The sequence below is a fragment of the Gorilla gorilla genome, chromosome 1 (assembly GCF_029281585.2).
Source record: "Gorilla gorilla gorilla isolate KB3781 chromosome 1, NHGRI_mGorGor1-v2.1_pri, whole genome shotgun sequence".
Classification (NCBI taxonomy): Eukaryota; Metazoa; Chordata; class Mammalia; order Primates; family Hominidae; genus Gorilla; species Gorilla gorilla.
Window position 1 is genome coordinate 218,062,193 of NC_073224.2, and position 107,050 is coordinate 218,169,242.

General features: G+C 42.1%; 1 protein-coding gene and 1 pseudogene across 5 annotated transcripts; one reads left to right on the top strand and one right to left on the bottom strand.

Moving 5' to 3' along the window:
- Window positions 1–267: 267 nt before the first annotated feature.
- On the top strand, window positions 268–106,136 carry USP48 (ubiquitin specific peptidase 48). Of its 5 annotated transcripts, none has more exons than XM_019012274.4 (27): window positions 268–1,083; window positions 27,626–27,746; window positions 28,706–28,862; window positions 32,281–32,408; window positions 32,751–32,875; window positions 33,786–33,894; window positions 37,136–37,269; window positions 38,257–38,339; window positions 48,761–48,940; window positions 55,570–55,698; window positions 56,673–56,822; window positions 61,305–61,502; window positions 63,650–63,764; window positions 64,248–64,378; window positions 69,963–70,031; window positions 78,555–78,679; window positions 78,834–78,956; window positions 79,236–79,297; window positions 79,589–79,699; window positions 81,038–81,168; window positions 81,814–81,920; window positions 83,831–83,935; window positions 90,091–90,246; window positions 95,233–95,358; window positions 98,098–98,146; window positions 104,519–104,545; window positions 105,921–106,136. In XM_019012274.4, the coding sequence occupies exons 1-27, from the start codon at window positions 950–952 to the stop codon at window positions 105,941–105,943; spliced, it is 3,108 nt and encodes a 1,035-aa protein (XP_018867819.3). In that variant the 5' UTR covers window positions 268–949; the 3' UTR covers window positions 105,944–106,136. The 5 variants fall into 5 exon arrangements, with proteins under 5 accessions (XP_018867819.3, XP_018867821.3, XP_055243059.2 ...); XM_019012276.4 differs by having other exon boundaries at window positions 429–1,083; window positions 55,573–55,698; XM_055387084.2 differs by lacking the exon at window positions 90,091–90,246 and having other exon boundaries at window positions 429–1,083.
- On the bottom strand, window positions 44,195–44,250 carry LOC115932272 (uncharacterized; annotated as a pseudogene).
- Window positions 106,137–107,050: the final 914 nt, after the last annotated feature.

The window sequence follows — 107,050 nt, forward strand, 5'->3', positions numbered from 1 at the left end:
GGAGTCGCAGAAAGGAAATGTTTTAAACCAAGAGCTAGAGAGGAACTAGAAAATCCTGGCATAGAGGTAACAGTCTTGAGAAGGGAGCCAACAGCAAACATGACCTTGCTCACCAGAGAAACTCCACCCCGGTACCTCGGACCCCCGCCCGCACAGTCTGCGGCGCACTGAGCCCTCCCACCTCGAAGACTACAAATCCCAGCATGCCTCACAGTCAGGGGCAGGGCGCAGGGCATGCCGGGACACGTAGTCCCACCCTAGCACGGGAAAAGGCCGGAACGTCCCATGACGTCAGGAGGGCTCGGGAAAGGGGTTCGGAGCCGGTCCAGGCTCAAGTTAAATCTCCCTCTAAAGAGCCAACACTTGTTTCTTTGGCGACTCGGTTTCTACTCTAAACAGGTCCCGCTCCACAGTCTGGGCGGGCCTGTGTGTGCGTTGAGTAGTCTCTAGCGTGAAAACTTCATGGTTAAAAGGGAAGTACCGAAGGCAAGAAATAGCTTTCGAGGCACTGGTTTGTTAGAGTAGTGGTACGTAGTGCGCCGCCCTGAACGGGCGCTGAGACGCTGCTTTTCCAGAAGCGCCAGTGAGGACGTGGCAAGACCGCCTCGGACGTACGCTTCCTCTTCCTCCGCCCGTCGGGTTAAGGACGCGGGAGGCGCAGAGGCTGCTGGGAACGCGCATGCGCTCAGCGCAGCGGGGAAGTCCACCTTTAACGTCCGCGGGCGCGGGGTGTGTCGGGTGTCGACGGCGGCGCTTTGCGGCCGGTCGTGCGGGTCGGGCGCGGGCGGGCGCGGCGGCAGTGGCGCGCACAGGTGATTGACTGGCCAGCTGCCTGAAGGAGCGCCAGGTCCTCCTTGCTGGCAGGTGGCGAAGCCCATTGGGGCGGCGGTGCAGACCGCGGCGGCGGCTGCGGCGGTCTGGCTCGGGAGGCGTTCCTGGGGCCAAGGCCATGGCCCCGCGGCTGCAGCTGGAGAAGGCGGCCTGGCGCTGGGCGGAGACGGTGCGGCCCGAGGAGGTGTCGCAGGAGCACATCGAGACCGCTTACCGCATCTGGCTGGAGCCCTGCATTCGCGGCGTGTGCAGGTGAGGCCCGCGCACCGCGCCTCGCGGGCTCCTCGCGCCGGACCTTGGAAAGCACGGGCGGGGTGGGGGAAAGGAAGACGGCAGCCCTTTGCGTGCATTTGGGAGGCGCGGAGCCGAGCGAGGTGGAGTTTCCCCCTTTGCGCCGTCTGCGCGACCTGGGAAACGCAGGCTTCCCGGGCTGTGCGCGGAGGTGATGCTGGCCAAAGCACTTTAGGAAGGTTTGGGTTCCCATCCAGAAGATGGCGGTGGAGATGAAGGCAGGAGCTGAGAGCTTAGCAAGCGTTGATGGCTGGGGCATCTTGGCCACAGCACGGCTCTTTCGTTTGTAAAAAGGAACTTTTTGGAAGTGAGCTTCATCACAGTGTATCTTGTTGGTGTTGACACCGAAGGCCTGATCATCTTAGTATTATTTTTGTAGAGGGCAGCTTTAGAAAAAACTGTGGTCAGCCTACGTCATCGATACCCTGCACCCCCGTTGGCCTTCCCTCACTCGTTAATCTAGTAATTTTTTTTAAGCCTTTCTTTGGTCGTTCTGGTTCGACACCACTTTACCGAGTACCAGGTTTAAGCTGTGATAGTGCTGTCCTTCACGTCTGCGCCGCCCTTGAACCTTGCCTTTGCTTAACCCCCTCCTATAGATTGAATCCTTAGGCTTTGCTCCCGTTTATTCCCTTTTTTCCACCTTGTAACGCGGGAACTATGGTTTTTGTTTCAGAATGTTGTTGAAATTGACTTGGCCAAGCCGGGCATGCTCAGTAGCCGTCTTTCGGCAGGCATTTAGAAAATGCTTTCTGGAGTTTTTACATTCCGCTGGGGGATCCGGAAGGAATGGAAGTCATGGTCTCTGGCTTTGGAGCTTAAAGTCTAGTATGAGAAGTGAAATAAGTTAGGGAGTTTCTATAAAGCAAACGAATAAGTCCAGGCTCTGGGCGTCTGTCTCACAAGGAGGGTAAATCTGACTTTAACAGTAAGTTCTGGAATGTTTGAAGTCTGTGTATAATAGAAATAATCAAGCTTCAGTCAGTTTCTCAACGTAATTAGTTTCCAGACTAACCAAATAATGTAAACTATTAATAGTTCTGGTGGTTTTTGAGACAGGGTCTCACTCTGTCACACAGGCTGGAGTGCAGTGTCACGAGCTCGGCTCACTGCAACCTCCGTTTCCCAGGCTCAAGCGATCCTCCCACCTCGGCCTCCGGAGTAGCTGGGATTAGAGGCACGGGCCACCACGCCCGACTCAGTTTTGTATTTTTAGTAGAGACGGGTTTTTTCGCCATGTTGGCCAGGCTGGTCTCGAGCTCTGGGCTCAAGCGATCTGCCCACCTCTTCTGGGATTACAGGCGTGAGCCACCATGCTGGGCCAATTTCTGATATTTATTTATTTTTTGAGACGGTGTTTCGCTCTTATTGCCCAGGCTAGAGTGCAATGGCGTGATCTCGGCTCACTGCAACCTCTGCCTCCTTGGTTCAAGCGATTCTCCTGCCTCAGCCTCCTGAATAGCTGGGATTACAGGCATGCACCATCATGCCCGGCTAATTTTTTTTAATTATTTTTATTTTTTGTATTTTTAGTAGAGACAGGGTTTCTCCATGTTGGTCAGGCTGGTCTCGAACTCCTGACCTCAGATAATTTGACCGCCTTGGCCTCCCAAAGTGCTGGCATTACAGGCGTGAGCCACCGCCCGCCAGGCCGATACTTTTTTTTTTTTCGAGACAGCGTCGTGGGTCGCTGGGTAAATTTAAAAAAATAAATTTTTAAAATAAAAATTTTAAAAGAAAAAAGAATAGGCCGGGTGCGGTGGCTCATGCCTGTAATCCCAGCACTTTGGGAGGCCGAGATGGGCGGATCACGAGGTCAGGAGTTCGAGACCAGCCTGGCCAGCATGGTGAAACCCCGTCTCTACTAAAAATACAAAAATTAGCCGGGGGTGGTGGCGGGCGCCTGTAATCCCAGCTACTGGGGTGGCTGAGGCAGGAGAACCCTGGAACCCGGGAGGTGGAGGTTGCAGTGAGCTGAGATCACGCCACTGCACTCCAGCTTGGGCAACAGGGCGAAACTCAGTCTCAAAAAAAAAAAAAAAAAAAAAAAAATTATCTTATCTTGGCTCTGTATGCCCTGTATGTTCCGCCTCTAAATTTCCCTATTCCGGACATTTCATATAAATGGAATCCTAAAATACGTGGACTTTTGTGACTGATTTCCTTTACTTATGTATTTAAGGGTCATCCATGTTGTAGCATGTTTCAGCACTTCATTTCATTAAAAAAATACCTGGGAAATACATATGACAGTGTTTACCATTTTAAAGTGCACAATTCGGTGGGTTTCAGTACCTTTATAGTGTTGTACAACCATCACCACTGTCTGGTTCCAGAACTTTTCATTATCCTAAAAGGAAACTGAGCATCTGTTAGTCACTTCCCATTTTCCCCTCTCGCCCAGCCCCTGGCAACTGCTAATCTACTTTCTGTCTCTGGATTTCTCTATTAATATTTCATAGCAATGGAATTATACAGTACGTGGCCATTTGTGTCTGGTTTCACTTAGCATAATGTTTCCAAGGGTTATCCCTGCTGCGCATGTGTCAGTACTTTATTCCTTACGGCTGAGTAGTATTCCATTTTATGGATAATACCACATTTTATATATCTGTTCATCAGTTGAGGGACATTTTGATTATTTCCACCTTTTGGTTATTTTGAGTAGTACTTCTCTGAACATTTGCATACAAGTTTTGGTCTGAACATCTGATTTCAGTTCTTTACCTGGGAGTGGAATTACTGGGTCATACACAGTCAATTCTGTGTTTAACTTAACCGAACCGCGAAACTTCCACAGTGGTTGTACCGATTTACATTCCCACCAGTGATGTATGAGGGTTCAAATGCTTCATCATCCTCATAAACAGGTACTATTTTCTGTTTTTCTGATTAGGCCCTCCTAGTTGGGTGTGAAGTGATGCATCTTTGTAGTTTTGATTTGCATTTTCCTAGTGACTAATGAGTTCAGCGTCTTTTCATGTGCTTGTTGCCTCTTTTCCTTTTATTGATCAATAATATGCCATCATATCTCTGTATCTACCACATTTTTAATTTGCATTCATCTGCTGATAGACATTTCAGTCATTTCTACTTTTTGGTTATTATAATATTGCTATGAACATTCGTGTAGTAGTTTTTGTGTGGGCATTTGTTTTTATTTCTCTTGGTTATAGAACAAGAAGTGGGATTGTTGGGTTGTGTGGTAACTTTTAACTTTTTATTATTATTATTATTATTTTTTTGAGACGGAGTCTCTCTGTGTTGCCCAGGCTGGAGTGCAGTGGCGCCATCTCGGCTCACTGCAACCTCTGCCTCCTAGGTTCAAGCGATTCTTGTGCCTCAGCCTCTGAGTCACTGGGATTACAGGCGCCCACCACCACACCCGGCTAATTTTTTGTATTTTTTAGTAGAGACTGGGTTTCGCCAAGTTGGCCAGGCTGGTCTTGAACTCCTGACCTCAGGTGATCCACCTGCCTCGGCCTCCCAAAGTGCTGGGATTACAGGCTTGAGCCACTGCACCCAGCTCTTTTAACTTTTATTTATTTATTTATTTTTAATGAGGTCTCACTCTGTAACCCAGACTGTATTGCAGTGCAATCATGGCTCACTGCAGCCTTGAACTCCTGGGCTCAAGCAATCCTCCCGCCTCAGCCTCCTGCCACTACAGGCACATGCCACAACACGAAGCTAATTAAACAAAATTTTTTTGCTGGGCGTGGTGGCTCACGCCTGTAATCTCAGCATTGTGGGAGGCCAAGGCTGGCGGATCACGAGGTCAGGAGATCGAGACCATCCTGGCTAACGTGGTGAAACTCCGTCTCTACTAAAAATACAAAAAATTAGCCGGGCATGGTGGCGGATGCCTGTAGTCCCAGCTACTCGGAAGGCTGGGGCAGGAGAATGGCATAAACCCGGGAGGCAAAGGCAGGAGAATGGCATGAACCCGGGAGGCAGAGCTTGCAGTGAGCCGAGATACGCCACTGCACTCCAGCCTGGGTGACAGAACGAGACTCTGTCTCCAAAAAAAAAAAAAAAAAAAAAAAAAATTTTGTGGAAATGGAGTCCCACTTTGGTGCCCAAGCTGGTCTTGAACTCCTTGCTTCAAGTGATCCTCCTGCCTTGGCCCCCTGAAATGCTTGGATTGCATGAATGAAACTGTTCATGGCCTTTTTTTGGCTTTTTTTTTTTTTAAGATGAGGGTCTTGCTATGTTGTGTAGGCTGTCCTTGAACTCCTGGGCTCAATCAATACTCCTGCCTCAGCTTCCCTGGTAGCTGGGACTGTAGGCACGAACCACCATGTCTGTGTTTAATATTTTGAGGAATTGTCAGGTTACTTTCCAGAGTGGCTGCGCTATTTTACATATTCACAAGCAGTATATGAGGATTCCAATTGCTTTACGTCCCTATACTTGTTACTGCCTTTTTTCTTTTAGCCATCCTAGTGGGTGCGAAGTGGTGTCTTATGTTTTGATTTGTGTTTCATTGATGGCTAATCACGTTAAACATCTTTTTGTGTACTTATTGGCCATTCATATATCTTTTTTAGAGAAATGTCTGTTTAAATCCTTTGCGTGCTTTTAAATTGAGTTGCCTTTTGTTATTGAGTTGTGATCTTTTTTTGGTCTTCTTTTTGTTTTGTTTTTTTTTGAGACAGAGTCTCGCTCTGTCACCCAGGCTGGAGTGCAGTGATGCCATCTCGGCTCACTGTAGCCTCCGCCTCCCAGGTTCAAGCGATTCTCCTGCCTCAGCCTCCTGAGTAGCTGGGACTACAGGCGCACACCGCCACGCCTAGCTAATTTTTTTTTTTTTTTTTTTTTTGGTATATTTAGTAGAGACGGGGTTTCACTATGCTGGCCAGGCTGGTCTCAAACTCCTGACCTCGTGATACGCCCACCTCAGCCTCCCAAAGTGCTAGGATTACAGGCGTGAGCCACTGCATCCAGCCAAGTTGTGTTCTTTATATATACTGCATATAAGTCCCTTATTAAATATATGATTTGCAAATATTTTTTCTAATTTCTATGGCTTTTAATTTTATTGGTGGTATCATTTTCAGTACAAAAGCTTTTCATGTTGATGTAGTCCAATTTCTTCTTCTTCTCCGCCTTCTTATTCTTATTAATGAAACAGGGTTCTTGCTTTGTTGCCCAACCTGGAGTGCAGTGGTGTGATTGTAGCTCACTGTAGCCTTAAACTCCTGGTCTCAAGTGATCTTTTTGCCTCAACATCCCCAGTAGGTACAACTGCAAGTTGTACCACCACACCCAGCTAATTTTTTTGGTATTTTTTGTAGAGTTGGGGTCTTACTATGTTACCCAGGCTGACCTTGAACCTTTAGCCTCAAGCAGTCCTGCTTCAGCTTCCCAGAGTACTGGGATTACAGGTGTGAACCACCTGGCCCCAACATTGTACTATTTTTTTTTTGATGCTTTTGGTCCTGTAAGAAGCCACACCTCACCCAAGGTTTGAGCAGTTTTAATTAATGAATTAGTTAATTTTATGAGACAAGGTCTGGCTCTGTTGCCCAGGCTGGAGTACAGTGGTGCAATCTTGGCTCAATGCAACCTCTGCCTCCCAGGGGCTCAAGCCATCCTACTTCAGCATCCCGAGTAGCTGTGACTACAAGCATGCTCCACCACACTCGGCTAATTTTTGGTGTTTTTTTTTTTTCAGATGGAGTCTGGCTCTGTTGTCCAGGCTGAGTGTAGTGGCGCAATCTTGGCTCACTGCAACTTCCGCCTCCCAGGTTCAAGCGATTCTCCTGCCTCAGCCTCCTGAGTAGCTGGGATTACAGGCATGCACCACCACACCTGGCTAATTTTTTTTTTTTCTTTGAGACAGAGTTTCACTCTTGTTGCCCAGGCTGGAGTGCAGCGGCGCAAACTCGGCTCACTGCAACCTCCGCCTCCCGGGTTCAAGCAGTTCTCCTACCTCAGCCTCTCGAGTAGCTGGGATTGCAGGCACCACGCCCGGCTAATTTTTGTATTTTTAGTAGAGATGGGGTTTTGCCATATTGGCCAGGCTGGTCTTGAACTCCTGACCTCCAGTGATCCCCCCGCCTTGGCCTCCCAAAGTGCTGGGATTACAGGCGTGAGCCACTGTGCCTGGCCCTGTCAGCTTTTATTTAGATATCCAAAAAGCTCTCTTTCTACTCACTTTCTTCTTCTTCTTTTTTTTTTTTTTGAGACAAGACACTATTCACTTTCTCCTTTTTTTTATAGAGACAGAGTCTTGTCACGTTGCCCAGGCTGGTCTCAAACTCCTGGGCTCTAGCAGTCCTCCCTCCTCAGCCTCCTAAATTGCTGGGATTCCAGACATGAGCCTTTCTCCTTTTGTTTATTTCTTCTCTTTGCAAGAAGAGATTAAATAAATAAATAGTATCACCAATATGTATTTTTCATACTTTATGCAACAATTTGTTATGAGATATCAAAGCTGAAGAATGAGGTGTTTGACCATATTCAAAGACCACATGTGTCAGGACTGTTTACATTTCTGAAAGTACTTAGGGCAATCACAGGATGAAAGCAGTGTGTACTAAATCCTCTGTCCACAGAATTCTGCAAATATTATGTGTCTTGAGGGCAGACTTGTTTGTTAACAGTGAGGTTGGTGGTCAAGTAAGTTCCTGGAAGTAAAATTGTTGGGTAAGGGATGTGTGTTTTTCATTTTGATCCATATTGCTAAATTGCCCCTCAGAATGAGGGTTTCTCTTTACATTTCCCTGTCAATGTGTAAGAGTATCTTACATATACATCATACCCTCACCAACATAATGTGTTAGTCACACTTTTTGATCTAAGCGCAAAGGGTTTCATATGTTTAATATGTATTTCTTTTGTTACAATTTCTTTTTGTTACAGTTAATCTTTTGATGTGAAATTTGTTTTGTTTTGTTTTTGAGACAGGGTCTTATTATGTTGCTTAGGCTGGTCTCAAACTCCTGGGCTCAAGGGATCTTCCTTCCTCAGCTTCCTGAATAGCTGGGATTACAAGTGCATGTCACCATGCCCAGCCTTGAGATGAATTTTCAAAGACTGGATTTACTTATGCTTCCAGCCGTGTATAGGAAGTACAATGTCTGTTTTGTTCTCATTAGGGAAACATCATATGACTATTACCAAATTAAAACATTACAGAAATGTGTGAGGCACTCTAGAAAGCCAGTGTCATGCCACCTTACTTCAGTGGCTTTGTAGCTCTAGTCCCAAAACCCTAATGAGGGCCACGCACGGTGGCTCACGCCTGTAATCCCAACACTTTGTTAGGCCGAGGTGGGAGGATTACTTGAGGTCAGGAGTTTGAGACCAGTCTGGTCAACATGGCAAAAACCCATTTCTACTAAATTAGCCGGGCATGGTGGCGGCATACACGTGTAATTCCAGCTACTCAGGAGGCTGACGCGCAAGAATTGCTTGAACCCAGGAGGTGTAGGTTGCAGTGAGCCAAGATTGAGCCACTGCACTCCAACCTGGGTGACAGAGTGAGACTCTGTCTCAATAAAAACCAACCAACCAAACAAAATAACCCTAATGAGGACCCATAGTTCCAGCTACACTGGAGACTGAGGTGGGAGGATGGCTTAAGCTTGGGAGGTGGAGGTTGCAGTGAGCCAAGACCATGCCACTGCACTCCAGCTTGGGCGATAGAGCAAGACCCTGTCTCAAAGGAAAAAGAACAAAGGGGAGTCACAATACATACTTTGTTGCAACTTGTTTCTATTCATGCATGTAGAGCTGCCTTATTTATTTATTTATTTATTTTTGAGAGAGTCTCGCTTTGTTGCCCAGGCTGGAGTGCAGTGCATGAATTTGGCTCACTGCAGCCTCCGCCTCCCAAGGTTCAAGTGATTCTTGGGCCTCAGCCTCCGGAGTAGCTGGGACAACAGGCATGGGCCACCATGCTTGGCTAATTTTTGTAGTTTAGTGGAGACGGGGTTTCACCATGTTGGCCAGGCTGGTCTCAAACTCCTAACTTCAGGTGATCTGCCCACCTCAGCCTCCCGAAGTGTTGAGATTACAGGTGTGAGCCACCGCACCTGGCTATTCTTTTTTCATTTGTTTGTTTTGAGAGAATCTTGCTCTGTTGCCAGGCTGGAGTACAGTGGTGCAATCTCGTCTCACTGCAACCTCTGCCTCCCGGGTTCAAGCAATTCTCCTGCCTCAGCCTCCTGAGTAGCTGGGACTACAGGGGCGCCCCACCACACCCGGCTAATTTTTGTATTTTTAGTAGAGATATGGTTTCACTGTGTTGGCTAGGATGGTCTCGATCTCCTGACCTCATGATCTGCGCACCTTGGCCTCCCAAAGTGCTGGGATTACAGGCATGAGCCACTGCGACCGGTCCTATTCTTTCTTAAAAAATATTCTTATATATGTTTATGGTATATAACATAGCATACATACAGATAGTAAAATGGTAACTGTAATGAAGCAGATTGACATCTATTATCTCACAGTTACAAATTTTGTGTGTGGCAAGAGAAGCTAAAATCTCATTTAGCAGGAGCCCCAAGTACATACCTGCCTTATTATTATTATTATTATTATTATTTTGAGACAGAGTCTCGCTCTGTCACCCAGGCTGGAGTGCAGTGGCGTTATCTGCTCTCACTGCAACCTCCACCTTTTGGGTTCAAGGGATTCTCCTGTCTCAGCCTCCCGAGTAGCTGGGATTACAGGCGCATGCCACCATACCCACCTAATTATTGTATTTTTAGTAGAGCCACCACACCCAGCCAGTTACATAGCTTTTTAAAAATAGCTATGCTGCCCTGACTGGTCTTGAATTCCTGGCTTCAAGCAGTCCTTCCACCTTGCCCTCCCAAAGTGCTGGGATTACAGGTGTGAGCCACTGTGCCTAACCTGCATTATAATTTATTTAACCAGTTTCCTGTTGATGGACTTTGGGGTTTCCGGTTTTTGATAATACAACCCGTGCTGCCCTAGCCAGCCCTCTGCATCGACCTTGAGTGTTGAGTGAGTGTTTTCACTTAGGTTGCTAGATGAGAAATTGCTGAGGTAAAGGGACTGCTTAGAATTTTGATAGATGTCAAAAGTTCATACCATTTATCCTGGTCCTCTAGAGTGAGTGTGCCTGTTACCTTATACAAAGCATTTCTATTCCCAGCTTCCATCTGATTAGCGAAAAATGGCATCTTATTTTCATTTGCCATTTTTTGCTGGTGACATTGAGCATCTTTTTAATTTTATTTTTTAGTTTTATAGATATAGGATCTCATGTTTTGCCCAGGCCGGTCTTGAACTCCTGGGCCCAAGAAATCCTCAGCCTTGGCCTCCCAAAGTGCTGGGATTACAGGCGTGAGCCACTGCGTCCCTTCTCCTTTTTATATTTACTTGCCATTTGTATTTCTCCTGTGAATTGTGTGTTCTGGATTGTTGGTCATTTTCTTACTGATTTTCAAGAGCTTATTGAATATTTCTTTCTTTTTTTTTGAGATGGAGTCTCAGTCTGTCGCCCAGGCTGGAGTGCAGTGGTGTGATCTCAGCTTGCTGCAACCTCTGCTTCCTGGGTTCAAGCGATTTTCCTGCCTCAGCCTCCCAAGTAGCTGAGACTACAGGTGCCTGCCACTATGCCTGGGTAATTTTTGTATTTTTGTAGAGAGGGGTTTCACTATGTTGGCCAGGCTGGTCTTGAACTCCTGACCATGTGATCCGCCTGCCTCAGCCTCCCAAAGTGCTGGATTACAGGCCTCAGCCATCACGCCCGGCCGAATATTTCTTTTTTCTTTCTTTTCTTTCTTTCTTTCTTGGTTTTTTTTTTTGAGACAGAGTCTTGCTCTGTTTCCCAGGCTGGAGTGCTGTGGTGTGATCTCAGCTCACTGCAACCTTTGCCTCCCAGGTTCGAGCTATTCTTTTGCTTCAGCCTCCCAAGTAGCTGGGATTACAGGTCCGCGCCACCACTCCTGGCTAACGTTTGTATTTTCAGTAGAGACGGGGTTTCACCATGTTGGCCAGGCTGGTCTTGAATACCTGACCTCAGGTGATCCACCTGCCTTGGCCTCTCAAAGTGCTGGGATTATAGGCGCGAGCCACGACGCCTGGCCTAGTTTTTTTTTTTTTTTTTGAGACGGAGCCTCGCTGTGTCACCCAGGCTGGAGTGCAGTGGTGCGATCTCGGCTCACTGCAAGCTCCGCCTCCCAGGTTCACACCATTCTCCTGCCTCAGCCTCCCAAGTAGCTGGGACTACAGGCGCCCACCACCACACTCAGCTAATTTTTTGTATTTTTAGTAGAGACGGGGTTTCACCGTGTTAGCCGGGATGGTCTCAATCTCCTGACCTCATGATCTGCCCGCCTCGGCCTCCCAAAGTGCTGGGATTACAGGCATGACCCACCATGCCCGGCCCGGCCTAGTTTATTGAATATTTCTGTCAAAGATATTTTCTGTGGTATTTTTGGGCTTTGTGGGCTTTTTTTCCTTTTGGTACGTTAGGTTTTGATTTTTTATGTGGTAAAATTTATGAATGCTTTTTTTTTATGGTTTCTGGATTTCCCAATTCTGAGGTTATAAAAATATTCACTCATGTTGTGTTTTAGTACTGATGGTTTACTTTTATGCAACCTTTATGTTTTTATAATTTAATTTGATTTATGGATTGAGGTAGGGATCCATCAATATTTTATTTTGCCTTTTACCAAATGGCTACTCAGTTGTCTTAAACCATTTATTGAACAATTCAGTCTTTTTCCTCACCAGTTAAAAAGCCACCTTTATTACATGGCAAATTCCTATATTTACTTGGGTTTATTTTTCAGTCCTTTTTTTTTTTGAGATGGAGTTTCGCTCGTTGCCCAGGCTGGAGTGCAATGGCGCAATCTCGGCTCACCACAACTTCCACCTCCTGGGTTCAAGCGATTGTCCTGTCTCATCCCCCTGAGTAGCTGGGATTACAGGCATGTGCCACCACGCCTGGCTAATTTTGTGTTTTTAGTAGAGACGGGGTTTCTCCGTGTTGGTCAGGCAGTTCTTGAACTGTCGACCTCAGGTGATCTGCCTGCCTTCGCCTCCCAAAGTGTTGGGATTATAGGTGTAAGCCACTGCGCCCAGCCTCAAAAAAAAAAAAAAGGGTTTTTTTTTGCCATTGATTAATTTCGTTGAATAACCCTGTAGTGATATCACAATTCTAATTATTTTATAGTATTTGAAAAATATCTGATAAGCCAAGACCTTAATTCCTTTTAGAATTTTTCTCATGGTTCTCATGAAAAATAAATAAATAAATAATTTATAATTAACCATTATATTATAATTTATAATTATAAAATTATAAAATAATTCTAAATTATAATTTATTAATAATTAATAATAATTTTTTTTTTTTTGAGATGGAGCCTTGCTCTGTCGCCCAGGCTAGATTGCAGTGGCATGATCTTTGCTCACTTCAGCCTCCATCTCCCGGGTTCAGGCGATTCTCCTGCCTCAGCCTCCCAAGTAGCTGGGACTACAGGTGTGCACCACCACTCCCGGCTACTTTTTGTATTTTTAGTAGAGATGGGGTTTCACCACGTTGGCCAGGTTGGTCTTGATTTCGAAAATTTACTTAAAAAATTATTTGTATTTTAGTTGTTTTTTGAGACAGTCTTGCTCTGTCACCTAGGCTGGAGTGCAGTGCCACGATCTTAGCTCACTGCATCCTCCACCTCTTGGGTTCAAGTGATTCTTGTGCCTCAGACATCTTAGTAGCTTGGATGGCAGGCATGCACCACCATGCCTGGCTAATTTTTTTGTATTTTTTAGTAGAGATGGGGTTTCACCATCTTGGCCAGGCTGGTCTTCAACTCCGGGCCTCAGGTGATCTGCCTGCCTCGGTGTCCCATAGTGGTGGGATTACAGGCGTGAGCCACTGTAGCCAGCTTGAAAATTTATTTTTTTACATACAGAAAAGCACACAAATCATAAGAATAACACTTGATTGGCCGGGTGCAGTGGCTCATGCCTGTAATCTCAGCACTTTGGGAGGCCGATGCAGGCGGATCACCTGAGGTCAGGAGTTCGAGACCAGTCTGGCCAATATGGTGAAACCCTGTCTGTACTAAAAACACAAAAAATTAGCCGAGCATGGTGGTGCGCGCCTGTAGTCCCACTACTCAGAAGGCTGAGGCAGGAGAATCGCTTGAACCTGGGAGGCGGAGGTTGCAGTGAGCTGAGATCATGCCTCCGCACTCCAGCCTGGGCAACAGAGTGAGCTCTGTCTCAAAAAAAAAAAAAAAAAAAAAAGACACTTGATTGGCTAATTATCACGAAAGAAATTTATCTGTCCCATATCTACCACCAAGATCAAAACATTACTAACACTTCAAGACACCCTTGTCTTCCATTTTTCTACTACCAGTTACTTCTGCCTCTCTTCCTTGAAGGGAACCACTTACCCTTAACTTTGAATTGAGCAGATTATTTTGCCTATGTTGGACTTTATGTATATTCATACATTGTCATTCCTTCTGCTTCTGTTTTCTTTCACTCAACTTTATAAGATTAATTTATGTGTAAGCAGTAGTGTGTTCACTTCTAGTGCTGTACAATTTTTTTTTTTTTTTTTGGTGGAGGACGAGGTCTCAATATGTTGCCCAGGCCAGTCTGGAACTCCTGGGCTCAAGCAATCTGCCCACCTCAGCCTCCCAAAGTGCTGGGATTATAAGCATGAGCCAATGGGACCAACAGTGCTGTACATTATTTCAGTGTGTGAGTATATACTATATATTATATTCCTTTCTACTAGTGATGGTCATTTTGATTTTTCCATGTATTTGGTCATTATGAATAAAGCTGCAGTGAACATTCTGCATATATATTTTAGTGTCCTTTTTTTTCTTTTCTTTTTGATACAGGATTTCACTTCATCACCCAGGCTGGAGTAGATGGTGTGATCACAGTTCACTGCAGCCTTGGCCTCTGGGGTCTGTCTAAGTGGTCCTTCCACTTCAGCTTCCCCAGTAGCTGAGACTGCAGAAACTCACCACCATGTTTGGCTAATTCAAAAATTTTTTGTAGGCCCGGCGCAGTGGCTTACGCCTTTAATCCCAGCATTTTGGGAGGCTGAGGTAGGTGGACACTTGAGGCCAGTTCGAGACCAGCCTGGGGAACATGGTGAAAACCCATCTGTACAAATATACAAAAATTAGCCAGACATGGTAGTGCATGCCTGTAATCCCAGCTACTTGGGAAGCTGAGGTGGGAGAATTGCTTGAACCCAGGAGGCGGAGGTTGCAGTGAGCTGAGATCTTGGCACTGTACTCTAGCCTGGGTGACAGCGAGACCCTGCCTCAAAAAAAAAAAAAAAAAATTGTTTCTGCTCCCCTCCCTCCTCCCACCCTCCACCCCCAAGTAAGACCCCAATGTCTATTGTTCTCTTCTTTGTGTTCATAAGTTCTCTTTGTGTTCAGAAGTTCTCATCATGTAGCTCCCATAAGATAAAGATTTATCTTCCCCAGGGTCCTAAATATTCTCCTGTGTTATTTTCTATAAGTTGTATTGCTTTATCTTTCATGCTTAGGTCTACAGTCAACCTGGAATTGATTATTCTCATCAGTTGGGAAGTAAGATCATGGAATAATTTGACGTTACTTGATCTCTATGACTTTAGCAAAGTAGCAGAGGATTGAATGACTGCTAATCATGAACATGTCTGATGTTAGCAAAAGCAACAACTCAAAGCAAAAGGGAGACATACATGGGGAAAACAAACACAAATACTTAAAATTAAATACATGACGAGACAGTGTGTGTGTTTTAAAAAATGATATTGGGCCAAGTGCAGTGGCTTACGCTAGTAACCCCAGCAGTTTGGGAGGCAAGGACGGGAGGATCACTTGAGGCCAGGAAGACCAGGCTGCAGTGAGCTATGATTTTACTGCTGCACTACAGCCTGGGCAACAGAGCAAGACCCTGCCTCAAAACACAAACCAAAACCAAAACGATACTGTTTTATTACTACTAGCAGGAGTGGCCTACACGGGTGGTGGGTATGCTGGGCTTAGGGTGTATGGGAGCCATGAGGAGAAGATGGTGACTGAGATCCTAGAAGGAAAGGGGGGGTGGGGCTTGAAGGCAAGACCCAAGGCAAGACCCTCCCTAAATTTGCTTCTGGGAATAGGTAGCCATGATAAAACAGTCATGGCTTATGATGAACTAGGGCCATGCTGCCAATAAGATTAAGAAACTTTTCAGTCTGAGATGAGGGAAACAAAAAAGATTAAGCAATTCTTGGAAATCTAACTGCCTGTCACAGTTGAGGTCTAGTTTCCTCATCATGTGGTCAAGGACACCAGCGTCCTTGTGGTTCTGTGTGAGGGCAGCCAGTTCTGTATTCATGAAACTGAGGGGCTCCCCTCTTGGAGAGTTTGTGGTTGTGACATCCTTTCCAGCATCCTCCTGGAAAATAGCAATCAGGGACTTGATGCACTGCTCAGTCTCTGTAGGGCTGGAGAATTTTTCCATGTTGGAGTTGAGTGAGGTACCTGCTGAGACTTTTCTATTTTGCAAACTCTTTTTTTTTTTTTTTTTTTTTGAGACGGAGTCTTGTTCTGTTGCCCAGGCTAGAGTGCAGTGGTGCAATCTCAGCTCACTGCAACCTCTGCCTCCCAGCTTCAGGCCTTTCTCCTGCCTCAGCCTCCTGAGTAGCTGGGACTACAGGTACCTGCCACCATGCCCGGCTAATTTTTTATATTTTTAGTAGAGACGGGGTTTCACCATGTTAGCCAGGATGGTCTCTATCTCCTGACCTTGTGATCCACCCGCCTCGGCCTCCCAAAGTGCTGGGATTACAGGCGTGTGAGCCACCATGCCTGACCTGTTTTTAGATTTGCTTATTTCTTGCATGTCTAATTTATGAGACCTTGATACAGTAATGCCATGAGGCATTACATGAAAATCACTGTAAAGTTTTTAGTAACTAGAACCTAGAATTTATATTATCATGGTTCTCCTTTATTTTCACTTTCAGGAAAATCTGTACTTTAGTGTTTTAAGTAAACTAGTTTCCTTCTTCAATGATTTTTCAAAAAATTTTTCTTTAAAAACAATTTATTTGTAAGCGGGCAACATAGTGAGACCCTGTCTCTAGAAAAAAAAAAAAGCTCTCTAAAAAGTCCTGGCCGGTCGCGGTGGCTCATGCCTGTAATCCCAGCACTTTGGGAGGCCGAGGTGGGCAGGTCACGAGGTCAGGAGATAGAGACCAGCCTGGCCAACATAGTGAAACTCCATCTCTACTAAAAATACAAAAATTAGCCGGGCATGGTGACGCACACCTGTAGTCCCAGCTACTCGGGAGGCTGAAGCAGGAGAATCACTTGAAATCAGGAGGTGGAGGTTGCAGTGAGCTGAGATTGAGCCACTGCACCACTGCAGTCTAGCCTGGGCAACAGAGCGAGACACCGTCTCAAAAAAAAAAAAAAAAAAAAAAAGGTCCCAGGCACAATGGCTCATGCCTATAATCCCAGCACTTTAGGAAGCTGAGGTGGGTGGATCACTTGAGTCAAGGAATTCTAGCCCAGCTTGCGCAATGAGGCTAAACCCCATCTCTACAAATGATACAAAAAAGCCGGGTGCGGTGGCGTATGCCTGTGGTCCCAGCTATTTGGAAGGCTGAGGTGGGAAGATCACCTGAGCCTGGGAGTAGAGTATTATACACCCTGAGTGCCCAGGAGGCCATGGATTTTGTTTGTTGTTGTTGTTGTTTTTTGTGTTTTTTGTTTTTTTGAGGCAGAGTCTTGCTCTGTCAGCCAGGCTGGAGTGCAATGGCATGATCTTGGCTCACTGCAACCTCCACCTCCTGGGTTCAGGCAATTCTCCTGCCTCAGCCTCCCAAGTAGCTGGGTTTATAGATGCCCGCCACCACGCCGGCTAATTTTTGTATTTGTAGTAGAGACAGGGTTTTGCCATGTTGGCCAGGCTGATCTCGAATTCCTGACCTCAAGTTATCCACTCGACTCAGCTTCCCAAAGTGCTGGGTTACAGGCATGAGTCTCAGGAGGCTCGGGCAGGAGAATGTCTTGAACCCGTTAGGTAGAGGTTGCAGTGCACTTCAGCCTGGGCAACAGAACGAGACTCCATCTTATAAATAAATAAAAACTAAGAAACTAAGAGGTGATGAGGAAGAAGCAGAACCTCTGTAAATGACCATTTGGAGTGAAATCCCTACCCCCTTTCCCATTCAAAGGATGAATCTTTGTACTACATAGCAACTGTGAAATCTTTGATTATAAATTTTCCACTCATCGTGTGTACTCTTAAGTGACAGATCATTGGAGATCTACCAAAACAGAACTGAAAGTGTATCTCCTACCTATAGTCAATATATTATAGAAGGAACTTAGTCATTCATACCCTTTGATACCTAGCCTGCTACTTTTCTACTCCCTGAACACAATTTTTGACTTGTGGAACATTGTTTTTTTTTTTTGCTGTGTCACTTAGGCTAGGGTGCAGTGCCATGATCTCAGCTCACTGCAACCTCCGCCTCCGGGGTTCAAGTGATTCTCATGACAGCCTCTGGAGTAGCTGGGATTACAGGCATTCGCCACCACACCCAGCTAATTTTTATATTCTTAGTAGAAGTTTAGTAGGGTTTTGCCACGTTGGCCAGGCTGGTCTTGAACTCCTAGCCTCAAGTGATCCTCCCGCCTCGGCCTTTCAGAGTGCTGGGACTACGGGTGTGAGCCACCACATCCAGCCTGGAAAATCGTTTTGTTACAATTTTGGGCATCATTCCAGATTTCTCCTTTCCTTTCTTGCCTATCGCATCTTATTAGTCCCCAGTTCTGTTGATTTCTTCCTATCAATATGCTTGAACTTCCTCCATTCCTATTCCCACTGAATTGCCTTTTTTTTTTTTTTGGAGATGGGGTCTCACTTTGTTGCCCAGGCTGGAGTGCCGTGGGATCTCGGCTAACTGCAACCTTGGCTTCCTAGTTTCAAACTATTCTCCTGTCTCAGGTGATCCGCTCACCTCAGCCTTCCAAAGGGCTAGGATTATGGGTGTGAGCCACCACACCCGGCCTAAATTGGCTTTTTAAGACCTCATCTTCCACTAGAAAAATTGTTAGTTATGTCTCACACCTTGTTTAGCTTTGGAACGTCTCATGCTGTGTTCAGCTTCGGGCTGTCCCCCCCCCCTTTTCTTTTTTTTTTTTTTGACAGAGTCTTGCTCTGTCACCCAGACTTGAGTGCAGTGGCGTGATCTCAGCTCACTGCAACCTCCGCCTCCCGGGTTCAAGCGAGTCTTCTGCCTCAGTCTCTGGAGTAGGTGGGACTACAGGCGCGTGCCACCATGCCTGGCACATTTTTGAATTTTTAGTAGAGAACGGGGTTTCACCATATTAGCCAGGCTGGTCTCGAACTCCTGACCTCAAGTGATCCGCCTGCCTTGACTTCCCAAAATGCTGGGATTACAGGCATGAGCCACCACACCCGGCCCGGTCTGTCCTGTTTACTGCTGCCAAAGTGTCTCCCTGGCCTAAAATCACAGCAGATGTCTGCTTAGCACGTCATAACCAAACCTTTTGGAACCTATCCTCTGCCTAACACGTTGGTGTTCTCATACCGTGCAGTCTTGGAACAAAGTACCCATTAGGGTTATCTGAATTCCTTATCGTACTATGGCATTGCCATTGTGCTGTTATTACTCAAGTTTGGTGGACCTGTGCCCAGAAGTAGAATTATTGAAACAAAAACATTGGTGTCATTTAACATTTTTGAGATGTTTTCTTTAGTTATTTTTCCTGCAGGGTTATATGATATTTTGATTTATAAGAAATATATGCTTAGTCTTTGTACTACTTCTGGCACAGCTCCTAAGACCTTTGGAATCTTTGAAGTGAGTGTCTTTTTGTATGCTAATGAAATGACTGATGGCTGGGAGCTCTTGGTAGCCTCCAGACAGGGGCTGGTTGCCAGGAGAACCAACCACGTGATGAGAGGTTTAGAACTTTTTAGTCTGACCTCTGGGAGGGGAGAGGAGCTAAAGGTTGTTGATCTCCAGTGGCCAGTGATTCAATCAGTCATGCCTATATAATCAAGTCTTTTTTTTTTTTTTTTTGAGACGGAGTGCCACTCTGTCGCCCAGGCTGGTGTGCGGTGGCACGATCACGATCTCGGCTCACTGCAACCTCCGCCTCCCGGGTTCAAGCAGTTCTCTGCCTCAGCCTCCAGAGTAGCTGGGATTACAAGCACCTGCCACCATACCTGGCTAAGTTTTGTATTTTTAGTAGAGTCAGGGTTTCACCATCTTGGCCAGGTTGGTCTTGAACTCCTGACCTCATAATCCACCAGCCTTGGCCTCCCACTGCGCCCAGGCTTTTTTTTTTTTTTTTTTTTGGAGACAGGGTCTCTCTCTGATGCGCAGGCTGGAGTGCAGTGGCGTGATCTCAGCTCACTGCAGCCTCTGCCTCCCGGGTTCAAGCAATTCTCTTGTCTCAGCTTCCTGAGCAGCTGGGACTACAGGCATATGCCATCACACCTGGCTAATTTTTTGTATTTTTAGTAAAGATGAGTTTTTGCCATGTTGGCCTGGCTGGTGTCAAATTCCTGGCCTCAAGTGATCTGCCTGCCTCAGCCTTGCAAATTGCTGGGACTACAGGTGTGAACCACTGCTCCCGGACACTGTCTCATATTTTCTGAAACATTCAACCTCCTTGATCTGTTTTGATAGTTGATAGACACAGGTACACATAACTGTTTTTCTACGGTAAGGAAATTGGCACACACATGATGATAAATGATCCTTGATACCTGGGGCCTACTCCTAAGGAGGGATAAAATGGAGTTAGGGGCATTGGAGAATGACGAATGGAAGAGGCTACAGCCCTCTGTAGTTGGCATTCTGCTGTGCTGCTAAGGCTGGCTTTAGAAGTAACAGCTTATAATTAGAACTGTGATTTGTGTCTGCCTGTCCATCCGTCCTCCCTCCCTACCTCCCTACCTCCCTCCCTTCCTTCCTCCCTTCCTTTTCTTGAAACAGAGTTTCTCTCTAGTTACCAGGGTTGGAGTGCAATGGCATGATCTCGGCTCACCACACCCTCCGCCTCCTGGGTTCAAGCGATTCTCCTGCCTCAGCCTCCTGAGTAGCTGGAATTACAGGCATGTGCCACCACGCCTGGCTAATTTTTTGTATTTTTAGTAGAGACGAGGTTTCTCCATGTCAGCCAGGCTAGTCTCGAACTCAGGACCTCGGGTGATCTGCCCGCCTTGGCCTCCCAAAGTGTTGGGATTATAGGCGTGAGCCACTGCGCCCGGCCGTTATTTGTGTTTGTTAAGTAGATTCTTTACCTCTCCAAGTAAGAGAACAAACACAACCCCGCCCCCCGATATTGGGCTATGTATGAAAGGCTTAGCAACAATTTAGAAGTTTAGAAAGCCCAAGCCCTTTTAACGCAAAGCACCGCCATTGGCTTTTTGGTTCCCACCTGAAGTGTGGCCATAGAGGCTCGGAAGCCATAGGTTTGGCCTGGGGTGGTAGTCTATCACAGGTCACCTGCACTTGGCATTCTGCTGTGATGGTGTTCTAGCCGACTGAAGATGTATTCATTGTATTCAGTAATACCTAGCAAGCAATTAATTTAAGAAAATTTAAAAAGAACAATGCCAGTGTTGTGGGGCCTAATAATACAGATTGCTCCCAGCTTCTCATAGTAGCTTTTGAAAGTCTTATTGTGGTAATATTTAGGCCATAGGTTGTGTTTGCCTTTCGATGCCAGCTTTAGAACCAGTTGAGTATGCATGATTTTTGGGTGGGGACAGGGAGAGCCTACCTTTTGTTCATTGTCTGAATTATTTTGCTATCAGGAACTGGAGACTAAAATCTGAACAGATCCAGTGGAACTATTTTCTGAGAATGATGTCTGTGTTTGACACATGGGAGTATCTGTTTCCCCAGCCAGGTCGTGTGCATTTTTTTTTTTTTTTTTTGAGATGAAGTCTTGCTCTGTCGCCCAGGCTGGAGTGCAGTGGCGTGATCTCAGCTCACTGCAACCTCCGCCTCCTGGGTTCAAGCAATTCTCCTGCCTCAGCCTCCTGAGTAGCCGGGATTACAGGCGCCCGCCACCACGCCCAGCTAATTTTCGTATTTTTAGTAGAGATGGGGTTTCACCATGTTGGTCAGGCTGGTCTCAAACCCCTAACCTCGTGATCCACCCGCCTCCGCCTCCCAAAGTGCTGGGATTACAGGCGTGAGCCACCGCGCCTGGCCCGTGTGAAAAATTTTTACCACCCACTTGTCCAAGAGGAGGGAGTGAACAAACAAGACTTGATATTACGCCTTTGAAAAGCAGAGTTGAAAGAATTGACAAAATAAGTGCCTACTTTGTTTTAGAGGTATATTTTCACCGTGGTTACTGGCACTATTTTTTCCTATCTGCCAAAGACCTTTGGGAGAGTCCATTGCCACTAGCTGTAATTTTCTTTCAAAAGAACCTTCCTAGTATATCCTTGTCACTGTTCCCAGGAAAGATTTTATGTTACTTTTCTCAGTCTCAGAATCAGTTTTGTTTCTTCTTCTTCTTTTTTTTTTTTTTGAGATGAGTCTTGCTCTGTTACCCAGCCTGGCTGGAATGCAGTGGTGCGATCACAGCTCACTGCAAACCCTGCCTTCCTGGTTCAAGCGGTTCTCTCACTTCAGCCTCCCAAGTAGCTGGGATTACAGGCACATGCCGCCACGCTTGGCACATTTTTGTATTTTTAGTAGAGACGGGGTTTTGCCATGTTGGCCAGGCTGGTCTTGAACTCTTGACCTCAAGTGATCTGCCCACCTCAGTCTCCCAAAGTGCTGGGATTACAGGCAGGAGCCACTGCACCCGGCCAGTTTTGTTTCTTTAACTCTCTTATAGTAGACCTTTCCCATTAGAGATGAGTTAAAAGCACTAAAACAGAACCCTAGCTTCTTCTCCCTACAGTGGATGGGTTCTACTTTATTTCATTAATAAGCTTTTTTCCCTCCTAGCTTTGATATAAGCTGACAAAACTGTTCTTAAATTGGTCGAACTTGTTTTCATTTTTATTTTTTCAAAAGTTTTAAAATAGAGACAGGGTCTTACTTTGTTGGCCAGGCTGTAGTGCAGTGGCTGTTCACAGGTGCAATCATAGTTCATTGCAGCCTCCAACTCCTAGGCTTAGGCCATCTTCTGCCTGAGCCTTCTGAATAGCTGGCACTATAAGCATGTGCCACCACACGCAGCTTCATTTTTATATTTTAGAAGACAGTATGTTTAAACTGAACATTAAAACAATTATTTACTTATTTTTGGAATACATAACACATTTTATTGTTCAAAGTCTGAAAGGTATAAAAAGTGATGGGGTCAGCCTGGGCAACATGGCAAGACCCTGTTTTTACAAAAAAAAATTAAAAAATTATCCAAGTATGGTGGCATGCACCTCCCAGCTACTCCAGAGGCTGAGGCTGGAGGATTACTTGAGTCCAGGATGTAGAGGCTGCAGTGAGCCATGAACATGCCACTTCAGTGTGGGAGTCTCAAAAAAAAAAAAAGGAAGTTCAGAGTATTGTTTACTTCTGACTTATAGCTGGCAAGTACAGAGATAATCTTCACCGATAAGGTTGTTTCCAGTTTATAGTGTACTCTTCTATCTAAACAAACAGGTGTGTTTACCCCATTTGTAAATAAAAAACATGGCAACATGATATGCAGTGTTTTGTACCTTCCTTTTTTTTTTTCTTTTTTTTCTTTTGAGACAAAGTTTCCACTTGTTGCCCAGGCTGGAGTGCGATGGCGTGATCTTGGCTCACCACAACCTTCACCCCCCCGGGCTCAAGCAATTCTCCTGCCTCAGCCTCCCAACTAGCTGGGATTAACAGGCATGCGCCACCATGCCCGGCTAATTTTGTATTTTTAGTAGAGACCGGGTTTCTCCATGTTGGTCAGGCTGGTCTCGAAATCCCAACCTCAGGTGATCTGCCTGCCTCAGCCTCCCAAAGTGCTGGGATTACAGGTGTGAGCCACTGTGCCTGGCCTACCTTCCTTTTTTCAACTAATGATATCGTTATATATCACAACATTAAAAGCTTTCCCTATCTTTTTTTAAATTTATTTTTATTTTTATTTTTTTTGAGATAGAGTTTTGTTCTTGTTGCCCAGGCTGGAGTGCAGTGGCACGATCTCGGCTCACTGCACCCTCCCGCCTTCCAGTTTCAAGTGATTTCTCCTGCCTCAGCCTCTTGGGTAGCTGGGATTACAGGCGCCCGCCACCACGCCTGGCGAATTTTTGTATTTTTAGTAGAGATGGGGTTTTACCATGTTGGCCAGGCTGGTCTCGAACTCCTGACTTTGTGATCCGCCCGCCTGGGCCTCCCAAAATGCTGGGATTACAGGCGTGAGCCACTGTGCCCGGCCTACCTTTTTATTTTTTGACAGCAGTAGTTTTTATTGTTTGGTTATATTGTAATTTATTTTGTTACTTCCATATAAATTTCCAGTCTTTTACTGTTATCAGTAATCCTTTAGTGGGTATCCTACAGAAATCTGCAGAACTTTGTCCTGTAATGTTCCTTTATAGCAAAAGAAAACCTAAGCTTATGTTATATTCAGTTGTGTCTCTTCGGTTTCCTTTAATCTGGAACTGTTAGTGAATTTTTCTTTGTATTTCATGACACTGACTTATTTTGTATAAAGTCCCTTGAGTTGGTTTGGTCTGATGTTTCCTCATGATTCAATTAAGGCCATGCATCTTTGGCCAGAACATCACAGAAGTGATTCTGTGTTGTGCATTATACCAGAAGGTATGTGGTGTCAATTAGATTCATTACTGGGTGTGTTAAATTTAAGCATTTGGTTAAGGTGGTGTCTGTCAAGTTTCTCCACTGAAAGTTATTATCTTTCCCTTTGTAATTAACTTTTTCTGAGATACTTTGAGACATTGTAAATATTGTTATTTCTCCAGCTTGCCTAGGTTAGCATCCGTGATGATCCTTGCCTGATTCCTTTCTGAATCTGATGTATGCCAAATGGAGATTTTTTTTTTTTTAATTGATCATTCTTGGGTGTTTCTCGCAGAGGGGGATTTGGCAGGGTCATAGGACAATAGTGGAGGGAAGGTCAGCAGATAAACAAGTGAACAAAGGTCTCTGGTTTTCCTAGGCAGAGGACCCTGCGGCCTCCCGCAGTGTTTGTGTCCCTGGGTACTTGAGATTAGGGAGTGGTGATGACTCTTAATGAGCATGCTGCCTTCAAGCATCTGTTTAACAAAGCACATCTTGCACCGCCCTTAATCCATTTAACCCTGAGTGGACACAGCAGATGTTTCAGAGAGCACAGGGTTGGGGGCAAGGTCGTAGATCAACAGCATCCCAAGGCAGAAGAATCTTTCTTAGTACAGAACAAAATGGAGTCTCCTATGTCTACTTCTTTCTGCACAGACAGAGCAACAATCTGATCTCTCCTTTCCTCACATTTCCTTCTTTTCTATTCCACAAAACCGCCATCGTCATCATGGCCCACTCAATGAGCTGTTGGGTACACCTCCCAGGTGGGGTGGCGGCCGGGCAGAGGGGCTCCTCACTTCCCAGAAGGGGCGGCCGGGCAGAGGCGCCCCCCACCTCCCGGACGGGGCGGTGGCCGGGCGGAGGCACCCCCCACCTCCCTCCCGGACGGGTCGGCTGCCGAGCAGAGACGCTCCTCACTTCCCAGACGGTGTGGCTGCCGGGTGGAGGGGCTCCTCACTTCTCAGACGGGGCGGCTGCCGGGCGGAGGGGCTCCTCACTTCTCAGACGGGGCAGCCGGGCAGAGACGCTCCTCACCTCCCAGACGGGGTTGTGGCTGGGCAGAGGCGCTCCTCACATCCCAGACGGGGCGGCGGGGCAGAGGCGCTCCCCACATCTCAGGATGGGCAGCCGGGCAGAGACGCTCCTCACTTCCTAGACGGGATGGCAGCCGGGAAGAGGCGCTCCTCACTTCCCAGACTGGGCAGCTGAGCAGAGGGGCTCCTCACATCCCAGACAATGGGCGGCCAGGCAGAGACGCTCCTCACTTCCCAGACGGGGTGGCGGCCGGGCAGAGGCTGCAGTCTCGGCACTTTGGGAGGCCAAGGCAGGCGGCTGGGAAGTGGAGGTTGTAGCTAGCCAAGATCACACCACTGCACTCCAGCCTGGGCAACATTGAGCACTGAGTGAACGAGACTCCATCTGCAATCCTGGCACCTCGGGAGGCCGAGGCTGGCAGATCACTCGCGGTTAGGAGCTGGAGACCAGCCCGGCCAACACAGCGAAACCCCGTCTCCACCAAAAAAATACTAAAACCAGTCAGGCGTGGCGGTGCGCGCCTGCAATCACAGGCACTTGGCAGGCTGAGGGGGGAGAATCAGGCAGGGAGGTTGCAGTGAGCCGAGATGGCAGCAGTACAGTCCAGCTTCGGCTTGGCATCAGAGGGAGACTGTGGAAAGAGAGGGAGAGGGAGAGGGAGACCGTGGGGAGTGGGAGAGGGGGAGGGGGAGGGGGCCAAATGGAGATTTTTAATTCTGTCATTCCTTCCACTTTGATAGTTGGTTTTCTTCTAAAAGGAAGAGATTTTTCTTCCATCCATCTCACCATGAAATGATGGATTCTTACTTTATTCAGTAGGTTATAATCCTATTACTCATTTTGTTGCTAAATTTTGTTGCCAAATTTGACCAGTGGGACCTCCCCTTCCAGCCAACTCTTGTGCTCTTTTAACATGTCTCCATCACTCTTTCAGTACGTCATTTTAGGGCACAGTAAGATGTAGGTTCGTTTTCTAATTTCACTGCCCTGGCCTTGGAATCAGCCATTTATTTCTCCAAGGAGCACTGGATTCTTTTAGTGGGTAATATTTAGAAGTCAGGATCTGTGTTTCAGAATTATTAACCCATGTCTCTATGGAAAAGAAGCCTACTAATTAGAGTTGGCTGTTTGTTCCTTTTGTCTTTAGCCAGAGGGTACTACTAAATGAGCTTGATGACTGTTTAAGTTACTTTGGTCAGTCACACCCCTTCCCTCTCCCTCCCCCACTCCTGCCTTCCCTTCAGTCTGGATCTTTTATTTAGTTGAAATATGTTTTCTCTGTTTTGAATTTAGGGTTCCTGTCATCCTTGTTGATTCCTTTTTTTTTTTTTTTTTTTTGAGACCGAGTCTTGCTCTGTTGCCCAGGCTGGAGTGCAGTGGCACGATCTCGGCTCACTGCAACCTCCGCCTCCTGGGTTCAAGCAATTCTCCTGCATCAGCCTCCAGTCTTCAGCCTGTAGCTGGAGTTACAGACGTGTACCACCACACCTGGCTAATTTTTATATTTCTAGTAGAGACAGGGTTTCACCATGTTGGCCAGGCTGGTCTCAAAACTCCTGACCTCAAGTGATCCTCCTGCCTTGGCTTCCCAAAGGGCTAGGATTACAGGCGTGAGCCACCACGCCTAGCCAGTTGATTTATTTTTGTTTGTGTGCATGCGTGAAGTAGTGTGAGAAACAGTCACATGGTCCCAAATTGTGCATTATATGAAAAGGTACATTTCCTTTTCATTCATTCATTCATTCATTTATTCATTTATTTTTTCCAAGACAGAGTCTTGCTCTGTCGCCCAGGCCAGAGTGCAGTGGTGTAATCTCGGCTCCCTGCAACCTCCGTGTCCTGGGTTCAAGGGATTCTTCTGCCACAACCTCCCAAGTAGCTGGGATTACAGGCCCGCACTGCCATGCCCAGCTAATTTTTATATTTTTAGTAGAGACAGGGTTTCAGGCTGGTCTCGAACTCCTGACCTTGTTATCCGCCTGCCTCAGCCTCCCAAAGTGCTGGGATTGCAGGTGTGAGCCACTGTGTCCGGCCGAAAAGGTACATTTTCTTTTAACCTTATTCCCACTCATGCTCTGTCGGTAACCAATTTCATTAGTCTCTTGATTTTCCTTTCTGTATTTCTTTTTGTCCAAAATGAGCAGATAATATGTACATGTATATTTTCCTTATATATTTCTTACACATAACAGTATACTAGAGATACTCCTTTGCATTTTGCTTTTTTTACTTAATAATGTGTCCTGGATTTATAAATTACTTTATATCTGTTCATAGATATATTTTTCATGCTGTGTGTGTGTGTGTGTGTGTGTGTGTGTGTGTGTGTGTTTTACAGTTGCTTAGTACTCTGCCATATAGATGTACCGTATTGTCTATTTTTGGGCATTTGGGTGGCTTCCAATATTTTGCAATTAACAGACAGTGCTGTAATGAATAACCTTATGAGTGAGATTTTGCATTGTTGGAGGTATAGCCTAAGGAACAGTAAATCCTCAGAAATGAGATTGCTAGGTCTAAAGGTAGTTGTCTATGTAGTTTTGTTAGCGACTGCATTTCTACCAGCAGTATATGCATGCTTGCTTCTCCACACCCTCACAAACTGAGTGTCTTATACTTTCTCAGTTTTGCTAATTTATAGATGAGAAGTGGTATCTCATTGTAGTTTTAATTTGTTTGTCTCTCATGAAACTATGGTCTTTTAAAAATTAAAGGTTTTTTTTTCCCCCTTAGACGAAACTGCAAAGGAAATCCGAATTGCTTGGTTGGTATTGGTGAGCATATTTGGTTAGGAGAAATAGATGAAAATAGTTTTCATAACATCGATGATCCCAACTGTGAGAGGAGAAAAAAGGTAAACCATCATTTTTTAAGCGATTGCTATTATGCTGTTTTTTGTTTTTGTTTTTGCTTTTGTTTTGGGCCTGTGATCAGAAAACTACTGATTTCAGGTAACCTGTGCAGCTTTAAGATAAGCAGTAGAACTTAAGACTCTAAGCCACTTGAATTGGAACACTTCTTAATGATATGCCTTAAAACAGGCAGCTGCGTAATTCAGTAAGCCTTTAAATAATAGTTTTAGTTTGAATGCTGATTCTATGTTTGCTTTAACATTGCATGTTTTATTTCGAAATCTTAACGCCTCTTTAAAGGAGATGGTAATTCAAGGGAACAAACGCATGATGATAGCACTTTGCTTTCTAGGGCTTGTATTTTATATATAATTTTGCTTTTTAAAAATATACATTAAATTTTCTAGACATAAATCTTAGCATTCACGAAATATCCAAGTTTGTTATGTATAGATATTTTAATAAAATAATAATTCTTTGTAAGGTCAGAAATTCCCAACCTTATCTTTGGAAAAAGTTGCAGACAGTTCCCTCTACCACCCCCAATCTTTAAAACCTCTAGAATATAAAGGAAGTTTTCTGCGTAAGTTTTACTTTGTAATTCTGCTGAATGCTGGCAGTTTAGAAATACAGAAAACATAAAACCTATATACGCTTGTTCAAAACCGATCTTTTCTAGAATCCACTGTTCTAATTTTAGATTTAAGTGGCTGGAGAAGACGATATGCTAGAGATGAGCAGTGATGCCGTCCGAAGTGTTTTTCACTCCTGTGGTCAACCCAAAATGGGGCTTTCATGAAAATTATGCCCCACCTCCAGCCAAGAGAAACTTAAGGTGGCTATACCATGTTGGTTGTGACGGTCTTACACATTTTTAATCTAAAAATTTAAGAATAATGCTTAGAAATTGGTTGTTTAAAGGAAAATGGGTTTTATAATTATGAATTTTGTATTTTTGTAGAACTCATTTGTGGGCCTGACTAACCTTGGAGCCACTTGTTATGTCAACACATTTCTTCAAGTGTGGTTTCTCAACCTGGAGCTTCGGCAGGCACTCTACTTATGTCCAAGCACTTGTAGTGACTACATGCTGGGAGACGGCATCCAAGAAGAAAAAGGTGGGTGGAAAGGGGTGGGGGAGAGCTCTCTCCTGAACATTTTTTTAAACTTTTTTTTTTTTTTTTTTTTTTGAGTCTTCCTCTGTTTCCCAAGCCAGAGTGAAGTGGCGCCATCTCGGCTCACTGCAACGTCTGCCTCCTGGGCTGAAGCGATTCTCCTGCCTCAGCCTCTCGAGAAGCTGGGATTACAGGCGCCCGCTGCCATGCCTGGCTAATTTTTGTATTTTTAGTAGAGACAGGGTTTCACTATGTTGGCCAGGCTAGTCTCGAACTCCTGACCTCAAGTGATGTGGCTGCCTCGGCCTTCCAAAGTGCTGCAACTACAGGTGTGAGCCACTGTGTCTAGCCTAAACTTATTTTATTATTATTATTATTATTATTTTTTAAGACAGTTTCACTCTTGTTGCCCAGGCTCTAGTGCAATGGCACAATCTCGGTTCACCACAGCCTCCGCCTCTCAAGTTCAAGCGATTCTCCTGCCTCAGCCTCCCGAGTAGCTGGGATTACAGGCGTGCGCCACCATGCCTGGCTAATTTTGTATTTTTAGTAGAGACGGGGTTTCTCCATGTTGGTCAGGCTGGTCTTGAACTCATGACCTCAGGTGATCCACCTGCCTCGGCTTCCCAGAGTGCTGGGATTACAGGCGTGAGTCACTGTGCCTGGCCTAAACTTATTTTTTTTATAGAGACAGGGTCTTGCTCTGTTGCCCAGGCTGGTCTTGAACTTCTGGCCTCAAGCAGTCCTCCTGTCTTGGTCTCCAAAAGTGCTGGATTACAGGCATGAACCATGGTGCCAGGCCTTGAATAGCTTTTACCAGCCTGCAAAACCTTTGCACCCCAAGGAGTAATATTTTATCTTTATTTTACAGATGATATATTGACTTGCTGAAAGCCACAATTGGTAGTAAGGATACAAATATTCAGAGTCTGATTAGAAGACAGAAGCTACACAATAATTTGAACAGAAAAGGTTTTTTTAATTGTTTGTTTGTTTTTTTGAGACAAGGTCTCACTTTTTCGCCCAGGCTGGTGCGAGCACAGCTCACTGTAGCCTCAACCTCCCAGGCTCAAGCAATCCTGCCAGAGCCCCCACCGAGTAGTTGGAACTACAGGCATGCACCACCACCTCTTGCTAATTTTTGTATTTTTTTTGGAGACAGCGTTTTACCATGTTGCCCAGGCTGGTCTCAAACTCCTGGGTTCAATCGATCCACCTTCCTTGGTCTCCCAGAGTGCTGGGATTACAGGCATGAGCCACAGCACCTGGCCTTGAATAGCTTTTACTGGCCTGCAATGCTTTTGCAGGCCAAGGAGTAATATTTTATCTTTATTTTGAAAATGATATATTGACTTGCTGAAAGCCACAGTTGGTAGTAAGGAGATAAATATAGTCCAGTTAGAAGACAGAAGCTACAGAATAATTTGAAAAGGGAAAGTTGAGAATTAATAACAGAATTAATTAGAGAAATGAGGAATTGATTAATAAGAGTTAAAGATTAAAGAGGATTTTAAAGAATACAAGGACAGCAGATACAGGGAACAACCTGTATCCCTGGGGCTGAAAGAGAACATCCAACCAATAGTCTGTCACCCCCATGGCCCAGGCTTGAGATCCAGACCTCTTTGGACACTGCTGGGATGCACTGGGTGGCTGAAAAGGTGCTGAGATGCCTCCCTGGGAATCCCTACTGGAAACTGTCCATGAGAAGGTGCTGGGCCCTGGAACCCCCTACAGAGTCACCTGAGAGAGTGTCCGGGAGGCCATTCACAGGGTGGTCATTCGAGAGGAAATGCCTCACTGGAGGCACTGTACTGTGAAGCTATCAGAAGAGGTGCTGGGTAAGCTGCTGACTACTGTTAGGGGCAGGAACCTGGAGCCCTGGAGGAAGCTGACCTGCAGCAGGCTGGTGAGAGAGGCACAACCAAACCCTGCAGTGCCCTTCACTGAGAAGCCTTACCTTCTTGATAACTGGCAAAGGAGAAGTATTTGCAGAGCCCATCTCTCATCACTGAGCAGGCAAAGAAGGGTGGATTTGGAGCTGAGAAGCAATAAGTTAATAACTTAAAGAAGATAAGACTTCTGTCTTCTGGGCTCTCAATATCCATGCTTTCTGCTTCCATTCCCTGCACTAGCTCATTAAAACTTTCAACTCTAAAATTCTAGGGTTTTGTATTCTTCACTTAAGTGTGAATTGCTGTGCTTTAGATCCCAAGTCCACATTAGCTGGACTTTAAAAAATCATGACTAGACACTGTAGTCATGATTGCTGTTGTTGCTTTAATACAGGTAGGCTCTTGCCTTTGGGGAGTATATATGGACAGTCCTGGCTGCCTCATGACTTCCACAAAACATGGTTGCTAATTCTATTTCTTTTTTTTTTTCCTCCCAGATGGAGTCTCACTCTGTTGCCCAGGCTGGAGTGCAGTGGCACAATCTTGGCTAACTGCAACCTCCGCCTGCCGGGTTCAAGTGATTCTCCTGCCTCACCCTCCCGAGTAGCTGGGATTACAGGCGTGTACTACCATGCCCGGCTAATTTTTGTATTTTTAGTAGAGACGGGGTTTCACCATGTTGGCCAGGCTGGTCTGGAACTCCCGACCTCGTGATCCGCCCGCCATGGCCTCCCAAAGTGCTGGGATTACAGGCGTGAACCACTGCGTCCAGCCTTGAGCCACTGCGCCTGCCCTTTTAAAGTTTTTTTTTTTTTTTTTTAAAGAGTCTCGCTCTGTCATCCAGGCTGGAGTGCAGTGGCATGATCTCTGCTCACCACAACCTCCACCTCCTGGGTTCAAGCTGTCCTTGAACCCCAGCCTCCCGAGTAGCAGGGATTACAGGTGCTCACCACCACACCCAGCTACTTTTTGTATTTTTAGTAGAGACAGGGTTTTACCATGTTGGCCAGGCTGGTCTTGAACTCCTGACCTCAGATTATTCGCCCGCCTCTGCCTCCCAAAGTGCGGGGATTACGAGTGTGAGCCACCGTGCCCAGCCTTGTTTTTTTTTTTTGAGACAGTCTCACTCTGTTGGCGATGTCAGCTCACTGCAGCTTCTTCCTCCGGGGCTCAATAGATGCTCGTGTCTCAGCCTCCCGAGTAGCTGGGATTACACGTGCGCACCACCACACCCGGCTAATATTTGTATTTTTTTTAGTGGAGACGGGGTTTCTCCATGTTGGCCAGGCTTGTCTCAAGCTTCTGATCTCATGTGATCTGCCTGCTTTGGCCTCCCAAAGTGCTGGGGTTACGGGCATGAGCCACCGTGCTCAGCCTATTTCTTTTAAAGTTTTAAAATGATAATAAAGTATTAATCTAGTTTGGATGTAGGGGTGTTTATGTTCTCATGTAAAGAGGAAGTACCATTTTTTGAAAAGAAAAGTAGCACCTTAAAAAACCCCAAATCTATATTTTTGTTTTAATAGATTATGAGCCTCAAACAATTTGTGAGCATCTCCAGTACTTGTTTGCCTTGTTGCAAAACAGTAATAGGCGATACATTGATCCATCAGGATTTGTTAAAGCCTTGGGCCTGGACACTGGACAACAGCAGGTAAGAACTGAATTTTTTTTTTTTTTTTAAATATTCAGAGGTACCCAAACATCCTAAGCATGTTTATAAAGGGAGATGAAGTAGAATGCTTTTTAAAAATTAAATTTTTGTCCATTTTGAATGAAAACCTTTATTTACTGTCCAATAGTTTACACATTATACTTGATTCCATTTATGGAAATTCATATGGGGGCACAAACTGATTGAACATAGCTGTAGCCCCTGTTTGAAAATGCTAAGTTGGAAGTATAGGTAGTTTCTGGAATGTTGAATGTATTACTATTTGTAGTAGAAGTTGTAAAGCAAGATATGATTTTTCTTTTCATTAACCTAAACTTGTAGGATGCTCAAGAATTTTCAAAGCTTTTTATGTCTCTGTTGGAAGATACTTTGTCTAAACAAAAGAATCCAGATGTGCGCAATATCGTTCAACAGCAGTTCTGTGGAGAATATGCCTATGTAACTGTGTAAGTCTGTTTCAACTTTTTCATGGTACATTTTATTCTAAGACAGTTGCTCATATGTTAACTATTTTTCAGTGCAGTTCCAGGTTGTAGCTTTAGTGGGTTATCATGGGACCTGAAATATTTATAGTAATACATTTCCATGGGAACATACAAACAAGTGACTTGGTAATTGCAGTTGCACCCATCCAGGTGTTGGGAACGGTGTCTGGGTGAGCCCTTGCAATCTGCTCTTGCTTTATGGCTGTGTGGTGTGAGCTAAAGAGTAAGATTGGAACTGGCTAGAATACTAAAAGTAAATGTAAAATGCCTGTTAAAAAAATTTGCATGAGTACAATATACAACATTTGGGTGATGGTTACATTAAAACCTAGACTTCACCACAGTGCGATATATTCATGTAACAAAACTGCACTTGTACCTCTTAACATTTATTTTAAGAAAGTTTCCCAACGAATGTTTAGCTTCACCAGGCGCTTTGTTTTTATTTCTTTTTTTTTTTTTTTTTTTCTGAGATGGACTCTTGCTCTGTTGCCCAGGATGAGTGCAGTGGCGTGATTTTGGCTCACTGCAACCTCCGCCTCCCAGGTTCAAGCGATTCTCCTGCCTCAGCCTCCTGAGTAGCTGAGATTACAGGCGCGCGCCACCACATCCGGCTGATTTTTGTATTTTTAGTAAAGACGGGGTTTCACCATGTTGGTCAGGCTGGTCTCGAATTCCTGACCTTGTGATCCACTCGCCTTGGCCTCCCAAAATGCTGGGATTATATTTCATTTTTAGTATACATAATTTCTGTGAAAGAGAACTAATGAAAGTTATAAATGCTTTTTTCCATCTTTCTAGGATGTAATACAATACAACTTTGTTGCTTTTCACGCTCTGATCTGAATTTTGTCGTTCTGTTTTATTATAGTTGCAACCAGTGTGGCAGAGAGTCTAAGCTTTTGTCAAAATTTTATGAGCTGGAGTTAAATATCCAAGGCCACAAACAGTTAACGGATTGTATCTCGGAATTTTTGAAGGTATTCAAATTTTGGTGTATGTATTGTTCCTGCCCATTAACAGTTAAATGCTGTTCTGAATGCTATTCTGTTTTGATTTAGTGGCTAGAGCTTTTATTGCGTCAGCTTTTTCTACATAAGAAGCGTCTGTAATGATCCAGAAGACACTTTATGAAGTACCAAAGCAGCCTGTGTCTTAAAAATAATTTTGCTTATTTCAAGTTATTTTATATGTAAAGTTATGTATGTGTGAGAAGATATTATTCTGTGATTGTGGGTAGTGGGGTATTGAAAGACCTCTATGCTCAGTTATCATAAAGGTAATTTACCTTGTCGTCTAATGAAAACTAGAATGTGCTAAATACGAAACTTTTTTACATTGATATGGTCATTCTGCTTTCTGTATATTTAGATTCATGTGGAGATAATTCAGTGATTCCTTTCTGTTCTGAGTGGAAAACTGCTAAGAGGAACCCTTTGTTGTCAAGCATGAATGTATACATAGCGTAATAGACAAGCTTATTATCTAGCTAGCTAGCTAGCTGTCTTCAGATATTTTTTTGTGCTTTCTTACTTCCTCAGCTCATCCATGGGCATGCCTGAAGTAGTCATTGAATTCATTTCGCTGAATTTTTTTTTTTTTTTTTTTTTTGAGATGGAGTTTCTCTCTTGTTGCCCAGGCTGGAATGCAATGGCACAATCTTGGCTCATTGCAACCTCCGCCTCCCAGATTCAAGCGATTCTCCTGCCTCAGCCTCCTGAGTAGCTGGGATTATAGGCGCGGGCCACCATACCTGGCTAATTTTTTTTTTTTTTTTTGTATTTTTAGTAGAAACAGGGTTTTACCATGTCGGTCAGGCTGGTCTCAAACTCCTAACCTCAGGTGATCTGCCTGCCTTGGCCTCCCAAAGTGCTGGGATTACACACGTGAACTACCGCGCCTGGCCAATGAATATTTATTGAGTGCTTACTGTGTCAGGCAGTGTTTCAGCTGTTGGGGATTAGCCTTTATGGCGCCTACAAAGTAGTGGTGTAGGCACAAGGGAGGGACAGTAAAATAAAGTGAGAATATATAGTGGGTCAACTATAATAAGGGCTGTGGAGAAGAAGAAAGCAGGGAATGTGGCACTGGGCAATGTGCTGGGGAGTAGGCTGGAGTCGGTGGAGTTTGAAATTAAGTGATTGAAGGTGAAGGGGTGAGCTCCGTTAGAAACAAGGAGAAGAGTGTTCTGGGTAGATGAAATAGCAAGTGCAGAGCCCAAAATGAGAATGTGTCTTGCCTGATGGATTGAGGAACAGCCTGGGTGGGGGGCGGTTAGTGTGGCTGAAGTGAGTAAATGATAGAAGATAAAGTCATGGAGGTGACACAAGGGCCATATCAGAGAGGGCCTAGTAAACCTTTGTCAGAAGTTTGACTTTTACTCTGTGTGAGGTTGAGATGGCATCAGGGTCATATGGTAGGAGTGGTACAGTCTGTTTTAAGGGATAACTGTGGGTGCTGAGAATAGGCTGAAGATGGATTGAGGGCAGATGGGAGTGCATGGTGGCTTGGACCACGGGGTAACTGAAGAGGTAATAAGCACCATTTGGCTTTTAGATATATTTTCTAAGAGCAGATAAAATTTGCACGCCGGGGCCAGATGTGGTGGCTCATGTCTATAATCCCAGCACTTTATGAGACTGAGACAGTAGGATCATTTGAGAACAGTAGTTTGAAACCAGCCTAGGCAACATAGTGATAGACCATCTTTGCAAAAAATAAAAAAATTAACCAGGCTTGGTGTTGAACAGCCATAATCCCAGCTACTCAGGAGGCTGAGGCTGGAGAATTGCCTGAACTCAGGAGTTTGAGGCTGTAGTTAGCTATGATTGGACCACTGCACCCCAGCCTTGGTGACAGAGCAAGACCCTGTCTGTAAAAATAAAATAATGAAAAAAAAAATTTTTTTTTAATTTGCAGACTGGATGTGGAGAGTAAGAGTAAGAGGGGAGTCAAGGATTACTAAGGTTTTTGGCCTGATCAACTGAAAGAATGGAGTTGCTCTGAGATAGGGAGGACCTGGGAGGAGCAGGGTTGAGAGGAATTAGGAGTTTGGCTTTGAGCATGTTACGTTTGAGAGGTATAGTTCCAGGAAGAAGTCGTGGCTGGATAAAATCCCCAAGGGAGTGGGAGAGAGACAAGGACTGAGGCCTGGGACATTCAAATGTTAGGGATCAGGGAGGTAGGAGCAGCTGGCACAGGAGTCTCTGGAGGAATGCCAGTGAATTAGGAGTAAAGTCAGTGAGTGTGGTATCCTGGAAGCCAAGTGAAGAGATGATGGTACCAGTATTGCATTACTTACAATATGGTAAGTACAATATGGTACAAAAGCTTGAGCTCAGGAGTTTGAGTCTTCGGTTAGCTATGATTGGCTGCAATTAGCTTTATAGAAATATAAAGGCAAATTTTAAAAAGAAACCACTATCAGCTAAAATGTTAGATTTTTCTACACGTCTCTTTTTAGCTTTGTCTCATGAATATGTTTCAGTAATTTTAAACAAATATGTATATAATTTTGTATTCTGGTGCCCATATATCGTTTTTACACTACCCTCCCCCCTCCTGTTTTTTTCTTCATTTTTTTGAGACAGAGTCTCGCTTTGTTTCCAGGCTGGAGTGCAGAGGTGTGATCTCAGCTTACTGCAAGCTCCACCTCCCGGGTTCAAGTGATTCTTGTGTCTCAGCCTCCCACGTAGTTGGGACCACAGGTGTGTACCACCATGCCTGGCTAATTTTTGTATTTTTAGTAGAGACGGGGTTTCACCAGGGCAGCCAGGCTGGTCTCGAATTCCTGGCCTCAAGTGATCCACCCACCTCGGCCTCCCAAAGTGTTGGGATTACAGGCGTGAGCCATGTTGCCCAGCCTTTTTGCTGTCTTTAAATGAATGTTGCATCAAAATACATGTGACATTTCTTTTTAAAACTTACTTTAGAATTCCCAGAAGTGGGATTACCAGGACAAAGAACCTAAAACAAGTATTTTTAATATCATACATTTGGGAAATAGGCACATCAGTTTTAAATATCAGTGTATTCAAATTGATAATGTCACTGCTGAACAGTTCCCATTACTTTTGTGTGTCCATTATTTATAGTAGCTGTTTTTAAGTAGCTTAAGTGAGGGCTATTAACTGAAATGAAATTATACTTTACATCAAGGGTTTTATCACTTGTTTTAAACCCATCTTCTTTTTAAAATTAATATGTCTTATTCTTGATCAGGAAGAAAAATTAGAAGGAGACAATCGCTATTTTTGCGAGAACTGTCAAAGCAAACAGAATGCAACAAGAAAGATTCGACTTCTTAGCCTTCCTTGCACTCTGAACTTGCAGCTAATGCGTTTTGTCTTTGACAGGTAAATGTGTGCAAATATTAGTGTTTGTTGTTCATTGTGGTCTACTATGTACAGACTTTACCATAGATGAGATGATAAAATGATTGTAATTTGAAACTCTAGATTTGAGGATGAAAGTTATAGATGGAGCCTGTCATTTTGAAATGTCGATATTTCATGATTTTATCATAAAAATTTTAAAGAAGCCAACCATATATAATTGATAACTAGAAAAGTAAAAAATCCTTACTTTTTTTATTCTAAGAAAGTATTAAAAACTGCAAGGGCCGGGTGCGGTGGCTCACGCCTGTAATCCCAGCACTTTGGGAGGCTGAGGCAGGTGGATCACCTGAGGTCAGGAGTTTGAGATCAGCCGGGCCAACATGGTGAAACCCCGTCTCTACTAAAAATACAAAAATTAGCCGGGCATGGTGGCAGGCGCCTGTAATCCCAGCTACTGGGGAGGCTGAGGCAGGAGAATCACTTGAACCCAGGAGGCGGAGGTTGCAGTGACCCGATATTGCACCGTTGTACTCCGGCCTGGGCAAGAAGAGTGAAACTCTGTCTTGGAAAAAAAAAAAGAAAGAAAAACTGCAAGTAATTGAATTACCCTGACCTTCTGTATTATCCGATATTTTAAATAGAATAAATTTTGTACTCATTACACCCCCACCATGGGAGTGTATTTTTCATTTTATAATTAAAATCAAGGCAGTGTTTGCACATGTGCATGTCTTCTGTAAAGCAGGATAATCTGTTTTGTGATTAAGTTGAAACTTCTGGAAAATAAGCTGTGTTTGGAATCAGCACTTCGCATTCACATTTTTTAACCTCATATTTGTCCAGCTATAAAACAATATTCTGTTTACTTCTAATTGTACATGTTTTGGAGGAAGATTGTGAAGTGAAAGCTAGCTACTGTTGAGTTTATTAAAATAGCTAATAGAGCTTATATATTGTATTATGATTGTTTTAAATGTAAATATAATCAGCTTTCCTCTTGGTTAGGCAAACTGGACATAAGAAGAAGCTGAATACCTACATTGGCTTCTCAGAAATTTTGGATATGGAGCCTTATGTGGAACATAAAGGTAATACTTTTACTGAGGAGTAAACATTATAATGCTCAGAGACTCTAACTTGTGATCGGCTTGTGATTAATATAGAATAGCAGTCAATTGCCAATTTTTGTTTGCTAATCTCTCTCTGGGAACCTCTGTCTGGGAACAAAGACTTTTTTAGGAGAGCCAAGATGTTAATTCCATTTTGTGTGAGTAAGCACATAGCAAAGATGAGGTGGTTCATTGATATGTACAGAATTAAGGGTATAAAAATAATTTGTAAAAAATGAAAAAGGTATTTTACTGTTTCTGAACCCGCACTTGCCACCTTAGTTTCAATACTATTATTTATCATTTCTCAAAACTAACAGTCTCCAAGCTGCCTCTATTCACTTTTTTAAAAACGTTGTCCCAGAAACATTAGGTGGCATAATTCCAGTATTTATGCTTTCATTTTTCATATCTGCAACTACTGATATGCCCTAGGATGCTATCATTGTTTTAACAAGAAATAAGTACTGCTTTTTTCTTTTGGTAGTCTTCATCCTACCAAACAGGTTGAATCTTACTAGAGAAAGGACTGTTTTACTTCCCTTTAAGGTTGATTGTAGTACTTATAAAATATTATGTATGTATGTATGTACTTTTGAGACGGAGTCTTGCTCTGTTGCCTAGGCTGGAGTGCAGTGGCACGATCTCGGCTCACTGCAACCTCAGCCTCCCTTGTAGCTGGGAGGCTACAAGGGAGCCCAGCTAATTTTTGCACTTTAGGGTTTTGCCGTGTTGGCCAAGCTGGTCTCAAACTCCTGGCCTCAAGTGGGACACCTGCCTTGACCTCCCCAAGTGCTGGGATTACAGGCGTGAGCCACTGCCCCCAACCTGAAATTTTTAATGTAGAAATTATTTTATAAACTCTTATCTCTTTCCAAAAAAAAAAAAAATTTCTGGAGGCAGCTTACAATGGAAGCAAGCTGTAAAAACCTTTAAGAGACATTTCTGGAGGCAGCTTACAATGGAAGCAAGCTGTAAAAACCTTTAAGAGACATGATTGGGAAAGTTGGGGAGGAATGTGCTAAATAAATATGTAAGCTTTCAAATGTATGATACTCTTCAGTACTGTACTTTAAAATTTGTACCTCTGTGGAACAAGGAAACTGTTTTCAACTTCAGTTTTGGACTTCAATGTTAGATTGTTAAATTTTGTTGAATAAATAAACTTAGCTATAGTTCACTTTATGTACTGGTTTGCTTCCTGCCTCCTTTGTTCGGGCAATTGAAATTGAGGAAAATCTAATGGGTTAGTGGCTTCCCAGTCCAGAAACTTAGGAGATGTGAAATGAGCACTTTGCTTGACTCGACTGGATGAGTTTGAATTGTTACTATTACTACTTATTAAGTTTATTATATATTTGCCCAGTTTTATGCTATAAAGAAAATATTTATCAAAAGGACGTGTTAGATCAAAACCTGTAGAAATACTTAATTTTGGTATGTTGGTTTACTAAATATAGTATTTTTTATTTTTTATTAATTTGTTTTTGAGACAGGGTCTGGCTCTGTTGCCCAGGCTAAATTGCATTGATGTGATCACCGCTCATCACGGACTCAGCCTCCTGGGCTCAAGCTGGAACTACAGGCATATTCCACCAGGCCCAGCTAATTTTTAGTTATTTTTTTTTTAGAGACGGGGTCTTGAACTCCTGGGCTCTAGTGATCCTCCTACTTCAGCCTCCTGGAAGTGCTGGGATTACAGGCATGAGCCACCATGTTTGTCTCCTTAATTTTTAAATAAATAAAAAAATAAATAAATATTATCTACTCATTTTAGAATTGTTAGTTAGGACTGGTAAAAGCAATCTAGTGGTTTATAGTTACAGGCTTGTCTTTTACACGCTGTTGTAATGCTTGCTGTACCTCACATAGGTAGAAGACTAAAAACAATTAACTTTTGTTAATTGCATAGGATTTGTTCTAGATAATTTGGGAAATTCAGAAAGCATAAAGAAAAGAAATCCAAACCATGTGTAATTTTGTCATCCAGGTAATTAGTATTTATATTTTCCCGTACCCACACATAACCACACAAATCTGTACACACATATCCATGCAAAGCTCAAAAGATGGATATAAAAGATGATCTATTGTTAAAAGGAGAATCCACCTGTTTCTTTAAATGGTGAGCCTGCAGATATGCAGACATCTTTAGAATGAGGGATCCTCATTTTTGAACATTAGCCCCTAACTCTCAAACTCAAGTCTTGCCATATTCCTTGGGGATTTAAAAGCTTAGCTTTTTTTGCGTTTTTTTTTTTTTTAGAGATAGAGTTTCATTCTGTTGCCCAGGCTGGAGTGCAGTGGCATGATCTCGGCTCACTGCACCCTCCATCTCCTGGGTTCAAGCAATTCTCCTGCCTCAGCTTTCCGAGTAGCTGGGATTACAGGCGCCTGCCACCATGCCTGGCTAGTTTTTTGTATTTTTAGTAGAGATGGGGTTTCACTGTGTTGACCAGGCTGGTCTTGAACTCCTGACCTCAAGTGATATGCCCGCCTTGTCCTCCCAAAGTGCTGGAATTACAGGTGTGACCCACCGCACCTGGCCTAAAAACTATAACTATGTTAATTCTGAAGTTTTTTTCTTTTTCTGTTTTTTTTTTTTTGAGACAGAGTTTTGCGTCGCCCAGGCTGGAGTGCAGTGGTGCGATCTCGACTCACTGCAACCTCCCCCTCCTGGGTTAAAGCAATTCTCCCTGCCTCAGTCTCCCGAGTAGCTGGGACTACAGACGCATGCCATCGTACCCGGCTAATTTTTGTATCTTTAGTAGAGACGGGATTTCGCCATATTGGCCAGGCTCGTCTCGAGAACTCCCAGCCTCAGGTGATCTGCCCACCTTGGCCTCCCAAAGTGGTGGGATTACAGGTGTGAGCCACCACGCCTGGCCTTAATTTTAAAATTGATTAGTTCAATGAATTGATGAATATAAATCCAGGTTATCTGCAAGAATGGTAATGTCAACATTTTTAATGCTGTCTATTGGCAATAAAGTTACAGCTACTGCTGATACCTGTGGATTATTGTCTTCATTAATGATATAGGGAATACTATTAAGATTCCTTTGTAGATGCTCCTTCCAGCTGACCCAATAGCAACTTCTTTTTTTTAGTGATCTTGCCTTCCACCCTCGCTCAGCCCTTACTCAGTGCCTTACCTTGCCTTGTCCTTCTATAGTTGAAGTTTCATGTATCTCAGCATATTTTAGTTTTTTCTTTTTAAATTTTGAAATATATCATATTCCTAAAAGTTCAAAACACAAAAATGCATGGCTTAGTGAATTATGAATTATGTGTACTCCCCAGATCAAGAAAGAAAAACATTTCTGGTACCCCGGAAGCCTCCTTTTGTGCCCCTCCCAGTTGCACAGTTAAAACCACCTTCCTCCCCTTAAGTGTAACCACTTGTCTGACTTTCATGTGGAACGCTTCTTTTATTTTTTTCTTCTTTAGCATTTTACTATATAAGCATGCATCCCTAAACATAGCTTAGTTTACTCTTTTTTCTCCTGGGATATTGCCAGCCACAGCGTAACCCATAATTAAATCTTACTCTGCTGCCCCTGCTTCTTCACCTGGGTTATTGAAGGTAGTGGGAGAAGAACCCCACTGGTGACGCCCCCAGATCCTGCTGAGTCCATGATAGTTAACAACCTTATCATACTTTGTTCCTCCCAGACCCTGCAATGTCTTTGGACACTGCTACCTTTTGTGTTTTCAGCTGAGGTTTCATCCATTGGACACTCTTGTGTTTCTGAGAACTAGGTCCCGCTGAGGTTGCTGGGACCCAATGTGCTCCCATACTCTGGAGGCTGACGCATTTCTAGAGAATCCTGGGCTTTGGTTCCTCTTCAGCCTCCTTTCCTTTTCTCTTCCCCTCTTCCTTACCCACGTCCTGCAAAATGAGGTGCTTTTGACCAATTAGGGTCAATAGAGCCACAAAAAGAAATATATCACCTTTCTCAGTTATTGATACATTTAAAATGAGTTGTCATCAGTATTTGTTCATAAATGTATTAAAGGTATCCAGAATATTAAAAATTTAAACCACTTTAAACATTAAAAACACACAGTTTTTATAATCCATTACTGACCATGTTGGAATATTGTTCAGGCTGATCTCTCTACCCGAGCTGGTTGTAGCAGTGTTGTTTTGTTGCTTCTGTTCATGGTTGTCTTTGACTGCATGCTGGTTATCGCACATAGAGAATTATTTATGGGGATTCCCCTAGGGCTGGGATACATGCCATCTCCTCCACAAAGCCCTTTAGGTTTATTTCTGTCAGGCATTTGGGGCCTCTGCTGGTTAGGTATGATCACAGAGTTCAAGGCTTGAGGTTCCCTGGCTTACACAGACTGGAAGAACCTGGTATGGGCAATCTAAGACCATCACATCTCCCTCCTTTTTATTTCTACTGCTTTGTTCAGGACTCAGGAGTTTTCTTTTTCTTTTTTTCTTTTTTTTTCTTTTTCTTTTGTGTTCTTTTTTTTTTGAGATAGAGTCTCGCTCTGTCACCCAGGCTGGAGTGCAGTGCCAGATCTTGGCTCACCGCAACCTCCACCTCCCGGGTTCAAGCGATTCTCATGCCTCAGCCTCTCGGGTAGCTGGGATTACAAGTGTGCACCACCATGGTTGGCTAATTTTGGTATTTTTAGTAGAGACAAGGTTTCACCATGTTGGCCAGGCTGGTCTCGAACTCCTGACCTCAGGTGATCCACCTGTCTCAGCCTCCAAAAGTGCTGGGATTACAGGCATGAATGAGCCACTGTGCCCAGCCAGGAGTTCTCTTTATGGTTCCCTGAGGTTAGGAAGATAGGCTTTTTCTGGCTCACCTTTAACATGAAGTAACGGGGAGAGTGCAGTGCAGTAGAAAGAACAGTGGAGGGTGATTCCAAGTAAACCCTAAAATTGGAGTATGAAAATGCCCCTAGGGTAGCCTGGGCCAGCTAATACTAATAATTAACTAGAAATTATACCATGTATTCTTAACTCTCTATATAACATCTTTACCCTCAATGATCTCAAAACATTAAGCAATCGACACTCTCCTAAATTATTTTAAGATGGTCTTGCTCTGTCACCCAGGCTGGAGTTCAGTATAGCACGATCACGGCTCACTGCAGCCTTGACCTCCCAGACTCAAGCGATCCTCCCACCTCAGCCTCCTGAGTAGCTGGGACCACAGGTGTATAGTACCATGCCTGGTTAATTTTTTAAGTTTTTATAGACTGGGTCTCTGTGTTGCCCAGGCTGGTTGCGGACTTACGGCCTTAAGCAATCCTCTTGCCTCGGCTCACAAAGTCCTGGGATTACAGGCGTGAACCACCACACCTGGCCTATTTTTCATATGTATTTTAATTCTACCTTTTTTAAAAAAGAAACTTACAGACTATCTTATATAGGAATCTTGGTGTTTAGTTTACCCACCTCCTTTGTTTATCATTCTTTGCATTCTAGACCTTCCATCTGGAAGAGTTTTAAAATATTGAGTTAGAGCTTACAAAATTCTTTTAGTAAGAGTCTGTGGGTGAAAGATCCTTTTCACATATTATTGTCTGAAAGTGTCTATTTTGTTCTTGGGAAATTCATTTTCTCTAAGCATGGGTGGTTACTTTCACTCATTGAAGATATCATTGAAGAAGATAGCATTCTGTTGCCTTGGGGCATCCGTTGTTGCTGTTGAAAAGTTGGTTGCAGTCTAATTCTTGTCTCTACAAGAGGCCTGTTTTGTTTTGTCTAATTTTAAGACCTCTTCTTTGGTTTTGGTATCTTGCAGTGTCACTGTGACCAATTTTGGTTTGGTTTCTTTTTTAATTTTGTTTCTTTAAAAATCTTTTCTGGTTTTCTAGTAGGAAAACCTGCTAGACAAATTCTAAAAGAGCTGTAACACTTGGTTTGATTTTTAATTGATTTATTCTTCTCACCTAGGGCATCTGAAAATTTTCCAACTATTACCTCTGAATGCTTTTTCTCTTCTCCCTTTCCTTCTGGAATGCCAGTTAGATACGTGTTAGATTTTCTTACTCTATGTTGCATGTCGCCCAACTCTTCATTGATTTGTCCTGCATTCTGCATAATTTCTTCAGCTCCACCTTGTACTTTATTCGTTCTCTGTTCAGGTCAACCTGATCTGAGGTTAAACCATTTATAGAGTTTTGACTGTCGGTGACTGTGATTTCCATTTCTTGGAGTTTGATTTGGTTCTTCGTCATTTGATTTTCATTTTCTGTAATCTCTATTCCTCTTAATTTCATCATTTATTTCTTTAAACATACTTAAAATTTTATTTATGTATTTGCTATTTCCACTGACTGAGGTGAAAATCTTCACCAGTTTGATTTTGTTGCTGTTTGCTACCTTGCAGTTAGAGTGACTTGTGATGTGACGTGTGTGTTTTGATGGTACTCATTCCTTAGGATTCCCAGGACCACATCAAACAAAACTCTTGGCTTGGGGTTTTTCTGACTTCATAGGTAGTGTGAAATCATAGTAAAGAAATCTTTTTGAGGGCTAGCTTCTTATGAAGTTGTAATGGAGATTTCCTTTTGGTTTTTGATTTTTACCCCTAGGTCCCAAAATGTAAGTATAAGGCAGATAATTTTCTCTTACCATTTCCTGTGGAGAGCAGATTCATTTTGATAATCTTCTAAACCAAAGAATTGTAGTTTCAAAGAAAATGTGGTATATATACACAATGGAATACTATTCAGCCTTAAATGGAAAGGATACTCTATCATGTGTGATCACATGGATGAATCTGGAGGACATTGTGCTATGTGAAACAAGCTGGGCTCAGAAAGACAAATACTGGCCTGGGCGCAGTGGCTCATGCCTGTAATCCCAGCCCTTTGGGAGGCCAAGGCGGGTGGATCACCTGAGGTTGGGAGTTCGAGACCAGCCTGACCAACATGGAGAAACGCTGTCTCTACTAAAACTACAAAATTAGCCAGGCATGGTGGCGCATGCCTGTAATCCCAGCTACTTGGGAAGCTGAGGCAAGGGAATCACTTGAACCTGGGAGGTGGAGGTTGCAGTGAGCCCAGACAGCGCCATTGCACTCCAGCCTGGGCAACAAGAGCGAAACTCCATCTCAAAAAAAAGACAAATACTTCATGATCTCATCAATACTATATATAGAATCTAAAAAAGTCAAACACGTACAAACAGAGAAGAAAATGGTGGTTACCAGAACCCAGGGAGTGGAGGTGGTGGATGGCAGAGGCGATGAGGAATGGGGAGGTGATGTTCAAAGAGTACAAAGCTTCGGTTCAACAGGACGAGTAAGTTTTGGAGCTTTATTGCATAGCATGGTGACTACAGTTAATAATGCGTTGTGCATTTTGAAATAGCTAAAATAACAGATTTTAAGTGTTCTCACCACAGAAAATGGATACATTAGCTTGATTTAATCATTCCATGATGTAAACATATCAAACATCATATTGTACCCATAAATATATGCAAATATTATTTGTCTTTTTTTTTTTTTTTTTTTTTTGAGACGGAGTCTTGCCTTGTTTTCCAGGCCGGAGTGCAATGGCATGATCTCGGCTCACTGCAACCTCCGCCTCCCGGGTTCAAGCAGTTTTCCTGCCTCAGCTTCCTGAGTAGCTGGGATTACAGGCACTCAATACCATGCTTGACTAAGTTTTGTATTTTTAGTAGAGAGGGGGTTTCACCATGCTGGCCAGGCTAGTCTCAAACTCCTGACCTCAGGTGATCTGCCTGCCTCAGCCTCACAAAGTGCTGGGATTTAGGTGTGAGCCACTGCGCCCAGCCTGTTTGTCAATTAAAAAAAAAACCTTAGTTTCCTGGTGGGAGTCCCCTGTTAGACTCCTCACCTTTTATGAACCTTAGCTGTTGTCTCTGATCCCATAAGCCCTTTGAGATACGGAAAAACAGAGTTCAAGTCGATCATAGTGTTCCCTTAACACTCGCAGAGGGAAACTCTGTTGTCCTTACTACATGGCTTATTGCCTTCACATGGTATTGGGCTTCTGATAATTCTTATTTTCTTGACAGTGCATTTAGAAAGATTTAAAAATATTTTTATCTTACCCAGTATCTTCAGTGTTTTCAGCTGGGGTGAGTTCAGTGGGTTTTGGCCCAGGTATTAATCTGCATTACTGTTTCCCCAACTATGCTTCAAGAATGCAGGGACTCTGTTCCTTTAGTTAATTAACTGCTGTATCCTTCATGCCTGAAACCGTGTCCAGTATGTTTATTGTTTGTCTAATGAGTGATTGGCTATACTCTGCTGTGATGTACTCTTTTGCATTTTTAAGGAAATTATAGCAATGAAATAGTCAAATTCTAGCCTGGGCAAGACAATGAGACCCTGTCTATAAAAAAAAAAATGGGCCGGGCGTCGTGGCTCACACCTGTAATCCCAGCACTTTGGGAGGCCGAGGCAGGTGGACCACTTGAGGACTGCAGTTTGAGACCAGCTTGGCCAACGTGGTGAAACCCCATCTCTACTAAAAATACAAAAACTTAGCCAGGCATGATGTTGGGTGCCTGTAATCTCAGCTACTTGGGAGGTTGAGGCAAGAGAATCGCATGACCCCAGGGGGGCGGAGGTTGCAGTGGGCTGAGATCACACCATTGCACTCCAGCCTGGGCAACAAGAGTGAAACTCCATCTCAAAAAAAAAAAAAAAAAAAGGCCAGGCGTGGTGGCTTATGCCTGTAATCCCAGCACTTTGGGAGGCCGAGGCAAATGGATCACCTGAGGTCAGGAGTTCAAGACCAGCCTGGCCAACATGGTGAAACCCCGTCTCTACTAAAAATACAAAAATTAGCGGGGTGTGGTGGTGTGTGCCTGTAACCCCAGCTGCTTGGGAGGCTGGGGCAGGAGAATCACTTGAACCCAGGAAGCAGAGGTTGCAGTGAGCCGAGATCATGCCATTGCACTCCAGCCTGGGCAACATGAGCAAAACTCCATCTCAGAATAAATAAATAAATAAATAAATAAAAATGTACACTTGTCATCCCAGCTACTCCTGGAGGTTGAGGTGGGAGGATTGTTTAAGCCCAGGAGGTTGAAGCTGCAGTGAGCTATGATTGTGCCACTGCACCTTAGTCTGGTGACAGAACAAGACCCTGTCTCAGGAAAAAAAAAAAAATTGTCAAAGATCTGTGCAAAGATTTGTACGGTAAAGATAATTATTATTGCTTATAAAGGCCCTCAAACATTACCAGTTTAAATAAGTGTTCATTAATGTGGGTGTGGTTAGGCCTATTATGGTAATTATATATAGTCATTATAAGTAATTTTTAGAAGAATAATGATGTGAAAAGATATTATTTGTTGGAAAAAAACTGTAGGTTTCAGTATTAATTGTGGTTATGTGAGTTTATTAATGAATTGTTTTGTTTTCCAGTAAACAACAGAACATGTATAGTGGAAGTGATCTTTTCTAACACATTTTCCCCATAATTGCTTTAAGTTGAGGATCTTTACAAGATGTTTCTCAAATTTTAAGACATTTTAGTTCACTTTGAAATGTAAATGTTCATTTATTGTCAATATTTTGATGTATGTATAAAGCCTTTTCTTTTTGAATACCATGTAAAATATAGGCTATGATTTGTAGATTTTATTTAATTCAAATAGCACAGGAACTTAAAATACTTATGAAGAAATCTGAGTGCAGTATCATTCTAGATTTTTTAAGTTTTCATCCCTATATTTTCCAACTGTTTGGCCTACACCTGTTTTTATTTTTATTTTTTTCCAGCTTTAGTGAGGTAGACTTGGCAAATGAAACTTTGATCTGAAGGTGCTAATGTGATGATACATGTGTCATGTGAAATGATGACCACAATTGTGAGTCTGCTTGTGTCATCTCAACGCGCTGTGTGTTAGATCTCCAGATCAAAGTTTGTGCCCTTGGACAAATGCCTACACCTGTTTTGAGAGCAAATTTTCATGACTTGCCGTCAGTTTTTGCCAAAGCATTTATCTTCTCTTCTATAAACAACAGCCTTTTCATTTGACATTCGTGTCTTCCTGGTTTGTATAAGTTTTAAGTTTCGTAACACACAGAGAGTATGAACAGCCGATTCTTGGGAAGCGTGTGGCCTCGCTAGTGTGTGCTGAAGAGCACGGTGTGTAGTAGAGTAGCTTATGTTCCCTGAGTGCCCAGGAGGCCGTAGTTTTTCATACGTGTATTTTGCAGAGGCTTGGAGAATTAATACAGTGTGCTGTTTAGAGTGTGTTTAAGAGAGTGTTAACGGAGTGTAATTATACATTATTTTGTAAAACTAATTTGTAAAAATTTTAGGTGACATGTTTTTAGTTATACCACATGTATAAAGGTTCGTAATCATTACAATTCAGGCTCAGGATATAAGAAATACTGTTATCCAACGTTTCTTTTACTTTCTCCCTTTCTCTCCAGGTGGGTCCTACGTGTATGAACTCAGCGCAGTCCTCATACACAGAGGAGTGAGTGCTTATTCTGGCCACTACATCGCCCATGTGAAAGATCCACAGTCTGGTGAATGGTATAAGTTTAATGATGAAGACATAGAAAAGATGGAGGGGAAGAAATTACAACTAGGGATTGAGGAAGATCTAGGTAAAACCTTTAAGTTGTGAGTGCCCTTTTAAAATATAAATTTATTTTACTAGAAATTTTTGTGATAAATTATTATGGCTCAAGATTGTTATGTTACAGACTATCAAGGATATTTGCATTTCTTAAACACATGTAAAATCACTGAACATCTTGTATTAGCAATGCTTGTTTTTCGAGTCCGGGTCTTACTCTCTTGCCCAGGCTGGAATGCAGTGGTACAGTCATGGCTGACTGCAGCCTAAACCTGCTAGGCTCAAGTGATCTTCCCGCCTCAGCCTTCCCTTCCTAGTAGCTGGGCCTACAGATATGTGTCACCACACCTGACAAAATTTTTTTTGTCAGGTAAAAATTTTGTCAAAATTTTTTTCAGTAAGACAGAGTCTTACTCTGTCATTAAGGCTGGAGTGCAGTAACACCATCTTGGCTCACTGCAACCTCTGCCTCCTGGGTTCAAGCAGTTCTCGTGCCTCAGCCTCCTGAGTAGCTGGGATTACAGGCATGTGCCACAATGCTCAGCTAATTCTTCCTTTTCCTTCTCTTTCCTTTTTTTTTTTTTTTTTCCCGCTCTTGTTGCCTTCTTGTCCAGGCTGGAGTGCAATGGCGAGATTTCAGCTCACTGTAAACTCTACCTTTCGAGTTCAAGTGATTCTCCTGCCTCAGCCTCCCAAGTAGCTGGGATTACAGGCATGTGTCACCACAGCTGGCTGATTTTGTATTTTTAGTAGGGACAAGGTTTCACAGTGTTGGTCAGACTGGTCTCGAACTCCTGACCTCAGGTGATCCACCTGCCTTGGCCCCCCAAGGTGCTGGGATTACAGGCGTAAGCCACTGCACCTGGCCTTAATTTTTTCTATTTTTAATAGAGACAGGGTTTCACTGTGTTGGCCAGGCTGGTCTTGAGTTCCTGGCCTCCAGTGATCTGCCCGCCTTGACCTCCCAAAGTGCTGGGATTACAGGTGTGAACCATCATGCCCGGCCAACCTGGCAAAAATGTTTAAAACAATTTTTTTGTGGAGACAGGGTCTTACCTGGTTGCCCAGGCTAGTTTCGAACTCCTGAGTTTAACAGTCCTCCCGCCTTGGCCTCCCAAAGTGTTGGGATTACAAGGCATGAGCTACCACGCCCAGGTAGCAATGCTTGCTTTTTAAAATTTTAGTTAAAAAAATTTACAATTATTTTGTTCCAGAGATGGTTTTCATAATGTCATGTTTTCAGTAAAGCTTGAAGGCAAATGATCAGTTTTTAATTACCAGCTTTATTTAAGTGGGTAGGGGAGGATCATGGGTATTAAGTTAGTGATGATGAATAGGAGATTTAATGTAGTAGGATTTGTAATTATTTTCCTTGGGTCAGGAAATTTATTTTGGGGAACTAATTCTAGCAGGTAAACTTTGTTTCTCCTTCCTTTAAGTATCTTACCCAAATTCTTGAGCAGTGCTTCTGTGGAAAATGAGCTGGTTGCTACTGTGTAGTAGTGAGGTCTGCCATAAAGACTACTTCTTGAAATAGTATCCTAGTATGTACTTTCATCACCTCAGTTGTCTTGGGCCTAAGTACCCATTTATTTTCCAAAGGAATGGACAGTTTTTCTAGTTGGAGCCATCTCCTGAGCTCCATCTCCTGAGCTGTTTATCACTTTCTTCCCATTGTCTGTCAGACAGGTATAGGCAATTGTCCAAGGGCACAGACTTTGTTCTGGAAATCTAACACACAGCACAGTGAGATGACACATGCAGACTCACAATTGTGGTCATATCATTTCACAAGAAAGTGCTAAACAGCTTTGGATGAGGTTCAGACTGTGGTATCTGAATTGGAGAAAAGAAATGGGAGTAAGTGTGTGTCTCCTGCCACTCTTCTTTCTTAATAGGTCAGAGACATTTATTCAAGGTGTCCAGTAGGCAGGAACATAGCAGTTGAGATTTGCTTTCGAGACATAGGCATCATCTCTACAGATAATCGTTTGTTAACTCCATTTATGTAGCTTGGAGAAGTCATTCTTTCACTTTTAAATTTTATTTTCTTTCCTTTTATTTATATATTTTTTTGAGACAGAGTCTTGCTCTGTTGCCCAGGCTGGAGTACAGTGGCAGGAACATGGCTCACTGCAGCCTCGAACTCCTGGACTCAAATAATCCTCCTGCCTCAGCTTCCCAAGTAACTGAGACCACAGGTGTGATCCACCACACCTGGCTAATTTTGTAATTTGTTACGGAGACAGAGTCTCCCTGGGTTGCCCAGATTGCTTTTGAATTCCTGCCCTTAGACGATCCTCGCGCTTGGCCTCCCAAAAGTGTTGGCATTACAGACATGAGCTTCCGTGCCCAACCTGTTTTCTACTTTTAAATAACATTTCTGTGTTTATAGAACTTCAGCAATCTCGCTCCCATTTTACCCAAGTAAAACTCAAATTCTTAACATTTGCTTATACAGTGTATGTTTTCATTATGACATTTTTACTAGGAACAAAATTGAGATAGCACATTAACTGGGTTGAGCGAGGTGGCTTACATCTATAATCCCAACACTTTAGGAGGCTGAGGTAGGAGGATGCTTGAGCCCAGGAGATCAAGGCTTCAGTGAGACATGATTGCACCACTGCACTCCAGCCTGGGCTACGGAGTGAGACCTTGTCTGAAAAAAAGAAAAAAAAAAAAAAAGAACTTTAAATTGTGAAAAATTATGTCTTGGTTTTATTTGACTGTTTTTTACTGGGTTTTTAAAAAATCTATCTACATTCTAGGATTAAAAGCATTGTTAAGGCTGTCTTATATATGGGTAGTCCTAGATTTTAAAACAGTTCAAGAAAATACTTAACACCCATTGGTATCTCATTCCAGTGTTTTCATAACTCATTATTTTATGCAGCATATATTTTAGCTTTCATCTTTTAAATCAAAAATAGAAAATATTTTAAAATTTCATTAGACATTCATTATTATGTTGTATCCTGAAGTTTTATGAATCATTTTATATTCCATCTTATACAAAATCATTAACATCTTAAAATCTTGGGTACTCTTTTTTTTGTTTTGAGACAGAGTCTTCCTCTGTCGGCCAGGCTGGAGTGCAGTGGCGCGATCTCGGCTCACTACAACTTCCACCTCCCAGGTTCAAACAATTCTCCTGCTTCAGCCTCCTGAGTAACTAGGATTACAGGCACGTGCCACCACGCCTGACCAATTTTTTGTATTTTTAGTAGAGACGGGGTTTCACCATGTTGGCCAGGCTGGTTTCAAACTCCTGACCTCAAGTGATCCACCTGCCTCAGCCTCCCAAAGTGCTAGGATTACAGGCGTGAGCCACCACGCCCAGCCTTGGATACTCTTAATTAGGAATGGATGACTAACCTCCTCTTACCTGTACATGTTCCTGGTATTTTAATTCCCTGTGACAGTACAGAGATCTTCCAACCTTTTTTGTTCAGGTGTTGTCTGTAAGAATGTTTAACATCCAAGCATAGGTGCAAGGGAAAACAAAAAAAGTTGAACAACTTTTTTTTTCTTTGCACATTTTAAAATCTAACAAATTTCATCATAAATTTTAAGTAGCTCCAAATGCTATAATTTATGATATAATGAATACTGAAACTTAAATTGTGACATCACTCTTTTAAGAATGTCCAGATGACATTAAATACCATAGAGGTTTTATATCCACCAGCATCCTTTTCAAGGATAACTGAACAGGTCTTGTTTTATAGTAGGCATTTTTAACAATTCTATTTTCTTCTGTACTACTATTTCCATTATGTTTACCCTACAGAATTTTATTCTAATGGAATATAGTAAGTTTTTTGTGACCGTAAAGCTCTAAATAGTTAAAAAGTACTTCTGGATAGAGTGCTGTTTTTAAAATTATGAATATTACTACATAATTGATAAAACTCATGAAAGTATGTTATAAATTTTATTAAACAGTAAAATTTTACTGTAAATGTATTTTTTTTGTAAATATATCTCAATGTGATAGATGAGACCTTTTTCTGTCACTGGCTGAGAGGTTATATCTTTCTTTTGTGACGTGGGAGTCAACTGATTGTGAAAAGAGAGGTAGAAACCATCATGGGACCTCAGTGTTGAGGCAGATCCATTTTAGAAAAGCATGTGGTGAATTGAGGATCTGGTAACCGGATTTCCTTAGAACTGCCCATAACCTCTTTTTTTGTTTTTGAGATGGAGTCTCACTGTGTCGCCCAGGCTGGAGTGCAGTGGTGCTATCTTGCCCCACCACAATCTCCGCCTTCTGGGTTCAAGCAGTTCTCCTTCCTCAGCCTCCCAAGTAGCTAGGATTAGAGGTGCGCGTCACCATGCCTGGCTAATTATTTTTATTTTTAATAGAGATGGGGTTTCACCACGTTCGCCAGACTGGTTTCGAATTCCTGATCTCAAATGATCCGCCACTATAATCCCTTACCTCTCGGAAAGTTACCTGGAACGCTGAAACCCAACTTGAAAATCGTTTTCATGTGCTATAGTTGCCATCTGAAACACTTCATGTTTTCCAGTTGCTGTTTACTTCATAGAGATTAGTGGCTAATGTTTCTGGTTGTTAGCATTTCATTCCTTTTGTTTTTTCTTTTTTGAGACTGAGTCTCACTGTCACCCAGGCTGCAGTGCAGAGGCGTGATCTTGGCTCACTGCAACCTCTGCCTCCTGGGTTCAACTGATTCTGCTGCATCAGCCTCCTGAGTAGCTGGGATTACAGATCCCTGGCTAATTTTTATAGTTTTAGTAGATACGGGCTTTTACCGTGTTGGCCAGGCTGGTTTCAAACTCCTGACCTCAAGTGATCCGCCTGCCTCGGCCTCCCAAAGTGCTGGGATTACAGGCATGAGCCACCGCACCTGGCCCATTTCATTTCATTTTTAAAAATTATGCTATTTTAGGCTGGGTGGGGTGGCTCACTCCTGTAATCCCAGCACTTTGGGAGGCTGAGGAGGGAGGATCACCTGAGGTCAGGAGTTTGAGACCAGCCTGGCCAACGTGGTAAATCCTCATCTCCACTAAAAATGCAAAAATTAGCCTGGTGTGGTGACACACGCCTGTAATCCTAGCTAATGGGGAGGCTAAGGCAGGAGAATCACTTGAACCCGGGAGGCAGAGATTGCAGTACGCTGAGATCGTGCCATTCCACTCCAGCCTGGGAGACGAGCGAAATTCTGTCTCAAAAAAAGAAAAGAAAATATGCTATTTTATTTATTTGGGCAATTAAGTCTAGATTTATTTGTATTATTTTGACTAAATTGAAGAAAATCTGTTTACTAAAATGATTACTGAGCTAATTTTTATTTTTCAAACTGTACATATACATTTTATATATACTTTTATTAAAAAACAACATTAAAACAAATACTTGTGTACCAAGCAATCATTGAGAATAAAAATATTTCAGCCAGGTGCAGTGGCTCACGCCTGTAATCCCAACACTTTGGGAGGATGAGGCGGGCAGATCGTGAGGTCAGTAGATCGAGACCATCCTGGCCAACATGGTGAAATCCTCTCTCTACTAAAAATACAAAAATTAGCTGGGTGTGGTGACACGTGCCTGTAATCCCAGCTACTTGAGAGGCTGAGGCATGAGAATCGCTTGAACCCAGGAGGTAGAGGTTGCAGTGAGCCAAGATCGCGCCACTGCACTCTAGCCTGCCGACAGAGCAAGACTCTTGTCTCAAAAAAAAAAAAGAATAAAAATATTTCCAGTAGAGTTGAAGTCCCATATTCCCTTTAGTGATTGCATCAGTCTTGATTTTTATTTATTTATTTTTTTGAGGCAGAGTTTCACTCTGTCCCCCAGGCAGGAGTGCAGTGGCACACTGCAACCTCTGCCTCCTGGGTTCAAGTGATTCTCCTGCCTCAGGCTCCCGAATAGCTGGGATTACAGGCATGTGCCAACATGCCCGGCTAATTTTTGTGTTTTTAGACAGATGGGTTTTCACCATGTTGGCCAGGTGTGAGCCACCGCACCTGGCCTGTTTTTATTTTTTAATTTAATTTAATTTTACTTTATTTAACTTTTTCTTTTTCGTGAGACAGAGTCTTGCTCTGTCACCCAGGCTGGAGTGTGATCTCGGCTCACTGCAACCTCTGCCTCCTGGGTTCATTCGATTCACGTGTGTCAGCCTCCCAAGTAGGTGGACTGCAGGTGCGCACCACCACGCCCGCCTAATTTTTGTATTATTAGTAGAGACAGGGCTTCTCCATGTTTTGGCCAGGCTGGTCTTGAACTTCTGGCTTCAAGTGATCTGCCCATCTTGGCCTCCTAGAGTGCTATGATTACAAGCATGAGCCACTGTGCCCGGCTTCAGTTAATTTTTATAATTTAAGACTAACATAAAAATCAGCATATGGCAATAGTGATTTTTTTGTTGTTGTTCTAGGTTTGTTCCCCAGAAAAGTGTATTTTCTTTTTACCTTTAAAAAATAGAATGTGGCAGGCAATAGTGGTAGTAAACTTTTTTAAATATTAAAGCTAAAGAGCCTGCCAAATTTCTATGGCCTTTGAATGTTTTAGATTGGTGTTAATGTGTCTTGGGTGTATATTTTGGAAATTGTTTTCTATAGCCCCGCTAAAGAATAAACAAACTCTAGGCACTTAAGTTAAGGTACCTTTTGATTTCTCTATCTCAGCAGAACCTTCTAAGTCTCAGACACGTAAACCCAAGTGTGGCAAAGGAACTCATTGCTCTCGAAATGCATATATGTTGGTTTATAGACTGCAAACTCAAGAAAAGCCCAACACTACTGTTCAAGTTCCAGGTAAAGCAGTTTTCCATGATTATAGCAGGCAAATGTTTTAGAATGCCATACTCAAAGGTTAATGATAAGTAATGGATTGCTTTTAGTTACTATAATAAATTGATTCCATAAGGTGAATGTTGGTGAAAGTAAATATTAATTGCAAATTTACTTTTAAGAAAGGAGCTTCTGAAATAAAGCAATGCAATTATTAAAAAATCAGAAAGTAATCAAAACATGTATTTAAAGTATAATTTGGTTTTATTTTGTTCAGTTTATAGAGTATTTGTGAATTTTATTCAATTATCTATAGATATTCTAGACTTCATAATATAAAAGGTAGAGTTGTTGCTGCCCTGAAGACAGTCTGAATCATTTTACTCAGCACTTTTCTAAGCTTGGTGGCATCATCTATTCTTTCTTTTTTTTTTTTTTTTGAGGCGGAGTCTCATTCTTTCGCCCAGGCTGGAGTGCAGTGGTGCAGTCTCAGCTCACTGCAACCTCTGCCTCCTGGGTTTAAGCAGTTCTGTGCCTCAGCCTCCCAAGTAGCTGGGATTACAGGTGCGTGCCACCACGCCCAGCTAATTTTTGTATTTTTAGTACAGACGGGGTTTCACCATCTTGGCCAGGCTGGTCTTTAACTCTTGACCTCACAATCCCCCCGCCTCAGCCTTCCAAAGTGCTGGTATTACAGGTATGAGCCATTGCGCCGCCTGGCGTCATCTATTCTAAAGTGGTGATTTTGAGCCATTTGATTGTTCTGGGAGGCTGATGATGTCATGGAGAGCTAGGTGGGAGGAATCAATTTAGGATTATTCCAGTGGCTGTCTTCACTTTTACTTCTGCCTTCAGTTTGGAGGTTTCTAGCAGACAGGGAGACCATAGTTGGAATTTCTGCCAATGTTTTAATCAGTATTTGATATGATTTAGAGATTAGCATGGTTCACTATATTTGAAAACAAGAATAAAGTTTTTTGTCTTTCTGTTTTGAATAGCCTTTCTTCAAGAGCTGGTAGATCGGGATAATTCCAAATTTGAGGAGTGGTGTATTGAAATGGCTGAGATGCGTAAGCAAAGTGTGGATAAAGGAAAAGCAAAACACGAAGAGGTTAAGGAGCTGTACCAAAGGTTACCTGCTGGAGCTGGTCTGTAAGATATTCTGGGACAGCACTGTTGCCATTAAGTGCCTTGTTTTTTTATGTTCACAAATGTATATGAAGAAACTTTCTCAAACTTACTCTTTCTAATAACCCACTAAAGCCAGCTTAAACACTCTAAAAGTACTTTGTAAACCAACAATAACTTGATGTGTAGCATTCCATATTATTTCATTACGTTGTACTTCTAAAAATGGGAAGCTGTTAATAAATTATAACATTTAGGTCAGCACTCTGCATCCATGAGTATTGTAGATATTTATATTTTGTGAGATATTAACTTGTTTAAGAAAAATCCGATTGGATTACTATGGAAAAAGCAACTTGCCTGTTCTGTTTCTTTGCATACTTTGTGACCTAACAGTTTTAACAGACATTCTATTATATGAGTACAGTTTTTTTGATACTATATTAGATTAACTTGAAGTTTAATACCAAATATTATGCTAAGAGTAGAAAAGCTTTCTGCTGACCCCTGATTTCTTAGAAATATCCCACATAATCCAGCTTATCCCTTTTCTGTATATGTTTATTCAGGTTTACCTGATGTCTCAAAATGAAACCAAATTAAGCCTTTTTAAAGGCTGATGTGCCATTTGTATTAAGTTATCTTTGTCATTTCGAAGACATGAATTCCCCAAGCCTAATTCCTACTTAAGGAAGAGAGACAATTTAGTCCTTACTTTAGAAAATAAATACTTAAGCATAATTGTACTTGTGGTTTGTCTTTTTAATATCTTAATTTTCCATTACTAGTATAACTTTAAGCAAAATGTAAACAAAAATTGCCAAGTCTATAAGAATATATTTTAACTAAATTTTAATTCAATTCTGACCCTTCTTTGTAATCTGTTACTTTAACTCTGTCCAAGGGTTGGGATTATCCTAAATAATTAAACTGACCTTAATGTAACTGGAAATGATTTGGAAATGAACCCATGATTCAGATCTCTAAATTTATAGGTCTTTGTTCAAAGGTGTCGGGACCTAGAAATCTATTTTCCAAACTTTATTCACGGTTTCCTGTGTCCACTGGGCAAGAGAAAGGGACTTAACTGGGTCTAAAGTGAAATACTCATTTGAACCACTCTTTAGAACTATAGAGTTCAAAGATGTTATGTGTCAAGTTAGCACTGTGCTTCCTTTGGCTGTTTTCATTCGGCATATAGGAACCTTATGTTCTTAGAATATGCTTATGTTCTTAGAATATTTCTCTGTGTTATTTATACTTTTACCAATTATGAGCTATATAATTCTTTTCCATTTGCAGTAAACTTATATTGTAGACAGTCCACGCTGTAAAATTATGTAGAATCTCAAAGTTAATGAGCATGGTTTTGTGCTGGCAAGAGAAGTCTTTTGTTATGCATTTTCTAAATCTTATTTTTGTGTGTGAACATATTTAAAAAAACAAAGATCACTTACCCTAAAATCTAAGCCTCAGTAGGAACGTGCTTTTGGCCCTTTTTATTTGCATTGAAATATACTTAAATTATCTCTAGGTAAAGTGTTTCAGATGTTTTTGATGCTGTGATTGTTCTAGACTTTATAACTTTCCAAAGAAAATGTGTCATGTTCAAAATCCAGGTGTTTTTTTTTTTTTCTTTTTAAAGAACTTTGAACCAAAATGTATATTTCCCTGTGGTAAATATTTTAATATTTTGCTTTCCTCATCAAATGCTGAGGTTTCATATAGTCCGGTATCTCCAGCTTGATAATGGGAGAGTTCTCCCTCATTTGGAGTTGATTATGTCCATGGCCTTTGGAAAGCAATGCTTGTAGTTTACTGAATCACAAATACTAGGGAATATATTTGAGGGGCCTACTTAGAGTCTTTTTCTAGTGCAGAAACATCTGTAGTGTAAAAACTTTGCCACAAACAGAATCTGCCTTAACTATGAGACTTGTGCTCCACTTGTATTCTCAGGCAAGCTCTTGGCAGAGTCAGTGCAACTCTTTATGATGATAGAGACTGAAAATGGAAAGAAAGACAGACTTCTGTGACCATAGTCACTCTTCCTTCATGGAGCCCACAGCGCATTAAAGTGAAATCTGGAGAACTTGCTGTTAGTAGTAAGCATGGTATTAGATTAGAATTATAGGCCTGTTCTCTGCTTTCTGTCTTCCTCCTCTTACTATAAAACCATACATAGTTTTTCTAATCATTGTATCTTACATTAAATTTATATTGAACAATTCAAAAACCAAAACAACAAGCTTTCCTTGGAAGTTTTCTGTGAGATTGGAAAATGTTGTCTTGCCTTTGAGCCACATTGTTGCTGGACAGTCAGGGCCACAGTCACCCTAGGCTTTGAATTCCTGCAGACATCCCCTGGCAAGGAGGGCTTTGTGCATTTTTAGCTTTCCTAGATTCCTTTCATTGTTGAGGGCCAGGATTCTTAGGGTGTTTTCTTTCAGTTAGCAATAACAGATACTGCTGTCTGTCCACTCCTCCCCAGCTGCTGGGGAAACTAGGATGCCTAGTGACTTATTCTTGAATGTTGCTCTTTATCACAATCCTGTTTTTTCTCCTTTGATAGCCTTCATATTGCTTACCATTTTAATCTAATTGACTGTCCTTGGGAAAAGATTAGAGTATGCTAAGACTTTTATCTTGCTTTCAGAAAGGGATCATTTATCTTTGCATTCCCCAGATACCCAGTGTACTCTATCCCTGGCAGATTAAGCTTGATAAATGGCAAAGTCGGGAGGCATTTTGAATGTAATTAGCCATACCATGATATACTGTGAAGTGCTGCGGCTGTGTTACATATACTGCATCTTAAAGTCTCCTCTTTTTTTTTTTTTTTTGGAGATGGAATTTCACTCTTGTTGCCCAGGCTAGAGTGCAGTGGTGCAATGTCAGCTCACCACAACCTCCGCGTCCCGGGTTCAAGTGATTCTCCTGCCTCAGCCTCCCGAATAGCTGGGATTACAGTCGTGTGCCGCCATGCCCAGCTAATTTTTTGTATTTTTAGTACAGACGGGGTTTCTCCCTGTTGGTCAGGTTGGTCTCAAACTCTGGACCTCAGGTGATCTGCCCGCCTTGGCCTCCCAAAGTGCTAGGATTACAGGCGTGAGCCACCATGCCCAGCCAAGGTCTCCTCTTTTATATATTAAGATTACGTAAATGTATAATTAACTTTTCCATATCTCTTTTCTTCCAAAAAGCTCAAAATGCTTCACATAGCTTATCTTTTATACTCAACAACATTCCCATGAGGTAGGTAGAAGGCAGGTATTATTACCTTCATTTTACAAATAAAAGACTGGAAACATAGAAAGTTTAAGTGACTTGTTCAGGTTCATTTTCTTGGTAGCAGAACTTGGATTAGACCATGACCTCGACTCACAGTCCTGTGCTCTTCCCCTGGAGCCACATTCGACTTGACCAGTTAGAAGGCTCTTAGTTGATGATGTACAGTGCCAAATTTTGTTTTCATAAAAATTGAGATGGTTTACTGTAAAATTAAGATGGGAGTTAGTTTTCTAGACATGTAACTCTCTGGGAAGTATAAAACTGGTCACAATGGGCTTTGCGTTGAAGTATCTGTCCCTCAGATCTCATCAGAAGGAGTATATAATACAAAAATATAAATTCAACCTCTGTATGTTTTCTTCTATGTTTTATGCTGGGACTCACTGGAGATCTTTGTAAGTAATCAAAGCTGGCCCTTTATCTTTGATTTTGGCTTTTAGGGAATTCTAGGGACTTCCTTTCCCCAAATTAAAACTCATTTTGAGGTGTTTGGTTTTGTCTTTTAATTTTTGCAACTTCAAAATTGATGACTCAGTTCTAGTGTACTTTATCCTCGAACTTGTTTAAAATAGGTTACTTTCTTGAAATAAATAATAATATAATGAATAGATCATGACTTGGATTTGGGTGGGGGAATTAAATACCTTTTCAAAATTGCCATCAGTATCATCTTGGATGAAGAAAGTTCAGTGGTTAAAAGCGTCTTCTGAAGTGTGGTCATAGTCGGTGAGGTTTATTTCAGTTTGGTTTCTCATTTTAATTTTCAGATGTATATCACATATATGTGAAAAGTACTGACAAAAATAATTTATGAAATAAACATAGTAGGGCATGAGGTTGTGTTATTTGTGAGGCAGCAATGGAGCATGACTTGTAGTCAGCAAACATGGGTGTCCTGATCAAAGCTCTGCTGTGCTATTCGGCAGGACTCTATGTGGATGCCCCTTGTAGAATGTGGTTAATAATACCAGCCGATCTCATAGGGCACTGTGCAGACTCAGCGTTATGGTGCACAGCTCCTTGAACTCATAGGAGTGGCACTTAACTGGAGCTTTGTGTCGTACTCATCAAACATCTTCCCCCAGACAATGATTCTTCTGATTCTGCTAACTCTGGACAGAGTTTGCATTGTCTTTTGAGAAAAATGAATGTATCACTTAGTCAAAAAACTGTAAAAATACATAGGCTCTTTCCGATGCTTGCTTTCTCAGAGCCCTATGAGTTTGTCTCTCTGGAATGGCTGCAAAAGTGGTTGGATGAATCAACACCTACCAAACCTATTGATAATCACGCTTGCCTGTGTTCCCATGACAAGCTTCACCCGGATAAAATATCAATTATGAAGAGGATATCTGAATATGCAGCTGACATTTTCTATAGTAGATATGGAGGAGGTCCAAGACTAACTGGTAATTCAAGATGTCCTCTCTGTTTAAAAAAGAGCAGCTCATTAAATCTTCATCTTACGGTCTTTATGAGTGTGGCTTATGATGATTTGACCCAAACTATGCTAGACCAAATATTCCTTACGCTTTGCACAAAGGATTTGCTAAATAAAGTAGAAGTTAAGCAACTGATGCTATTCATAGAGGGTTGGTTGGGGTTTTTTAGGTTTTTTTTTTGGTTTGTTTATTTTAACCCCTCTCAAAGCAGACAAAATAGGACCCTTTTGAGAAAACTGTCTGGTAGTAGTTTGTTACTCTGTGTAATACTGTTTAAGGTACTTGAGCCCTTGTCTGGTTAATTGCAAGTTTGTGCCTCCATGTTATGGTGACTTCTTTTTTTTTTTTTTTTTTTTTTGAGACAGAGTCTCACTCTGTTACCCAGGCTGGAGTGCAGTGGCTCAATCTCGACTCACTGCAACCTCCGCCTCCTGGGTTCAAGTGATTCTCGAGCTTCCCGAGTATCTGAGATTACAGGTGCGCACCACCATGCCCAGCTAATTTTCGTATTTTTAGTAGAGACGGGGTTTCACTGTGTTGCCCAGGCTGGTCTCGAACTCCTGGGCTCAAGTGATCCACTCAACCTCGCCCTCCCAAAGTGCTGGGATTACAGGCAAGAGCCACCGCACCCGCCCGGCTATGGTGACTTCTAACAGTGTGTGAGCTGTAGATGGTTACTTAGTTTATGAATGGAAGCTACTTGATTCTACCTTAAATGTAGAGCTATATATGACCACATAGTACCCACAGTTTATTTTGTTTTGGCTGCCTTTCTGTTCTGCCTCCTTGAAACATTTTTCTTTTTACATGAGTAGCTGCCAACACAATCCTCCCTCCAATTTTCAGATGAGGTGTAGGAAATTACATGACACCTCCTTCCGCAATACACTTCTTCTGTAATTAAGTGCTGTTTTCTAATGGTATACAACTTATTGCATAAAACTTGATATTTAACTACATGCTGCAGGCCTTCTGTTAAACACGACTGGAGTTTTGCTTCCTAAATTCCTGGGAATTTTTGTTTTTGTTTTTTTGAGACAGTGTCTCACTCTGTTGCCCAGGCTGGAGTGCAGTGGTGCAATCCCAGCTCACTGCAGCTTCAACCTCCTCAGGCTCCCGTCTCAGTCTTCCAAGTAGCTGGGACCACAGACATGCACCACCATGCCTGGTTAAGTTTTGTATTTTTTGTAGAGATGGTGTTTCATCATGTTGCCCAGGCTGGTCTCGAACTCCTAGGCTCAAGTGATTGACCTGCCTGGGCCTCCCAAAGTGCTGGGATTACAAGAATGGGCCGCCATATCTGGCCCCTGTTTTTTTTTTTTTTTTTTTTTTCCCTGAGACAGAGTCTTATTCTGTTGCCCCAGCTGGAGTACAGTGGTGGAATCATAGTGCACTACAGCCTAGAACTTCTAGGCTTAAGCAGTCCCCCTACCTCAGCTTCCCAAGTAGCTAGGACTACAGGCACACATCACTGTGCCTTGCTAATTTTTACATTTTTTGTAGAGACAGGGTCTCACTATGTTGCCCAGGCTGGTCTCAAACTCCTGTCCTCAAGCTACCCTCCCTGCCTGGCTTCCCAAAGCTCTTGGTGGTATGAGCCACTATACCTGCCACTGTTCTTAATTCACAGTGAATAAACCATGCAATAGGAAGAGCGTTCACATTTTAGATGATTCCTAAAACTTCTTTGTGTTGTAAACCAGGCCCTTCATTTTGCTTTTCCTTTTAGTGTGCTTTGAAGATCACTTTCACATGAAGATCATTATTTATAATTATCAGCTATATTTAACCCCCCCACCTTAGAACCTCAGTTATTTGATTATCATCTTGTAAAGATTGCATGTAAACCTTGTCAGATACTGTATTTAGATACTTTTAATGTAATACAACATTTTGTCTCTCATTGTTCTTTCTTTATTCAGATAACAGTATTGCCATCTTGGTTTCTAATTGTCTTAGTAAAATAATTTAGGGTATATACCAATTTGCCATATTGCCAACATTTGTGACTTTGGTTTAGAATGTGTCTGTGTTTGTGAAGTGCTAAAAACATTTTCCTAACAGGAAGTCTGTTTGAATGAAATATATTTCCTTTCATTCTTTCTTGCCTGTAGTGAAAGCCCTGTGTAAGGAATGTGTAGTAGAACGTTGTCGCATATTGCGTCTGAAGAACCAACTAAATGAAGATTATAAAACTGTTAATAATCTGCTGAAAGCAGCAGTAAAGGGGTATGTTGCACAGTGTACATTGTTTATGATAAACTAAGAAGTTTTCAAGAGGTCATAACCAAGCATCTCGTTATTTATTAAAAATAGGAAGTTGGGATTTTTAGAAGAAGGGTGACAAAGTGGATGGTAGAGCCAGATCGAAAGTAAATTTTGCAATGACTGCCCCTGTGGCAACGATAAAGAAAACTGCTGAGTCAGATAGCCTTTGCCACTGTATTCCATCCTACCATTTGATTGGTGTGATTGGCATGAAGGTAGGAAAAGCAGGATAATATTTAGAAAGGAAACAAAATATTAGATCCCTGCAGTTCAATAGTGAACAGAGAAAATGACCGAAATTAGGAAGTGGGTTAAAATCAATTACATGTACAGTAGCTGATGTTGAGTGTTTGTAATTCACTTTAGTTGTTTTTACAGGCAAAGAAGGGAGGACAGTGTTTGGAAATATTACTTGTATGATTTAACATTCTCTCTGTTCCACAGCAACGATGGATTTTGGGTGGGGAAGTCCTCCTTGCGGAGTTGGCGCCAGCTAGCTCTTGAACAGCTGGATGAGCAAGATGGTGATGCAGAACAAAGCAACGGAAAGATGAACGGTAGCACCTTAAATAAAGGTAACACTTTAAACCTATGTGTAGATCACTGTGAAACTATACCATGAAAATATAAGTGGGCCAGGCACGGTGGCTCATTCGTGTAGTCCCAGCTACTTGGGAGGCTCAGACGGGCAGATCACTTGAGCCCAGCGGTTGTGCCAGCCCCACTGCACTCCAGTCTGGGTAACAGAGTGAGACCCTGTTTCCCTAAAAAACAATTTTAGGCCGGGTGCAGTGGTTCATGCCTATAATCCCAGCACTTTAGGAGGCCGAGGCAGGTTGATCACTTGAGGTCAGGTGTTCAAGACCAGCCTGAGCAACATGGTGAAACCCCGTCTCTACTAAAAATACAAAAATAATTAGCCAGGAGTGGTGTTGCACACCTGTGGTCCCAGCTACTCGGGAGGCTGAGGCCATAGAATCGATTGAACCCAGGAGTTGTAGGTTACCATGACCCAAGATTGCGCCACTACACTGCAGCTTGGGCGGCAGAGCGAGACTCTGTCTCTTAAAAAAAAAAAAGAAAAAGAAAAACCCAAAAAATGAGCAAAATTGGTTTCATACCCATCCATGTAATTTTAAAGACAACTTTTATTAAACTACGAGCTCTCACAAGTAGCTCAGAGCAAATAAAAGATTTTTAAGCTATTGAAATTCAGCAAGGACTCAGCAACTCACATGTGAAATTTTCCTTTATAACCTATCATGCTTCGGGCTCAAGCTCTCTCTAGTTAATCACATGCAAAATTAATATTAATTCTGTTCTAGGCTAAGAGTTTAAAGAAAGGTTAAGTCTACTGCAAATTGGCATAATATATTATATGCTCAGTACATTTTGGTTTTGGATTATCTGCCACACTGCCTTTGTCAAGTAAATGAGCTTGTACTTCTTTATCTTTCATCAAATAGAGAGGGCAGCTTTTAAATAGCTTTTTCCTTGTAAATTCTTCTGAGTTTCCTATGCTTTCAAATCAGAAATTATGTTATTGTAAAGCAAACACTAAATTTAATTTTATAATCAGTGGTTCATAAGATGTCAAGGAAATTTATTACTTTAATGTTCTTGACCTTTATTGAAATATTCTGTATTTTCTGCATTCAAGCATTTCATATCATTTGTATCATTATTTTTTATTTTTAAGTTTTTATTTTATTTATTTATTTATTTGAGATGGAGTTTTGCTCTTTTTGCTCAGGCTGGAGTGCAGTGATGCAGTCTCGGCTCCCTGCAATCTCCGCCTCACTGCAACCTCTGCCTCCTGGGTTCAAGCGGCTCTCCTGCCTCAGCCTCCCGAGTAGCTGGGATTACAGGTGCACACCACCATGCCCAGCTAATTTTGTATGTTTAGAAGAGACAGGGTTTCACCATGTTGGCCAGGCTGGTCTTGAACTCCTGACCTCCCAAAAGTGTTGGGATTACAGGCGTGAGCCACCGTGCCTGACCAGTTTTTATTTCTTTTAAATTCTAGAGATAAGGCCTCACTATGTTGCCCAGGCTAGTCTCCCAACTCCTGTGCTCAAGCGATCCTCCCACCTTGGCTTCCCAGAGTGCTGGGATTATAGGTGTGAGCCACTGAGCCTCGCCCATTTCTGTCACTTTATATTATATTTATTTTATTTGGTATTGATCTTCCTATCTCACTACCTTACTTTTTGGGAAAACCAACCCAGTATTAGTTTTAAGCTCTTTGAGCTGTGATTAACATTTTCAAACTTGAAGAGTTTTTACTTTTTTTTTCTTTTTTGAGACTTTTTTTTTTTTTACTTTTTTGAGATGGAATATCACTATGTCCCCCAGGCTGGAGTGCAGTGGTGTGATCTTGGCTCACTGCAACCTCTGCCCCCCCGCCCCCCGCCCCTCCGCGCAGTTCAAGTGATTTGCCTGCCTCAGCCTCCCAAGTAGCTGGGATTACACATGTGCTACCATGCCCGGCTAATTTTTGTATTTTAGTGGAGATGGGGTTTTACCATGTTGGCCAGCTGGTCTTGAACTCCTGAGCTCAAGTGACCTGCCCACCTTGGCCTCCCAAAGTGCTAGGATTACAGGTGTGAGCTACTGCACCCAGCTGAGTTTTTACTTTTGATTAAAATGTTTTATTGTGCTATATAATTCATGAACTTAACATCAATTTGAGTTCTAGTATCCTGTCATTTGAAAAACCATACTATAATTTTAATGATAACATGTGACTTAGTGTTAAATATTTATTTACTGCTTTTTAAAACCTCTTTAATTTGGGAGGCCGAGGTGGGCAGATCACAAGGTCACGAGTTCGATATCAGCCTGACCAACATGGTGAAACCCCTTCTCTACTAAAAATACAAAAATTATCCAGGCGTGGTGGCATGCACCTGTAATCCCAGCTACTCAGGAGGCTGAGGCAGGAGATCATTTGAACCCGGGAGGAGGAGGTTGCAGTGAGCTGAGATGGCGCCACTGCATTCCAGCCTGGGCGACAGAGCAAGACACCGTCTCAAAAAAAAAAAAAAAAAAAGCCTCTTTATATATCAGTGTCCCTTCATTTTTAGTAAAATTGGGTGCCATAATAGAAAGTGCCTTCATGTTGGCATAGCTTAAAAGTATTTTTCATGTTGCTTTCAGAGTAATATGTCTCTATTCTCCTTCCCCCATTAAAACATTTCAAAAGCTTCAAGCAGCACAAATGTGACAAAGTAGAACTTCAAAGCCTTCCCACCAGATACAATCACTGTAAATAGTGGCTTTTTATAATACAGCTCATATGGGCACAGTTGTACATCTCTCCCTGTCAAAACATACAGCCCTTTTTATTGATTAATTGCATTTTGTTTTGTGGATCCATTATGTTTATCTGATTCTATTTTAATTTTTTACATGACTATGTACACACAGATGCAGTGAGGGTCCTTTTGTGTCCTGTACTTACATCATTACAGAATTTTCCGATTATTTCTGAGAAATAAGTTCCTAGAAGTTGCTGGATCAGAGAATTATAAATACTTAAAATTGCCACATACTGACACATATTGGTAAATTTTCTTCAATATATGCATATTACGGGGTTCATTTTTGCATGCTTTTGTCAACATAAAGAATACATCCGTCACATCAGTTTTGTTTTGTTTTTGAGACGGAGTCTCCCTCTGTTGCCCAGTCTGGAGTGCAGTGGTGTGATCTCGGCTCACTCCAACCTCTACCTCCTGGGCTCAGCCTCCGGAGTAGCTGGGATTACAGGCATGCACCAGCACAGTGGGCTAATTTTTGTATTTTTAGCAGAGAGAGGTTTTTGCCATGTTGACCAGGCTGATGTTGAACTCCAGACCTTAATCTGCCCACCTCAGCCCTCCAAAGTGCTGGGATTACGGGCATGAGCCACCGTGCCCGGCAGTCACATCAGTTTTTATCAGCCTGATATAGGAAGTTAGACTTAGCAGTGTTGAGGCTTAACGTTTTTCAAAATGTCATTGAGGTTGACCATCTTCTTAGGCTTGAGAAGTTATTTGTGTGTGTGACAGAGAGAAAAAGAGGAGACAGAATTATCTGGTTGTATCCTTCCTTTGCCCATTTTTTTACTTTTTGTGGGGTTTTTTTTTGTTTGGTTGGTTGGTTTTTGTTTTGTTTTTTTTATTTGTTTTGTTTTTGTTTGTTTTGTTTTGTTTTTTTAGACAGGATCTCTCTCTTTCACCCTGGCTGGAGAGCAGTGACGCAATTGCAACTCAATGCAGCCTCCACCTCATGGGCTCAAACAGTCCTCTCACCTCAGCCTCCTGAGTAGCTGGGACCCCAGGTGTGTGCCACCACGCTCAGATAATTTTTGTACTTTTTGCAGAGATGGGGTTTCGCCATGTTGCTCAGGCTGGTCTTGAACTCCTGGGCTCATGCGATCTGCCTGCCTTTGTCTTCTCAAAGTGCTGGGATTACAAGCGTGAGCCGCTGTGCCTGGCCTCTACTTCAGTTTTTGAATGATTAGTAGATATTTTTTGTATGTATTAATTGTAGTAAAAATGTGTGAAGTTCTTAACCTGGAAAACCCATGGATAATGATTTTTTTTTTGAGACGGAGTCTCGCTCTGTCGTGCAGTGGCGCCATCTGGGCTCACCACAAGCTCCGCCTCCCGGGTTCCCGCCATTCTCCTGCCTCAGCCTCCTGAGTAGCTGGGACTACAGGGGCCCGCCACCATGCCTGGCTAATTTTTTGTATTTTTAGTAGAGACAAGGTTTCACCATGTTAGCCAGGATGGTCTCGATCTCCTGATCTCGTGATCCACCCGCCTCGGCCTCCCAAAGTGCTGGTATTACAGGCGTGAGCCACCGTGCCTGGCCCCCATGGATAATGATTTTAATCATACTTAAGGATTCTTCATTTGATCCTGTTCCCTGTATATACAACTATAAATTGATAGTGACACAGTGTAAAAAAGTAAGAAAAGCAGATACTGGAAGAGAAATGTTAACAGCAAAAACAAAGTTTTTATTATATAGTGGTCCACCCTTATGCAAGGTTTTGCTTTTCATGGTTTCAGTTAACCTGCAGTGAACTGCAGTGAACTGCAGTCTGAAAATATTACATGGAAACTTCCAGAAGTAAACAATTCATTAGTTTTAAATTTCACACTGTTCTGAGTAGCATGATGATATTATATCTCATACCCTCCTGCTTCATCCTGCCTGCGACATGAGTTTTCCCTGTGTCCAGCTTATCTGTGCTATACATGCTACTGACTGGTCACCTAGCAACCCTCTTGGTGCTCAGATTGACTGTAGGAGTGCCTGTGTTCAAGTTACTCTTATTTTACTTAATAATGGTCTCAAAGTGGAAGAGTGGTAATGTTGGCAATTCAGGTATGTCAAAAAGAAGCCACAAAATGCTTCCTTTAAGTGGAACGGTGGAAGTAAGTTCTTGATTTAAATAAGGAAAGAAAAAAAATCGTATGCTGAGGTTGCTAAGATCTATAGGAACAAATCTGTCTGTGAAATTAAGAAGGAAAAAAATTCATGCTAGTTTTGCTGTCACACTACAAACTGTAAGTTATGGCCACAGTGTGAGTTAAGATGGAAAAGGCATTAAACTTGTGGGTGGAAGACATGAACAGAAGTGTGCCAATGGATGTTTATCGAGTTTGGTGGTAGGTTTTAGGCATCCATTGAGGGTCTTAGAACATATGCCCTGACTGATCAGCGGGGAGTACTCTGTTTGATGATAAAGGTTAAGTCCTTATTTAATTTGCCTTTAATGCTTTGTGTTCACCCCCAAAAAGTGTAGGTAGGTGAAAATGACATGCCATGACATGACATGTAGATGATTAACTTGGTTTATGACACAGTATTCTCGATACTTTGACTAGAATTAATAGAAGAATTCCATTTTTTGAATTTAAAAAGGCACATTTTCTTGCATAACCTAAATCTTTAAAAGTTAACTGTCATTGAGATGTTCCTCTTTCCTTTTAAGGGAAAGAAATATAACACTTTTTAGCAGAACTGTGTAGGAATCACATGGGTCTAATTTTCAGAGTTTTAAAGTTTTCTTTGTTCCAAATTGTGCAGAGTAGTATATCTGCTACTTTCAACTTTAAGTACACAATAACCACAGCAGATATCATTTGTATTTCTTTTGATTAGATGAATCAAAGGAAGAAAGAAAAGAAGAGGAGGAATTAAATTTTAATGAAGATATTCTGTGTCCACATGGTAAGCTAGAAGCATAAATGAATTCTGTTTTATTATCCTTTTTTTACTTTTAGCTTCTACTGCCTGGCTTTCATGCCAGTATCTCTCACATCTTACCTGGGAAAAATTTTTTTTAATAGAATTTCCCCATATTTAGAGGAAATCATTGGAAAAGAAACTTCTTGTCACTTGTTCCATTGAAGTGCTTTTGAATTTGAAGTATTGAATTTCAGTTGTTTCCCATGACTGTCATTGTCCAAGTTAAACACTTTGAGAATAGTGCTCATATGTTTGTTCTTCTTCATCTTGTTAGGGCTATCTATGGTTTTTTATTTATTTTTTTATCTGTGCAACAAGATCTCTGACTGTCACTGTCCTAGCTTAGTGCAGCATCAACATCCTGGGCTCAAGTGTTCCTCCTGCCTTGGCCTCCTGAGTAGCTGGGACCATAGGCATGCGCCATCACACCCAGCTAATTTTTAAATTTGCCTCCCACCTTGGCCTTCCATAGTGGTGGGATTATAGGCACGAGCCACTGGGCTCAGCTTGGTTTAGTTTCTTGTTTGTGTATTGACCAGCTGCTGTGTACTATGTGCTAGATAATTTTTTAAAAAGCTAAATTCTAAATCCTTATTTAATCCTATGTATTGGTTCATGTATTTCTTTACTTGGTCTTGGTGAATGCTTACTTCTAATAAGCAGCTTTTACAAGATGATCGTGCAAGGGATTCATCATATATTAGGCATAATTTTCTATTCTAATAGCACCGTGAAAGTCAAGCAGGTGTCTGTTTCTCAAAGCTTTCTACTTCATAAGTTCCCCTTCCCACCTCCAAAAAGTCTGAGCACTGAGTGCTGTAGCTTGCACCTATAATCCCAGCTACTAGGAAGGCTCAGGTAGGAGGATCGCTTGAGCCCACGATTTTGAGACCAGTCTGGGCAACACAGCAAGACCCTGTCTCTAAAAAAATATTAAGTGGGTTTGGTGGTATGTGCCTGCAGTTTCAGTTTCTCAGGAGGGTGAGAGGATCACTTGACCCAGGAGTTTGAGGCTAGAGTGAGCTATGATCACGACGCTGCATTCCAGCCTGGACGACAGTGCGATACCCCATCTCTTTAAAATAAAATCAATAGGACAATAAATTTGACACAGAAAAGTTGGCTTGTCAGTGGTTCATTTTGTTAACCCATGTTCATGCGTTTCTTGTTATGTGGTAATTTATTGCTAATATTTAGGACTCCTGTTGATCCTAATGAATTCCTAACTGTAGTTCTTGTTTCATCAGTTCACTGTGAACCAGTGGATGATGTCTCACTCTTATCCCTGATGCACATTGGCACTTTTATATGAAGTGCCCTTGATGATACTAGTGATGGTGGTTGCCACTAGAGTAGTACTAGCATTCTGGATTATCTCACTGCACTTTAGCTTGCGAGGTGAGTGGCATTCCCATTTACAGGCCACACAACTAGGAAGGGGCCATCTTGGGGTGTGTGTTTGGGTCTTGGTCTCTGTGAGTCCCAAGTTCCTCTGTTCTTTCCATCGTATCACCCTATCTGTCTACTGGTTGGTCTTTTACACCACAGGTGCACAGCAGGAGAAGATGAGTTGACCTCGTGAGTGCTGAATAGCACGAGGAAATAAACAGGGGAAGGAAGTTTGGGTGAATAGCCAAAAGGAGGTGTATTTTTCCAGTGATGCTCTCATATCACCTTTTCTAACCTTCACAGCATAGATGTGGACATAGGATTGGTGCCTCCATATTGAGAGTTGAAGCATCTGTGGCAAAATACTGTGTCATGCTTGGTGCTACCACTTGAAACAGTGCTGGAACTTAGATTGTCCTCGTGCTCCTTAGCTCACTGACCTTTGGTCTGCCTTCCCACCTCTTATCATGTCATTTCAGTACTGACAGTTTTGAATACAAAGCATGGCAAAGCCGAATGTTGTTTCAGGACACATACTCCACTCCCCAGCCTATCAGAAATTGTACATAAGAGGCCGGGCACGGTGGCTCACACCTGTAATCCCAGCACTTTGGGAAGCCAAGGCGGGAGGATCACTTGAGTCCAAGAGTTTGAGACTAGCCTTGGCATCATGGCAAGACCCCATCTCTACAGAAAGATCAAGAAATTAGCCAGGGGTGGTGATGGTGTGCATCAGTTTTCCCAGCTACATGAAAGGCTACATTGAGAGGGTTACCTGAGCCCAGGAGGTCGAGGCTGCAGTGAGCCATATTCACGTGCCACTGTACTCCAGCCTGGGCGACCGAGCAAGACCTTGTCTCAAAACAAAACAAAAAAGAAAGAGAGAGTGAGAAAGAGAAAGAAAGGAAGGGAGGGAGGGAGGGAGGGAATGAGAAGGGAGTGAGGGAGGGAGGAAGAAATTGTATACAAGGGTTTTTTTTTAGGCTGTTATCTTGATCTGTAACTCTAGTGTTTTGATGCCATACTTTGTTCTCTAATATTTTAAAGGATAGTATGACTGGGTGTGGTGGCTCACGCCTGTAATCCCAGCACTTTGGGAGGCTGAGGCAGGTGGATCAGTTGAGGTCAGGAGTTTGAGACCAGCCTGGCCAACATGGTGAAACCCCATCTCTACAAAAATACAAAAATTAGCTGGATGTCATGGTGGACTCCTGTAATCCCACCTACTCGGGAGGCTGACCCAGGAGAATTGCTTGAACCCAGGAGGTGGAGGTTGCAGTGAGCCAAGATGGCACCCCTGCATTCTAGCCTAGGCAACAGAGCGAGACCCTGTCTCAAAAAAAAAAAAAAAAAAGGATAGTTTTCTACCTTTGTTTTTGTGTTACGCTATCTGTCAGCATACCGTGCGTCCAGGGTAAAATGTTTCTGGTATAGGATACTCAGCCTTACTTAGAAATCCACTTTACTCATTAAGTTTCTGTTAAAACCGCTTTCTGGAGGTGTGCTGATGATGTTGGTAGGAGGAGGATTATAGTGGGCAATTATTGAATGTTTACCATTTGCCTGTAGTTTTCCACATTTATAAATATTAACTCATTTTATCTATTTTGTTTTGGTTTTTTTTGAGATGGCGTCTCACTGTGTCGCCCAGGCTGGAGCGCAGTGGTGCAGTCTTGGCTCACTACAACCTCCACCTTCCGGGTTCAAGTGATTCTCCTGCCTCAGCTTTCCAAGTATCTGGAACTATAGGCATGTGCCACCACTCCCAGTTAATTTTTGTATTTTTAGTAGATAGGGGGTTTTGCCATGTTGGCCAGACTGGTCTCAAACTCCTGACCTCAGTTGATCTGCCTGTCTTGGCCTCCCAAAATGCTGGGATTACAGGCCTCAGCCACCATGCCCGTCCAACTCATTTAATCTTATAACAACTCTGTGCTATCAGTATATTATCACATCCATTCTACTGATGAGTAAGTAAACTGAGGCACAGAGAGGCAAGAGTCACCTGTCTAGGATCACCATACTGAATGGATAGTTTTGCCTAGGTATTTAATTGTCTGTTGGAAATATTTTTTCCGTGAAAATTTAAGAGACTTTTGTGGTAGTGCTCTGGACGTACCATTCAGAAGTCCAAAGCCATTGTTTCTTGGTAATTTTTCTCCACTTCAGTTTCCGGTAGGCTTGTAAGATCTTTGTCCCCAATGTTGTATGGGTTCATTTATTATGCTAGGCACTCTGTGGAAGCCAGGTGTGTTTTGGAGGGGCTTGGTGACTGAGCTTCACTAGTTCGGAGCCCCAGCCAGCTTGTTTCACTGGGAAATTCCCAATGGCGCTGTCTGCTATTGGGCCACTAAGGTTTTTCCATAAGTATCTTTCATTTGCCTGCCTGGAAAATTCAGACCTGCTGTCGCTCTTCGGAAGCTGTAGAAAGAAGAGGACTTAGGAGTCCCTGCATTCAGGAGTGGAAAGGTTTAATTATCCCTGTCTCAGCTTGTCACTTCATTTGTCTCTGTGTTTTATGTCCCCTGTTCAGGGGCCTTAGGTTTTGTTGTCCTAGAATAAGCATCTAGTCTTTTGTGGCTAGAGGGGGCAGTGATCTCAAGGGCAGAGAAAGGGACTGAGCATCTAACTACATACTTCTTAAACAGACTTTCCATCCCATCTCTCATTTTTTGTAAATCCCTACCTTTACTTCATGAGGACCCAGTTTTTGGGTCTGTGGGACAGTACTGCAGTGTAGCAAATCTGGCTACTTCTTGACTTTCGCCAACTTAGAGTTAATTTTTATTGTGTCTCATTAACCTTCTTTTAAACCCTTATAATTTTTATCCCTGTTGTTGCCTCTTTGTCTTCATCATTATAACTGTATGTCTTTTATATATATATATATATATATATATATATATATAATTCCTTTGGTGTGGTGGTTCACATCTATAACCTCAGCACTTCAAGAGGCTGAGGCATTTGAGAGCAGCCTGGGCAACATAGTGAGACCCCACCTCTATTTAAAAAATAAAATAAAAATTAGGCAAAGTGGCACATGGCTGTAGTCCTAGACGCCCAGGAAACTGAGGCAGGCAGGAGCATTGCTTGAGCCCAGGAGATTGTGGTTACAGTGAGCTATGATCACGCCACTGCACTCCAGCCTGGGTGACAGAGTGAGATCCTGTCTCTAAAAATAAAAGTTTTTTTTTTTTTTTAATTCTTTATTGTGATTTGACGATGTTTCGTGACACACTTAAAGTAAATGCAGTTTTAAACATCATTTTAACCTGGAAAGTCCTTGATTTAAATTTTCATATTTTTATAACGAAACCCCTATATATTTCTAACGTATTGTATGTATTTAATGTATCACAGGTTTTGTGTGAATTAGTCATTGGATTATATTCCATTGGAAGATTTACTATCTTAGAGTTCAGTATTTGTTGCAGATATTATATAACAAGCTTTATAATACAGATATTATATATATCAAGCTTTCTTACCCATTTTACTTTTTATTCCTTTAAGTGAATAACCTTCCTATAGCTTACCTTGTTTATTACACCTAGTTTGCTTAGACGATGGGCTGTGTTTTGTTTTGTTATTTTGAAAGTACTTCTTGAGATGTCCTGAGGCCCAAAGTATTATATACAGTTTGAACTAGATTGAGGGTGAGGGGTTGAGGGTCATTTATCCAGTATCTAAATTCATTGTTAACTAGATTTCTCTTTTTACCAAAGAATCTTTGAGTTTTAGATATTCTAGTTATGTTTACTGAATTGAATCTCTCTTGACTGCTTTGATCTTGTTTTGGGAGGTATTGCTCATAGAATGGATTTAGTTGATTGGCTTTCTCTTAAAATTTAAGAAATAACATGATTCATTGCAGGATACAAGTTTAATTTCTAACAATTTATGTGTCCCAGTGAAAAGAGCAACTCAAATTTATTTAACTATTTTGAGGTCATAGACAATACTGAAGTATATTTACTTCATTATCATTCATTACATTAATTTAATTAATTGTATTAATATTCATAGTTAATATTAATGATATATTAACAACTACTATGGTAGTAATTATTAAAATAATAGGAAATTATATTTAGAAACTCAGCTAACAAGTAGAGTGAAGGACTATATATTTTTATTATCAACTAGACTACAGTAAAATGACTATTTAATATTATTCTGATCTCAGAAATGAATTTGGGTTGTTCTTTCCTTGTCATATGAAAAACACTCATCCCACATAAAAGCCAGTCACTACCTAAAAGTACCCCCCACATCAGAATGAAGCCGTGCACCCACAGTGTCTGTGGTCTCCTCTGCTCATTTAATAGTAAAGTTAGTGTGTGCATTCCCATTATTGTTTCCTCATAACCACATGGGGTTATACCACACACAAAGAAGCTCTCTTTTTTTTTTTTTTAAAGCATAAAAAGGAAACCTTTTAAATATTGTAGTTGCCATGGAGTTCTTTCCAAATCAGGTCATAGAAATCTACCTTAATCTTTTTTATGGTTACATTGTATTTCACATAAGGACTTACTAAGTTAAGGTTTGATAATCCAATTAACCTTTTTCTTTCATTTTTAAAAATAAATTCCGTAATTGTGTCTGAGGATGGGCACGTTAGAATAAGTTTTCATAGACTCACGGGAAATTTAAATTAACAGCCCACCCAGAAGGAAAATACATGTTTACATTCTGACCCCATTTCTCTGGTAACAAGTTTATTAAAGCAAAATAATCTTTTGGGGATTATTCAAAGATCCAGAAGAGGTGAGGGGTAGAAGTTAAGTTGCATTTTGAGGTATTATAAATTATAGGGACCAGGCATAGTGGCTCATGCTTATAATCCCAGCATTTCTGGAGGCTGAGGTAGGAGGGTTGCTTAAAACCAGAAGTTCGAGAGACTCCCTCTCTACAAAATAAAATATTAGGCGGGCATGGTGGCTCATGCCTGTTAGCCAAACTACTCAGGAGGCTAAGGCAGGAGGATCGTTTGAGCCCAGGAGGTCGAGGCAGCAGTGAGCTATGATCGTGCCACTGTACTCCAGCCCAGGGGACAGAATGAGACTGTTTTCTTTTCTTTTTTTTTTTTTTTTTTTTTTTGAGACAGAGTCTTGCTCTGTCACCCAGGCTGGATTACAATGGTGCGATCTTGGCTCACTGCAACCTCTGCCTCCTGGGTTCAAGCGATTCTCCTGCCTCAGCCTCCCATGTAGCTGCAATTACAGGTGCACACCACCACTCTGGGCCAATTTGTTTTGTATTTTTAGTAGAGACAGGGTTTCACCATTTTGGTCAGGCTGGTCTTGAACTCCTGACCTTGTGATCCACTTACCTCAGCCTCCTAAAGTGCTGGGATTACAGGCGTGAGCCACTGCCCCCGGCCTGTTTTCTATTAAATAAATAAATAAATTTTAAAATATATTATGGGGTTCGAATGAGCTATAGACCTGGGTTTTTTTGTTTGTTTGTTTGTTTTTGTTTTTTGAGACAGAGTCTTGCTCCTCGCCCAGGCTGGAGTGGAATGGCACAATCTTGGCTCACTGCAACCTCTGCCTCTTGCATTCAAACGATTCTTCTGCCTCAGCCTCCTGAGTAGCTGAGATTACAGGTGCCTGCCACACGCCTGGCTAATTTTTGTATTTTGAGTAGAGACAGGGTTTCGCCATGTTGGCCAGGCTGGTTTCAAACTCCTGACCTCGTGATCCGCTCTCCTCAGCCTCCCAAAGTGCTGGGCTCACAAGTGTGAACCACCAAGCCCAGCCTCAGACCTAGTTTTGTTTTGTTTGTTTTGTTTCGTGTTGTTTTGTTTTGTTTTTTTGAGATGGCGTCTCTCTCTGTTGCCCAGGCCAGAGTGCAATGGTGGTTATCTTGGTTCACTGCCACCTCTGCCTCCTAGGCTCAAGCAGTCCTCTTGCCTCAGCCTCTGGAGTAGCTGGGACTACAGGCAAGCACCACCATACCTGGCTGATGTTGGTATTTTTAGTAGACGCAGGGTTTCATCATGTTGGCCAGGCTGGTCTCAAACTCTTGACAAGTGATCCACCTGCTTCAGCCTCCGAAAGTGCTGGGATTACAGGAGCAAGCCACTGTGCCTGGCCTGTAGACCTGGTTTCGTATCCCACCTTTATTACTCACTAGCTGTACTCTGCCTGGTTATATTCATCTTTCTAAATTCATTTATTATGGAAAGTGTAGTATGTATTTAGAAAGCTCGTGGCTTTATTACTCTTAATAAATCTGTAGGTACCTTGCCAATGGGTGCAGAAACAAACATATGACTTTAGAAATTTAAAGATAGTTTTCTGGGTAATGACTGATATGGGTAGATAAGTGAAGTTCACTAACTTATTGCTTGGGAACAGCTGAAACAATAGTAAATATAACCACAAGTAGAGCCAGAGGAGAAAGGTCCTGGCAGGGTGGCGGTGACTAGTATTATTTTTTTATGTCTTCTGGGATTTTTGAAGATTGAAGGGGATCTTCAAAATAAATTGCAAATAGCAAACAAGTTGGTGCTTGACTGGAGATGGTTTTCAGATTGAACAGTAGATTGCTTTATCTTCTGTTTGAATTGATAACTTTGAATTGATAACTTAAGGCAGTGGTCTTGTGATGGCTGGACACAGCTTACAAAATATTATTTTAATGCAGCGTGATTTCAAGATTAGTCAAATGGGAGGCAATAAAGTCTGCAGGAAATGATAACCTTTGAGTGTGGGAGTAGATGTAATTTTGTTAAGCAGCCCTTGCCATGGGACAGAGGTCCCAGGACTCCTGGAATCCCATTTTTGACTACTTCCTTCATTGCAAGGAGAAAGAAAATGCACGGTTTTAGCTTTATACATTTGTTTTTATCTCATGATTTTTTTTCAACCACAGACCTAGATTAAGGACATAAAATTGAGGTTAACGGCTACCTCCTTTAGAATTAAAATGACATCGGAAATTCAGAAGTTTTTGAAAACAAGAAAAGAGAGCTAGAAATACCAAACTTTAGCAAAGCAAGAAAAGCGCACCTGTGGATTTTTCTTAAGTTTAAGAAATAGGAAATAGATAATGACTTTTTTTCAGCTGTTTTTTTTTCTTCCAAATATATTTTTTTAAACTCAGGTGAGTTATGCATATCTGAAAATGAAAGAAGGCTTGTTTCTAAAGAGGCTTGGAGCAAACTGCAGCAGTACTTTCCAAAGGCTCCTGAGTTTCCAAGTTACAAAGAGTGCTGTTCACAGTGCAAGGTACTGAATGCTACTGACATCTGGGGAAATGGCATGCCACCTCCCTGGGTTGACTTCCCAGGGGAATTAACACTGTACTTCTGACGGGGGTGTAGGGAGGAGGCAAGTCATGTGCTGTCAGCAGGAGACAGTTGATTGCTTCATTCTCTTTCAGATTTTAGAAAGAGAAGGGGAAGAAAATGAAGCCTTACATAAGATGATTGCAAACGAGCAAAAGACTTCTCTCCCAAATTTGTTCCAGGATAAAAACAGACCGTGTCTCAGTAACTGGCCAGAGGTATAATGATTCCCACAAAAGAAAGAATGCATCTTTTCTTTTTAAAGCCCTTGCCAAATTCCCAGTGAGCTATTTCAGAACAACCCAGAACTTCTCATGTTCTCATTTGTTTAGTTATCTAACCAGGGGATTTACTCCAGCCTGCTATTTTTTGGTAGAGGACTGTGTTTTCATTTTATTTATAAAACTTGAATAAGGACAACCAAAGTATATTGTAAGGAATTTGTGTTAAGCAGGCGGTGAATTGACGGATACTGTTTTGTGATTTTTGTGTTCTAGGATACGGATGTCCTCTACATCGTGTCTCAGTTCTTTGTAGAAGAGTGGCGGAAATTTGTTAGGTAGAAACAAAATATGTTTTATTTCCTTTATTGTTATTATGATTTGGTTGACTCTGGTATTTTTTAAGATATCGTGGATTCTGTTTGTTGTACCCTTCCTTCATGGTTACTTTCACCAGCATACACTGAAAGCTTTCTTTTCTATTAAGTTAAATGAATAAGCCTAAGAAACACATTGAATTACTAATATTTTCTTAAATATATCTCTGATTTTGAAATAATTATTTTAAAATCTTCTCTTTCGTCATGCAGTAATTAGGTATATTTCTCCTCCTTGTCTCATTTGAGTAGAAAGCCTACAAGATGCAGCCCTGTGTCATCAGTTGGGAACAGTGCTCTTTTGTGTCCCCACGGGGGCCTCATGTTTACATTTGCTTCCATGACCAAAGAAGATTCTAAACTGTGAGTTCTTTCTCTTCATGTGATTTTTTTTCTTCTTTTCTCTTTTTGATGATTAATAAAGTATGTTTATGAAATTTCTCATCTGACATAGTCTGTTTTAAGAATTTAGTCCTTTGCTGAATTGTGGGGTTTTTTCCCCCCTTTTAAAAGAGAAGAAGACTGCTTCTCCAGGAAAGACAAGAGGCTGCCCAAGGCTATTTGTCTTTTTGCTCATTCCTTGTCCCTCTTGGAGACAACACAGCCACCCTTTCTCTTCCCCCGCTGCTGGGGTGACCAGTGCTGAGACCTCTTTTCCAGAATCACAGAATCAACATGGTCTTGGTTATAGGTTTTGTTCTGCCATGGCCAGGCTTCAGACAATTAAAGGAGGAGGCTAGCAGGGTGGCAGAGCAAAGCCACTGCACTGGTCATCTGGAATTCTAGGGTCTTAGAACCCAAATTTTATTCCATGCTTTAAGTACTTCCAGAGGTGTTCATCTGTGAATTTCTCCCCTGATTTTACCAAAAATCGTTATATACGAGAAGGTAGAATGCTTCCAACATTGTCAGAAAATCAGGAAAAGGAAATTGGAACACATAAATACAAATGCCCTTGGGGTTAAGCTAGAGTTTTATTATTCATATTTCAGTACTTTAACATCGTTTAAGGGAGTTCAAAGTTTATATATTCTCTACATTTTCTCCCTCCTCTTTCTCTCCCTCCCTCTCTGCGTCCCGCCTTCCCTGTTGCTCTCTCATTCTCGCTCTGCATCTCTCTTCTCTTTCCTCCCTCCCTTTCTTCCTGTCGTTGTTATTGCAAATGTCAGACTTCCAGGAAAATACACCAGTAAGCAAATGTGTGTTACCAGGCAGTTTAAAAGTTAAATGGTTCAAATATGATTAAAGGCCCCACAGTGCTTATCCTTCTGTTGCTACTTCTCTTTCTCCCACCCTTCCTCTCACAGTAACCACTGTACTGAATTTAGAGTTTATCTGTCTCAGAAAGTATTCTGTAAAAAAAAAAAAAAATGCACGCACATAATGTCTTGCATATTTAAAACTTTTTATATAAATGGCACCATACTGTATTTATACTTCTGCAACTAACTTATTTTACTCAATTATGTTTTTGAGATCTAACCATGTTGATTCATGTAATTTCAGTCCATTTAGTTTTGCTGCTGTGGTAACATTCCTTTGTATGAAAAACTATTCTTTGTTGATGATACGTATCTTTTCTCTCTAATTCCTTTGGATTAAATGTTAGTGTTAATGGTTTTGGTTTAGCACACTAATGGATTATGTTAATTCTCTTAATTTCCATGTGTCTTAAGGCATGTTGTGTTTTTTTTTGCACAGTATAGCTCTCATATGGCCCAGTGAGTGGCAAATGATACAAAAGCTCTTTGTTGTGGATCATGTAATTAAAATCACGAGAATTGAAGTGGGAGATGTAAACCCTTCAGAAACACAGTATATTTCTGAGCCCAGTAAGTTTACATATTGCTTTCGGTTTCTGTAGTTAAGAGCTGACATTTTAAGAAGAAAGGGTGTGTCAGTGTTGTCTGCTTGAAGTTAAAGATCATGCGGCGGTCCCAACTCCCTAGGTGGAAACTCTCATTATAATCATCCCATTATTTGTACGTTTATTTATGGACAGTAAATGGATTTCCTTATCATTTGCATGTAATAGAATATAATGGTTAATAGAAAATATTATTAAGAGTTTGGGCCAGCACACTAGCTCATACCTATAATCCTAATACTTTGAGAGACTAGGGTGGAAGGATTGCTTAAGGCCAGGAGTTTCAGACCAGCCTGAGCAACATAACAAGACCTTCTCTCTACAAAATAATAAAAATGTAGCACATATCTGTAGTCTGAGCTACTCGCTGAGAGGCTGAGTCAGGAGCATGGCTTGAGCCCAGAAGCTTGAGGCTACAGTGAGCTATGTTCATACCACTGTACCCCAGCCTGGGTGACACAGCAAAACCTTGTCTCAAAAAAAGAAAATGTTACTAAGAGTTTAATGAATATTCACTAGTAACTTTGACATATGTTTTTAGATCTTTGATTCTTTAACAATGATTCCTCAGCCACTTCTGTTTTCCCTTTTTTTTTTTTCCCCCCCAAAGAACTCTGTCCAGAATGCAGAGAAGGCTTATTGTGTCAGCAGCAGAGGGACCTGCGTGAATACACTCAAGCCACCATCTATGTCCATAAAGTTGTGGATAATAAAAAGGTACTGGTCCCTCTTGTGGCGATGACTAGTAATGATCAAGCGTGCTCTTTGACTTGATTTGCTGTTGTATTTGCACTGAAGGTCTGCCTAGGACTGCATTTTTGTTCCTTCAGAGCTGTTTGACATCAGAATTGAAATTGGACAATAATTGAAAATGAACAGTTATGTGATTGTATGAGAATTTAGTTTGTTATTAATTGATACATAGATATTTACTGAATGTCAGCTGTGTTCCAGGAATGGTCCGGGTGCTGGGGATACAGTGATAAAGAAGGCAGGTATAATACCTTCTCTCAAAATTATAGGCACCTAGTGAGGAAGATCAGGAATAAAGTATAAATTCATATGATTTCACACAGAAATGATTGTTTTGAAGGAACTTTAGCAGGGTCAAGTGGAGGTTATTGTGAGACAGGGAGTAGACAGGAGAGGCGTCTTGGAGAAGTTGTTTTTACCCAAGCCCTCACTGTCAGGGATGCAGCCTGGGAAGTGTTTTCCAGACAAAGGAAACAAAGGTCAAAAGGATAAGCCTAATGTGCTTATGCAACAGAGTGAAAACCATTGCACCTAGAACAGTGCTGTCCAATAGAGCTTCCTGTGGTGATAGACAGGTTCTAGGTTCTGTATCTGTGCTGCGCACTGCAGTAGTCACTGGCCATGTGTGGCTGTGGAGCATTCGATGTGGCTAGCGTGACTGAGGAATTTAGTTTTAGTTGATTTAAAATTAAATAGCTACATGTGGCTAATGGCTACCCTAGTGGCTATTGCTGGTCTAGAATGAAATTTATTCCAAGAAGGGATCATGATATGGAATGAACGACCATACACTATCAGGTTTTATACATCATACCAAGGATTTGGGTTTATTCCCAGTGTAGATACAAGCCCCTGGAGAGTTTCAAGCAAGGTCATGATATGATCTGATTTATAGTTTAAAAAAAATCACCCTGGCTATAGTGTTTGGAATTGCTGTGAGGGCATAACAGAAATAAGAGAGGTCAGTTAGAGCCTCTTGCATTGACCTGCAAGGATAGGTGAAATTGATTGGATATGTTTGGGAAGTGGAGGTGTTAATACTTGCTTGGATTGGATTTCCAAGCATTTTTATTATATTAGGGATGGCTCTTGGGTAGATCCTGACCCATATCTCTAGATATCTTATTAATTTATTTAATTCCATGCTTTCTGGGATTAAAGACAAAATGGAATACATTTTATTTGATGCTTGTTTCCAAACACATTTTTTAGAAGGGTAACTTAAAATTATGCCCTGGAGGCCGAGGGTTCTGCTTTACAAGCTAAATAAACTAAGGCCTTCATTTCCTAATTTGCCGAGAAAATGAAGTTAATGAGTATAAATGTCTCTGTTTCTCCCTGTAAAATTTTCTTAAATCTTTTGTTCTCTGGTATAAAATATTATCCAATTTAGATGTAGTTTCATTATTCAGTTTAATAAGAGTATTTCATAGTGTTCTGCAAGAGAGCGCTTCTTCCATCTTTCATTTTCTCAATTCTTAAAGAGCATGTGACTCCTGCCACTTGAATAGTTTGAGAACTTGAAAAGGCTTGGCAATCAGTGTGCTCGGGAAGGTGTCACGCACCTTCGAACTTCTGCAAAATAACATCATTGTACAAGACTGATAATAATAACTGCTCTGCAGAGACCTCTTAAATGTATGGTGAGCACATTAAATACTACAAGAATAAGTCATAGGGTAAAAAACTAACATGTTAAAAGAGCATAGAAAACCGTGAAGGCTTGATTCTTGATCCACTCTCCAGTCTATAATCCCACCATGATAAAGGTGTTCCTCGTCTTGATAAAGGTTGCCGGTCCCAGCCTCCACATCCTCCATAGCCTGCCTTCCTAGGGTCTGACCTACTTCTCTTTGTTGTCCTGGCACATTCAGGTGATGAAGGATTCGGCTCCAGAACTGAATGTGAGTAGTTCTGAAACAGAGGAGGACAAGGAAGAAGCTAAACCAGATGGAGAAAAAGATCCAGATTTTAATCAAGTATGTGTTGAAGCTGCTTTTCATTGTTATACTTTCTGCTGTTCTTATAGAGCAGCCACTTGAAGCCCCTGGCCATGTCTCTGTACCCTATATGGGATATTGGTTCTTTTCTTTTCTTTTCTTTTCTTTTCTTTTCTTTTCTTTTTTTTGAGATTGAGTCTCGCACTGTTGCCTGTGCTGGAGTGCAATGGCACTATCTCAGCTCACCACAATGTCCGCCTCCTGGGTCTAAACGATTCTCCTGCCCCAGCCTCCTAAGTAGCTGGGATTATAGGCGCCCACCACCACACCTGGCTAATTTTTTATATTTTTAGTAGAGATGGGGTTTCACTGTGTTGGCCAGGCTGGTCTCGAACTCCTGACCTCGTGATCCGCCCACTGCAGCCTCCCAAAGTGCTGAGATTACAGGCAGGAGCCACCGCACCCGGCCTTTTTTTTTTTTTTTTTTTTTTTTTTTTTGAGATGGATCCTAGCCATGTCACCCAGGCTGGAGTACAGTGGCACAATCTCGGCTCGCTGCAACCTCCACCTCCCAGGTTCAAGCGATTCTCCTGCCTCAGCCTCCCAAGTAGCTGGGATTACAGGCATGCGCCACCACGCCTGGCTAATTTTTTGTATCTTTAATGGAGACTGGGTTTCACCTAGGCTGGTCTTGAACTCCTGACGTCATGATCCTCCCGCCTTGGCCTTCCAAAGTGCTGGGATTATAGGCGTGAGCCACCGCATCCGGCCCATAAATTGTCTTTTGAGAACAGGAAATCGTGGGAATATGGTTGATGTAGGTGGAGATAAGTTTCAGGTCTCAAAAAGTCAGACCCCCACATTAGAGGATATTTTGTACTTTAAACTCATGGATTTTTTACTCAAAGTTTTATTTTTAACAGATGAGATGTTTGTTTTCTTTCTTTACTACTAAAATAGTGTAGTGAAATTATGGATGGTGTTCTCCCTGAAAGAATGAAAGTGTTATAATAGCCATCTGCAATATCTGTGACAGGGCAGAGGTATCTGGGCTTGTTGGCCTGTCTGCACGTTGATACTGTTACTTCATTTTTAACATTGATTGAGAGAGTCTGAAAAGCCGTCTTGATTTGAATCTTGGTGTGCCCAAAATAAATGTTACTTGTGGTTTCCCAACCGGTGTAAAGGGATGTCAGCATTTGTTTTCCATGGCTTATTGGCACTCATAAAATAACCTCAAAACACCTGTGAAGAAGCAAAATCATGCAGTTTGTGACAGTGATCAGCCACTCTTTAAGTTGTCCTTCCCAGTCTGTATTTCAGTCAGTCAACACTGGAGGGCCCTTTGCTTCAGTGCTAACCAAATCTGTACACTTGATGAGAATGCAGGTTTTCAGTTTAAAGGGGATATTTTTCTATAGTAAGTGATGCCCTTATTAAACTCTGTGTGCATATATACATCTTGTGTTCCTTGGCATAAGGAACAGGGTAAAGAAGGGCAGCAAAGTCATGTCTGCAAACGCTTGTGGAGACGTATTAGTTGACTCAGTACTAATATGTCTCCACAAGCGTTTGCAGACATGACTTTGCTGCCACCCTTTACCCTGTTGTCAACTCTGTTTTCATGTCCCCGTCTCTGTGGCGGGGACATCTCTGTGATCTATAGAAGCCATCTTTCAAGCCACATTTGTGCAAACTCGATTGTGTGCTTTTCAGTTGATATATTAAGTGTGTGTGTGTGTGTGTGTGTGTGTGTGGCCAGGCACAGTGGCTCACGCCTGTAATTCCAGCACTTTGGAAGGCCGAGGCGGGTGGATCACTTGAGGTTAAGAGTTCGACACCAGCCTGGCCAACATAGTGAAACCCGTCTCTACTAAAACTACAAAAAATTAGCCGGGCGTGGTGGCAGGCACCTGTAGTCCCAGCTACTCGAGAGGCTGAGGCAGGAGAATGGCGTGAACCCAGGAGGCGGAGCTTGCAGTGACCCGTGATCTCGCCACTGCACTCCAGCCTGGGCGACAGAGCAAGACTCAGCCTCAAAAAAAAAAAAAAAAAAAAAAAAATTAGGTGTGGTGGTGTGGGCCTGTAATCTCAGGTACTGGGGAGGCTGAGGTATGAGAATCGCTTCAACCTGGGAGGTGGAGGTTGCAGTGAGCCGAGATTGCGCCACTGCACTCCAGCTTGGGCGACAGAGCGAGACTCCGTGCATGTACATGCATTTGGGTGTATGGGTGTACATATCCATCCTGATTCAGGACTCCATTCTCTTTTGTCTGTTTGGCTGGCAGTACCGTATGTTTTAGTTATTATCACTTGGTAGTATGGCTAAATAATCAGTTGGGAATCAAATTTTTTTATTTTGAGACCAAGTATTGCTCTGTCGTCCAGGCTGGAGTGCAGTGGCGCCATCTCGGCTCACTGCAAGCTCCGCCTCCCAGGTTCAAGCCATTCTCCTGCCTCAGGCTCCCCAGTAACTGAGACTATAGGCGCCCGCCACCACGCCCAGCTAATTTTTTGTATTTTTTAGTAGAGACGGGGTTTCACCGTGATATCCAGGTTGGGGGAATCAAATCTTTTATTGCCTGCTGTCACTAATTCTCTGTTCTCTGGTTAACTTTGTAAATTAGTTTGTTAAACTTGACACAATGTTCTTACTGTCTTTAGTTTGTTATTTTAAGCTTTGCTTAAACTAAGCAAACCCTAAGAGTTATTTAGGAAAACCATCTACATTTTCAAGTGATTTAGATTTTAGAAAGCTAACTTTTTTTTGGTGGTCTAGTTTTATTCATTGTGGTCATGACCACAGCAATTTTTTCAAAGTGTATGTGGAATCACTCTCCTTAGTTGTGGACGACAACAGATTTCACGTTTATAAATATGATAGAGAATGTTGGGGAACATTGCTTTTTATACTGTAATTATTTTTTGTACTTTATAATTTTCTTCTGTCTTCCTTTTCCTTCTTTGGATATTGTAATACTCTAAAATGTTTTACATTTTGCTTTCTCACAAAAAATTTTTGGCTCACAAAAAATCTCAAGTGTAACCTTCCTCTTTGGAAAAGAATAGATAGTCCCTGAAAAATGTTCAGCATTTTCAAAATGTCACCCTCCTCATCACATATCTCAGTACAAAGATAGCTTCTGTAATTGCTACTTTAAATCCCTGTAATAAAAAATGATGCATTTCTGCTTGTCCTTAGTGGAGATAAACAAATCCCCTCTCCTCTTTTCTCTAAGCTAGATCAGCCCAACTCCTTTGACTTCATCTAAAAATTTAGGTTAATAATATACTCGGTATTGGGTATCACTTAGGTAATTGAAAGCCTTCTAAAACCAGTGGGCTGGTTTTTTTTGTCAGTTAAGTTGGATTTAAATTCTCCAGATTAAGAAAGAAATAATTCCAGGAAAAGCCTTTTAGATCCATTTAAAATCAGAGTTATTAAAAAATCTGTCTTGCTTGATGCTCAGGGTTTTGGTTTTTGGTTGTGTTTTGTACTTCTAAAATAAAATTATATGTTGATGTAGTTATTTTTCTTTATATTCCTGATTGTAGAATTTGGGTTCAATTTTACCTTTTCTTTTCTTTCTTTTTTTTTTTTTTTTTTTTTTGAGACGGAGTCTTGCCCTGTTGCCCAGGCTGGAATGCAGTGGTGCAATCTCAGCTCACTGCAAGCTCTGCCTCCCGGGTTCACGCCATTCTCCTGCCTCAGCCTCCTGAGTAGCTGGGACTACAGGCGCCCACTGCCACGCCCGGCTAATTTTTTGTATTTTTAGTAGAGACAGGGTTTCACTGTGTTAGCCAGGATGGTCTCAATCTCCTGACCTTGTGATCCGCCCACCTTGGCCTCCCAAAGTGCTGGGATTACAGGCGTGAGCCACCACGCCTGGCCTGACCTTTTCTTTCAACAGTCGAGACTGAGAAAAATGTTTCATCGGGTTTCATTTTTTTTTTTTTTCTTTTTAACTCACATGTGCACTTAACTTTTTCTCGTGAATCTTAGAATCACTCAGTTGCCTATGTAGATTCAGGGCTAGAGCTAAACTATCTTCAGGCAGTGTCTCGCCAGTGGTCGGCACCATGAACAAATGCTCTTCTGTGTTTGGGTCTTGATCACCTTCTGCTTTGTAAACTGTGGAGCCCATGAGTAATGAGTATGTGGCATCTGTGTCTATAATGACCGCTAAACCACTTTGCTTATACACGGCTGACACTCAGTGACAACTGTGGAAACCAGAGCCAGGGCCTTGAGGTTACCTCATCCAGATTTAATTAAACCAGAGGAAAAGATTTTGTTAAAAATCCTGCTTCTTTTATTCCCTGGCCTGGTTAGCAGAAGAATCTCCCCTGCGCCTCTCACTCACCCCCTCATCCCCCACCGCCCCCACCGGCCACCACCACCACCTTTGGTACAAAAAGCAAAAGAATCTTGATCATTAACCTCTGATCATTAACGTCTTGATGAGGGATTTATAGGAGTACTGTAGAGGACATTTGGTCCTCATCTATTATTTTTTTCTTGACTGGTACCGCATGTATCATGCACACCCAGGGGCATCCTTTTTACAGCACCTTTAGGTAGTCATGGCCATCATTGACATTTCCCCTCTAAAAATAAAGACCGTGTCCTACCTAATACTAGTAATGTGCTCATAAATAAGAAAACTAACGAAAACTCCCTAATGTCCTCTAATACCCATACTCAGATATGTCTTGAACAGTTTTTTCCTCTCAAACCAGTATGTAATCAGGATATGTGTTGTTTGTATCACTTTAGACTTAGAATTTGGAACAGTTACTCTGCCTCCGCACCCGCTTTCTTTCCCTTCTTCTTCTCTTTTTGAGACAGAGTTTCGCTCTTGTTGCCCAGGCTGGAGTGCAGTGGCGCAATCTCGGCTCACCGCAGCCTCCGCCTCCCAGGTTCAAGCAGTTCTCCTGCCTTGGCCCCCTAGTAGCTGGGATTACAGGCATGAGCCACCATGCCCGGCTAATTTTGCATTTTTAGTAGAGACGGGGGTTTCTCCATTTTAGTCAGGCTGGTCTCGAACTCCTGACCTCAGGTGATCTGCCCACCTCGGCCTCCCAGAGTGTTGGGATTACAGGCGTGAGCCACCATGCCAGGCTCTTTGCCTTCTTGACATTGAACTTGGACCAGTTTGATTTCTTTTAGGTTGTTCCATGTTCTGTATTTGGCTGATTGCTTCTTTATGTTACTTATTTTAATTTATTTATATATCCCCTATATTCCAATTTCTGTAAATTGAAAGGTGGGCATAAATGTTTGATTACATTCCGGTATAACATTTTTGCAAGAATATTTTATGAGTGAGTCTGTATATTTTGCCATTAGGACAAGTGGTAAAGTCTTGTTTTTAGTCAAATTAAGTTTGATTTTTTTAATTAATGTTCCATATTTTATTTTTAAATTCACAACAGTTTATACTTAGTTTCCATGTCATTCTCAAGAAGAGAAGAAAATGTTTAAAATTCAGGTTGTTCATGAACTAAGTTTTGTAATCCTGAAGATTTTCAGTTTATTATGTTTTTCTGATGTAAGGTCTTTTTTAAAAAAGAGACAGAGTCTCACTCTGTCAGCAGACTGGAGTCCAGTGGTGCAATTGTAGCTCACTGCAGCCTGGAACCACTGGGCTCAAATGATCCTCCTGCCTCCGCCTCTTAAGTAGCTGGGACTACAGGCTCATGCCACCACGCCTGGCTAATTTTTGGTCGAGATGGGTCTTAATATGTTGCCTAGACTGGTCTTGAACTCCTGGGATTATAGGTGTGAGCCACCTCACCAAACCTTAAATGTCTCTTGTAACAAACATTTAAACTGCTTACGTGCACCTAGAGGTGTGTATTACTCATTATTTTCTTTTATCAATTTTATGTGAGCCTGCTAAGAAAGTCTCGTTAGTTTCTACTCATTGTTTACACTGAATTTCAAATGGTTAAGGGACCAATAAGGAAACAGCTTTTGTTTACCTGAAAAACTTCATGAGCAAGGGTCACATTGTGGTTAATTTCAGTGCTTTCTTCATTTCCAGTCTTCATTGTAGAGCAATGGTGGAACAAAGCGGCAAAAGATATCCCATCAAAATTATATAGCCTATCATTTACCTGAAAAACTTCATGAGCAAGGGTCACATTGTGGTTAATTTCAGTGCTTTCTTCATTTCCAATCTTCATTATAGAGCAATGGTGGAACAAAGCGGCAAAAGATATCCCATCAAAATTATATAGCCTATCAAAAGCAAGTTATTCGCCGAAGTATGCGACATAGAAAAGTTCGTGGTGAGAAAGCACTTCTCGTTTCTGCTAATCAGACGTTAAAAGAATTGAAAATTCAGGTGAGGGAAACATTTGTTCAAGTTTGCTCTGGACTTAAAAGGGCCTTTATGAATTCCTGCTTTCCACCTGTATTTACATATATGTATGTATCTGTGTTTTTTTCCAAAAGACTTAAAGTTTTCAAAATAGCCAAAAATCTTTTTGTGAAGATGAAAGTGAATTTTGGGTTCTGGAAACTTGGGCTGGTTCTGCAATAGCTTTCCAATAATGAGAAACATTGGGAACCACTTAATTTGTCACATGTCGAGGTTGTGCCAGGATAACTGTTCTCTCACTTTATTGTGCTGTATGCTTTTCTTTGACCACTTAATAGGTATTGGAGGCTGTTACCAGGAACTGCTGTGAAATTTAATGGGAGATAAAAGGCAGCTTATTATTAGCGATTAGTGATTGCTTATTCACTAGGCTGTCACAGTATTTTTGGTGGCAGATAAATCTATTTGATAGATAGAGGGGTTTTTTTTTTTTTGGTTTTTTTTTTTGTTTGTTTGTTTGTTTTTTTTTTTGGTGAGACAGAGCCTCACTCTGTCACCCAGGCTGGAGTGCAGTGGTGCCATCTTGGCTCACTGCAACCTCCGCCTACCGGGTTCAAGCAGTTCTCTGCCTCAGCCTCCTGAGTAGCTGGGATTACAGGTGCGTGCCACCACACCCAGCTAATTTTTGTATTTTTAGTAGAGACAGGGTTTCACCATCTTGGCCAGGCTGGTCTTGAACTCCTTACCTCGTTTTCCACTCGCCTCAGCCTCCCAAAGTGCTGAGAATACAGGCGTGAGCCACCGCGCCCGGCCTTGATAGAGTTTTAAAATTATCTTTACCTTTCTTTATACAGTGATGTTTTCCAAATTGTTATATAGATTTATTTTAGATATGTCCTCTCCATCCCCCTCAAAGCATGCATTGCTTTACAAATCAGTTCCACGGCTGTAGTGCAGGCATTATGAAATGGTTTCATGATACTGTTATTTCTTGGTATCAATACTGAAGTACTATAAATAAGCATTCCAGTGGTAAATCTCAAACCCTAGGCAGAAGGAACTGATAAATTCAAGATGTCCATAAAAAAATCTGGCCCCTAATCTGTTTCAGTCGCTGATAGATATCCAAAAAGTTGACCAAATTTCCTTCTTTGCTACTTTTATGTGGCATAGTTTACTGGTTACACATTTTTCTTGTTGCTGATATTTATCATTGTAATTGAGGCAAAAGTACAGGCCTTCCTTTGAGGGTGTTATGTATTCCAGATTGTCCTGACAACAGTATTTCCCTTGGTTGAACCCATGGCTCTGAAAATAAGTGTGTTGGCATAATAGCTTTATTCTGTTATTGTACCTTTTACATCTAAGAAACCTTGTTTCTATCACTGGCTTTCTGCCTGTCATTGGGAAACCTCGAACATTCAAAACCTTTAAATTACAGAAAGAGCCCCTGTGCATAAAGACATTTTTAAAAGCCTGTGCTGCTTTTATTATGGACTATGATTTTTGAAGAATAAACCAGAAATCAGCAGAAATAACCCTTCCATCTGAGAGCATGTACCTGCCCGAATGAGCTGCTAGAAGATGGCAGCTGTTCACACAGCCCCCAGAGGTGCTCTTCCTGAATGGCTCTCTCATCTCCCACTCTTGCTTCAGGGACCACTGCGGGCCAAACAGAGTCAAAGAAAAGGCAGTAGAAGGTCTTTCCCCTCACTACATAGTGGTGGGAGCTTGTGAAGCTTCAACTAGATGTGAGCCTATTTGCCTGGCAGTGTGGATAGCATCAGAGTTTGTAAGGTTTGCTTGAAACATTACAAAGCTTGCTGTGTCTAATCAGTAATTCATCCACCTTTGATCCCATGAGGTTGATGAAGTACAATTTGTTCATCTTCTTTCTCAAAAGATGTGCAGTGTTTAGTTGTATTATTTCATTTTCCCAAAGATAGATCTTTAGTGGGTGGGTGGTATTGCCTGCCTGAGAAAGTAGAATATTTTGGCACAGAAGTGAAATGGCTGGCAGCTGAGGCGATTGCTTCTGTATTTTCTTTTTTCAGCCCCACACAGCATCGCAAGCAGAGGAGAGCCACTCCCTGATAGCAACAGGGTTTTCATGGTTCCTGTTAAGCTCCATAGACCAGGAATGCCACATCTACTTGTTAAGCAGACCTCTATCATGTTCTTTATACTGAAGCATTCTCCTAGCACTTAGAGTTTAAGGATTATTTTACCATAGGCCTCCCTGCCTTGGTTGACCTGTTCCATCTTCTCTCTAGAAGCATGTGTTCATCTTTCATATTGACCCTTCTGTGAAACCTGTCTTGGCCCCTTTCATGGAACTGACTGTCCCCTTGTGCTCGCTAGATCCTGCACATACCTTCTGCTACCATCCTCACAACTTTGTTTTGACCTCACTCCTGGAAACCCCTCTAGGGCGGGATTATTCACTTTTATATTATCAACACCTAGAACAGTACTTGACACACGGTAGCTTCTTATTAAATGCTTCATTAGTTGTTGACAGCATTGCAATGTCCCTGTCCGTTCTCAGAATATAATGTGTGAACGTCAGCCCCTTAGTTGTGGCACTTGTGTCTAGAGGTATTTGCTATTTGTCCAGTTTCATAGGGTAGTACAAAAACACTTAGCATTTAGGGGCATGAACAAGCATTTTTACAGTCCAGCAGCTGTGACATTATCCATGTTAAGTTAGCATCACACACATCCACCGTAGCTCTGCTCGATCTTCATGGTTCCAGAACATTTGGTAGTGTAGGGCTGGATATGCCTCTGCTTGATGTTTGCATGCTGAGCTGGCTTGGATAGAACTGTCCTGTCAGTACTCCTGCTTATTGCTTCATGAAGACCATTGATGATGCCAGTGCACTTTTCATTGCTAGCCACAGATCTCTGGCTAGTCCATCCCTGCCTGCTTTTCAGGCGCTGATGTTCTTTTGAAAAATCCAGGTAAGATTCTGTCCCAGCAGTTAGGGAGGAGGCCAGTGCTGTTATCCTTGTTCTTATTTGTCTTTGGTGCAATTATTAAAATCACTTTTCTGGTCCCCATCACACTGGCCTGTCAAGCTCTTGGGCCCTGTTACACACACAGTTCAAGGTTGATTTGTGAGGCTCGTTTTGTCTTTCCACATCCAAAGAATAGAGTGCAGGAAAGGGCAGAATGGTTTTCCCATGACATCATGGGTGTTGGTGTAATATAAGATACATGTAATAGCATGCATTTTATGGGTAAGTTAAAAAGCATACTAATATGAATATTCTTGAACTTGTCTACCAAGTTAAGAATTAAAACTGTGTCATTGAAGGTTACCTGTGTTTGCCTGTCTGAGCCCAACTTCTACTTGCCCTCCAGAGGTAAACATGACCCAGAAATGATAAAATTTAAAAAACAAACCTTTCTGAATTTGTAAAAACATTTAAATATTATGTATACCAGTATTTTGGAATGTATGTATGATTTATTTTTGAGACAGTGTCTTGCCCTTTCGCCCAGACTGGAGTGCAGTGGCGCAATCTCGGCTTACTGCAACCTCTGCTTCCCGGGTTCAAGTGATTCTCCTCCCTCAGCCTCCCAAGTAGCTAAGATCACAGGCGCATGGCACTATTCCCAGCTAAATTTTGTATTTTTAGTAGAGATAGGGTTTTGCCATGATGGCCAGGCTGGTCTCGAACTCCTGACCTCAGGTGATCCACCTGCCTCAGCCTCTCAAAGTGCTGGTATTACAAGCATGAGCCACCATACTCATCTGGAATGTATTTAATTTTTTTTTTTTTTTTGGAGATGGGAGTTTTGCTCTTGTTGTATAGGCTGGAGTGCAATGGCGCGGTCTCAGCTCACCCACAACCTCCATCTCCTGGGTTCAAGCAATTCTCTGGCCTCAGCCTCCCGAGTAGCTGAGATTACAGGCATGCGCCACCACACTCAGCTAATTTTGTATTTTTAGTGGAGACAGGGTTTCACCATGTTGGTCAGGCTGGTCTCGAACTCCTGACGTGAGGTGATCCGTCCACCTCGGCCTCCCAAAGTGTTGGGATTACAGGCGAGAGCCACTGCACCCGGCTGTATTTAATTTTTAACACTTGGCCAGAACTGGGGTGGGGCATATGGTCCCTACCCTTCAGAAATTCATATTTTGCTTCCTAGAGACAAAACTCAGTCTAAGAATATGTGACAGTTCCAAAGGCTGAATTACATACCCCAGGCCATTTGCTAAAGGAATAAGAACAAAAGAGAGAATTTAAAGATGGTTTTAAGAAAGAATTTTGGGCCAGATGCAGTGGCTCATGCCTGTAATCTCTGCACTTCGGGAGGCTAAGCTGGGAGGATTGCTTGAGTCTAAGAGTTCGAGACCAGCCTGGGCAACATAGCAAGACCTCATGTCTACAAAAAAAATAAAATAAAAAATCAGCCAGACATGGTAGCACACATCTGTAGTCTCAGCCACTCAGAAGCCTTAGGTGGGAGGATCTGTTGAGCCTGGGAGTTCAAGGCTGCAATGAGCCATGATCGCGCCACTGCACTCCAGCCTGGGTGACAGAGTGAGACCCTGTCTCAACAACAACAACAAAAAAAAAAAAGAAAAGAAAGAATTTGGACTTGACTTGTTGATGAAAGGATATGGGGCCTGGGAAAGATGAGGTGACAGTGATGACCTTGCCCAAGCCTCAGAGTAGCCATCAGCCCAGCCCCACTTTTTATTCATTTTATTTCCCCACAGCTCCATCCTTGGGAAGCTGGTAAGGTAAGGAACAAACGCATCTATATGTGTAATTGTTTCCTAATACTCTACCAGACTTCTTAAGGATGTTCCCGGATATATAGGGACGATAGCCTCAGTAGGAGTATAACAAGTAGGCTGACTGTAAGCAACAGTGGTTTTGTACTCTGAAGCCTTTTTTTTTTTTTTTAAAGAATCCATGCATAATTTATTTAAATAGGGTATAAGTCTTAGTATTTTGCATTATACGGACTTTGTCTCTTTTATATTGGCACAGATCATGCATGCATTTTCAGTTGCTCCTTTTGACCAGAATTTGTCGATTGATGGAAAGATTTTAAGTGATGACTGTGCCACCCTAGGCACCCTTGGCGTCATTCCTGAATCTGTCATTTTATTGAAGGTAAGTAAACAGCTCCTTAGCTGAAGAACTCAAGGTTTTACATGTTACATAACTATGTGTAAACTGTGTGAAATGGTGGTTAAAGGATGCCTTGGGTCTTTAGCAGAGGGTAGTGGTAAATGACTGCTGTGGGTTTTTGCAGCTCAGCCCAGCTCTGGCTGAGCCCCAGGAGACTTAGAGGAGGTCAGGACATCATCATATCTTGTTCTTGTGTGTTATAGTAGGTGATGTTACGCCACAGCATCAGCAACTGCTGGTACCCTGAGAAGGTGAAAGTGAAGGCTTTCCTTGGCCTTTCCTGGATCACCTAGATCAGTTTCTATGCCTTTGTGGGATCAGGGTACATCATTACTTTCCCGTTCCCTGGTAGGGCAGGGCAGTGGTATAAATCCCACTCACCCAACTGCTAAGCTCCACGCCTGATTTTTCCCATTTGATTTTCTGTCACAAGGGCCCCCATTCTTCTCCAGATACAGATCTAGTTTTCATTCCCCTCAGACTGGGAGGAAGGGAGTGATATTGGGTTGTGGCCCTCTGAGCACTGAGGATTGACTGTCATTCCAAAGGGGCAAGCTGAGTGATCTGGTTTCAGGTCACAAAGTTTCTGTGGTGTCCCCTCCCCAATGCCCTCCAACCCCCCGCCCCCCGCTTTTTTTTTTTTTTTCCTTTTTTTGGACTAGATGGATCTGTTCTTAAAACCACACTAATGATACTGATGTCTGAAACTTAATTTGAAATGCTGCCCCCACAAAAAAAAAAAAAGCAAAAAATGGGTAGAAGATAGACTTGTGACCAATGCAAATAGTAACTTATTTTATACTTTAAAATCTATCTCTGCTGAGATTTTCATAGTTTTTCTTGGTTAAAAGTAGATTCAGCCTCCTCTGTAACCTTTTCCCTAACTTCCGGTTCAGTAGAATTAATTAAACCATACATCATAGTATTAAAGTATCTCCTCTTTTCCTTTTGGTTCAAAAGTACTAGCCAGCCAAGCTAGGAAACAAGGGTAAAACACAAGGTTCTGTCACAACAGTCAAAATACACGACTTAATGGGATTCTGTCCAAGGCATGGAAATTGGTTTTGGATTTAGTAGATGTAGAAAGTAGGGGCTTCTTTTTTTTTTTTTTTTTTTTTGAGATGGAGTCTTGCTGTGTTGCCCAGGCTGGAGTGCAGTGGCACAATCTTGGCTCACTGCAACCTCCACCTCCCAAATTCAAGCAGTTCTCTTGCCGCGGCCTCCCGAGTATCTGGGATTACAGGCGTGTGCCACCACACCCGGCCAATTTTTTGTATTTTTAGTAGAGACAGGGTTTCACCGTGTTGGCCAAGCTGGTCTCAAACTCCTGACCTCAGGTGATCTACCCGCCTCACCTCCCAAAGTGCTGGGATTACAGGTGTGAGCCACTGCGCCAGGCCTCAGTGACTTTTCTTTGACAGTGTCTTAGAAGCCCCTACTTTCACTGGGCGCAGTGGCTCACGCCTGTAATCCTAACACTTTGGGAGGCTGAGGTGGGTGGATCACGAGGTCAGGAGTGCAAGACCAGCGTGCCCAGCATGGTGAAATCCCATCTCTACTAAATATACAAGAAAATTAGCCAAGCGTGGTGGTGGGCACCTGTGATCCCAGCTACTCGGGAGGCTGAGACAGGAGAATGGCGTGAACTCGGGAGGTGGAAGTTGCAGTGAGCCGAGATTGCACCACTGCACTCCAGCCTGGGCAACAGAGGGAGACTCTGTCTCAAAAAGAAAGAAAGAAAAGTCATTGAACCAGCCTCATTTGCCCAATTCTACCCTCCCTAAGGGCCTAACTTAGTCGCTTCCCATTGCCTCTTTTGTTTCTTCTTGGCCAAAAGAATCCCTACTGTGCCAAATACCACCACATCATGTGGTAGAATCATTGTTCAGGTTTTTTATTTTGAACTGTGAAATGTATGCTTTTCAAACCTTGGAGCCCCCGTTCTGGTGTGATAAAGTTAGGCCCCGGAATGATGAGGCAGACCCATATCTACCCCATCCATGCACACACACCCCTCATCCCACCACCTAACCCCTCCCTCTGTTTAACATTCTGCATTTCCTGGAAGTATAGGTTCTGTGAAATGGTTTTGAAAACACATTGAGTTGCTAGATCCTAATGATCCTGTCTAAAGTCCTAAAACAGCCTGTATTGTTGAACGGTTTGTACTTCACATGGGCAGCTAGAGTCTGTACTGGTCATTGGCTTCATTATCCTTGCAGCTAACCTTATCATAAGCTCAGACATCATAAGCTTCCTCCTAAAAAGGAAATGGGTATCTTGTTCTTGCTGGTGAAGTGGGACAAAAGTATAATTTTAACCTAATTGGTATTCTGAGAGGACCAGTCTAACTTTTTATTTGTACCCCTCACTGCCACTACGAGTATCTTAGCTCACATTGGTTTAATCAGTCTTTAGTAACCCCAGGGTGTCTAAACATTTCCATGTCTAAAGGTGTCTTTAAGAATGGGAAAATAGTCCCCCCTGCCTTTCCTCTTCACACACACAGTATACCATTTCTGCAGTGTTGACTCTAGACCCATAGCCAGCAGGGCATCCGCTGTTAAACCTGGACACTGCTGGCTGTGGCTGAAACTGAGTTATCTGCTGGACAGTGTGTTTGTGTCTTGTAGCAATATCAGTAGTTGAATCATGGGCCATACTTCAAATTTCAGACTCCCTCTCCCTTGTGGTTTTGAATTGTCTTCATTTGTTTTCTAGGCTGATGAACCAATTGCAGATTATGCTGCAATGGATGATGTCATGCAAGGTAAAGATGAATTTGTTTTAGGAATCTGCTGATTAGGTTTTAGACGGAGGTGGGATTTTAGATATTGAAGCTTTAGTGTACAATGCTTTTACTTTGAACCTTGAAAAAAGCTTCCACATATTGTTAGCGTAGAATACATTGTCTTAAAAGATCATAGAAAGGAGGGAAAGATATCTACAAAAACTTGGAAAGCTAACCTGAGGAAACTGAAATAAATGTGAGCTCTGCCTGTGGAGGAGGTCAACAAGAAGCAAAACTAAGTCAAATTGCAGTGCCCCAGACAGGCACACACAAATTAGAGGCCTAGGTACCTCTGAAGGTGGGAATGAATTGTGAGCCTAAAAACAAGATAACATGATACTTGTTTGGAAAACTGTATAAGAAGCAGTTAAACAACTCTATACCTTTCACATCCTTGTCACTTCCCCATCTCCACCTGGACCTCAGATGGGCACCCAGAATTACGTGTTTCCACACTTGGAAGAATTAAACTAGAAAGGTGGGAACGAAGCCTATACCAAATAGGAGACCATCTCTTAGCCCTTTGCTCAAATTCGGGCAGCCCATTACTTACCCTCCCCCAGGTGGGAAGGGATTTCTCTCCAGGGAAACTAGTCAAGAAAATAACCAATGGATGTAAAAAGTCTGGTTCTGTATGATCAAGTGAGATTTCTCCCAGGGATGCAAGGATGGTTCAACATATGCAAACCAATACATCACATCAGCAGAATGAAGGACAAAAATCATATGATCATCTTAATAGACAAAGAAAAAGCATTTGATAAAATTCAACATCCCTTCATGGTAAAAGCTCTCAACAAATTAAGTACAGAAGGAACATACCTCAATATAATAAAGGCCATATGTGAGAAACCCACAGCTGACATCATACCTAATGGCAAAAAGCTTAAAGCCTTTCCTCTAAGAACTGGAATAGACAAGGACAGCCATTTTCACCACTCTTATTCAACATAGTATTGGAAGTCCTAGCAAGAGCAATTAGGCAAGATAAGTAAAAAGCATGCAAAATTGGAAAAGAAGAAGTCAAATGGTCCCTCTTTGCAGATGACATGCTATTTTTTTAGAGTCTCTGTTGCCCAGACTGGAGTGCAGTGGCACCATCTCAGCTCCCTGCAGCCACCACTCCTGGGTTCAAGCAATTCTTGTGCCTCAGACTCCTGAGTAGCTGGGACTACAGGCATGTGCCATGACACCCAGCTAATTTTTGTATTTTTACTAGAGATGAGGATTTCCCATATTGGCCAGGCTGGTCCCGAACTCCTGGCCCCCTGTGATCTGGCCACGTGGGCCTCCCAAAATGCTAGGATTACAGGCATGAGCCACCATGCCAGGCTGACATGATCTTATATATGCAGAAAAACCTAAAGACGCCACCAAAACACTCTTAAACAACTGATAAACATTCAGTAAAATTGCAGGATACAAAAATCAGTGTACAAAGTGAGTTTCTGTAGTGTAGTGATTATGTTCACCTGACAAAAATCAACATACAAAAATTGGCAGCATTACTATACACCAATAAGAACTAGCTGAAAAAGAAATCAAGAAAGCGGCTGGGCGCAGTGGCTCATGCCTGTAATCCCAGCACTTTGGGAGGGCAAGGCAAGTGGAGCAGTTGAAGTCAGGAGTTTGTGACCAGCCTGGCCAACATGGCGAAACCCCGTCTCTACTAAAATTACAAAAATTAACCAGGCGTAGTAGCCCATGCCTGTAATCCCAGTTACTAGGGAGGCTGAGGCAGGAGAATTGCTTGAACCCAGCGGATGCAGTGAGCCAAGATCGCAGCACTGCACTCTCTAGCCTGGATGACAGAGAGACTCCATCTCAGAAAAAAAAAAAAAGAAAAGAAAGCAATTCCAATAATAATAGCTACAAAAAAAAATAAGATTAAATACCTAGGAATAAATTTAACCAAGAAGGTGAAAGACCTCTACAAGGAAAACTACAAAACACTAATGTAAGAAATTGAAAGATGCAAACAAATGGAAAGACATCCTGTGCTCATGGATCAGAAGAATTAATATTGTTAAAATGACCATATTACCCAAAATAACCTGCAGATTAAATGCAATTCCTATCAAAATACCAATGACATTCCTCACAGAAATAGAAAAACACAATCCTAAAATTCATATGGAACCACAAAAGACCCTGAATAGCCAAATCAATCCTCAGCAAAAAGAACAAAGCTGGAGGCATCATGCTACCTGGTTTCAAAATATACTACAAAGCTATGGTAACCTAAACAGCATGGTATTGGTATAAAAACATAGGACAATGGAACAGAATAAAGAACCCAAAAATAAATTGACGTATTTACAGCCAACTAATTTATGACAAAGGCACCAAGAACATAACACTGGGGAAAGGGCACCCTCTTCACTAAATTTTGCTGGGAAAACTGGATATCCATATGCAGAAAAATGACACTAGACCTCTGTCTCTCACTATATATTAAAATCAACTCAAAATGGATTAAAGACTTAAATGTAAGACTTGAAACTGTGAAATTGCTAGAATTCAATATGGGGGAAATGCTGTCAAACATTGGTCTAGACAGAGATTTTAGCTGAGACCTCAAAGCACAGGGAACAAAACCAAAAATAACCAAATGGACTATATTAAACTAAAAAGCTTCTGCACAGCAAAGGAAATAATCAGCAGAGTTGAAGAGACAACCTGTAGAATGGGAGAAAATATAATCTCATTAAACAGTAGGCAACGGACCTGAATAGACATTTCTCAAAAGAAGACATAAACATGGCCAATAGGTGTATGAAAGATGCTCAGCATCACTAATCATCAGGGAAATGCAAATCAAAATCACAGTGAGATACCATCTTATCAGTTAGCATGGCTGTTATCAAAAAGACAATAACATGTAACTAGGATGCAGAGAAAAGGGAACTCTTATATGGACTTTTGGTGGGAATGTAAATTAGTACAGCCATTATGGAAAACAGTATGGAAGTTTCTCAAAAAACTAAAAATATAACTACCATATGATCCAGCAATCCCACTAGTGGTATTTATCCAAAGGAAAAGAAATCAGTGTATCAAAAGGATATTTGCACTCTCATGTTTATTGCAGCACTGTTCACAACAGCCAAGGTATGGAATCAACCTACATGTCCATCAGTAGATGCCTTGATATGTTATATTTATATGTAGACATACAATGGGATACTATTATTCAGCCATTAAAAAAATGAAATCCTGTCATTTGCAGCAACATGGTTGGAACTGGAGGACATTATGTTAAGTGAAATAAGCCAGGCTCAGAAAGACAATACTGTATTTTCTTACTCATACGTAGGAGCTAAAAAAGCTGATCTTTTGGCCGTAGAATGATAGTTATGAGTGGATGGGAAAGGGGCCATATGAAGGGAGGTTAGTTAATGGGTACAAACATACAATTTGATAGAAAGAATAAGTTCTGGTATTCAGTAGTACAGTAGGGTGATATGTTGTATATTTCAAAAGAGCTAGAAGAAAAGATAATGCAATGTTCCCAACACAAAGAAATGATAGGCCGGGCGCAGTGGATCACTTGAACCCAAGAGTTCAGGACCAACCTGGGCAACATAGTGAGACCCTGTCTCTACTACAAATTTTAAAAAAAGAGCCAGGCATGGTGGCTCGCACCTGTGGTCTCAGATACTTGGGAGGCTGAGGTGGGTGGATTGCTTGAGCCCGGGAGTTGGAGGCTGCAGTGAGCTGTGATCATGCCACTACACTCAAGCCTGGGTGACAGATTGAGACCCTGTCTCAAAAAAGAAGAAATAATAAATATTCAAGGTGATGGATATACTAAATACCCTGATGTGATCATTATACACTGTATGCATGTATCAAAATATAAGCTGTTCCCCATAAATATGTACAAATATTATGTTTGGTTTTTATTTTTTATTTTTTATTTTTTTGAGATGGAGTCTCAAAAGGCTGAAGTGCAGTATAGCTCACTGCAACCTCCGCCTCTGGGCTTCAAGTGATTCTCCTGGCTCAGCCTCCTGAGTAGTAGCTGGGACTATAGGCATGCAACACCGTGCCTGGCTAACTTTTGTATTTTTGGTAGAGATGGGGTTTCACTGTATTCGCCAGGCTGGTCTCAAATTCCTGTCCTCAGGTGATCTGCCCATCTCGGCCTCCCGAAGTGTTTGGATTACAGATTTGAGCTATTGCACCTGGCCTTGTTTGTATTTTTTTTAAAGCTGGTTCATGTCCCAGGCACCCTTTAGTCAATCCCACCAGTGCCCACTGAACAGAGCTCTCAGACATCTTTTTTTTTTTTTTTTCTGAGATGGAGTCTCACAGTTGCCCAAGCTGGAGTGCAGTGGCATGATCTTGGCTCACTGCAATCTCCCCGTCCTGGGTTCAAGCGATTCTTCTGCCTCAGCCTCCCAAGTAGCTGGGACTACAGGCGCCTGCCACCATGCCCAGCTAATTTTTGTATTTTTAGTAGGGACAGAGTTTCACTATGTTGTCCAGGCTGCTCTGGAACTCGTGACCTCATGATCCGCCTGCCTCGGCCTCCCAGTGTGCTGAGATTACAGGCGTGAGCCACTGCGCCTGGCCCAGAAATCTTTTTAGTACCTCATAGTTAAGTAGATATGAGCAGTCAGATAGTTGAGGAATGAGAGCCTGGGACCAAGATATGCCGAGGAAATAGCATAGGAAGCATAAGAAAGCTGGAAAATAACCTATAAATAATGGCAAAAAAAAAAAAGCAAACAATAGGAAGAGGAACTATATAAAAGGAACATTTGGAGCATAGAAGAGAGTTCATGGAAATGTAAAAAATGATGGTACACTGGGTTTGATATAGTAAGTAAAAAACTAAGGGTAAGAGGGTCATGAAAGCATCTAGAAGTAGGAGGGAAAGCCAGTCAGATTCACAGGATGAAGTCAGGAAGACGAGATAATAGAGCAGTGCCCGCAAGATCCTGAGGGAAAGCGAGTTCCAATCTAGAAGTCTGTAACCCTCACACCTGATGGCCCCTTGAACATATTTAGGGCCTCAAAAGATTGATCTGTCATGCACCATCTGCCATGATACTGTGTGAGGATGTGTTGTTCTTCTTAAACATTAAATCAAGAAAGAATCAACAGTGGAACCAGTAAACAGGGGATCAGCCTAGGATAAGATGCCCTAGAAGATGGTGAAGGGAAGTCTCAGAACTGCTGTTCTTCAGCAGGCAGCGAAGACATCTGACCCACATTGGAGTGGTGGGATGCGAGCTTCAGGAAGGGATGCCACAAGGAAAAGTGGAAGGGATGATGACTGTCTTCAAGAGGTTACAGGTCTTTAAGAATTTACACGTGAATTGGAGATAAATACAGAGAAAATGAAACACATCAGTAATTCAGTAGTTACCAAGCCCAGAAAGACCAAGTCATACCATGTAGTAAATATAACCAAGGTGCACCAAGGCATTCAACTGTGACCAGTATTAATGGCGTAAAAAGTAATGCCAGCGCTGGAGACTGGCTTAACAACAACAAACACCACTTCATCAGGAGGATGGGTCAGGGGCGGGTGCTATGTAAGTGGTAAAACAGCTGTTTGTATCCTTCACTGAAGAATTTATTAGATTTTTATCTAAAATTATGAAGTAGGCCAGGCACGATGGCCCACTCCTGTAATCCCATCACTTTGGGAGGCTGTGGCGGGCGGATCATTTGAGGTCAAGAGTTCGAGACGAGCCTGGCCAACGTGGTGAAACCCTGTCTCTACTACAAATACAAAAATTAGCCAAGTGTGGTGGTGGGCGCCTGTAATCCCAGCTACTTGGGAAGCTGAGGCAGGAGAATTGCTTGAACCCAGGAAGCAGAGGTTGCAGTGAGCCGAGATCATGCCACTGCACTCCATTCTGGGTGACAGAGCTGGACTCCCTCTCAAAAAAAAAAAAAAAGAAGTAAATAAAATTATGAAAAGCATGTTATTTAGAAATGGGCTAAATACCAGAAGAAGCTGCTGTGTGAGTCAAAAATGACTCCTTCCAGCACTTGGGAATGGGAGGAGGAAGGGGGGAGAGACAGCTCCGGAGGAGTCAGTTACATGGCTTCCTCCCAGGCCACTCCTAGAGTCGTGCACAAGGTGTGCCCTAGTTACAAACCTTGTCCTGTCAGTATTTGACTTTTTAAATGATGCATACGTATTGCTTTGATAACAACAGAAACAAAGATTGTTCTGAAATTAATAACATCCGTAACTTCAAAGATGATTATTACAGGTGACAAAGGTAATCAAAAGTTATTTTAAACTTTTGTCTTTAAGCATTGAAATGATATTACTGTCTGTCACGACAATCTTTTCAATTTGGAATTCTTCTTTTTTCTTTTTTTCAGTTTGTATGCCAGAAGAAGGGTTTAAAGGTAAGTTACATTTGTCATGTTTTGTTCATGAATGTCAGAGTCGTCCTGTAATTTTCTGTTAAAGCGAAGGCTATAATTTGATTTTAAATTTTAATCCAATCTGAGTCTCATGACTGAAATTAATTTTAGTTAAATGCATTTCTTACTCAAGCTTCTTCATTATCTTTTTCAACACTCAGGCCTCAGATGGGGCCTCAGCTGGGGCTTGTGTGTTAGAACTGTTTCTTGCCAGATGTCCATTTGGCCTTCCCTTTCTCATTTTATGGGAAGTTGGGAAATTAGCTAGTGGCATTTCAAGATTTATTTTTAACCTTTTCCCAGTTCTTCCTATCAAGTCCCCTCCTAGAGCAAAACAGTTTGTGTGTAACTATTAAGAATTAGTGGCACAAGAATTTGTCAGGTTTTATCAAGTCCAGTGCAAAGATTTAATTAATCACTTAGCATTAAGGCATTTGTTGGATTATTACTTCAAGAGGAGACACGGTGGTGCTCGTACTACATCTGGGCCATGTAGTTGTGCACACTGATAATATTCAAGAAGTCATCAAATACAGACCTCTGACGTTTTCGGATTTTCCTGTTGCTGTCTTGATTCTTTGCGGGCCACTCCAGAAGCCCCTGGCAGGTTGTGATTTTCTAAGGAATGACTTTGAATCACATACCAGGTATTCCTTGCTAAAGTAAATGAGAGACAAATCTACTGGCCGAAATAAAGTCTTCCTCTTGCTGCAGCTTTGTTGTCTGCATGTTACCATTACAAAGGGACTCCTGATGGGGTCAAAACAAAGCAAAAAATGTCTTTATGAAAAATGGTCATTGGCCGGGCACGGTGGCTCACGCCTGTAATTCCAGCACTTTGGGAGGTTGAGACGGGTGGGTCACTTGAGGTCAGGAGTTCGAGACCAGTCTGGCCAACATGGTGAAACCCCATCTCTACTAAAAATACAAAAATTAGCCGGGCATGGTGGCGTGCACCTGTAATCTCAGCTACTTGGGAGGCTGAGGCAGGAGAATTGCTTGAACCTGGGAGATAAGGTTACAGTGAGCCAGGATTGCACCACTGCACTCCAGCCTGGGTGACAAGAGTGAAACTGTCTCAGAAAAGAAGAATGGTCATTAAATGAAAGAATCAATAAAATCTAGTTAGTTTGTGTGAAGATACACTTAGGAAGCACATGGCTTTCAACAGAAATGTGATTTAGCGGAGAGCCTGGAGTCTGCTGGTATTTTGTCTTATCCTCCCACACCGAGGTGCTGCTGTGTTCATTTATTAAATTTGATGCTCCCTGTTGATGATGTGTTCTTGGTAAATGGAATCCATGAACTTTTAATCTGTAGTTCACAACTGTCCCTCCACGTGTGTTTCTTTTCCCAGGTACTGGTCTTCTTGGACATTAATCTTTGAATACTTGCTGACTGCTAAGAAATGATCAGAGGGGAAGAGGAGTTTGACATGTTAGGGCATTAAAGCAAAGGTGGATTTAAGAATTAAACCATTACATGCCCCTTCCAAAAGGCAGAAATCCATTCGAACGTGACTGTCCCAAATGCCTTATGTCAAATAAAGCAGATTGCACTGATGGACATCAGACTTGAAGGAAATGTTTCCAATTTTATATTTAAGGGGGGTGGTGGGTGGGAGGGGGCAAGTAAAGACGGAACCAGTTTAGTAGCAGTAATAGTAAATCATGTTTACATATGAGATTTATAGTCGTGGGAGGGGAATAAAGTTCTGTTATATTTCCTTGCTCGAGTTTCATACCAGATGCGTTGGTCCATAAAGGATTGTATCAAGTAGATGGGACAACATTCTGCTCTGAACGAAAAGTAATTTTAGAGACATAACCTGCTTACCAATGCCTGTCTTTGATTCATATTCTACTTTCAATAAAGCATGAAAGTGAAGAACTTGTCCTAAGTGTGGAAAAGTGTCTTCAGATTTAGACTCTTCTCCATGTCAGCTGCAGCGCCACCCGCCTTACACCTGCCCGGCCGTCTGTCTCTTGGTATTGGGTAAAGGAGGGGGCACCTGCATGTCTTCTGCAATGAGCAAGGAATTATGTCTCATTTTTTGACTTCAGAGGCTTTTTGCTTTGGTGCATTTCAGAAAGGATGGAGAACATTTATTATGTGTGAAAGCATCCTCTTCCGGTTTTGCCGTTATTCAGAAGTGGGAAATGTACCTGGCACGTTTGAAAATAAAAAATCTGACTACCTATCAGAAGAGTAAATCAGACTGAAGTACATTTGGATAACACAAGGTTTCTATAAAATTTGTTCTTCCTGTCCTCCATGTCACTGTTTCTTGGACCTCAGTTCTCTTTTTGAAAGCATTCTTCCAAAATGCCCTGAGAGGGTCCTTAGATCATTGTTTAAAAAAGGAAAAAAGTATATGGATGTGCTGTCCATCCAACTCAGGATTATCATTCTTAGCAACACATAACCGAAGCAATATTCTTAAGAATATTGAAGGGTTTTTTTAAATTGAACCTAAGACTGGAGTTT

Bases quoted from the DNA above. Each gene is read 5' to 3' on its own strand.
- USP48 (XM_019012274.4), top strand. From the start codon at position 950: ATGGCCCCGCGGCTGCAGCTGGAGAAGGCGGCCTGGCGCTGGGCGGAG. The intron at 33,895-37,135 runs GTATTCAAATTT...ATTCTTGATCAG, and splicing joins GTATCTCGGAATTTTTGAAG to GAAGAAAAATTAGAAGGAGA. The intron at 95,359-98,097 runs GTAAGTAAACAG...TTTGTTTTCTAG, and splicing joins AATCTGTCATTTTATTGAAG to GCTGATGAACCAATTGCAGA.